This window comes from Rhamphochromis longiceps, linkage group LG3 (genome assembly GCF_057381845.1).
Source record: "Rhamphochromis longiceps isolate RC_006_pf linkage group LG3, R_longiceps_female_GT1.1, whole genome shotgun sequence".
NCBI lineage: Eukaryota > Metazoa > Chordata > Actinopteri > Cichliformes > Cichlidae > Rhamphochromis > Rhamphochromis longiceps.
In genome coordinates this window covers 19,285,127-19,407,022 of record NC_140559.1, presented here as the reverse complement: position 1 = coordinate 19,407,022, position 121,896 = coordinate 19,285,127, and the positions used below count along the sequence as shown (strand labels likewise).

The window sequence follows — 121,896 nt, the reverse complement described above, 5'->3', positions numbered from 1 at the left end:
AAAAATGATAAAAACCTTCACAGTCAGCATCCTGATCCACGGGCAGCTTTTTAAGAAGCCGCCGAAGACCAGCAGACTGCATCAGCATTGAAACTCAGGGAGCCAAATAAGAGAGAGCAGCAGATCCTCTGCTTTTACACGAGCCCCAAAGTCCCAGAAATGTCGCTGCTCGCTGTCACACGCATTCCTGACTGTCTGCAAAGCTTCTTATTTCAGCTTGTCGAATGGGCTGAAACTGCTGTGACAAAAATAAGGAGCAGCCAAAAGATCAGCCGACCCCCCCCCCCCCCCCCTTCTCTGAATGAATCAGAGGTTTGAGCATGTTACACAGGCAGTGAGTCATTTTCTCATATTCACTGAGTCTCAGAGCCTCCTGTTGATCAGCTTTGGCTGCAGAGATGAAGCTTAAAGAGAAGTGATGTGCTGCAAACAGGAAACTGAACAGGAAATGGAAAAAAAAAACTCAGATGGTTTCCTGAGTCTGACATTTATAAAGATGCTCTGTTGTACTGCTGCACTTTGAGACGATTTCTTATTAAATAACAAGAAGAAATCGAGAAAATTGTTGTGTGAGAGCAACAAAAGGTTAAAATCAAATCTCAGAAAGGTAAGAAATTACACTAAAAAGGAGCTCAGTTAAAGGAAAAATAGAGAAATATGAAAATGAAGAAAAAGCCAACGATTGTGTGGTTTCGGTCCATAAGAGGAGAACACGAGACTGAGAATAGCACACAAATAATTCAGTTGTTTTGCTTCTAAATAAAGAGATTTAAAGGTAAATGTGGTGGTGATATCTTTAATTTCTCATTTTTTTGTAGTCAAAGTTCACACTTATTCTCAGCAGTGATATTAAATACACTATAGGCCCAGTTTGGTTCCAACCCCCCATAATTTTTTTCTTAAATCGCCCGTTTTCGATTGCAGAAGGATTTCTACAAGTTTGCCTGTTACAGACTTTTCATTCTTACCAAACGAGGAACGAAGACTCATGAATCGAGATCCGGTCGACTGAATCCCTCGTCTGAAAACTGGCTGACTTCTTCCTAAAGGTGGAACAGAAACAGCCTCAAACTCTGAGATGGCTTTTTCCTCGTCTCTCAGCAGCCTCAGAGACTCCAGGCGAGCGTCTGAGTCGATCTTCGTGGTACTGAAAACTCAAACACCTCGCTGTTTGAGGTTTGGTTCAGGTCGCTGCAACTTCCTGTTGTCAGACTCGGTCTTAACGTACAGGAAGCCGAATGAGAAAAAAACACGTGAACAGCAGGCTCAGCTTGTCGTTCTCAGTGGGCTGTTCATCGGAAAGGAATGAGCATAGTGTTCACACGCTGGTGGGTGTTTCTTCAAAGTCTTCAGGCGTGGAGGTTTTCACAGCTTCTTTTGAATTTCCAACGAATGCTTCGACCAGAACTTTGGGACGTACAAATATGCATCACCATCACACCACAAACCTTCATTTGTGTTATTTTTTAGTTTAAAGATGAGCAGGAAGGAAAAGCCGCAGGTTGATCTCCCTCACTTTGTCTCTCAGAGCCACAAATACCTCCTTCCTGCTTTCTCTTTTTCTGTCTCATAAAGAAAGTGGATTTTTCATCAGTTTCATGCAGCAGATTTCCGGTCGCATCACCCCACAAACCCACTGGCACTCTCTCAGTTTCACCCAGAGAGTCACACAGACACACTTTATTCACATACTCTAATTTAGCTGTAAATACACGTCTCACACATGGTTCATGCGTCATCAGCCAGACATTAAAGTGAAAACGAGGCTGGTTTAAAACTTGGGGCTGCGCGTTTTACACGTGGACCACTCACATCTCCTTTTTCTTATCATCGCTGTCTTGCGTTCATGCATGTAGATACCAATAAAGTTGTAAAACGTATTCTCAGAATCCAGCCCACTGAGAAAAAACAAAGTTACGTATTTAACTTCTGATTATGATGTTGAACCTGTTTTTTTCATGTCAGTGCCAGAACCAGACAGTTTAACCCAGTGCACACTAATCTGTCAGTTTGTATGTGGTGAAGTTGGAGATAATAATGAAGTGAAGGACTCGAAGGAGCTCGGTGCTTGGAAAATCAGCCTGCTTTCACACTCCTCTGGTTCATTATGTGATGGTGGATGTTGGTTATGTGGGTCTGTGACAAGAAAAGCTTAGATACTTCACAGGAGAACCATGAAAAACATTGTTTCAGTTCAGAGGCTGTGATTTTAAAGGAAGGAGTAAGAAGAAAGATGTTTGTCACATCAGGTGCTCATTTGTCCTCCTGCTGCAGAGATGATCCAGTGTAACTCTGGACACAGCGTTTTTAGCTGGAGAAACGTTTCATCATCATCAAAGTGACTTCTTCTGCCTTAAAGAAGTAAAACTCCAAAATAAAACAGGAAACATACCAAAGACAAATTTTTACAACAAAAATAATCAATTCAAAATACCATGTCAGGGCTTACCAGAGCACCTATGATGCACGATGTAGAGGTGTAGCATTTGTGACATCTGTCTGTGTTGTGAATTTAATTCAAAGTGTCCCTAAATATAAAACGTGCCATGAGCACTTTTACATCTGAAAACTTGAAATAAAGCTCTAGTTGTGTTTTAACACAACTAATTATGATGAAGCTGTGTCAAAAGTCATATTTAATTGATATCAAAACATTATTAGTAATCTGGCAATCCAGTCATGGGCAGGAGGATGGAGGAGACGAGGAGAAGAGCTCAGTAGGGAAATCAATGATATGCACAACAGGAAATAAGAAAGGGGGAAAGAAGAAACAAGCAGAGAGGGAGGAGTCATCACACTGAGGAAGCATCACTGATGATCTGCTTGTATCCATGTTAGTGTTTAAAGTCCAACATCTCCCTCTAGTGGCCATATGTAAACCATGTGTGAGGATGGTGTTAATGTAAAATGTGAATCATACTGTTCCAGTCAGTCATCAGCAGAGATGGGCAGTAATGCGTTATAAGTAATGTGTAACTGTAATCGGATTACTTTTTCAAGTAACGAGTTAAGTAAGGGATTAGTATTGCAAAAAAGTAATTAGATTACTGTTACTTTCAGAATCAGAATCAAAATCAGAAAGGGTTTTATTGCCAAATGTTGAGCAGGTTTACAACATTAGGAAATTGCTGCGGTGCTTCAGTGCAAACATAGTGTCATAAATTACGCTTAAATAGACATGAAAATAAAAATGAGAATAAGAATTAAAAGTGCTAAGTAGATAGATATATACATGATATATACATGAGTGCAGGTGGTGATCAGTGCCAAACATGGAATGATGCAGTGAACACAGCGTAGGGTCATCTGTTAGTGGTGGGAACAGTCATACGGTTAATGTTCATGTGTCCGACAGCAGAGGGAAGAAACTGTTCTTATGGCGAGAGGTTCAGGTGCGAATGGACCGGAGCCTCCTGCCTGAGGGGAGCAGGTCAAACAGACTGTGTCCAGGGTGAGAAGGGTCAGCTGAGATCCGAGCTGCACGCCCCAGTGTCCTGGAGGTGTACAGGTCCTGCAGAGATGGGAGTCTGCAGCCAATCACCTTCTCAGCAGAGCGCACAATACGCTGCAGTCTCTGTTTGTCCCTGATAGTGGCTCCAGCGTACCACACAGTGATGGAGGAGGTGAGGATGGACTCGATGATTGCAGTGTAGAACTGCATCATCGTCCGTGTTGGCAGGTTGAGTTTCTTCAGCTGCCTCAGGAAGTACATCCTCTGCTGGGCTTTCTTAATGACGGAGGTGATGGTGGGCTCCCACTTCAGGTCCTGGGTGATGGTGGTACCCAGGAAGCGGAATGAGTCCACAGAGGTGATGGGGGTGTCAGTCAGGATGATGGGGGGGAGTGGGGCTGTGTGCTTCCTGAAGTCCACAATAATCTCCACTGTCTTCTGGGCATTCAGCACCAGGTTGTTGTGGCTGCACCAGGACACCAGACGTTCAACCTCCCTCCTGTAGGCAGACTCATCCCCGTCCGAGATGAGTCCAATAACGGTGGTGTCATCTGCAAACTTGATTAGCTTGACAGACTGGTGGGTGGAGGTGCAGCAGTTAGTATACAGGGAGAAGAGCAGAGGAGAAAGAACACAGCCCTGAGGGGAGCCGGTGCTGATGGTCCGGGAGTCCGAGACATTCTTTCCCAGCCTCACATGCTGCTTCCTGTCCGTCAGGAAGTCAGTGATCCACCGGCAGATGGGATCAGGCACATTCATCTGGGAAAGCTTGTCTCGGAGATGGTCTGGAAGGATGGTGTTGAAGGCAGAGCTGAAGTCCACAAACAGGATCCTGGCGTAGGTTCCTGGGGAGTCCAGATGCTGCAGGATGAAGTGTAGGGCCATGTTGATGGCGTCATCTACAGACCAGTTGGCTCTGTATGCAAACTACAGGGGGTCCAGGAGGGGGGCCGTGAGGGTCTTGAGGTAGGAGAGAACCAGGCGCTCAAATGACTTCATGACCACAGATGTCAGAGCCACGGGTCTGTAGTCATTTAGTCCAGTGATCCTAGGTTTCTTGGGGACAGGGATTATGGTAGAGGACTTGAAGCAGGCAGGCACATGACATGCCTGCAGTGAGGAGTTGAAAATGCCAGAAAACACTGGGGCCAGCTCGTTTGCACAGTGTCTGAGGGTGGCAGGAGACACACCGTCTGGGCCGGGAGCTTTTCGAGCATTCAGACTCTTAAACTGCTTCCTCACATCTGCTTCATGAATATGAAGAGTTGTGGTGGGAGGGGGTGGTGTGAAATCCTCTTTTGTGTGGGGTGAGGAGGGGGGTGTTGTAGGTGAAGTGTTTGAAGGTGGTGATGGCTCTATGGAGGGGGGAGAGGTGGGGGAATGAGTGTCCAAAGTGTCTCTATTGTTGGGGCCGTTGGAGGTGTGAAGGCTGCCTGATGGCTCGTCAAAACGGCAGTAAAAGTCATTAAGGGTGTTGGCCAAGAGCAAGTCATCAGTGGAGTGGGGGGTTTTAGGCTTGTAGTTTGTAATATTCCTAAAACCTTTCCACACAGAGGCCGAGTCATTCTCTGAGATCTGCTGCTGCATCTTCTCAGAGTGCTGATGTTTAGCAACGTCCACTTCTTTAGTGAACCTGTACTTGGCCTCTCTGTAGCAGTCTCTGTCTCCGCTTCTGAACGCCTTTCTCTTTTCCAGCCACAGCTTTTTGAGTTTAGGAGTAAACCAGGGTTTGTCATTGTTATAACTCACCCTGGTGCGTGATGGCACAATGCTGTCCTCACAGAAGTGGATATAGGAGGTGACAGTGTCCGTAAACTCGTCCAAGCTGTTAGAAGCAGCCTTCATTGTGTCCCAGTCTGTAGACTCCAAACACGTGCGAAGCTCCTCCACAGCCTCGTTGCTCCACAGTTTTTTGGTCCTCACGACAGGTTTGGAGAGCTTCAGCCTCTGTCTGTACGCGGGGATTAGGTGGATCATGACGTGGTCAGAAAGTCCGAGTGAAGCGCGGGGTACCACGCGATAGGCCCCGCTGATCGTGCTGTAACAGTGGTCTAATGTCCTCTCCTCTCTGGTCGGGCATTTAATATACTGCTTGTATTTGGGAAGCTCATGGCTCAGATTGGCTTTGTTAAAGTCCCCAAGAGCAATGATGAGAGAGTCCGGGAATGTCCGCTCCGTGTGGAGAATCTGCTCCGCGAGTGCGCACTGAGCTGCCTGCGCATCCGCATCTGGCGGGATGTAAACAGCGGCCAGGATGAATGAAGCAAACTCCCGCGGAGAATAAAACGGTTTGCAGTGAATAAAAAGGTATTCCAGAGAGGAAGAGCAGTGCTGAGCAATCACTGTTACATCTGTGCACCAGCCACTATTAATGTAGAAGCAGACACCTCCAGCTTTGGTCTTACCAGAGAGAGAGCGGCCTGCCGGTCCGCACGCAGCAGATGAAAACCATCCAGCTTTAGCGCGCTGTCCGGGATGTCCTCACAGAGCCACGTCTCCGTAAAACATAACACACAGGAGGAGGCAAAGTCTCTGTTCATGCTTCTCATCAGGGCCAGTTCGTCTGTCTTATTCCTGAGTGATCGTACATTGGAAAGGAAGATCCCAGGAAGAGCATTTCCCATAAGCATGCTGCCTTACTGTGTTACTAAACCGTGATTTTGTTTGTGAGAGTGTCTCGTGACAATGACGTATGAGCATGCGACGTTCGTGGCAGCAGCAGACGTATGCAGATCAACAACGGATAATATGGAGTGCAGGATAATATGGAGTGCAGGAGAAAGTAGGACCATGCAGCGTTTAAAGCGTGGAAGTGCTTACAGTGGGGCAAAAAAGTATTTAGTCAGCCACCGATTGTGCAAGTTCCCCCACCTAAAATGATGACAGAGGTCAGTAATTTGCACCAGAGGTACACTTCAACTGTGAGAGACAGAATGTGAAAAAAATATCCATGAATCCACATGGTAGGATTTGTAAAGAATTTATTCGTAAATCAGGGTGGAAAATAAGTATTTGGTCACCTCAAACAAGGAAAATCTCTGGCTCTCACAGACCTGTAACGTCTTCTGTAAGACGCTTTTCTGTCCCCCACTCGTTACCTGTATGAATGGCACCTGTTTGAACTCATCATCTGTAACATGCAAACTCCACACAGAAAGACCCCGGCCTGATGGTGGAATTGAACTCAGGACCTTCTTGCTGTGCGGCAACAGTGCTAACCACCATGCCACCGTGCTGCCTATGAAAGGGTTTAAAACCAAATTTGAAAACGTGTAAAACATTTTGCTTTTTCAGGAAGGTCATTCATTGACTGTCAACTCTCTTTTCAAGAATTTTGGAAAGAAAAGGTAGTTAGAAGAAAGGCCTGTAATTTGCAAGAATCGTAAGATCGAGAACAGGTTTTTTTTAAACAGGTGTTTGACTACAGTGTGTAAAAATTTTGGGGCTACATCTGAATATGTGCTCAGCTCGACGGCACTCGTGTCTGACAGCTCGGGTCGTGTCGTTCAGCCAGGGCTCAGATTTAGTTTTAGAATGGCTGGATTTTAATTAAGCCATGTGCAAAGCAGTCCAAAGCAGTCTGGCAGGTGGAATAAAATCATGAGCTCAGTTCTGGCTGCATTAAAAATCTGGGATTTTGCAGTTCTGGTTAAAACTGATGAAAACTGCTCAGCAAGGGAGGAGTTAAAAACTCGTCAGCGCCGAGCAGCAGCGTGAGGTTTAACTGAGGTACAGGCAAGAGGAACTTCAACCATCACAGGACTGTGGTCAGAAAACACAGCATCACAAATCTCTACATTAAAAACAAAACAAAAAAAACCAAAACAAAACATGAGATAAAACAAGATCAAGTGTGTGTCCACATTCATGTGTGGGACAGGTCACACATTGCACCACATTAAAAGAATCAGTAAGGCCTTAAAAGCCCTTTGCAATGGGCATATCAGGACAACACACATGAATATCAAAACCCCCAACAATAGGAACACAATCATATTTTGGCATGTATTCAGCCAAGATGTCAGCAAAGTCCTTCACAAAGTACTTATTGTATTATATATTTAATTTTATATGTTATAGAAGTTACAGATTTGTAAAGTGAGGCAAATTATTGTGATGTCACAATTACAGGATGATCTACTAACAGTGTGCTTTAATCTCTCTATGAAGAAGCCACTTCAGTTCAGTAAAAATCAGCTGGAGAGCATCTGTGAACAGCTGACTCTTTGCTGTGCTATAAATAAGTAAAAATAAGTGGGGCTCACCTCAAAACACAGCTTGAGGACTGACTGGAGAGTTTTAGGACAGTCTCTTCAGTAAACCTAGCAGCTCTTTAACATCAAAAGACGTGTTTGACCTGCTGCAGATGTTAGTAAATCTGACCCTAACTGTTTGTTCTTCTTTAAAATTCAAACTCAATAATGAAGCAATATTTTTAACAGGCTGTTCCTGTTTATATAACCTCCATAAAACAACAGGGTTAGAACACATTGTGACGAAGTAAGATGTTTGTTTTGTAGTCCATCTTCTGCACAATGTAGTTTCAACAGGCGGACATCCGGTGTCACGTTGTTACAGAGAGACGAGCGTAAGGCTGTTCCAATTCTCAGCACCGCTCCTCTCTTTCCCTGACATCTCAGCAGTTGTCCTCCCCACGATGACGTTTTCATCGAGGCCAAGGAAAAGAGTTTAGGAAAAGGAGATTGGCGCTACTTTTGAAATAACACTCCACTGGGTTACGTTGTGCAGCTGAGTCACGTGACCGCACAGCAACAAATCACAGCGGAGCCGGGTAAAGGGGGAGGAGCAAAGTGTGTGTGTAGGAGAGGAGTCGAGCAGAGAGAGCTGCTTTTTCATGAAACGGGAGTAAAGTAGTAAACTTACTGGAACAACGTGGGTCTCAGCTCCCTGATCTGTTTCCTGTGTTTGGAAAGTGTTCCAGCTTCATCACGGAGTTTCTCTCGGTTTGTGGGCTCGTCTAAAGGTAAGCATCGAGCTAACTTTAATGTGGGTTCAGTTTATGCTGAGTTTAGCTCTGTTGAGAATAATAGATTGCTTGGTAGACATTGGAGTTAGACAGACTGTAGAGTTTGTGATTGCTTGCAACATCATAATATGGCGGTTGCTGGGGGGAAAGAATACATAAAGAAAAATAGTCTTGGAATATGAACAAAAGGATGGGGTGCAGGGCAGGAGAACAACCAACCCCCACCCCAGGACATGAAGCCACAGGTACAAGCCTGGGGGAGCGCAACTCCAGGGTGAGAGTAGTGGAAGCTTGCTGAGAAGGAGGCTTTGGAGCGTGATGTCACAAGGGTGGGCGTGGAAAGGATTTTGGCCTGACGCGCTATTTTCTGGCAAAGCTCAAGTATGGGCTCAAAATGTGATCATAAATATTTTGTACTTGTAAATCAGGATTTGTATGTGTTTACGACTGTGCGTAAATCCCCCCTAATATTGGTATGATCTGAGCTCAGGCACTAAGCAGGACGGGGCAGCTACTGCCTGCGAGTTAGTGAATGGTAAATGGCCTGTATTTAGAGAAACTGTTTTTATTCATCTGTTTATTTTTTTATGAGCTTTGTTTGAATTTTTGAGTATCTGCAAGTGGGACCGCAAAAACATGATTGTTGGCCTGTATTTATATAGCGCTTTACTAGTCCCTAAGGACCCCAAAGCGCTTTACATATCCAGTCATCCACCCATTCACACACTGGTGATGGCAGCTACATTGTAGCCACAGCCACCCTGGGCTGCACCGACAGAGGCGAGGCTGCCGACACTGGCCCTCTGACCACCACCAGTAGGCAACGGGTAAAGTGTCTTGCCCAAGGACACAATGACCGAGACTGTCCAAGCCGGGGCTCGAACCGGCAACCTTCCGATTACAAGGCGAACTCCCAACTCTTGAGCCACAATCGCCCCGCAGTGACGATGTGATGGGATTTCCGGCTCTTTCAGCTCGGCTCACTAAAAAGAGTCAGCTCTTTCGGCTCCGAACCGGCTCTTCAGGTTGTTTTGTTGCTTTAATTAATTTATTATTAACAATAATATAAAATTATGCACAAAAGGAATTACTAATGTAAAAAAAGAAGTGGTTTTATTTATATATGTTTATATATAAATATATGCGGTGGCCCCTAGAGACAAAACATGTACAAACTCCAAAACACATTTCTAGCGTTAACTGAACTTTCAAAACAGCTACCTAGATCACTTAAATTACACAATTGAAAGCATGTGTGTATTGTTTATGTATTTATACACAAGCACTCATATATATTCAAATAATAATAAAAAAAAGTTCATTTACCTGTTACTACCACACACCAAATCCGGTCGTTGGTACTTGCTGGCTTGTGTGGCCACTAGGTAACAAAAGCTCAACACTGCGCCCGAGCATCCTGGAGCACTTCTGTTGTCTTTTGTACGTGTTTTGGAGTTTTTACGTGCTTTGTCTCTAGGGGCCACTGTAAATATACTTTTATTTATTCACTCCACACAAAATGTAATAAATAAATAATTTAATACAAAAACCAACTATTTACATTTCAACTTTTAACTACGTAAATTTTCAGCTTTTTTCCTTTTAAACAAATTTAAAGTGAAAGAACACAAAACACTGCAAACCACAACACAATTAAATATAAATTAAAATATGAAAACAAAAAGAACATGCATATTCTCTGCCATTTGGGCCTGCATGAATAAACTTTCTGAATCCTTTATCATCCGCAACTGAATATAGTTTTGGATGATTACTATACCTTTCTAATGTGACGTTGATGTCCCTGGCTGTTTCCCTCCGGCTCTGTTCCTGTGGTACTGCCAGTGTAACTACTGCCCCTCCCCCCTCTTTCCAGCGCAAAGCACAAGGCTCGCGTGCGGAGTGACGCTGAAAAAAGTGAGAGAGAGAGAGAAAAAAACCGGCTCCCAATAAGGAGCCGGCTCGCGTCGTTCACTCCAAAGAGCCGGCTCTAAGAGCCATTTCGTTCGCGACCGACACATCACTACTGCAAGTGCGCTGTTGGAGAAACTGAGCTAGGCAGACAGAGGAGAACTGAAGATTGACCAGGTACCAGAGTAAATCATTCATACTGTACAAAAAATGTAAATATGACGGTGTATCACGAAAGATTGATATCAAACTGATCACTTGACCAGTATTACGTTACTTGCTCTTCAAGTTAATCAACAAATGGCGAAATGAAAAGCCGAACAACAACAATGCTGTTTCTTTAGAGAGTCTTAGCTTACATGTGTGTTTATTTCATATTTTCAGTCGTTTCCCTCCACGGCTAAATAAATCTGTTTCAGTAATGCACTGATATACAAGAATGGACATAAGGAGCTTCTTTCAAAGAAAAAACTCAGGTAGATGTTATTTTATATATTATGCTTTGTATGTTGTTCAGTATATCTATGCAAAACAAGAGGACTTTCAATACACAGCAGTATATTCACAGTTGAAACCAGATATTTACATACAATTTATGGAAAACACAAGAACATTTTTTTTACTGTACAACATCAATTTAGAGTAAACTTATTTTGTTTTAGATAAATAAATATTGAAATATCTTTTGAATTAGTTAAATGTCAGAATAAAGAGAGACAGAGCTGTCTATTTTTTTTATCACTTTCATCAAATTTAGGAGTACATGTACACTAAGTTTATTGTTAATTAATAAAAAAAACTCCAGACGATTCCATTCTGCGCTGAAGAAGCTTCTGATAGGTTAGTAGAGTCCATGTGAGTAAATTGGTGGAACAGCTGTGGATGCATATAAGACAAAACACAGAGCCTGTTTCTTTGAAATGGAAAATTAAGAGATGTCAACCAAAACACCAGGAAAAGGATTGTGGAGCTCCATAAGTGTGGCTCAATTTTGAATACAATTTGGTGCCATTTAAAATTAAGAAATACAGATAGTTTCTCTATTTACTCTTAAAGTTAACAAATGTGTTTTTTATATTTATCAATCTAAAAAAATAAACATTTACCGTATTTCCCGGACTATAAAAGCGCACCTGAATATTAGCCGCACAAGCTAAAATCAGGGGAAAATCCTGTTTTGTACATACATTAGCCGCACCTGACTAAAAGCCGCAGGTGTTTCAATGTTGACTTATCATATGTAAGAGAATATGCACAAAGCAAATTGTCAGGAAAGAGATGGCTGTTTGGAGACACACCTCTTTTATTAATATTTTGAAAAACAAGTTATGGGTACATATTTGCATAACTTTTTAGGTATATGTACAAGTAGCGGTAATTACAAGTAGGAAACATGTACTGTGCTTCATAAATGAGTAACAAATGTAGTACATAACAATAACCTACAGCACACCAGAAAAATAGATTCAGACTACCTTTTAGGCTCAGGTGCAGTGACACGGCTTTAACAAGAAGAAAAGTCAGTCATTCACCACCATCTTCCTGCGCACTAAAACCACCAAAGTCCTCTCCTCCAGTGTCGGATACGAACAGGCTCAGGATGGCTACGTCATCCACTCTCAGCTTCTTTCCTTCGTTGTCACTTACAAAACCAAAGAAATCCTCGTTGTCAGTGTCGGAGTCGAACACCCTCAGAAGGGCCGTGGCGGTGTCCTCCTCTCCATCATGCAGCAGTCCAGCCCTTCGACATCCGTTGGTGATCATGGATGTTTTCACACTTTTCCACGCTGTCAGATTCCACCGGTGGAATTGAGCATAACTTGCTTTTCGCAAGTTTATTGCCGCACACCATCCACGACTCCCGCAGAACACGTAGCGTTAATTTGAAGTTTGTTTTTCGTGCTACTTGTACAGCACTATGTTGCCTGGCGGATGGACACGTGACCAACATACCACTCTTGAACCCCGATACTGTGTGTCTGATCACATGCCCTTCCGCCAGGCAACGTAGTGCCGTACAACAGCGGAACAAACAAAAAAAAATTGTCTTATGATATGATAAAAATCATGGACAATCCATAGAAAAGCCGCACCTGACTAAAAGCCGCAGGGTTCAAAGCTTGTGCAAAAAGTAGCGGCTTATAGCCCGACAATTACGGTAGTCTGATTTGATGTTACAATTAAAAAAGTGTATCTGTTTTGATCTGAAGAGTATGTAAATATCTGGTTTCAACTGTATATTTGATGATTGTCAGCACAAAGAGGGAGAGAGAGGGAGAGAGAGGAGAATGAGGACAGAACAGTAAGGGAACAAGAGCAGGTGAGAAACACATGTTAGTCAAATGGTTGTTTACCAAAATCTGTATCATAGGTACTTGTGTATCTCGTACCTAGTGTTTCTTTTCAGGTTTGTTACTTTTCAAGTTATATATTTATTAAGTTATGCAGGCTTATGAAGGTTAAATAATTACATAAACTTTTCTGAATGTAAATAGTGTACTTTTGGTAGAATTAAAAAAATAAGTGTAGTGCGGGTCTATGATGATTTTTAGTGCTACTATCATCTAGTTCTGATTCTGGTTCTGTCTTGGTTAAGTCCTAAGTAGTCCTGATTTTGAACTGTTGTAGTCCTGTTTTAATTCCGGATCAGTTCTGGGTCTGGTTGAATTGGGGTTTAGTCCTCGTGTCTTGATGCAGCCCCAACTTTGTTCTGCCTTGCCGCTTAATTAAAATACTAGTTTAAGGTGTCCTGCATATGTGATATATATTTTTTCCTATATGAAGTCTGTCTTTTTTGAACAAAATCTCACACAGTGGCTCAGTTATGCTCCAATTAATCTTTCAGTAATGTCTACCCCCCCCCCCCAAAAAAAAGAAGAAAAAAAAAGAATCCCACATCCATACTACCCTTTAGGGCTAAGCCCCGGGTGTTTCAGATGTCTGCTTCCGTCTCTGGTGTGGACTATGAAATACGGCAGTGGAGTAAAGACCCAGAGTACTTACCGCCACTGTCCTACCTCGATATCTTCACGTATCTTGTTAACCCTGACCCTAACCCTCACGTTCAGATTTCGGAGTGCCCTATGTTTAACGTTGGTAACCAGTCTGGATTTGTTTGATTCATTTCATAGGCAGGCTTCCCTACAGTTGTGCGAAAGAGTTAGCAAATCGTTACATAGCACGTATGTCTGTCTCCAACAGTCACTCAATTCTATGTTTGTTTGCAATTTCTATAACCTCCAAGAACCCCAACGATAATATTATTAAGCTATAAAGAGTGATATGAACGTACAGAACTTGCCGGAGTAAAAATGTCTGGAGCACACCAACAGATATCTGGAGATGGAAGCAAACTGGATATCAAGCCGTCTCATGGCTGCTATCCAGTAGAGCAGGGCGATATGGCCAAAAATATTTATCACGATATATATTTGAAAATTTGCGATAACGATATAACTGACGATATAATTGATGCGAGACAAAATACAACTCCACAACATTACTAGCGCAAAAAGACAACCTTCCATTTAGTTTCACTTAAACAAGAAGCTGGTTTTTATGTACATTAAAGCTTTATAAAAATGTAACAGTGCAAATGCAAATTCTTTGCTGAAAGTTTAAACAAAAGGCATTTCCACTAGAAATGGGCTGACATATCCTGAGCATAACCATGTATAATATCCACTGAAGTTAAAAAGAGGTGCTTTGCAACATTAAACTGCAGTGTGCAGTACGCATTTTTCGGACCATAAGGTGCACGGGATTATAACGCACATTAAGCGAAACAAAGCAGTCAGATAAATCAAACTTTTTTAAACTCATTCTTCTTGCTTCCTTCTGTACCATTGATTCATTAATGTTGAATTCTCTGGCAGCTGCTCTATTCCCATGTTGTTGCAATATATTAACCCTTTAGAGCTGATCGGAGCGGACACACTCTGTTTTGCGTAACTATTTTTAAATCCCGGTAGCACTGCAACCACGTAAGCTAGCGCAAAAATTTTTTTTGCATATGAAACCGGAGGAGTTGTACTTACATCTTATGCCATCAGCTTGTCCTAGGTCACGGTTTCCTTCCACATAAAGCTTTGCAAAAACTGCATAAAAAGCGCTTGCAGGAGCAAAAACATAATATTCCAGAAACACGCTTTGCCGATCCGATCAGCTGTTCATAACACTTCCTACGTTGGAATAGACGTCAGCGCGAACTTTTGCATTTCCGCCATTACCTGCCCGAAACCGGAAGTGACGTCATTTTCGCGGAAATGTAGTCTTTTTTACCATCAGGGCCTCAGGGCATATACTGGTCTTTTTAAAAGTTATCTTTGACTTTATGACTTTCTGTGTTGTTTCTGGGATGCTTAGGACTCATATTGCACTGCTGGAAATAGTTTATTTTGATGCATATGCTGCTTTTTTGCAAATTTGCAGTATAATATTTATTTTCGTTTTTCCTGCAGTGTATAAAAATTGGTGTATTTCAAAAATAAAACTATGAAGACACTCAAAATAAATTTCCTGTGGTGGGAAACTATTTTGTGCAACTTTTTTGTATTTACAGTTTTGAGGGATAAGCCTCTTCAATTTCTCTAACTACAAATATATGTTAAAAAAGCAAAAATGATTTTCAATTTTTTTGTAGTTTATTGCACTTTTTTGCAATTTATGTAATTACTATGCACTTAATGAATACATATTATTAAAATCTGGGCTATAATGGTTGTATTGATGTATAGCAACTTGAAATGCTCCCAAAAATGACTCCACAGCATGTAAAAATATAATATAAGCTCTGGCGGACTTGGTTCTATGGTAGGTCTTAAAGGGTTAATGACTAACCTTGTATTGTGGATGGATTATCTCAGTTGTTCTCCTGACTGAAGTTCGGTCCGTTTACAGCATCCTGCCATGCGATTGCATTTGTCTCTAACTATCAGGAACCTTAGTGTTCGTCCTCCAGCTTCACTGTTTATGATATGCTAACATAGCTGTGTCGCTAGCGATCACGTAGCACATCATTATATACCAGCTAGTCCAACTTCAGTAACCCTACAAACGTCACTGCTGTTTAGTTTCCTGTCTTCATTTATGTTGGAAGTGATAGCAGAGCTGTACGTTTGATTTTTTCAGAAATCTCTCAGTCAGAACATGCTATATCATGTTTAGGTAACTAGCGAAACTAGCGAGCTAACTTCCGCTAGCTTCCTGCTAACTTCTAACACCGTTAAATGTAATAAATTTTGTTTTCATGGATGCCTGGAAGTTAAACTTCATAGTTTCACCTGGTTAAGCAGCAATGCTGATCGTATTATTAAAGATGAAAGAATTGAGACAGTTTTTAACTCTGTGATGCTGCAGTGTTCGTTTGACCTGAAAATACGGAGTTTAGGACCCAGATTACTCCCAGATTTAAGAGCATCTTAGTCCGACAAATACGACAATAACGACGGCCGTTTGCATGTTCTGCAAAAAAAATGTTCTTTGTCGTGTATCTGACGGACAAACACAAAACCAGTTCCACATCACTGAAGTTGCACCATTTTTACAAACCAATTCTGGTTCATCTGTTTCACTCAACAATCGGCCATGTGCGTATGAAAACAAAGGCACTGCGCATGCGCGTTTTACTCATATTCTATCGCGATATTTCATTTTCCTACCGTTGCCTAACATTATACCGGTATTACTGTGAACGGTATAATATGGCCCAGCCCTAATATCCAGGCTAGACGCCTTCGTTTTGTAAGGTCCGCCATATAAGCTCCCTCATGATGCTTCCAGGTTGGGAAAGAATAAAAAAGACAAACCCTTTTAAGCTTATTCCACAGTCGGCAACACAGCAAATACGAACCATGGCTGTTGTGTGTGCCTTCGCTCCTTTTTCGCTTGCGCTTTGTTTGGACCCGGAAAATGGCCCATCAGGCCAAAATCCTTTCCACGCCCACCCCCGTGACATCACGCTCCAAAGCCCAATGGCGGTGACAACTCTTCCACAGTAGCAGGTAGGATTTTTCTTTTTTTGTTGACGGCTAGTTTTACCTTTCCATACGGATGGTCTGCTTATGTTTTGATCAAGAGCCTTTTTTGGGCAGCTGAAGAGGAGAAGTCCATCTTATGGCCAACCTCTGACTGTATCTTGGTCATATTACCCAACAAAACCCAGTATCCAAGTTCATCTGTAACAGTCCTTTTATATACTACAGGAAAAATGAAAATAAATAGTTTATTTTGATGCATTATAATATTTCCAATGGTGTAATTTCAGTTCTAAGGATCCCAGAAACAATACGGAAAAGCATGAAGTCAATCATCATCATCATCATCATCATCATCATCATTTATTTATATAGCACTTTAAAAACACACCTGGTTGACCAAAGTGTTGTACAATAGTAATATGCACATGACTTTTATGAACATCAACATAGGCTTATAAGGCCCACAAAAATGACGTCACTTCCGGTTTCGTGTAGGTAATGGCGGACATGCAATAATTTGCACTGATGTATATGCCAACGTAAGAAGTGTTATGAACATCGGCAAAGCGTGTTTCTGGAATATTATGTTTTTGTTGCTGCAAGTGCTTCTTATGCAAATTTTTCTAAAGCTATACAGGGAGTGCAGAATTATTAGGCAAATGAGTATTTTGTCCACATCATGCTCTTCATGCATGTTGTCTTACTCCAAGCTGTACAGGCTCGAAAGCCTACTACCAATTAAGCATATTAGGTGATGTGCATCTCTGTAATGAGACGGGGTGTGGTCTAATGACATCAACAGTCATTTTAAGATTAGCTAGTAAATAACAATTAGCTAATGTTGTTCATGAGACTAAAGTAATCTCATGTTGGTGATGTAAATATTATACTGCCAATATTACAGTTATTATTATATTAATCATTATTAGTTATTACAGCATTGAACTTGAACTCTGTGTCAAATACTGAGCTTCAGTAAAGATTCAAGTTGCATTTATTTATGTCCTATCACCTTAAATCTTCACTCAAAGACAAGTATCTTTGACAGTGTATATATAGATGTATCTGAATCGGAATAGTGTTTATTGGCCAAGTATATGTGCAGACACATACAGGGAATTTGGTTCCAGTAGATGGTGGCTCTCAAGCACAGCAATGTAAATCACACACACACACACACACACACACACACACACACACACACACACACACACACACACGTGTCTATATATACACATACATACACAAAGCTGTGTAAACCAACTATACATAACAAACCTAAACTTATATACATAAAATACAGAAATGAATGAGGTGGAATGAATACTACAAAATGTACATAAGGTGCAGCTGCAGTCTGGCAGTGGGAGCAGTGTGACAGGTCAACTGTTAAGAAGGGAGATGGCGAGGGGAAAGAAACTGTTCCTGTGTCGGGTGGTCCTGGTCTGCAGGCTTCTGTACCGTCTGCCAGAGGGCAGCAGATCAAAAAGTCTGTGTCCAGGGTGTGAGGGGTCTGTGATGATTTTCCCTGCCCGTTTCCTGGTTCTTGAGAGGTACAGATCCTGGATGGAGGGCAGGGGGGTGCCGATGATCCTTTCTGCTGCCCGTACAGTCCGCTGCAGTCTGCTCCTGTCCTGTTTAGTGGCTGCTCCATACCAGACTGTGATGGAGGAGCACAGGACAGACTCAATGACCGCAGTGTAGAACTGGATCAGCAGCTCCTGTGCACTGTAAAAACTGTGATTGGGGTTAATTAGAATCTAATAGGAGAGTAATAGTAATTATTACTCAGTAAAAACGTGTATGAGTAGTTTTAATCAAATCTAAGCAAAATTCAACAATTTTGAGATGTTCAGTTATTTAAATTTACACAGTTTTGTTTGGGGTAAATTCAGCAATGGTTTGTTGAGTAGATTTTAAAAAAAATGTTTGAGTACTAAAAAAATTTAAGAAATCTAATAGATTTAACTGATGAAAGCATTTTCATTTTAATCATTGAACACTTCCGCCCATAATCCTTTGTGCCACGTGCAGGACACACGCGCTTCATGAGTGGACATCTCCATTTTGTCAGAGGTAAGACTTCTTAATTTGTTCAAATATAAGACACGGTTTAAACAATAACGTATATCGGTTTTGAGTAAAGGTTTTAAACAGTATGATACGTCGAAATTTTATTAATAATCATCACTGTAATGATAGTATCGTATTTTTACACAAATGGCAGTTAGTGGACTGCTAGCACAAGGTCACTTTCCAAGCCTTCACGACTGTGTTACTGAACAGCTTTAACTAACCACATGTTTTACCGTATTAAAAAACATCAACGACATATTCCGATGAGTTTTAACGTCTTTCATCCACGTTTAAAAGTTCATGAAAATGTTTTGCGCTCAGTTGTGAGTGATTTTGTCAGCCACAGTCAGTTTTTCGAACTCCAGTTTCCAATAATGGCGGCCGCTACTAAGTTTTAAAATTACTCTTACTAATCTTTCTGGGTCACAAAATAAACTTTTAACATATTTTCAGGCGAGAAAGTAGCTGTGTAAACATCAAATATCTGCTCGGTTCATCAAGATATCGCATGTTTGCAAAAGTGCTTCGACGTTTTCGGAGCATCTGCTACCCACCAGCTCGATAGCAAGCCGGGAGCTCGAGGGTCACTGAAGCCGCTGAGAACGGCACAATTCCCGGCACATCATTTTCAGATCACCGCGGGGTTTCGCTACTCAGTTTAAACGTAATGTATAAGTCACTTAGACAACCTAAAAATGTTATTGTTTGGTTTTTTCGGTGTTTTATTTGTTCGTGAGTAAATCGGTTTGGCTGAGATTAAAGTTATTAGATTAGATTAGATAAAACAAAACTTTATTAATCCTCCGGGATTTTCACACAGCTGAATAAACGTGAAACAGAAAACTGATTAAACAAAAGTGTGAGACGGTCGAGAATTTACTCCAGTGTCCTGTTATATTTTAGATAGCAAGGAGCAGACGGCTGAGTTTATTAAACTCCACCGAGACAGCGGTGACGCTAATCAGAAGGCTAGACCGTCAGATTTCCCCAGCCGTTTACTTCCAGCCTACCCGACCTTCTGGGGACCCGGCCCACGTAGACCGCGAAGGCCGGGTCCTCAGGAGGATGCAGCCCATGAATTTGGACAAACTTTTAAAATATTTTCATGCGAGGTGCTGTGTAAACTTCAAATACCTGCTCGGTTTATCAAGACATCGCATATTTGCAAAAGTGCTCTAAAGGTTTGTGTTCGTTTAGAGGCGTTAAGTCAGTGTCAGTGAGTTTATATTTACTGTTAAGAGTAAATATCTCACCAGAAAATTTGTAGAATCATTATTAGAAAATAACAGTAAACGTCCTTATATGTTTTGAAATGTGTTAATCTATTGGAATGACTGCGTGTGTTTGTGTAAATTTTTTATTTTGGAGACTGCTATTAATGATAATGTTGCTTTCCTTTCAGGTAATGGAAGATCCCTCAACTTAAATTCACCTGATCAGCATGTAGACTGTGCATTATAAAGTAAGTTGTGATAACATGTTATATTAAATTAAACTAATGGTTTTGAAATTGAAGCGGCATAAAATTACCAAGTTGACCCCACTTAATCTAACTTATTTGTTTTTGTAAAAACAATAAGTAGAAAATAATTGCTTATTATTTGTAGGATTTTTTTCTTCTTCTCTATAATCTCAACATCAAATGTGTATAGATATCCATGCTCTTACATTTGTCATGAAAAACTATTTAGATTCTTAGATATATATTTTTCCATCACTTTAGGACCTGGCAAATGGGATGGCAGTGTAAGATATGCAAATCTTTTTCAACAAACAAACAAACAAACAACAAAAAACAAAACGACAACAACAAAAACTTGATAACATGTACATCTCCCAAGTATTTGTTATTTGCAACATTTGGTGTGTTGAAGTGTGCTTTTTGTTTTATAGTTTTATATCTCAACTATTGTATAAATGAAAAGTAATAACTAATTTTATTTAATTGAAGGGAAATTTAACTCTGCCCATTTACATTTTATTCTAGGTTGAACAAGATGGAGGCAAAGCTTCGTGTAATTATTGATGACCAAATCGAGAAGTTGGTTCTTCCATCAGGGATCCCACCAACATTGGAGGAGCTGCAGAGTGTTGTGAAGGATACTTTTGGGATTTCAAATGACTTCAGTCTTCAGTATTTTGACCCAGAATTCCAGGACTACTTCACTCTTCACAGAGCTGACCAGATAAAAGACAAAGACACTGTGAAGGTTGTTGTCATCACCCCAGTCATGCTAAGCTTGACTCCGGTTGATGACAGTTTTGGCGGCCCCTCTGGCCAACTGTCTGACTATGACTCCTCATATGCTGAGTCAGTTGTATCCAATGCAGACTCTGCTGCAACTACTTCTTCTCAGGACACCATTATTCTCAAAAGGCAGAAGACCACAGAACGTTGTGAGCCCTGGCCGAAACAGTTTCCCATTCCACAGTTTGCATATGAAACTGAGATGTACCTGGAAAGAGCCACTGAGGAGTATAAAAAGAATGGAAATCTTCTGCCCACCTCCAAAGTAAAGACTGATATTCTTGAGAAGTTGGCTGAAACTATATTTACATTTACGGCCTATCCTTCAAGTGCACAGGTTAGTTATGTTGCTGAGGCACTTGTGACAAAATACCCTTGTCTCAAGGAACCTGGCTCTTTCTCAGGTTATTATGGTTGGCAACAAAGCATCAAATACAAGATGGCCAATTATCGTACAAAACTTAGAGGGTTTGGTGTTCCTGAGTTGACATGCAATGCCATGAAACACAAGAGTCCAGGTGACCAGAAGTCTGCAAATAAAGTGAAAAAGCCTCGGAAAGCAGAGGTAAATTACCTTCCGCCATATCCAGCAGGTGAAGATGAGGACAGTCAAGAAGAAGAGAGAATTCAGTTGCTTACTGAAGTCAAGAAAAGAGACAACAACAAAGTGATAAAAGAAAAAATGGCTAAAACATTTGCACATAGACGACATGAAATTGTCAACCTGTCCCCCAGCATTGAAGACATCAAAGCCAGATGGCCAGCTTTGTTTGAGGCATCTCATGTGAGTTCCAAATTCATTTTGGGTGGGCTTTTGGTTTTTTTTAATGTAATCTTTCAAACTTCAAATAATTTGAGGCCGCATCATGTTTTTTTTTGTCGTTCAGCTGCAGGATGAGTTCTACAGGATCACCCTGGTACACCTTGAACCCAAATTCATGTCCATGCTGGATGAGTACACTCCCAAACTGTTGGCCCTTTTCCATTCCAAGGGGGGAGCCATGGGATTGAAGTTGCAGGCTATCATAGCCAAGGTATTTTCCACAGACATTTCAGCTTGGAATTTTATTTAAAGAATTTTTTTGTCAAATTTCATTTGCATGGTGCACAGCTCCACTAATTTGTTTGCATGTTTTTGTCAGTGCAAGAGGACGCCAGGACGTCACTGATATAATTAACAACACAATTATGGGTTTCATGTTTTAATTGTATTTTAAATACATGTCTATTCTTAGTAAAAACAAACAAACAAAAAACAAACAAAAAAACACAAGTACAGGTATTGCTGGGTTTTTGTTTTGTCCCAAGAAGGAAAAACCCTTTCTGACGAACATAAACTAAATTAGATAAAAAACTAAAAGAATAAATTAATGTAATTTACTAAAACGACACATTTAAAGATTGAAGCTTACAAGCATGTTGACAATACCTTTGTGTTGACTGTCAGCACCCAGGCATGTGCATTAACATCAGCTAATTATCGCACATAATGTTCCATGTGATGATAATTTGATATTTAACAGGTTTTTTTTAATACTGCCAATTCTCACAGTTTTGTCTTAATAAATGGTCACTTATCTGATGGTAATTTTTGGAATTCTTGCTCATTTTCAGTCACCAAGCAATCCTAGCAATGACATAACCAGAAATCTGGTTATTCGGTGCTTGATGGTGTACCTTGGGGAGTCCATTGATCAACTGATCAAAGAGTACAGTGTAAGTGTTGAAGTAGAAACATTATTCTGTTTTTGTTATTCATATGTGTTTGTCAAGTTTCAAATAATTTGAGGCATTATCATGTTCTATTTGTCATTCAGCTACAGGATGTGTCCAGGAAATATTTCATGTGTGCAACTACAGTCAGAAAACTCATGTGTTTGTTGTTTCAGGATGCTGATGAGGATGGTGTGTCACAAGATCTTTCTGAACAGAGGATGAAAATCTACAAAATCAAGGCTGTTGGATCTGAGGAGGATGACATTGGCATTGTGCTGGAGGGTGTGAGAGTTATGCCTGCTCTGGGCAATTTTCCAAGAGCATGCGCAATGCTGGTTGGATTGACATATGCAGTCGATCTTGCCTATCCCAAAGAGCTAAAATACACCTTGGAAGTATTCCAGAAAACTTTCCTTGAACTGGATTGTGCTAAGCTCTCACCAAAAGTGAACAGCCTCAAGAACAAGTTATTGGCTTAAGTGAGGACTCTGAAAGAATGAAAGGGAAATAAGCTCACTGAAAACCTTTGGTTTGTCTTTGTTAGATGCAGCTATCTTTTCAGTTTTCAAAATAATTTCAACTTATTCATGTCTTACCCAAATGACCTGCAATGTGTCAGGCTGTATTTGTGCTCTTCATTTTAATGTTTGTTTTTTATTACCTACAAGTTTCTTAGGAATATTCTGTTTGAAAGGCAACAAATTGGAGGAATCACTAGTGAAGCTTTTCTTTGTTTATAGTGTATGTTACTATAAAACATTAGTTTAAAACAACTTTAAAATTTAACAGAAGTGCAGTCCTGTAGCTGTAGAAATGTTACTTCCTCTTACATGTGTCTTAGATTTTCTCAGGTTAAACATCCAAATTGGGATAAAAGGTTGATTTACATTATTGATATTCCATGTACATGAGTTAAAAAACCTTTGTTCTACAGTTATATTGAGTGATTCAATTTAACAAAAGATTGACTAACTAAAGTTTTTGTTAGTCAATCATAAATAAGTAACAGAGATAAAGGAAACGGTAAAGGATATTCAAATTTCAGGTTCATGTTGATATTACAGTCTAATCTAAAGATTAATTTCTTTTTTACAAAACTGGTTTACATTCATGCAGTTTATGTTGCTGTTGCTCTGTACACAAAGCTGTGTGATAAACTGTTTATGACACTAAAACAAATTTACAGCAGAGGAATGTATTTAGGAGATCAGGAGATTGTTGATGAGAATTCAGTGTATACGAGCAGAAAAATGTTATATTATAAATTACTGTGTTTTATTTTCCACAATAAAACAAATTACTGTGTTGATGTTTTCTTTGTGAAATTGATTCATTTTACTCAGAAAATAAGTTAAATTCATTTCATTTTCTCTTATTATTCAGTCATTATTTTTAAGGTTTATTTGGAAAATTATTGAATCCAATTTGAGTTTTACTGAAAAAACAAGAAGATTTCATTTCTTTGTAATGGATATTTTAGGAAGTTTTTACTAAACATTTGCCAGATAGTTAGTAAATTCAAAGTAATTTTTCTCAGAGACTTATTTCATATCAATTATTTTTTTTGGTAAAGTTGGGCAATTTCAACCTTCAGTTTGAGATTTTGACCCTAAATCCAACACATATTTACAGTTTAATTCTATTAATATCTACTTTTGTTTTCTATTTGAATTTAATTAACATTTTCTCTACATTTTACATAAATCTTTTGAAATTAAAATCTACTTAATTATTTCAAGTGTCACTTTGTTGCCATAACTTTTTTAAGTAACCTCTAGTCACAGTTTTTACAGTGTGGAAGAATGTATCATATATAAGATACAAATATTGTTATTTCATTTTGTTGGCATTACTAAATTTGGCTCAGTTCTTACATATATTTGTAACAATATATGTAGATTAATGTTGTTCGTGTGTAATTTACGTTGAGTAGGCTAACCACGTTATTACATTAATGCATGTAAGGTGAACTAGCAAACACCGTCATAGTTACATGGCTTTCTTCTTGTCTGATGGCAGATACTCCCTTCACCCTGGCCAAAAAGGCTAAAATGACCAAAGAAAAAATGGAAAACGGCTAAACATGAGAGGGTTTTGGACAAAGTTTGTGTTTTTTCCATTGTTTAAGCACTGCTTCCATCCAAGAGTGATACCATATATGCCCTATGGCTGCAGAAAAGGCTAACATTGTTATCTTTTTACAAAAAAAACAGCTGAACATGAGAGGTTTTTGGACCAATTTTGTGTTCTCCATTCTTTAAGCACCAGTTTGAGTACCGTTTAAGCACTGGTACAGTTTCAAAAGTACCAGTTTGGTACTGGTATCGGATAGGGCTGCACGATTTTGCATAAAATGAGAATCACGATTTTTTTTCCTTAGAATTGAGATCACGATTCTCTCATGATTTTCTTTTCCAATATAAATATTTATTGCACTTATTAACTGCACATCAACTTCGTAACAGTTGAGACTGAACATAAAAACAATAAATAAACATAAAAACAACAAATGTCTCACATTTGTTGTTGCTGCAAAATGTTGTACTGCTTGAAATTCCGTCTCCACCGTTGCTCGACACTGCGTGTATAGAGCAGGTAGTGCAACAATAGAAAAATAGTTGCGGGACAGCACTGTGTAGCGTTTGTCTAGGGTGTTGATCGTTTCCCTAAATCTCTCATTTTGCACAGTGTTGATGGGAGCCATATCTTTGGTCAGGTGATAAGTAATGGCCTCTGTAATTTCTTTGTGCCTGCGGGAGTTCGACGGGTATAGGGAAGCGCTGTATAAGGTTCCCGTTATTGATGTTTGGGTGGTTGACCGGGATGGATTTTCTCCTGTCACTTTCTCGTCATCCCTGACGTGCTCTCCGATGTTTTTTTCACTACTAATTTTAGCATCACACGGCACAGCTTCTGTATCACGTGGTATAAGGCTCCGCCCTTGTCATTTGTTGAGCAGGAAGAGTGAGCGCTTGTTTTCATGCAGATTACGTCCTGGATCAAAATGCAGTACAGTCGTCGTCTTTGTTTTTCTTTTTTTTTTAATCGTTGTCATTTGGAAATGAGATCGCACAAAAGTATGAATCAAGATCGCGATTTTCTAATGATTAATCATGCAGCCCTAGTATCGGATAAAACCTTAACGATACCCATCCCTACATACAACCACCCTTTACCTTCCCATATGGAAAAGAAATAGTAAAAAATTATATGATTTACTCATGAAAGCGGCCACTTTCTCATTACTTTCATACATTGTTTTAGTAAGTATCCAAAAAATAGAAGTTTCATTTATATAATTTTCAAGGGGTCTTATATCTGTTTTCACTCTTGTATGCTTTTCATACAAGTTTCACACAAGATGGATACAAACTTTATAAGATTTATATATATCCTTTCCATGTGGGTTGTCTGGGTGGAGTAGGTGGAATCTAATGAGGTGCTTCAGGTGGGACTGCTACCATTGAGTGTGAGCCGGACTTGTGGATCTATAGAAGTCCATATATACAGGGTGTAGCATCCACTGGGTAAAGGCAGTGATATGCAGGGGGGTCAGTGGCTTTTTCCCTTTCAGGTTCTTGTGACAACTGATGACTTTCTTGTTGTAGCTGCTTCTCAGTTTCCACATTGAAGTTTCATAGGTATTGTTGTCACTGAGGAGTTTAGTCATGTTTATTTGCTCTGCTTTTTTTTTTTTATCAGGGATAAAATACATATACTTTTTGTGTCCCAGCTGAGTAACAGGAGAAGAGTCTGGTGGAGCAACAGAGGAACAATTTCAGCCATTTGGATTCAGCTCAGCCACTACAGAGGAAAAAATGACTTCAACACAGAAGGTGAGAAAAATATCACAGTTACACTGTTATTGAAACTGCACAGCTTGTTGGTTTTTAAAAACATGTTAACAGCAGCTTTATCTTTTCCATCCCGGGCTCCTCCATATATACTAGGGCTGCCACGATTTGTCGACTAGTCACGATTACGTCGACTATCAAAATCGTCGACGACTGATTTAATAGTCGACACGTCGTTTGAAGCTTTGTAAGATCACAAAAGACGCAGGAATAAGTGGCAGGATTTAAGAGTGTAATAACGGACTGAAACAGAAGATGGCAGCATTGCATGTACAAGGATGTCAGCTACCGTTAAACCCCGAAGAAGAAGAAGAAGCAGCTGTGTCCCAGAATTCATAGCGCGGCCCAGCGCAGTTTCCAACAATGGCGGCAGCTAGTTAATTTTAATGTTACTCTTATTATTCTTTCTGGGTCACAAAATAAACGTTTAACATATTTTCAGGCGAGAATGTAGCTGTGGAAACCTCAAATATCGGCTCAGTTTATCAAGACTACATATTTTCAAAAGCGCTCCGACGTTTTCGGAGACATCTGTTACCCACTAGCTCGTTAGCGAGCCGGGGGCTAGGCTCACTAGCGCCGTGAGAACACCGGACTCCCCGCAAATCGTTTTCAAACCCACCGCCGTCTTTCGCTACTCAGGTTAAACATGATATATGAGTCACTTAGATAACTTAAAATGTTATTGTTTGGCTTTTTTTTTTTTAGTATTTTATTTGTTCTTGAGTAAATCAGTTTGTCTGAGATTAAAGTTATAGTTTTTACACAGCTGAATAAACGTCAAGCAGACAACTGATTATCAGAAGTGTGAGATGCTCCAGAATATACTCCAGTGTCCTGTTATATTTTAGATAGCAAGGAGTTTATTAAACTTCACCGAAACAATCCGCAAATTTCATTAAAATTTAATAAACTATCATCTTGTCTTTATTTTTAGTTAGCACAGACCTTAAACACTTAAAGCTGTAAGCTAATGATAGTTATATAAGAGCAGATGCTGCTGGTGCAATAAGCTGTAGTTTTGCGTCCAATGGATGATGATCTGATTAGTCGACTAATCGCAAAAATAATCGGTGACTAGTCGACTATCAAAATAATCGTTTGTGGCAGCCCTAATTAGGGCTGAACGATATATCGCATTTGCGATAATATCGCGACATGATCAAGTGCAATTTTCTAACCGCAAAGGCTGCGATTATACTGCGATTATAAGGCTGTCCAAATTACTACCATATCCCAGAATTCATAGCGCGGCCCAGCCAAACTCCAGTTTCCAGCAATGGCGGCCGCTACTAAGTTTTAAAATTACTCATACTAATCTTTCTGGGTCACAAAATAAACTTTTAACATATTTTCAGGCGAGAAAGTAGTTGTGTAAACATCAAATATCTGCTCGGTTTATCAAGATATCCCATATTTGCAAAAGTGCTTCGACGTTTTCAGAGGCGTCTGCTACCCACCAGCTCGACAGCTAGCCGGGAGCTCGAGGGTTACTGATGCGGCCGAGAACGGCACAACTCCCGGCACATCATTTTCAGATCACCGCGGAGTTTCGCTGCTCGGGTTAAACGTAATATATAAGTCACTTAGACAACCTAAAAATGTTATTGTTGGGCTTTTTTCAGTGTTTTGTTTGTTCGTGAGTAAATCGGTTTGGCTGAGATTAAAGTTATTAGATTAGATAAAATAAAACTTTATTAATCCCCCGGGTGGGTTCCTCCTTGGTTTTCACACAGCTGACTAAACGTCAAACAGAAAACTTATTAAACAGAAGTATGAGACAGTCGAGAATTTACACCAGTGTCTGGTTATATTTTAGATAGCAAGAAGCAGACGGCCGAGTTTATTAAACTCCACCGAGACAGCGGTGACGCTAATCAGAACTAGCCTTCTGATTAGCTAATCAGAAGGCTAGACCGTCCAATTTCACGCCTTTAAACTTTAAAGGCGTGTTTGTGTGTGTGTTTATACAATTGCTATTATGTTTGCACTTTATGTGTAATGTTACTGACTGCAGAGATCAGTAAGATGTGTGTATTTTTTATTTATTAGTTTTATTTATTTAATATTATTTTTTAATTGAATGACTGTCTAGTAGTTCACAGATGTCGAAAAACTGAGTGTGGTAAAGCCACTGATTTTTTTTATGTATATTTCTGCAATCTGCACATTGTACTGACTTTCATTTTAATGTTTACACCAGGGTTCCTTGTCAGCACTTTATGCTCAGATGTTTGTAAGCTAAAAATAAACTATTGTGTATGTTCAAATATACTGTTGTGATTGAAGAAGTTAAATAAAAATGTCAGTCATCAATTCATGCATCACCTCATGTCATCATAACAGAGGTCTGTCTTCCAGGAAAGAACAGTTTAAAATTAATGTAATATAGTATTGGCCATACTATATGATGTATTGCTTGTCTTTGTTTAATAATACAGAAGACAAAGACCTTAAAAAATAATCGCATATCGCATCGCAATCGCAATATTGGGGCAAAAAATCGCAATTAGATTATTTTCCATAATCGTTCAGCCCTAGCCCTAATATATACACAGAATCTACATTCACAAACAAAAAACTCAGATGTTACAAGAAGATACAAACATAATTTTTATCGGCACACATTGAAACAACAATATCAAAAATTGATCTCAATTTTTTATGAGTAAAATATTTTCTCCACTTATCAATATTTCTTCAATATGTATTTTTCATTACAACTGTCATTGTAGCACATCATTGAAATGTGATACTATGACCAGAAGGTGGTGGAAACACACCTACAATGTGTTTGTTGACATGTTTGATTCCACTAACGGAGGGAGTTTCAGTTTGTTCCACGACTGCATTTCACTCACTGCCTCTGTTTGTATCTCTGTCACTGCAGGACCAACATGGAGCGAGAAGTCAGCGCTCTCAGGAGGCTGACAAACCTCACAGAAGAAAAGGAAAGAAAACCTACAGCTGTGATGAGTGTGGGAAGGATTTTAGCCGGGGTGGAGACTTGAAAAGACACCAACTCATCCACAGTGGATTTAAACCTTACAGCTGTGACTTGTGTGGAAAGTCTTTTACCCACGCTGAAAGCTTAAAAACACACCAACGCATCCACAGTGGATTTAAACCTTACAGCTGCGACTTGTGTGGAAAGTCTTTTACCCAGGCTGGAAACTTAAAAACACACCAACTCATCCACAGTGGATTTAAACCTTACAGCTGCGACATGTGTGGAAAGTCTTTTACCCAGGCTGGAAACTTAAAAACACACCAACTCATCCACAGTGGATTTAAACCTTACAGCTGCGACATGTGTGGAAAGTCTTTTACCCAGGCTGGAAACTTAAAAACACACCAACTCATCCACAGTGGAGTTAAACCTTACGGCTGTGATGACTGCGGGAAGGATTTTACCCAAGGTCGAGATATAAAAAGACACCAACTCATCCACATTGTAGTTAAAGCACACTACTGTGAGTTGTGTGGTAAAGCTTTTGCTCAAAGTCGAAACTTACAGAAGCATCTAGTTACCCACTCTGGAATTAAGGCGTACAGCTGCAACTTTTGTGGAAAAGGTTTCAGTGACAAACAGTACCGAAATAGTCACCTACGGATTCACACTGGAAATGATGTTTACTGCTGTGATCAGTGTGGGAAACTGTTTCCAACAGATGCACAGTTACAACAACACGTTTAGCCACACTGAGGAGAGACCTTATAAATGTGACCTGTGTGAGAAGACTTTTAAATCTCCACATCAGCTGAATAAACACCAACAGATCCACACCAGAAAGTAACTCTACAAGTGCAGTTACTGTGAGGATGTATTTACCTTTTTATCCTGTATTTTTAACCTGATTGTTTGGAACAAGTCTGATCAGTAAACTTACGGAGTTATACTGAATGAACTGTTTGGGAAAATGAAGACTCATTTTCTCTCAGTAAGCTGAGTGTTATAATGTAAACAGTAAAATGTAATTGGACGTTGGCAGAGATGCTCTTTATTTCAGGCGACATTCAGGATAAAAATAAATAAAGCAGAGCAACACAGATGGATCCAGTTCTCAGCCCTGTCGTCACTGTGGTGGTGGGAAAGAGTTTCTTTGTAAGCTTTGTGGAAAAGCTTCCAATCATCAACTGGACCTAAATCCACATCAATGCAGCCACACTGGAGACAGATGAACTACTGCAAAGAATGTGGGAGAGGCTTCCACACACCAAGTACATTAAAAATACATGAACTCTTCCACAGTGGGGTCAAAAAGCACATCTGTGACTAGTGTGGGTCATCCTTCACCACTGGACGTGAGCTCAATGAAAAAGCATAAGGGAATCCACACAGGAGAGACACCATACAAGTGCAGACACTGTGACAAAAGATAAGATTAGATAACCTTTATTAGTCCCACATGTGGGAAATTTGTTTTGTCACAGCAGGAAGTGGACAGTGCAAAAGTTATGACGCAAAAATTAGAATGCAAAAAGAATAAATACAGTACACAGCTGTACAGAATAGAATAAAATAATATACTATATACAGTAGAATAAAAAGCTTCTCACAATCAGGTCATCGTAACAAACATGAACGTACACACATGGAAGTGAACTTCAGCTGTGACCAGTGTGACAAGAGCTTCAGGAATCTCAGTTCATACTCTGAACACAAACGATCCCACGCTGTAAATAAACTGTTTCACTGTTACCAATGTGCAAAAACATTCACTTCATTATCTGCTCTGTGCAAACATCAGCCTGATCATGCAGGACTGAAATCACTGGATCACAATGAATCTGAAGAGAGAGAAAGATCCTCTTCTGGTTTCAGGCTCAGACTTAAAAACCTTGAGATCAGGCTCCACAGAGTTCAGATGGAATCTCCTGTAAAGAGTGTCAGCTGATGTCACACTTGGATCTGATGAGGTAGCTCTGATTTCTGGACCTGGGGTCCGTTCTTCGTACGTCGCTTACTACATCCAAGATCAAATGACACATCCAAGACCAAATCATCGCTCTAACCGTGAGCTCGCTAATCCGGTTCTCCGAACACACCTGCTGTTGACGATTAGTACAGCTGGATGAAATGATGTGAGATCACTGGGTGTCGTAAAAGGGGCTACGCATCGATAGTAGAAACATTGATCGGCAACCCTCTGATTGGTCGGCGAAAATGTCAAAGGAGCACGCACGGTATTTTTCGGCAGCAGAGCAAGAACTCTTGAGTGAGGGATTTCAGGAGTTTCAGAGTTTAATCAGTTGTAGCCACAGCTGCCCTGGGGCAGACTGACAGAAGCCAGGCTGCCATATTGCGCCATCGGCCCCTCTGGCCAACACCAGTAGGCGGTAGGGTAGATTTATTATATTACACTATATTATCCAATATTAGATTACATTATATTATATTATGTTATATTATATCCTCTTTCACATTAGAGCCACAACAGGACCCACTAGAACATGGGAACAAGTAAAAGTGAAATATAAGAATATCCTACGGAATGGTAATATTTATCACTTATATTGCTTTTAGTCTCTTGGAAAGAGACCCTGGAATAATCTGTTTGTTTATAACAGCAACCAAGAAAAGGGCAGAGCAAAAAAAGACAGGTGGTGGTCCTGCACCCCCTCGTCAACAAGTTGGTTAAGTAAATAATACCCTCACGGGAAAATCGATATCTCTCTATGAGCACACTGTCGCGCTGAGCTAAAGGATCCTGTCTGTCCCGCAATATACGCTGAATTCTGAGGACTCTCCTTATCAATCTTGCACCTTCTGCAATGGGTGGCTCGCGTATACGGACAGGACATGGCTGCGACAGACTTCCCAAATCCACCTTCGCTTTTATAGCCGTGGTCTCTCATCTTGATTACATGAAGTGATTTACAATTACTACTCTGAAATATGAATTACATCTGAAATAATCACATACATGTAATAGAATGTTAATAGTACATTTCCCTTTTTTAGGAAATGACCTGTATGTATCTGTGTGACATCAATAAAAGGATCGAGTGCTGCATTATCTTTAGTTACATTGATGTTATTTATTTATGGTGAAACAGTGGTGGAATATCGCTGTTGCTTTCGTATAAATGAAGCGGACATACCTGCGTGGCCGCGATCTAATCCTGTTTACATAAAGTAAACCTGCTCCCGAGCAGGTTTACGCTTACGGCTCTGTTGCTATGACAGCAAGTCCCGGATGAGCTTCGGGGAACCGAACGATCCAAGATCACGCGAAATCGTCAACAATCAAATCCAGCTAACTTACTTAGCGAGGTACGAAGAACGGGCCCCTGCAGTGAATAATCCTGAATGTTACATTTAGGAAGCTGCATGTATAGATATGCATATCAAGTTTATTATTTTTCCTTTGAGGGATTTTAATTCTCTAAAATGTTATCCCTGTTACATTTTAACCTTTGTTCCCTTAGGACACAGTAGTGTTTAGTAGTTGTACTATTAAAGTTATAGGAATGTCTTTTCTTTCTTTTTTTTTAACCAAACTGGTATTCTATCAAAAATCAAATATGGATATGTAAATCATTTCTTTTATTTGAACTTTTTTAGCTTTTCCAACATTAACTTATTTTTTACGTATTCATTGCATGTTTCACCTCAGTTAAATTTCAATTCTTCATTCATATTTAAACTCTTGATGTGGGCTGTATTTCCATGTAAGACCTTTTTTTTTCCAGAAGATGGAGCACTGATGCTGTGTAACCTTTATTTGATTAGGGAAAGAACACAATATTCACAGTGGCAGCAAAGAACTGTTAAAAGTTAAAAACAGCAGCACACATCAGAACCATTTTAAAGATCACAGGTGACTAATTTTAGTTCATTCAAACCCTATTAAACATCTATTTTTGGCTCCTCCTTTCACTTTAGTGTATTTACTGTATCCTTGAAGTCCACGTTGTTTTTTTTTTTTTTTTTTTTTTTTTTTTTTTTTTTTTACTAAGTAATAAACGATATTGTGCAGCACGCAAGATAGACAGCGCACAGTGTGCTTTGAGGCAGCAGCCAAGAAAGCTTTAGTCCGCGTCTGTGAATACCCATGTGTGCATACCTGTGTGGATCAGCATGCTTGCATTCCAAAGGTTTCTCCATGTAATGATCTGCTAGGGAGTGTGGGGGGGCCACAGCCCCGTCCTCCAGGGTGTGAAGCGGGTATGGAGGAGATCAAAACTCCAGACATCCAGAGGCCCCCAGAACACAAGAGACCATGGAAGACCAACAGAGGGGCAGCCGCGCCACTGTCCCAGTAAGAGCTGAGGAGAGTCCCAGATGAGGGCTCGCCCAGCAGCCGCGGAGCAGAAGTCAGGGGGAGTTGCAGTGACGCGCCCGTGAGCTCCGCCGGCCCCCAGCTGCGCCTGAGTGACCGAGCCCTAGGCCGAGAGGCCGGGGGCACCCCACCTCCAAAGGGGCCCGAGCGAGCCCCAGGCCCCAGGCCCCGACAAGCGGCCGCCAAGGAGTGAGCCGGTGTGCACCCGGACGCCCACCCCCAGACACAAAGAACCACCAACACACCGACACCTGAGGGAGTCCGCCACCGGCAGGGGAAGTGGTGGTGGGTGGAGATAGGCCTCCAAACCTTGGAGGGCCTGAGGTGTCCCCAGAGAGGTGGCGTCTGATACCCAACCTGACATATAGACACAGACATACAGGCACACACAGACACAAACATCCATTCCCACCCTCATGCTCTCATATGCACTCACTCCACACTCAACCAACGTGGAGACAGACATAAAGAGACGCTGTACACACAATCACACTCCCCAAGCGTACTCTACAAACCGGGTCTAGGTACCCTTGCCCCTGGAGGGGGGAATTGCACCCAGACCCAGGTGGTGTTACCCTTTTCCCTGCGGTGGGGAGAGGCAGACCACCCCGACTCCGCAGCAGCAGGGAGGCCCCACACCCCAGACCGCAGTCGGACGGCCAACTCCTCCTACTAGCCCTCCCGCTCCAGCAGGCCGCAGAGAATGGGGTGGGAGAAGACTCCAAACCTCCCTCCACCCGCTCATTGTAGTGTTGATGCATATGTGTTCTAAGGTGCAATTAAAACCCAGGAGGGCATGGAGCTACCTGCCAAGGAGCAGCAGGTAAGCGCATAGTCCCTCCTGCTAACCCTCAATGACTAAGTGTATTTAAAATTGAGAGGTGGGCAACGACGTCAGGGGTGAGATATACACCCTGATGGTGATTTGGACTCCGTGATTGTGCCCAACCCCAAGATCCTATATGTATGTGTAATGAGAGTGTGAATAATGTGAATGTCTAAGTTGTGGGATAAAATTGAGGCAGAGGCAGCCAGAAGGGGACGGGGGGGGGGGGGGGGGGGGGGGTAGCCTCCTCTGCACCCTGGTGACATACCCCCACTCCAAGGCCCTGCATGTGTGGGTGGTTGTGGAGGAGCGGGAAGAGGGAGGCAGCTGGAGATGGGGAGGGAAGGAAGGGAGGGGCAGGTAACCCCTCCCTGGGGCCAGCTCCCCCGCTGACCCCAGTAGGCACTCCCACCCTCCGCGACCCGCCAGGGAAGGGGGGCCCAGGCCCATCAGACCGGGGCCCAGTGCAGTAGCGCCCCCCGGCTCCACAGAGCCCTGGACAGTCCACCCAACCCCACCACGTTGTTTTTTTTAATGAATTCATTTTGATCCACATGTTCTGCAGCTGTTTGCCTTTTGATTTGAAGTTTGCATTATGAAATCCTGATACTGTTAAAGCATCAGTTATAATTGATGAACTCTGTGTAAAGTTTATTAAACAGTTTGGTGTGAAAAATAAAGAAATGGTCTCACAGCAAGTAGTTTGAGCCATGATTTCCGATTCAAACTAATTTAAATGTTTTTAGTGGTACATGTGGAGGTTTATCCGAGGAGGAGACTTGGCTGCTCTCGGCACGGTTCCTGCAGCTCATTAAAAACTCTGAAATGATCTTCAAGGAAAAGATGATTAATTTTTCTTAAAAACAAGATGTGGGCATGAAGTTTTAACATGAGTGTGTTTAAGATGCATTGTGATTAGCATCTCACACGTTCCAATAAAGCAGATGTTCCTGCATTGCAACAGTAGTTTGCAGATGTGGTCATCCCCCGATCATCTGCAAGACTCTCATGCAGCACCAATTTGAAACGCAGCCTGGAAAGTGCGTTCATGGCCCTACAGGTTGCCTAAGCACAAGAGACAAATTGTGCAAAAGGAATTGGCTGAAATGGTGAAAATGCTGTTATCATAGGATGAAATGAGGATTTGTTCCTCAGTGTTTGGTCTCCTATGCTTACCTTTTCTCCAGATGATTTGTCGCAGTTGAGAGGGGCCGGTTGTCTTTAAGGTGCTTCCAGGTAATTAAGAAGTGAGTGCAGGGTTTGTACCATTCATCACGCTTCTGTTAGGTTTGTTTGAAGACTCGGGCATTTTTCAGCACCTGCTGTAGCGATAGCTGCGTCCTCACACTGCATATGCTGTTTGCTACCTGGATGATGTTGTCATTCATAGTGATACCACGGTGGAGCATGTGCAGTGGGTGGTCACAGTCCCTAAAGTGTGTGGTTGGATGGAGGGACGTACAGTATTTGGGTACAATTTGGGAGCTGGGTATGTGCATCCACACATGGATAAAACAGCAGCCATCGCATCCTGCCTGTGTCCCAAAGCAAAAAAGAACATCCTGATAATAATGAATTACAATATTCCCGACAAGAAGAAATAAATGCATGAACGAGTTTTTCAGCATCACTCTGGGACAGGATATTTCTGATTTTCAAGATATTGCAGCAATGAAAGAAAGCAGTCATAAATAGTTGCTTAATATTTCCATTAAAGGAGAAATCCTGGTCAAAATGACTCTAAGATTCCATATAGTGTTACTGGAGGCCAAGGTATTGCATCCAGAAAAGGATAAAATCCGTAGCTGTTGATAAAATTGGCACAGAGCTTCCCCCATGCATTACCAAAGATTCACATCAAACTCATTCTTGATTGCTTTAATGAACATTTTTTTATTGTCACAGTTTGATACTGATGATTTCTTGTGAACACTCCTTTAGTTTAAACCCAGTGACAGTATGAAGTTATTATGTTTGTTTTCATGTAAGTATCTACACTTATATTATCTATCTATACTTCGTCTGCATCCCTCGAGGCCCCATTTGAAGGCTGATTATGTCCCAACATAGGCCAGAATTCATAGCGCAGTGGTGGCTGTGGCTATTTTTTTCAAAAAAGAAAAAACCCCAGCAGATGGCTGAAGCGTGGTGGCCAAAGAATAAACTTTTAAAAGCAAGTATTAAATTTTAGATCACTTATATATCTGCAAAGAACGTTATAACATTACTGTTGGCTACATGTCCACAAAGTTATGTATAGGGGTGGGTTTTTAATTATCGATTTATCGATTAAAATCGGTTCTAGCTTGGATAATGTAATATCGATTCATTAAAATCCTGAAATGATTTTTTAATACAAATTTATTTTGACCAAAATGCCAGAATTTCAGGTTAAACCTCAGAAAATTTCAACAAATAACAACAACCAAACAGCTGAAATAGTAAATGAGAGCAGGAACACGATTCTGCACAAAGACGTAAACACAAAGCGTGGAACAACGGACGGATCAGAATCAGCGAGATGTCGCCTTTCTCTCACGACAGCACGGACACGGTCGGGGCTGAAAGCCGACAGCCCGCTGATCCGTGCTTTGAGTTCACGGCCTTTTTCCACTAGATTCTGAAGCTGCAGGTTTTGTCTCTCTCCAAACAATATTGACTAAACCAGCAGCTAAAGAAGATCCAACCCTTCACATAAACATCGTCATGAACTTTTGCTGTTTTACTTCCACAACAATAAAATCACACTTCATGCACAGCTCTCTCCCTCTCTCTCTGTCTTTCTGTCTATGTGTACTTCAAGAACAGTTTCCCGTCAAAAAAATCAGTTTTCTGCATTATTCACTTGTTTATTACGCACAAGTCTACCGTTGTTTACAGCGCTGTCAGCCACTGTTTTTTCCCTTTTACCTAATTCTGAAAAGAAAGTCTCATTTCTGCTGTTCAATAGGCTACTGAACAAATTCAAACTTTTTAAAATTATGCGAAATTTTAAAACGCTTAGCTGTGTCTCTAATAAAACCTCTGTAACTTTGCTCTGCTTCACTTCAGCAGCATCAGCTAAGGTTCATATGTTGATTAATGGTTTTCTTTCGTTTTCGATGTACTGCTGAATATTTTTATAAAATCCCAGGCCAGGAAAATCAACTTCGTGTTTTTCTGTGTTTTATCCTCAGCTGTTGTGCATCTGCACTTTATTGTTGTCAATGTCTACGCATGGGACAGAGTGAAACGTAATTTCAATTCCTTTGTATGGCAAGTACATTTGAAGAAATTGACAAATAAAGTTTTCTATTCTATTCTATTCTATTCTATTCTATTCTAGCTACTTCGACACAAAGGCATCTGCTGTGATGCTCACACCTTTGATAGAGTCTAGCAAGTGTCAGCTTTTTTTATAGATATAAAAATATGGAAATGTATTGATGCAGGACCTGAATGATGATATATGGAATGTGGAATATCTGTCCATGCAGACAATATTGATTTGTAACTTAAAATTTCCTGCTGCCTGCCACTGAAGGCAGTGGGGAGAGGTAACAATTAGGCAGTGCATTTACAGTGGCATATAATGTCATCTTTTCTCATTACAGTCCACTTTGACCAGCAGGTTTGTGACAGTTGGCTTAACATACCGAGCCAAGGAATCTAAATATACATTTGGCATCTCAGTGGGGCCACCAAAAATCATCACCTCAGTCTTTTTATCATTGAATTTTAAAAAGTTAAGAGACATCCAAGCCTTAATGTCATCAAGACACTGAAGTAATGGTTGTATGGAATATGTGCCTTTTTTATGTAGAGGGACATATATCTGACAGTCATCAGCATAGAAGTGAAATGCAATGCTGTGTTTTCTCAGTATAGATCCAAGAGAGAGCAGATACAAAGAAAAGAGAAGGGGGCCTAGAACTGAGCTCTGTGGGACACCACACAAGAGAGGAGCGGAGGACGACACATGGTCACAGAGACTGACACAAAATGTTTGCCCCGCCAAGTAGGACCTGAACCACTCAAGTGCCCACCCAGTGCTCCAAATGACAGAGTAAAATGCATGATCCACAGTATCAAATGCAACTGTCAAATCTAAAAGTACAAGAACAACACAGTCCCCAGCATCAGTGGCTAAAAATATGTCATTAAAAACTTTTAAAATGGCTGATTCAGTGCTATGAAAGGGTCCATCCATCCATTCGCTTATCCTTTTCAGGGTCGCGGGGACGCTGGAGCCTATCCCAGCTGTCACAGGGCGAGAGGCGGGGTACACCCTGGACAGGTCGCCAGTCTGTCGCAGGGCCAACACACAAGGACAGACAACCATTCACACTCACATTCACTCGCACATTCACACCTAGTGGCAATTTAGATTTTCCAATTAACTTATCCCCACAAGCTGCATGTCTTTGGACGGTGGGAGGAAGCCGGAGTACCCGGAGGGAACCCACGCAAACACGGGGAGAACATGCAAACTCCACACAGAAAGACCCCGGCCTGATGGTGGAATTGAACTCAGGACCTTCTTGCTGTGCGGCAACAGTGCTAACCACCGTGCCACCGTGCTGCCTATGAAAGGGTTTAAAACCAAATTTGAAAACGTGTAAAACATTTTGCTTTTTCAGGAAGGTCATTCATTGACTGTCAACTCTCTTTTCAAGAATTTTGGAAAGAAAAGGTAGTTAGAAGAAAGGCCTGTAATTTGCAAGAATCGTAAGATCGAGAACAGGTTTTTTTTAAACAGGTGTTTGACTACAGTGTGTAAAAATTTGGGGGCTACATCTGAATATGTGCTCAGCTCGACGGCACTCGTGTCTTACAGCTCGGGTCGTGTCGTTCAGCCAGGGCTCAGATTTAGTTTTAGAATGGCTGGATTTTAATTAAGACATGTGCAAAGCAGTCCAAAGCAGTCTGGCAGGTGGAATAAAATCATGAGCTCAGTTCTGGCTGCATTAAAAATCTGGGATTTTGCAGTTCTGGTTAAAACTGATGAAAACTGCTCAGCAAGGGAGGAGTTAAAAACTCGTCAGCGCCGAGCAGCAGCGTGAGGTTTAACTGAGGTACAGGCAAGAGGAACTTCAACCATCACAGGACTGTGGTCAGAAAACACAGCATCACAAATCTCTACATTAAAAACAAAACAAAAAAAACCAAAACAAAACATGAGATAAAACAAGATCAAGTGTGTGTCCACATTCATGTGTGGGACAGGTCACACATTGCACCACATTAAAAGAATCAGTAAGGCCTTAAAAGCCCTTTGCAATGGGCATATCAGGACAACACACATGAATATCAAAGCCCCCAACAATAGGAACACAATCATATTTTGGCATGTATTCAGCCAAGATGTCAGCAAAGTCCTTCACAAAGTACTTATTGTATTATATATTTAATTTTATATGTTATAGAAGTTACAGATTTGTAAAGTGAGGCAAATTATTGTGATGTCACAATTACAGGATGATCTACTAACAGTGTGCTTTAATCTCTCTATGAAGAAGCCACTTCAGTTCAGTAAAAATCAGCTGGAGAGCATCTGTGAACAGCTGACTCTTTGCTGTGCTATAAATAAGTAAAAATAAGTGGGGCTCACCTCAAAACACAGCTTGAGGACTGACTGGAGAGTTTTAGGACAGTCTCTTCAGTAAACCTAGCAGCTCTTTAACATCAAAAGACGTGTTTGACCTGCTGCAGATGTTAGTAAATCTGACCCTAACTGTTTGTTCTTCTTTAAAATTCAAACTCAATAATGAAGCAATATTTTTAACAGGCTGTTCCTGTTTATATAACCTCCATAAAACAACAGGGTTAGAACACATTGTGACGAAGTAAGATGTTTGTTTTGTAGTCCATCTTCTGCACAATGTAGTTTCAACAGGCGGACATCCGGTGTCACGTTGTTACAGAGAGACGAGCGTAAGGCTGTTCCAATTCTCAGCACCGCTCCTCTCTTTTCCTGACTTCTCAGCAGTTGTCCTCCCCACGATGACGTTTTCATCGAGGCCAAGGAAAAGAGTTTAGGAAAAGGAGATTGGCGCTACTTTTGAAATAACACTCCACTGGGTTACGTTGTGCAGCTGAGTCACGTGACCGCACAGCAACAAATCACAGCGGAGCCGGGTAAAGGGGGCGGAGCAAAGTGTGTGTGTAGGAGAGGATTCGAGCAGAGCGAGCTGCTTTTTCATGAAACGGGAGTAAAGTAGTAAACTTACAGGAACAACGTGGGTCTCTGCTCCCTGATCTGTTTCCTGTGTTTGGAAAGTGTTCCAGCTTCATCACGGAGTTTCTCTCGGTTTGTGGGCTCGTCTAAAGGTAAGCATCGAGCTAACTTTAATGTGGGTTCAGTTTATGCTGAGTTTAGCTCTGTTGAGAATAATAGATTGCTTGGTAGACATTGGAGTTAGACACACTGTAGAGTTTGTGATTGCTTGCAACATCATAATATGGCGGTTGCTGGGGGGAAAGAATACATAAAGAAAAATAGTCTTGGAATATGAACAAAAGGATGGGGTGCAGGGCAGGAGAACAACCAACCCCCACCCCAGGACATGAAGCCACAGGTACAAGCCTGGGGGAGCGCAACTCCAGGGTGCGAGTAGTGGAAGCTTGCTGAGAAGGAGGCTTTGGAGCGTGATGTCACAAGGGTGGGCGTGGAAAGGATTTTGGCCTGACGCGCTATTTTCTGGCAAAGCTCAAGTATGGGCTCAAAATGTGATCATAAATATTTTGTACTTGTAAATCAGGATTTGTATGTGTTTACGACTGTGCGTAAATCCCCCCTAATATTGGTATGATCTGAGCTCAGGCACTAAGCAGGACGGGGCAGCTACTGCCTGCGAGTTAGTGAATGGTAAATGGCCTGTATTTAGAGAAACTGTTTTTATTCATCTGTTTATTTTTTTATGAGCTTTGTTTGAATTTTTGAGTATCTGCAAGTGGGACCGCAAAAACATGATTGTTGGCCTGTATTTATATAGCGCTTTACTAGTCCCTAAGGACCCCAAAGCGCTTTACATATCCAGTCATCCACACACTGGTGATGGCAGCTACATTGTAGCCACAGCCACCCTGGGCACTGACAGAGGCGAGGCTGCCGACACTGGCGCCACCGGGCCCTCTGACCACCACCAGTAGGCAACGGGTAAAGTGTCTTGCCCAAGGACACAATGACCGAGACTTTCCAAGCCGGGGCTCGAACCGGCAACCTTCCGATTACAAGGCGAACTCCCAACTCTTGAGCCACGATCGCCCCGCAGTGACGATGTGATGGGATTTCCGGCTCTTTCAGCTCGGCTCACTAAAAAGAGTCTGCTCTTTCGGCTCCAAACTGGCTCTTCAGGTTGTTTTGTTGCTTTAATTAATTTATTATTAACAATAATATAAAATTATGCACAAAAGGAATTACTAATGTAAAAAAAGAAGTGGTTTTATTTATATATGTTTATATATAAATATATGCGGTGGCCCCTAGAGACAAAACATGTACAAACTCCAAAACACATTTCTAGCGTTAACTGAACTTTCAAAACCGCTACCTAGATCACTTAAATTACACAATTGAAAGCATGTGTGTATTGTTTGTGTATTTATACACAAGCACTCATATATATTCAAATAATAATAAAAAAAAGTTCATTTACCTGTTACTACCACACACCAAATCCGGTCGTTGGTACTTGCTGGCTTGTGTGGCCACTAGGTAACAAAAGCTCAACACTGCGCCCGAGCATCCTGGAGCACTTCTGTTGTCTTTTGTACGTGTTTTGGAGTTTTTACGTGCTTTGTCTCTAGGGGCCACTGTAAATATACTTTTATTTATTCACTCCACACAAAATGTAATAAATAAATAATATAATACAAAAACCAACTATTTCCATTTCAACTTTTAACTATTTAAATTTTCAGCTTTTTTCCTTTTAAACAAATTTAAAGTGAAAGAACACAAAACACTGCAAACCACAACACAATTAAATATAAATTAAAATATGAAAACAAAAAGAACATGCATATTCTCTGCCATTTGGGCCTGCATGAATAAACTTTCTGAATCCTTTATCATCCGCAACTGAATATAGTTTTGGATGATTACTATACCCTTCTAATGTGACGTTGATGTCCCTGGCTGTTTCCCTCCGGCTCTGTTCCTGTGCTACTGCCAGTGTAACTACTGCCCCTCCCCCCTCTTTCCAGTGCAAAGCACAAGGCTCGCGTGCGGAGTGACGCGGAAAAAAAGTGCAAGGGAGAGAGAGAGAGAAAAAAAACCGACTCCCAATAAGGAGCCGGCTCGCGTCGTTCACTCCAAAGAGCCGGCTCTAAGAGCCATTTCGTTCGCGACCGACACATCACTACTGCAAGTGCGCTGTTGGAGAAACGGAGCTAGGCAGACAGAGGAGAACTGAAGATTGACCAGGTACCAAAGTAAATCATTCATACCGTAAAATTTTTTTTAAATATGACGGTGTATCACGAAAGATTGATATCAAACTGATCACTTGACCAATATTACGTTACTTGCTCTTCAAGTTAATCAACAAATGGCGAAATGAAAAGAATAGAATTCAACTGTATTGTCATTGCACATGCACAGGTACAGGGCAACGAAATGCAGTTTGCATCCATCCAGAAGTGCTTTAGTGATATAGGTATATTACAATATATATTAGCAATAGTATAGATATGTAAGTATATTACAGAAATGGGTCTATTATGGTATGTTATAATGTACACGGTATGAAGTATGTTGTGAATATTCTATAACTATAAGTATGTACAGGCTGTAGTGAGTACAAGCTATGTACAGGCTATGAACAGGATATAAATATGAAAAACTATACAGAATATGAAATAAATAACTTTACAGAAATCTGAGATATACAGCTATACAGAAATGGGAACTATGCAAGTTGTAAACAGTTGTAGGATTAAAGATTATCGAATGTACAGAATGATTATTTACACAGAGCTATACAGTAGTGCAGTTAAGATAAGTGAGGGTGTAGATAGTTTCTACAGAGGCTATATAAAGTGCTGGTGGTTGTGAGTGGTGGTTCACTCCATGTTATTATTGTGTGTTTGAGGGTACAGTTGTCCATTGTGGGTGTGTGTATGTTCAGTGCATGAGTTTAACGTGGGTCAGATGTCAGGAGGCAGAGTTCAGGAGTCTGACAGCTGTGGGGAAGAAGCTGTTCCGGTACCTGGTGGTCTTAGTCCGGAGGCTCCTGTGGCGCCTCCCAGAGGGCAGGAGGGTGAAGAGTCCATGTGATGGGTGACTGGGGTCTTTGATGATTTTCCCAGCCCTTTTCAGACACCGCTTCCTGTAGATGTCTTTTATGGCAGGAAGTGGTGCTCCGGCGATGCGCTGGGCAGTTTTCACGACCCTCTGCAACGCCTTCCGGTCCGAGGCAGAGCAGTTCCCGTACCAGACTGTTATACAGTTGGTCAGGATGCTCTCGATGGTGCAGCGATAGAAGTTCACCAGGATGTCTGAGGACAGGTGGTTCTTCCTCAGAGTCCTCAAGAAGAAGAGGCGCTGGTGAACAACAAAAGCTGAACAACAACAATGCTGTTTCTTTAGAGAGTCTTAGCTTATGTGTGTTTATTTCATATTTTCAGTTGTTTCCCTCCACGGCTAAATAAATCTGTTTCAGTAATGCACTGATATACAAGAATGGACATAAGGAGCTTCTTTCAAAGAAAAAACTCAGGTAGATGTTATTTTATATATTGTGCTTTGTATGTTGTTCAGTATATCTATGCAAAACAAGAGGACTTTCAATACACAGCAGTATATTCACAGTTGAAACCAGATATTTACATACACTTTATGGAAAACACAAGAACATTTTTTTTACTGTACAACATCAATTTAGAGTAAACTTATTTTGTTTTAGATAAATAAATATTGAAATATCTTTTGAATTAGTTAAATGTCAGAATAAAGAGAGACAGAGCTGTCTATTTTAATCACTTTCATCAAATTTAGGAGTACATATACATTAAGTTTATTGTTAATTAATAAAAAAAAACTCCAGACGATTCCATTCTGCGCTGAAGAAGCTTCTGATAGGTTAGTAGAGTCCATGTGAGTAAATTGGTGGAACAGCTGTGGATGCATATAAGACAAAACACAGAGCCTGTTTCTTTGAAATGGAAAATTAAGAGATGTCAACCAAAACACCAGGAAAAGGATTGTGGAGCTCCATAAGTGTGGCTCAATTTTGAATACAATTTGGTGCCATTTAAAATTAAGAAATACAGATAGTTTCTCTATTTACTCTTAAAGTTAACAAATATGTTTTTTTATATTTATCAATCTAAAAAAATAAACATTTACCGTATTTTCCGGACTACAAAGCGCACCTGAATATTAACCGCACAAGCTACAATCAGGGGAAAATCCTGTTTTGTACATACATTAGCCGCACCTGACCAAAAGCCGCAGGTGTTTCAATGTTGACTTATCATATGTAAGAGAATATGCACAAAGCGAATTGTCAGGAAAGAGATGGCTGTTTGGAGAAACACCCCTTTTATTAATATTTTGAAAAACAAGTTATGGGTACATATTTGCATAACTTTTTAGGTATATGTACAAGTGTAACGGTGGACCCAAGAAATACCAGCCGGAGCGACTTTTGACAGTGCAGAACTTTTTATTAAGCTCGGGTTGTAGTGGACACATGTACTCCGCGCTCTCTTTCTCTGCTGTCACGTTCCTTCTCCGTCTGTCACTGCCAACACATAAAGAGACACAATCACTGTCAGATCCCAGCACACCTGTTCACCCCGCCCCTGCGCCGCCCCGGGAGCTCACTGCGTCACGCCTCCTCTGCAGCTGGCCAAGGACCACACCCACGCCACAACAAGTAGCGGTAATTACAAGTACGAAACATGTGCTGTGCTTCATAAATGAGTAACAAATGTAGTACATAACAATAACCTACAGCACACCAGAAAAATGGATTCGGACTACCTTTTAGGCTCAGGTGCAGTGACACAGCTTTAACAAGAAGAAAAGTCAGTCATTCACCACCATCTTTCTCTTCTTCCTGCGCACTAAAACCACCAAATTCCTCTTCTCCAGTGTCGGATACGAACAGGCTCAGGATGGCTACGTCATCCACTCTCAGCTTCTTTCCTTCGTTGTCACTTTCAAAACCAAAGAAATCCTTGTTGTCAGTGTCGGAGTCGAACACCCTCAGAAGGGCCGTGGCGGAGTCACATGCCCTTCCGCCAGGCAACGTAGTGCCGTACAACAGCGGAACAAACAAAACAAATTGTCTTACGATATGATAAAAATCATGGACAATCCATAGAAAAGCCGCACCTGACTAAAAGCCGCAGGGTTCAAAGCTTGTGCAAAAAGTAGCGGCTTATAGCCCGACAATTACGGTAGTCTGATTTGATGTTACAATTAAAAAAGTGTATCTGTTTTGATCTGAAGAGTATGTAAATATCTGGTTTCAACTGTATATTTGATGATTGTCAGCACAAAGAGGGAGAGAGAGGGAGAGAGAGGAGAATGAGGACAGAACAGTAAGGGAACAAGAGCAGGTGAGAAACACATGTTAGTCAAATGGTTGTTTATCAAAATCCGTATCATAGGTACTTGTGTATCTCGTACCTAGTGTTTCTTTTCAGGTTTGTTATTTTTCAAGTTATATATTTATTAAGTTATGCAGGCTTATGAAGGCTAAATAATTACATAAACTTTTCTGAATGTAAATAGTGTACTTTTGGTAGAATTAAAAAAATAAGTGTAGTGCGGGTCTATGATGATTTTTAGTGCTACTATCATCTAGTTCTGATTCTGGTTCTGTCTTGGTTAAGTCCTAAGTAGTCCTGATTTTGAACTGTTGTAGTCCTGTTTTAATTCCGGATCAGTTCTGGGTCTGGTTGAATTGGGGTTTAGTCCTCGTGTCTTGATGCAGCCCCAACTTTGTTCTGCCTTGCTGCTTAATTAAAATACTAGTTTAAGGTGTCCTGCATATGTGATATATATTTTTTCCTATATGAATTCATTCCTTTTTGAACAAAATTCATAATAAAGCCTATTAATCTTTCAGTCATTTCTACCCTCACTTAATTTCCTTTTGCTGCTCAGCTCTCACACAGTGGCTCAGTTATGCTCCAATTAATCTTTCAGTAATGTCTACCCCCCCCCCCCCCCCCCCCCCCCCCCCAAAAAAAAAACAAAAGAAAAAAAAAAGAATCCCACATCCATACTACCCTTTAGGGCTAAGCCCCGGGTGTTTCAGATGTCTGCTTCCGAATGAAATACGGCAGTGGAGTAAAGACCCAGAGTACTTACCACCACTGTCCTACCCCGATATCTTCACGTATCTTGTTAACCCTGACCCTAACCCTCACGTTCGGATTTCGGAGTGCCCTATGTTTAACGTTGGTAACCAGTCTGGATTTGTTTGATTCATTTCATAGGCAGGCTTCCCTACAGTTGTGCGAAAGAGTTAGCAAATCGTTACATAGCACGTATGTCTCCACAGTCACTCAATTCTATGTTTGTTTGTGTAACGCAAAGTTATTTAAGGACTAGTTTATGTCAATGGATGAATTTACTGACTGATGCGCAGAAGAAATACTTCTTTATGGAGCCTAGATGGTGTGAATGATGAGACCAAAGACTGCAATGTCTTGTACCAAAAATATATTGAATAAATAGGGGAAAGGGAACAAAATAATTAATACAACACACAACGTAAATGTCCACAATTAAATAATAAATCAATGCTGGGATTTTTTTCTGTGCAAGAGTCCTTTTGCTAAGAGTCCTTTTTTTGGTCCTTTTCTTTTTAAAGTTCACTTTTAAGGTATTCCTCCTTAGGGTCCAGCTGCATACAATGGGGAAATATGTCCATAATCCAAAGACGGCTAAGTGGGGGAAAACAAAGAATGTTCCTACCGGCTCGCCACTTCAATATGAAGAAGATCAATTCAAAGGGGAAAAAAAACCTGACCTGTAGGTCAGAAAAATGTCCATTAGCACATCAAGTTCGATTCAGTTTACCGGAAAACAAATATATTTTTCTGCAAGTCTATGTAATAATGCAAATCATAAATCATCATCAATCAATGTACAACAGTTAAATTATTAATCATCTTGGCTACGTAGCTTAATCTATACATTCCAGTAGCGTTCGCTACAAACAATACAAAAACAACAATAAAGAAAAACAACTGTCTAACAGACAGCATAGCCGAATTCAAGGCAACACATAACAATAATCATTCAATCGCACTTTGTTTCAAAGTAAGCCCATAAAAATGCTTAAGTAAATAAAAGTGTTCAAAAACAGTGCTTTTTGAACCGGAGTTCTGCTCGCGGTGGGAACACTGCCGCACAAAGTCATTTTTTAATCGCGAAAACGATCGGCTGGTTACTGACAACCAAAGGTTGAAAGATATTAAGGACATTTACCGCTGAGGTGAAATGAGGTTACAGATGAATTGAGGAGAAAACGCTTTGTTTTCCAACGCCGTTCTAAATGCCATAAGCTCACAGCCACAGCAGGAGTCGAACCCGGAAGTATCCCTTCACAGCCGGTTTTCAGAGTTGCCGCGACGTGGAAGGAGCCAATCAGAAGAGGGGCCTCAAATCAGCTGACATGGGTCATGTGACAGGGAGTAGTTGATATGGGTTACATTTGCAATTTCTATAACCTCCAAGAACCCCAACGATAATATTATTAAGCTATAAAGAGTGTTATGAACATACAGAACTTGCCGGAGTAAAAATGTCTGGAGCACACCAACAGATATCTGGAGAGCAAACTGGATATCAAGCCGTCTCATGGCTGCTATCCAGGCTAGACGCCTTCGTTTTGTAAGGTCCGCCATATAAGCTCCCTCATGATGCTTCCAGGTTGGGAAAGAATAAAAAAGACAAACCCTTTTTAAGCTTATTCCACAGCCGGCAACACAGCAAGTACGAACCATGGCTGTTGTGTGTGCCTTCGCTCCTTTTTCGCTTGCACTTTGTTTGGACCCGGAAAATGGCGCATCAGGCCAAAATCCTTTCCACGCCCACCCCCGTGACATCACGCTCCAAAGCCCTATGGCGGTGACAACTCTTCCACAGTAGCAGGTAGGATTTTACTTTTTTTGAGGACGGCTAGTTTTACCTTTCCATACGGATGGTCTGTTTATGTTTTGATCAAGAGCCTTTTTTGGGCAGCTGAAGAGGAAAAGTCCATCTTATGGCCAACCTCTGATTGTATCTTGATCATATTACCCAGCAAAACCCAGTATCCAAGTTCATCTGTAACAGTCCTTGTGCCACAGATCCGCACTGTTGCTTCTACATTAAACAGAAGAGCAGCGACATGGCTGCAGGTCTCCGCAACTCCGGCCATACAGGTGCAGTGGACGGCTTCAACCTTCCCTGTGATGCTACAATGACCCATGGTCACAGGTCATTAATCAATGTATAAAACTAAAATAAAATGTATTTTTAGTGACACAGGATACATATCCTAGTATCCAAGTTCATCTGTAACAGTCCTTTTATATACTACAGGAAAAATGAAAATAAATAGTTTATTTTGATGCATTATAATATTTCCAACAGTGTAATTTCAGTTCTAAGGATCCCAGAAACAATACGGAAAAGCATGAAGTCAAACATCATCATCATCATCATCATCATCATCATCATTTATTTATATAGCACTTTAAAAACACACCTGGTAGACCAAAGTGTTGTACAATAGTAATATGCACATGACTTTTATGAACATCAACATAGGCTTATAAGGCCCACAAAAATGACGTCACTTCCGGTTTCGGGCAGGTAATGGCGGACATGCAATAATTTGCACTGATGTATATGCCAACGTAAGAAGTGTTATGAACATCGGCAAAGCGTGTTTCTGGAATATTATCTTTTTGTTGCTGCAAGTTTGGAATATTATGTTTTTGTTGCTGCAAGTGCTTCTTATGCAAATTTTTCTAAAGCTATACAGGGAGTGCAGAATTTAGGCAAATGAGTATTTTGTCCACATCATCCTCTTCATGCATGTTGTCTTACTCCAAGCTGTATAGGCTCGAAAGCCTACTACCAATTAAGCATATTAGGTGATGTGCATCTCTGTAATGAGAAGGGGTGTGGTCTAATGACATCAACACCCTATATCAGGTGTGCATAATTATTAGGCAATGTCCTTGTCTTTGGCAAACTGGGTCAAAAGAAGGACTTGACAGGCTCAGAAAAGTCAAAAACAGTGAGATATCTTGCAGAGGGATGCAGCAGTCTCAAAATTGCAGAGCTTCTGAAGCGTGATCATCGAACAATCAAGCGGTTCATTCAAAATAGTCAACAGGGTCGCAAGAAGCGTGTGGAAAAACCAAGGCGCAAAATAACTGCCCATGAACTGAGAAAAGTCAAGCGTGCAGCCGCCAAGATGCCACTTGCCACCAGTGTTACGAGTTCAAAATTGGGGATGGAGACAAGAGAAAAAACCACAATAACAACACTGGTCCGGCCGGGTTAAGTCAAACGATGATTTTAATGATCACACATGTGGGAGATGGACACTGTACGCAGACAGCCTCAGATCTCAAAATGGTGGAGCATTGATCAAACTCTTATAGCCTCTGGTGCCCCCACCTTATCATAAAAGCCTAAACATTCACATGCTTTTCTCTCACACGGCGCCTAAGCTACGACCTTGGCTCCCCGTTTATCTGCTCCTGCTGAGATGGGGCAGAAAACTCCAGCATGTTCCGTTCTCTTCTAATCAGACAAATAAGGCGATGCCTTTCTGCAAACAGTATTTCTGATAACATCATAAAACAATATCATTTATCCACAATAAATCAGCAGTCTAATGTAATGCAAATCAGTTTAACTAATGCAATAGTTATCAGCTTCTTCTAATTCAGGAGAATAATGCAAACTAAAACTACATAATTCATAATCTTTAATTAAGGGTATAACATGGCATAAAATAATATTATAATCTAACAATTCCCCCTGATGAGGTCATTAGAATAATGAGCTCACCAACACCCTATAACCCAGTGTGGCCGGGTTCATCTCTTCTCACTCCTGAGGTCCTTTGTCCCCCTGATGAGCGAACCATAGGTGAGATGACCTCTGTGTTTGCGCAGTTCAAATGTAAGAAAAACAATTATTCCAACAATAGCAGAGCCTCTCGAACCTCGTTGGTCTGGTGTTCCTGGATTTCCGCCAACCCCTTCATGGTTATTGCTGTGTTTATGGGATCCATCCTTTTGAGGTGACTAGCTGGAGCCCAAACGCCATGACACTTGGACCCAGTTGGTGTCTCGGCAGTCACTGTGTCTGTCTCTGCTGCGGAGGATCCTCGCATCTCTGTGACCTCATCTGGTGTCTGTTCCTTTTTCTGTAAGAGACAGAAAACCAAAACACCTCTCTTCCTAACCCTAATAATCTAATGTTGTTATCTACTGACCTTCTAGTGATTCAGAATTGGTTTAGAATATTCAGAATGTCCCAGGGACTTATTCTAATCATATCCTATGTGTGTAAGCGTGTTTGCATTTAGCCCTCTGCACTCAAGGCATTTCCTACACTTTATCAGTCCGGACCATCACGCCGAACAAAGCTTATGACCTTCAAAAGGCCGAGTGCAAACTCATTATAAGCACATTTGCAAGGTGTGTCTGAAGATTACTAAAACCACTCATATTAAGAGAAGACATCAAAAACAAATTAGCCGTTTTTTTTTTAATCCTCACCTTTGCCCCCCAAAAATCATGTGTTTGCTTCCGCCTACTGTCCCATATGGAGACACAATATTGCAGCTACAAGGTCTCCCAGGTTGTTAAGTTGATCTGCGTGTGATGCTCTGACCCAAGAATATGATCTTAAATGAATGTCATTTAATTAACTACCACTATTTAAAACTTGACTTAAAGATATAATTGAATAAAAGATCACAAAGAATAACATGATATCAGTGTTATGTAAGCACGTGCAGCCTTCCATGCTCGAAGTCACTCCACACCATAGATCAGCCAAACATCGCGCTGACTGTAGCTTTTAACCCTTATTAACTTGTGCACAACTCTATAATGAGCAACAAACTGCAATATGTATAAAAATGATCATGGTTACACCTGCAATAGAAGATCACATGATTATCCTGACACCTGTGAATATACGATTAAGAATAGAAGATTAACCTGCGGTTATAACAATCACTGGAAGACAAACGTTAGTACAATGTCAAAAACTTCAATAAATGTTTAATGCAATGCTTGTTATATGATTCTGATGCAATAATAAAGCTGATGCCAAGATAAGCGTAAAAACATCCCCTTTTATCCCATTTAACTTGGCACATAAACGTTTATAAATGCCTCTTTTAAATTCTATTTCCCCCTGTCTTCCCCTTACTGACCACAGCAGGGGAATCTTAGTTTTGAATCAGCCATGAATCCAGCTCACCTGATTCATCAGTGAGCCCCACCGTCACTGGCGTCTGACAGGGTGGCGCTGCATACTCTTCCTTTAATATCACTATTTTCAACCTGTTGATTAGAGTGCTTAAACCTGAAGTCGACTACGTCCACAACAAGTCAATACAGCTGTAAATGTGGCCAATTATCAATCTATTACCAATCAATAACAACAGATAACTTTTATTTTATACATGCTCTCAGTCAACCACTCACCCAGAGGATCTCCAATCCCAGGAAATTCCTTCTCCTCATTTAATGAGTCTGTCCTCCTTCCATGCCCTGGTAACTGGTCCCTCCAGAGCCACATCATCTCAAAATATACATACAACAAGCCAAACCACACCTTGGTCACACCAACCCTTTTCCGCCCTGAAGATGTTCAACGCCATCTTAGTCTGGACTGTCAAAGGTGACTTTAACGCTGACTGTTCCGACAATTCATTTTATAACATTTCCTGGTCAGATTTGCCAATCTCTGCACCGGGGTTTTAATCGTTTTGCCATTTTCATTAGTTTTCAGTTTTATTTAGTTTCGACTCCAGATTTTCAATTTTATACCAGTCGTAATTAGTTTTTTTTTTTTACCAATTCTTTGCTAGTTTAGTCTAGTTTTTATTTTCAGAAAGTCCTTAATTTGAGTTTAGTTTTGATTAGTTTCAGTTATAGTTTTAGTTGTGTTTTGCAAAAATTAAGTGTAACCAAATCCTAGTTCCATTATATCAATCATGCTCTTCCGCTTATCCTTGGGTATTGAGACTATTAACTCTTGCAGCACCGGGTGTTCCTAATTTTAGTTCAAATGAATTGATAACCTTTTTGAAGGCGATTGACTCACACATTTATTTAGATGTCCCAGTCCTGTTGTCTCGGGATGCATCACGCTGCCTTATCTGGGGTTAGCTGTTTTCTGGGGATGCTGGTTAAGTGGGGGAGCTCTTCAAGGAGGGGGAGTGTGCTCCCCCTGATGAGCTCTTCAAGGTAAGCTAGGTTAACCTTCTTGTGTGAGCTTTTCAAGTGCACTTTAAAGTTTGTGGGATTTTTAGTTTTATAAATGTCCCTCATAAACCCCTTTTGACCCAGTAATTCATTTTTGCGCACTGTAGTACACATTTAGTTTTTGCTTGTAGCTCTCCTACTCTACTTGCCACTCCTCTAAGTCCTGATGTTTCTTAGAGAGGACAACAGTACCTTTAACATTATATCACATGTGTGGGTGTGGCCTTGCCAATTGTTTTTCCCACCTTTTCAAAATGGCTGGCATGCCCACAAGCACATTTTATGGAAGAAAGAAAGGTAAGCTTGATATTTACATTTAAAATGTTTTGTTAAACTCAGATTTTTATTAATTTTCAAAAATAAACATCTAGTAAATAATTTGAGGGGTCTTTAAGAATTAGGCTTATTAGGGTTTTTTGTTTTTTATCTCTATAAAAGTTGATTGACTCTTTACAGTGACCCGCTATGGTTAATAATAATCTGCTCACTTATGAGTGAAATCAAACCTTTTCTTCACTTTAGCATTTAACATTCCCAACCATATAATATGATACATTAATCGAAATACAGCTAATAAAACACAATTTTCTTAATGTAAACATCAGTAACTCAAAATTAGCAACCAAAGGGTTAAGTCTGCAGTTCACACTCCTGTGAAGCTACAGCCTCCCCCCTTAGTCTCTATCATCCTTCTGTTCTTGCAAAAACAAAACAAAGCAAGACAAAACATCCACCCTTCTTTTACAGGCTTGGTGAATTGTTTGTGGACATTCACTAATCCTTGTCCCCTAAATCTACACAGATGCCCTCTGGGTGGCATGAAATGCATTTAACCAATAAACAATCAATGGGTTCTTGTTGTTGTAACAGACTCCGTATTTGGATGTTTGTGTGTGTAGCAAGTACATAAGCTAAAATAATTTAAGTTGGTTATGAGTAGTTGGGCTAATTCAGAAGATATCAGATTCGGCTCTAGGAGGTGAGTGAAGTACAATAAACATACAACCACAGATATTGTGATTACAGTTATTATTTATAGTGAAAATAAAGTGCAATTACCAAATACCAATATTTATAAATTCTGCAGACAGGAAAAAGATAAAACATAATTCAAGCTTGTAAAATATCCGCTGCACAGCGGTGCAGCAACCTCCTCCAACCCCCGGCAGACAATGTCCATAAAGTTGCTATTTCATGATTGATATAAGTCCAACGCGTATGACAGTCTGTAACAGGTTGAAATTGGAAGTGTGATGATCAGAACTGAGATTCCAAGACTGAGATCTCGAAAGTGAGATTTGGGGGACTGAAAACCAGGGGGGAGAGTGTAGGCCGCAGCAGCCTCCTACCAGACCGCAGGAAGTTGTAGCTGGGGTTCTGGCTCGTTGGGCCTAGCTCGCCATCCAAGGTAGTGGTGTCGCTGTGGTCTCTCCAGGGCACCACTAGCCTGCACTATAATCACAGGACCACTATTAGCAAAATTCATCTAAATTTCCCAAGCTAGCTTTAGTTCCAGTGTACACAATAAAGTTCATGAGAAAATACCAATATACAACAAATACATATCCAACCATTGTAATAAATTAAAATAAATAACAATCTCTAATAACAAAACTACAGCCACGTAAAGTGAGAGTAGTAGTAATGTAGTAGGCCTCAGCCTTAGCTATCCCATCAGCTAATAGCACTGGCATACTGATACAGGTTACAAATACAAACAAACATTCAGGCTCAACTCACCATTCACTACGTGCGATGTCACATACGAGCCCCACGCATCTACCCGCGGCGGTATCAAAATACTGTTGAACGCAATCCACAATTAATTCAAAAACAAGTCAAGATAGTAAACAGCGAAAAGCGCTCGCCCCACGTACCTGTTGCTTCCATCCGCTAACGCCTCTCCCCCGCGTCTTTTCGAGACGACAACCCGGAAGGCATATATCGGTGCCTCGCAAATATGATTGGTCACAACAGGCACGTGCAGACTCGCGGCGTGGCGTGCGTCACGACGCGTCGCGATGCCTTCACGGACACACTCCGGTTGGAATTTAAGATTCCAATTTAGTTATAGATGCAGTTCTTTTTATTTTTATGTGGGTTACATGTGCAGCATTTGTTAGTAAAGCATTCTTCATTGCATCAGCGTGTGTGTGTGGATCACTTCTCAGTGAATTGAATCAGCATTTCGATTTGTGTGTGTGTGTGTCATTTCTCACTCAATCAACAAGTGCATATGTGCATATGTGTGTTTCTCTTCATTCTGAGTCAGTGCATGTAGATGTGGGTGTTTATGTTCATCACTGAAGCGTGCCCTGGGGTCCTGCCCTCCTCCTTTTCAGTCCGTTTGCATCCGTTGGTGCTGCTGCTCAAAGTTCTGTCCATACTGGTTCTGGCCCCAATTGAGGCAGTCCTTTTCTCCAGTATCCTGCATCTTCTCCTTGTTCCGCTCCTCCTTAACTTGACCCTTTTGCTTCTGTAGCTCCTTCAGGGCTTGCTCCTGCTGTTGGAGCTTTTTCGTCAGGTTTGGCGACCTCCTGCTCCAGCAAGCTCCGGCCTGATTCGAAGTCCTGTGTCTGGGACTCCAAGCCTGATGGGTTCGATTATCAGCCAGCTCCTCCTGAGCCATGTTCAGTTCCTGCTCTGATGCCTTGAGCTCTTACTGAGGGCAGAAACCTCAGAGTCTTCTCCGTACAAGTCAGAATGAAGTCCATTGATGTTTCCCTTGCTTTGCTCCACGGCCTTCTACAGCTTTGCTGTTCGGCTCTTCTCAGAGGTCAGCTCCTGGCCGAGCCCCGACACCTGTGCCTTCAGCTTATTTTCTCCTGGTGCTTTTGTTCATTCCAAGGTGCCTCCTGACCTCCTCCTGTCTCTGGCACGCCCTTTTTGCTGCCCGAACGTCCGTGTTGGTCCGTCACTGTCCTGCACAGTTTTAATGCAGAGTTGTTAAGGTCAGCATTCTTTTGCTCGGCCTCACTTTTCATCTGGGCTTAATGGGCGTCTCGTCACAGCTCTGTCAGCTGAAGCTGTCTGGAAATCTCCCCGTGTAGTGAAACGGGCCTTGGATTTAACGCTCTCCGTCTCCGCTGCATGAGATCGTTTTCCTGCAGCACTGTTGACATTTTCAGGTTGTTGTTGTGGGTCCAGCTGCTGTAGCATTTGGTCAGGGTCACATCAAAGATGGTAGAGGAGAGAGCAAAGATGGTAGGGGGGAGAGCAGGAGTCCAGGTCACCCTCGGCTTTCCGGGCCGACAAAGCAGCCTGTAATCAAGCATAAAGAGAAAAAACAAAACGAACACAAAGTCAAAGTCAAAGTCAACTTTATTGTCAATTCTGCCACATGTACAGGACATGCAGAGAATAGAAACTTCGTTACTCTCAATCCCTAGATAAAATAGAAAATGAACATTTAAATATAAGAGTGATTAAAAATGCAAGTAAAATATTTTAAAGTAAAAAAAATTAAATAATATAATACAATTTTACATATAACAAGAAAGCTATACAATATACAATATAAGGGTAAATGACATTGAGTGCAAACCAGGCAGAGTAGTGCAAATAGGCAAATAGTGCAAATGGAGATTTAGTAATGTACGGTAAGAGATAGTGTAACACAAAGTCTTATGAGGTAATGGCAGTCCAATGCTCCACAAAGTGACTGGTAACTGGTGCAGGCCAGTGAGTGAGTCAGAGAGTGTGTGTGTGTGTGTGTGAGTGTGTGTGACAGAGTTCAGTGAGACCGTGGAGGAGAGAGGGGAGAGGGGGCAGAATCGGGAGGGATTTTAGCTTCCTGACAGCCTGATGGATGAAGCTGTCCTTCAGCCTGCTGGTCCTGGCCTGGAGACTCCGCAGTCTCCTCCCTGACGGCAGCAGCTTGAAGAAGCTTTGCATTGGGTGCGTGGGATCAGCCGCTATGCAAAGGGCTTTTTTAGTGAGACGGGTGCTGTAAATGTCCTGGAGGGAGGGGAGAGAGACACCAATGATCCTCTCTGCAGCCCTCACTATGCGTTGGAGGGTTCTATGACAGGACGCATTGCAGCAACATAATAAGAAAAAAAAAGCACCATCACAATAAACTAGCTAGCAATCGATATCAATAGTTACTAAATAATAAACGATATTGTGCAGCACGCAAGATAGACAGCGCACAATGTGCTTTGAGGCAGCAGCCAAGAAAGCTGTAGTCCGCGTCTGTGAATACCCATGTGTACACCTGTGTGCATACCTGTGTGGATCAGCATGCTTGCATTCCAAAGGTTTCTCCATGTAATGATCTGCTAGGGAGTGTGGGGAGCCACAGCCCTATCCTTTATGGTATCAAGCAGGTATGGAGGAGATCAAAACTCCAGACATCCAGAGGCCCCCAGAACACAAGAGACCAAGGAAGACCCACAGAGGGGCAGCCGCGCCACTGTCCCAGTAAGAGCTGAGGAGAGTCCCAGATGAGGGCTCATTCAGCAGCCGCGGAGCAGAAGCCAGGGGAGTTGCAGTGACGTGCCCGTGAGCTCCGCTGGCAGCCAGCTGTGCCTGAGTGACCGAGCCCCAGGCCGAGAGGCCGGGGGCACCCCACCTCCGAAGTGGTCCGAGCGAGCCCCAGGCTCCAGGCCCCGATAAGCGGCCGCCAAGGAGTGAGCCGGTGTGTACACGGATGCCCACCCCCAGACACAAAGAACCACCAACGCACCGACACCTGAGGGAGTACGCCACCGGCAGGGGAAGTGGTGGTGGGTGGAGATAGGCCCTCCAAGGTTTGGAGGCCTGAGATGTCCCCAGAGAGGTGGCGTCTGATACCCAACTTGACATATAGACACAGACATACAGGCACACACAGACACAAACATCCATTCCCACCCTCATGCTCTCATGTGCACTTCACACTCAACCGATGTGGAGACAGACATAAAGAGACGCTGTATACACGATCACACTCCCCAAGCGTACTCTACAAACCGGGTCTAGGTACCCTTGCCCCTGGAGGGGGGAACTGCACCCAGACCCAGGTGGTGTTACCCTTTTCCCTGCGGCGGGGAGAAGCAGACCGCCCCGACTCCGCAGCAGCAGGGAGGCTGTGGTTGTGGTGGAGCGGGAAGAGGGAGGCAGCTGGAGATGGGGAGAGAAGGAAGGGAGCGGCAGGTGACCCCTCCCTGGGGCCAGCTCCCCCGCTGACCCCAGTAGGCACTCCCATACTCTGCGACCCGCCAGGTAAAGGGGGCCCAGGCCCATCCAGACCGGGGCCCAGCGCAGCAGCGCCCCCCGGCCCCACAGAGCCCGGGACAGTCCACCCAACCCCACCCACAGAGAAAACTGCACCCCCCCCCCATCCACTCATCTTCCAGATTACATGAGACGATAGACGCCCAGGCTGAGATCTTCCTCCACCTCTCCTGTATCTCCTCCTCCTGCAGAGAGTTCCTGAGGAGAGGCTGAAGGAGGAAAGCTCCTGCAAGGTGTGACAATCTCCCCCACCATTTGAAGAGCCCCCCAGGTGACTCGACACACCGGCGGCACCATGTGCCAGGGATGGGCCCCCACGCACCCACCTGCCCACAACCCCAGCAACACACAAACCAGGACCCAAGTCCCCGAGGCCCGATTAAAGTTATAGTTTTTACACAGCTGAATAAACCTCAAGCAGACAGCTGATTATCAGAAGTGTGAGATGCTGAGAATATACTCCGGTGTCCTGTTAGATTTTAGATAGCAAGGAGTTTATTAAACTTCCCCGAAACAATCTGCAAATTTCATTAAAATTTAATAAACTATCATCTTGTCTTTATTTTTAGTTAGCACATACCTTAAACACTTAAAGCTGTAAGCTAATGATAGTTATATAAGAGCAGATGCTGCTGTACGTTTTACGTCCAATGGATGATGATCTGATTAGTCGACTAATCGCAAAAATAATCGGTGACTAGTCGACTATCAAAATAGTCGTTTGTGGCAGCCCTAGTCAGCACAAACCCTCCCCTAGCCCCGCTGCACGCAGCCACGAGGAAACGGTCAGAAAAGAGCCCCCAACCGGACATGACCGCTACCCCGGGTTGGGCCAGTGTCTTTTTTGAAGTTAAGTTGTTGTCCTGCAACCCAGAGAGTTTATTTGTTAGTAGTGGATAAACTTTATTATTTAACAACAGGTGTATGTTAAGTTTCGCTGCTTTAAACTTGCTGGAAAATCTTCACGTGTTCATGAATTTAAGCTGTTTCTTCATTGCACGTGTGTGCGTTTGTAGGTGGGTTAATTTAACTTTTTTTTTTTTCTTTTTTTTTTTTTTTCAAACGAGGCATTCCTCTAGCACGTGCCTCTCTCACATTACTCTGCTTGTGTGTGTTTTTGTTTCACCTTTTGTTGTGATGCTCCGGACACCTTCCCAACTTCCACAAGTCTGTTGGCCCCAATTTTATGTGTTAAAAACTTCTCTTAATTTCTCCTTTAATTCTCTGCTAGCTGCTGTCTTTTCCACAGCTGCTGATTCTTGCTGAGTGTGGTTTCCATTACTATAATTGTGCTTCGGCCGCTGTGCTTGTGGGGGCAGTTGGTCCAGGCCCATAGCCACCTGTATCAACACACTAAGAGATTTATTTAATATCATTTTCATCACAATCTTACTCTGCCGGCTGAAGTGCCGGTCTAAATCATACATGATTTGTCTCTTCTATATCAAAACCCAGCCAAACATCAAACATTCACCCTAGTCATTCAAAACCTTATTTGTAATATTATAATCAGCAAAATCAGCGTTTTAATTACAGGCATGTATCATTATTTACAAATCATAATTATAAAACTCAATAACACGCTAAACAGCAAGCAAAACTCCTCTGTGCGCTTCACAGCAGCCACCTCATTTGCATGTTCACACACAGTCTAAAAATAGCTCGCAGCGCTGCAGCTGCACGCCACACACAGTCTCACACAAAGCTCTGTTATTTTATATTACAAAGACGTCTTATATTTACAATCACTGACAGGCCTGACAGATTTAGCACCTAACAAATTTCGACAAATTTAAGTTAACGGGTCCAACCGAAGAAAGTCTAACTTTTTTGTAATCAATTAACCAGTATCTGTTTCCTCCAGAACAACCTATGGCCTAATTTCTAAAGTTCCTAACTCAATTTAACTGTGTCCAAAAAAGCACATCACACCGTTTCAAATGGTGAGGAGACTCTAACTCCTAGCTTATTCCATGATGCCCTGTACCCCACAGATAAGCCAAACTGAACTAACCCTGTTCGCCGACAGGTCAAGACCGCGCGTCCATGGCCAGGAGGGAGCGTAACCTCCGGGCTATGCGCTTCTTAGCAGTTTCCGACTGCCGTCCTATAATAATTTATAACACTTTGAAACAACAGTCAACACCCTAAAACAAGAGTCTGACTAAGGCAAGTGCAACCTAGAGGTCAATGGAGCCTTTCCCTCACTTATAATCACACAGGTCCACACTTATAACCAATTTGGACTTTAACCAACAACATGACCAATTCCCTACCAAACTACTTGAGCCTTTAACTCAATTTCTTGGGACTCTAACCCAGCATTTCTTTCATACTTTTTCAACTTCATTAAATACTCTTAACCGACTTTAACTGCATTAGACACACGCGGATCCTCATCAAAATCAAAACAGACCCTCTACCAGTAATTTCAGTGAGTAGACTTTTAATTTAATCATGTCCAATTTGGCACACTTTGGAAATAATTCAACAGGTAGATCATTAAAATCATCGTTTGACTTAACCCGGCCGGACCAGTGTTGTTATTGTGGTTTTTTCTCTTGTCTCCATCCCCAATTTTGAACTCGTAACAGCTTGGGGGCTCGTCCTGTGGTATTGGGGTGGAAGTTAGAGGTTTGGACGGTCCGAGGTTGTCGAACGGACAGGCACAAGCCAGTGGTCTGACGTGAGTGGGCATGAGCCTGTCAAACCTGGTAACTTGTTTTTTGATACTAACCGCTGAAACGTTTCATACAGCATTGTTTGAAATGGAAGAGAAACAGTTTTTGTTCATCTGTTTATTTTTTTATGAGCTTTGTTTGATTTGTTGAGTATCTAAAGCTGAGACCGCGGGACTGTAAAAACATGATTGTTGGGCTTCATTTCTGTCCTGAACAGTCATTTTAAGATTAGCTAGTAAATAACAATTAGCTAATGTTGTTCATGAGACTAAAATCATCTCATGTTGGTGATGTAAATATTATACTGCCAATATTACAGTTATTATTATATTAATCATTATTAGTTATTACAGCATTGAACTTGAACTCTGTGTCAAATACTGAGCTTCAGTAAAGATTCAAGTTGCATTTATTTATGTCCTATCACCTTAAATCTTCACTCAAAGACAAGTATCTTTGACAGTGTATATATAGATGCATCTGAATCGGAATAGTGTTTATTGGCCAAGTATATGTGCAGACACATACAGGGAATTTGGTTTCAGTAGATGGTGGCTCTCAAGCACAGCAATGTAAATCTCACACACACACACACACACACACACACACACACACACACACACACACACACACACACACACACACACACACACACACACGTGTCTATATATACACATACATACACAAAGCTGTGTAAACCAACTATAAATAACGAACCTAAACTTATATACATAAAATACAGAAATGAATGAGGTGGAATGAATACTACAAAATGTACATAAGGTGCAGCTGCAGTCTGGCAGTGGGAGCAGTGTGACAGGTCAACTGTTAAGAAGGGAGATGGCGAGGGGAATAAACTGTTCCTGTGTCGGGTGGTCCTGGTCTGCAGGCTTCTGTACCGTCTGCCAGAGGGCAGCAGATCAAAAAGTCTGTGTCCAGGGTGTGAGGGGTCTGTGATGATTTTCCCTGCCCGTTTCCTGGTTCTTGAGAGGTACAGATCCTGGATGGAGGGCAGGGGGGTGCCGATGATCCTTTCTGCTGCCCGTACAGTCCGCTGCAGTCTGCTCCTGTCCTGTTTAGTGGCTGCTCCATACCAGACTGTGATGGAGGAGCACAGGACAGACTCAATGACTGCAGTGTAGAACTGGATCAGCAGCTCCTGTGGAAGAATGTATCATATATAAGATACAAATATTGTTATTTCATTTTGTTGGCATTACTAAATTTGGCTCAGTTCTTACATATATTTGTAACAATATATGTAGATTAATGTTGTTCGTGTGTAATTTACGTTGAGTAGGCTAACCACGTTATTACATTAATGCATGTAAGGTGAACTAGCAAACACCGTCATAGTTACATGGCTTTCTTCTTGTCTGATGGCAGATACTCCCTTCACCCTGGCCAAAAGGCTAAAATGACCAAAGAAAAAATGGGAAACGGCTAAACATGAGAGGTTTTTGGACAAACTTTGCTCCTCCCCTTTGTGAGTGTGGACGCTTCATCTCTTTGCTCTTGAATGCTTTGCTTCTTATATTGATTTTTATTGATTTTTATGCTGATTTTTTCCCTTTTTTCCCTTTTTTCCGTGTGAGCTTACCTGCGATAACTTCTGGACACTTATAGATCATTAGGACTAGAGTGTTCTTAACAGAAACAGCAACATTTTATGGTTACCTTGTCCTCAGCGCTCTGTGTGTCTGTGGCCTAGACACAGCTGAAGCCTGATTACAGCGTCTGGGCACCGAGCAGCCTCAATAGCCTGGAAAGGTGCTAACCGCTAGGCTAACTAGCAACAAGATGCCTTCCCTCTCCACAGATGACTACCACAGCCTCCTGCAGAAGATTGCAGTACTGGAGACAAAAATTCATCACTTAGAAGTAAACGTGGAGGTAAATGGACTGTGTGGAAATGAAACAACCTTGCCTTTGATTCAAAACAATGGCGATGAGCAAGCTAGTACACAGCTAAGGAGCACAGATAACATGACCAAGAAAGTAGACTCTGTGCATTATTATAAATCCTCAAGTGATAATCCCCCCTTAGACTGTCTTGGTGCAAAACCAAGACATAAATCATGTCTCCTGGAAGGGGGAGGACGTATCACAGGCAGGGCACAGCGAGCTGAAATCTCTGAAACCGACTGGCCTTCACTTCCTACGAGACAGAGAAGCTCTTCTACCCCTGTATACGGGAGGAAACAGGACTGGACAACCGTGAATAGGAAGGTTAACAACAAACCTCCAAAACAACTGAATGTGAAACTGCAGAACAGATTTGCTCCACTATCAAAGGACCCTGGATCTATATCGGACAACCATCCATCTAAAAGCAGCGAAATAAGGTCTGAAAATCTGTTGAAAAGTGAAAGGCCACAGGGAAAGCTAAAGGCTAGGCCTGAAACTCTGATTGTGGGTGACTCTGCCGTAAAGGATGTACAAAGGATGTGCGGTAAGAACACTAAAGTCCTCTGCTTTCCTAACGATATGGTCAACAACCTGAAGGAGAGAATTCTTCAAATTGCAGATGAATATCCAACTGTGACAAACATTGTTCTGCATACAGGGTCAAACGATGTGTCCAAACAACAGTCGGAGGTTCTGAAACGGGACTTTACTGGATTACTAAATACTGTAAACTCTCTGAATGCAGCTGTATTCATCAGTGGACCTGTACCGCCGGTCAGAGGAGGAGACGAGAGATTCAGCAGGTTGTTTACACTGAATAAATGGCTTATATCAGCATGTGCTGACCACTCAGTGCATTTTATCGACAACTTTAATATTTTTTGGGAACGCAGGCATCTGTTCAAAGCAAATGGATTTAATTTTAACAAGTCAGGGGTGAAACTGTTCACCTCCAACTTGTTTTATTCCATACGTCATCCATCTGTGCTTGGTGCCAAGGCTGAGATAAACGAGGAGTTATCTCATAAAGAGGAACAAACAGTACTCCAAGAACAGACAAAGCCCAGCAGAAACCTTGAGGAGGAGCTCCATTTGCCCCCACCCGGGAAGAGCCTCAGAAAGGAGAGACATCCATGGCATCTGAGGAAGAGCCTCAGAAAGGAGAGACATCTAAGGCAAGAAGAGGGGTCCCTATTTGCCTCCAACTCTCTCAACAACACCAACGACCAGGACAAGGGACCACGACCTTCCCCAGTCCCCCAAACCCCTGACAGGCCATCACCCTCCTCCCCCTCCCTTTCTCCCTCCTCCCCACACCTGAAATTCACTGAGGAGATGATGGAGCGGGTCAATGCTGGGCTCAGATCTACCCCCCGTCCCAATCCCTTTTTGTCCCCCATAAACCCCCCACCAGAGCGGCCAAAGGTTCGCCATCGAGCCCCACCCTCAACAGAGCAATCGAAGTCACATTGCCCAGCCTCGCCCCCCTTAGTTCCTCTTCATGCCCTGTCTCCGCAGTCTGATGTGTGATGTGTGGAGGGTCCGGGCTGCGAGGATTATGGCAGTGATGACTTTTCCCAGGAGAAGCTGGGACCCTGTTTACTAGAAGGTTTTAAAATTTCTGTACTTTTAGGTGACAGGAGACATGTGGCCTGGTCAAAACACAGAGAGCTGCACTCTAAAAGATCTTTAAACATAGTAAACATACCTTGTGTGCCACAGACTGCTCCCAAACACGAGGGGACAAGTAATACCTCTAAAACACTTAAGTTGGCTTTATTAAACATTAGATCTCTAGCTGGGAAAACATTTTTAATTAATGATTTAATCACTGAGCACAGCCTTGATTTTATGTTTTTAACTGAAACTTGGTTGGACCAAAGTAACAGTGGAGCTGTTCTCATCGAGATGACCCCTCCTAACTACAGTTTTATCAGTGAGGTCAGGGTGAGCAGGAGAGGAGGAGGGGTTGCTGGCTTATTTAATGAATCATTTCAATGTAAGCAGCTATCTCCTGGAAGTTTTCAGTCTTTTGAATATGTGGCTTTACAGCTGAAGGCCCCATCCAAAGTTGTGTTTCTTAATGTTTACAGGCCTCCCAAATACTGCACAGACTTTTTTAATGACCTCAGTGAACTGCTGTCTGTGATCTGTGTTGATTTTGACTGTGTAATTATTGTTGGGGATTTTAACATCCATGTGGACAACCCTCAGGACAAAGGGACTAAAGACCTGAGTAACACTCTGGGCAACTTTGGGCTGACTCAGCATGTAACAGAGGCCACACATAATAGAGGACACACTCTTGACCTACTGATCTCCAAAGGCCTGAGCATTTCAAAGGTTACTGTGTCTGATGTGGGCGTGTCTGATCATTACTATGTTTTCTTTGAAAGTAAAATCTCAGCCCACACAAATATATCAACAACAGTGATCACAAAACGGTGTATAACTGAACACAGTAGTGCAATTTTTAACCAGGTCTTCCCATTAACACCTGACCTGTCCAGAGGGTCAGTCAATGAGCTCGTCAATAGCTTCAATGCTAACATGTTAAATGTAATGGACACTATTGCTCCCATTAAGGTGAAGGTTATCTCTGGAAGGAAAAAGTCTCCATGGAGAAACTCCACACTGGTGAAAAATGAAAAAAGAGAGTGTAGGAAAGCTGAGCGCAGATGGAGAAAAACAAACCTCCAGGTTCATTATGACATTTATAAAGAGAAACTTCACAATTATAATTTACAACTGAGGAATGCAAGGAGGTCCTACTTCTCTGACATCATCACTAAAAACAGCCATAATGCTCGGGTCTTATTTTCTACAGTTGACAGGCTAACAAACCCCCCTGTGTCAGTGGCAGCTGAACTTCATTCGACCATGGCCTGCAATGACTTTGCCAAATTCTTCACTGAAAAAATCCAAAAAATTAGACAAGCAATTGGTACATCAACAGCAGATCCAGGATATGTACTGTGTCCACCAAAAAACTGTTTAAACACCATGAAACAGTTTCAACCTATTAACAGCAAAGACCTGGAGGACATCTTAGGTCAACTGAACTCCTCCTCCTGCTGTTTAGATGTCCTGCCAACAAGTTTTTTCAAAAAGGTCTCAAAGACTTTAGAGTCAGACCTGTTACAGATCGTCAACTTTTCTTTATTATCAGGTGTGTTTCCAGAATCACTAAAAACTGCTGTAATCAAACCTATACTGAAAAAGGACAATCTTGACAAGACACAAATGAACAACTACAGGCCGATCTCAAATCTCCCGTTTTTAAGTAAGATCATTGAAAAAGCAGTTTCTCAACAGCTCAGTTACTTCTTAAAACAGAATAATTGCTACGATGCCTTCCAGTCAGGTTTTAGACAGAATCACAGCACTGAAACCGCTCTGACCAAAGTGTTCAATGACATATGTCTGAATACAGACAGTGGAAAAATGTCAGTCTTAGTTTTACTGGATCTCAGTGCAGCATTTGATACAGTTGACCACAACATATTACTCAAACGACTGGAGAACTGGACAGGTCTTTCAGGAACTGTACTAAACTGGTTCAAAACATACGTAGAAAACAGGAAATACTTTGTATCAATAGGTAACTTCACATCTGAGCAGACAAGTATCACATGTGGAGTTCCCCAAGGTTCCATCTTGGGACCCCTTCTGTTTAACATCTACATGCTCCCACTGGCACAGATTATAAAGAACAACAAAATAAACTATCACAGCTATGCAGATGACACACAAATATATATCACAATGTCACCAGGAGACCGAGGCCCTGTACAGGCTCTTGGTAAATGCATTGAGGAAATCAATGACTGGTTGTGCCACAATTTTCTCCAGCTAAACAAAAACAAAACTGAGGTAATAGTCTTTGGCGCCAAAGAAAAACGATTACAGGTCACCAGAGAACTTCAATCTATACATCTAAAAACCACAAACCAGGCGAGAAATTTGGGTGTAGTGATGGATGCAGACCTAAACTTAGAAAAACACATTAAGACAATAACAAAGTCAGCTTACTATCACCTCAAGAATATATCAAGGATAAAAGATCTGATGTCTCACCAGGACCTGGAAAAACTAGTCCATGCATTCATCTTTAGTAGGCTTGATTACTGTAACAGCATCTTTACAGGTCTACCTAAAAAATCAGTCAGACAACTACAGCTCATTCAGAACTCTGCTGCTCGAGTCCTCACTAAGACCAAAAAAGTGGACCACATCAGTCCAGCTCTGAGGTCTTTACACTGGCTGCCTGTCCGTCAGAGGATAGACTTTAAAGTCCTGATGCTGGCCTATAAAGCTCTGAATGGTTTAGGACCAAAATACATCAATGACCTCCTGACCCAGTATGAACCATCCAGCTCCCTCAGGTCATCTGGATCCGGTCTTTTATCAGTTCCCAGAATCAGAACCAGACACAGAGAAGCTGCATTCAGCTTTTATGCTCCTTATATCTGGAACAAACTCCCAGAAAGCCTCAGATCAGCTGAAACACTCAGTTTATTTAAATCCAGGTCGAAGACTCACCTGTTCTCAGCTGCATTTGAATAAAGCACCAAATCCACACTTTAAGCTTAAATTTCAAAACTTACATTTAACTACTGATTTTATCTACTGTTCTGATTTTATCTGTTTTGATTTTATATACTGTTGTTTGTTTGTTTGTTTGTTTGTTTGTTTGTTTGTTTGTTTGTTAATTAGTTAGTTAGTTTATTTGCTTGTTTTAATCAATTTTAAATCATGCTTTTTATTTGTTCTTGTTTCTAATGTCTCTGTAAAGCACTTTGAATCACCTTGTTGTTGAATTGTGCTATACAAATAAACTTGCCTTGCCTTGCCTTTTTCCATTGTTTAAGCACTGCTTCTAGCCAAGAGTGATACCATATATGCCCTATGGCTGCAGAAAAGGCTAACATTGTTATCTTTCTACAAAAAAAACAGCTGAACATGAGAGGGTTTTGGACCAATTTTGTGTTCTCCATTCTTTAAGCACCAGTTTGAGTACTGTTTAAGCACTGGTACAGTTTCAAAAGTACCAGTTTGGTACTGGTATCGGATAGGGCTGCACGATTCTGCATAAAATGAGAATCACAATTTTTTTTCCTTAGAATTGAGATCACGATTCTCTCACGATTTTCTTTTCCAATATAAATATTTATTGCACTTATTAACTGCACATCAACTTCGTAACAGTTGAGACTGAACATAAAAACAATATATAAACATAAAAACAACAAATGTCTCGCAAAATGTTGCCGCAAAATGTTGTACTGCTTGAAATTCCGTCTCCACCGTTGCTCGACACTGCGTGTATAGAGCAGGTAGTGCAACAATAGAAAAATAGTTGCGGGACAGCACTGTGTAGCGTTTGTCTAGGGCGTTGATCATTTTCCTAAATCTCTCATTTTGCACAGTGTTGATGGGAGCCATATCTTTGGTCAGGTGATAAGTAATGGCCTCTGTAATTTCTTTGTGCCTGCGGGAGTTCGACGGGTATAGGGAAGCGCTGTATAAGGTTCCCGTTATTGATGTTTGGGTGGTTGACCGGGATGGATTTTCTCCTGTCACTTTCTTGTCTTCCCTGACGTGCTCTCCGATGTTTTTTCCCTACTAATTTTAGCATCACACGGCACAGCTTCTGTATCACGTGGTATAAGGCTCCGCCCTTGTCATTTGTTGAGCAGGAAGAGTGAGCGCTTGTTTTCATGCAGATTACGTCCTGGATCAAAATGCGGTACAGTCGTCGTCTTTTTTTTTCTTTTTTTTTAAATCGTTGTCATTTGGAAATGAGATCGCACAAAAGTATGAATCAAGATCGCGATTTTTCTAACGATTAATCGTGCAGCCCTGGTATCGGATAAAACCTAAACGATACCCATCCCTACATACAACCACCCTTTACCTTCCCATATGGAAAAGAAATAGTAAAAAATTATATGATTTACTCATGAAAGTGGCCACTTTCTCATTACTTTCATGTATTGTTTTAGTAAGTATCCAAAAAATAGAAGTTTCATTTATATAATTTTCAAGGGGTCTTATATCTGTTTTCACTCTTGTATGCTTTTCATACAAGTTTCACACAAGACGGATACAAACTTTATAAGATTTATATATATCCTTTCCATGTGGGTTGTCTGGGTGGAGTAGGTGGAATCTAATGAGGTGCTTCAGGTGGTACTGCTACCATTGAGTGTGAGCCGGACTTGTGGATCTATAGAAGTCCATATATACAGGGTGTAGCATCCACTGGGTAAAGGCAGTGATATGCAGGGGGGTCAGTGGCTTTTTCCCTTTCAGGTTCTTGTGACAACTGATGACTTTCTTGTTGTAGCTGCTTCTCAGTTTCCACATTGAAGTTTCATAGGTATTGTTGTCACTGAGGAGTTTAGTCATGTTTATTTGCTCTGCTTTTTTTTTTTATCAGGGATAAAATACATATACTTTTTGTGTCCCAGCTGAGTAACAGGAGAAGAGTCTGGTGGAGCAACAGAGGAACAATTTCAGCCATTTGGACTCAGCTCAGCCACTACAGAGGAAAAAATGACTTCAACACAGAAGGTGAGAAAAATATCACAGTTACACTGTTATTGAAACTGCACAGCTTGTTGGTTTTTAAAAACATGTTAACAGCAGCTTTATCTTTTCCATCCCGGGCTCCTCCATATATACACAGAATCTACATTCACAACCAAAAAACTCAGATGTTACAAGAAGATACAAACATAATTTTTATCGGCACACATTGAAACAACAATATCAAAAATTGATTCAATTTTTTATGAGTAAAATATTTTCTCCACTTATCAATATTTCTTCAATATGTATTTTTCATTACAACTGTCATTGTAGCACATCATTCAAATGTGATACTATGACCAGAAGGTGGTGGAAACACACCTACAATGTGTTTGTTGACATGTTTGATTCCGCTAATAGACGGAGTTACAGTTTGTTCCACGACTGCATTTCACTCACTGCCTCTGTTTGTATCTCTGTCACTGCAGGACCAACATGGAGCGAGAAGTCAGCGCTCCCAGGAGGCCGACAAACCTCACAGAAGAAAAGGAGAGAAAACCTACAGCTGTGATGAGTGTGGGAAGGATTTTAGCCGGGGTGGAGACTTGAAAAGACACCAACTCATCCACAGTGGATTTAAACCTTACAGTTGCGACTTGTGTGGAAAGTCTTTTACCCGGGCTGAAAGCTTAAAAACACACCAACTCATCCACAGTGGAGTTAAACCTTACAGCTGCGACTTGTGTGGAAAGTCTTTTACCCAGGCTGGACACTTAAAAACACACCAACTCATCCACAGTGGATTTAAACCATACAGCTGCGACTTGTGTGGACAGTCTTTTACCCAGGCTGGAGACTTAAAAAAACACCAAATCATCCACAGTGGATTTAAACCTTACAGCTGCGACATCTGTGGAAAGTCTTTTACCCGGGCTGAAAGCTTAAAAACACACCAACTCATCCACAGTGGAGTTAAACCTTACAGCTGCGACTTGTGTGGAAAGTCTTTTACCCAGGCTGGAGACTTAAAAAAACACCAACTCATCCACAGTGGAGTTAAACCTTACAGCTGCGACTTGTGTGGAAAGTCTTTTACCCAGGCTGGAAACTTAAAAAAACACCAACTCATCCACAGTGGATTTAAACCTTACAGCTGCGACTTGTGTGGAAAGGATTTTACCCAGGCTGGAGACTTAAAAAAACACCAAATCATCCACAGTGGAGTTAAACCTTACAGCTGCGACTTGTGTGGAAAGTCTTTTACCCACGCTGGAAGCTTAAAAACACACCAACTCATCCACAGTGGAGTTAAACCTTACAGCTGCGACTTGTGTGGAAAGTCTTTTACCCGGGCTGAAAGCTTAAAAACACACCAACTCATCCACAGTGGAGTTAAACCTTACAGCTGCGACTTGTGTGGAAAGTCTTTTACCCGGGCTGGAAGCTTAAAAACACACCAAATCATCCACAGTGGATTTAAACCTTACAGCTGCGACTTGTGTGGAAAGTCTTTTACCCACGCTGGAAGCTTAAAAACACACCAAATCATCCACAGTGGAGTTAAAACGTACAGCTGTGACTTGTGTGGAAAGTCTTTTACGTAGCATTTGGGCTTAAAAAAAAAAACACCAACTCATCCACATTGTAGTTAAAGCACACTACTGTGAGTTGTGTGGTAAAGCTTTTGCTCAAAGTCGAAACTTACAGAAGCATCTAGTTACCCACTCTGGAATTAAGGCGTACAGCTGCGACTTTTGTGGAAAAAGTTTCAGCGACAAACACTACCGAAATAGTCACCTACGGATTCACACTGAAAATGATGTTTCCTGCTGTGATCAGTGTGGGAAACTGTTTACAACAGATGCACAGTTACAACAACACATGTTTAGCCACACTGAGGAGAGACCTTATAAATGTGACCTGTGTGAGAAGACTTTTAAAGCTCCACATCAGCTGAATAAACACCAACAGATCCACACCAGAAAGTAACTCTACAAGTGCAGTTACTGTGAGGATGTATTTACCTTTTTATCCTGTATTTTTAACCTGACTGTTTGGAACAAGTCTGATCAGTAAACTTACGGAGTTATACTGAATGAATTGTTTGGAAAATTGAAGAGTCATTTTTGTTCAGTAAGCTCAGTCTTATAATGTAAACAGTAAAAGTAATTGGACGTTGGCAGAGATGCTCTTTGTTTCAGGCGACATTCAGGATAAAAATAAATAAAGCAGAGCAACACAGATGGATCCAGTTCTCAGCCCTGTCGTCACTGTGGTGGTGGGAAAGCGTTTCTTTGTAAGCTTTGTGGAAAAACTTCCAATCATCAACTGGACCTAAATCCACATCAACGTAGCCACACTGGAGACAAATGAACTACTGCAAAGAATGTGGGAGAGGCTTCCACACACCAAGTACATTAAAAATACATGAACTCTTCCACAGTGTGTTCAAAAAGCACATCTGTGACTAGTGTGGGTCATCCTTCACCACTGCACGTGAGCTCAATGAAAAAGCATAAGGGAATCCACACAGGAGAGACACCATACAAGTGCAGACACTGTGACAAAAGCTTCTCACAATCAGGTCATCGTAACAAACATGAACGTACACACATGGAAGTGAACTTCAGCTGTGACCAGTGTGACAAGAGCTTCAGGAATCTCAGTTCATACTCCGAACACAAACGATCCCACGCTGTAAATAAACTGTTTCACTGTTACCAATGTGCAAAAACCTTCACTTCATTATCTGCTCTGTGCAAACATCAGCCTGATCATGCAGGACTGAAATCACTGGATCACAATGAATCTGAAGAGAGAGAAAGATCCTCTTCTGGTTTCAGGCTCAGACTTAAAAACCTTGAGATCAGGCTCCACAGAGTTCAGATGGAATCTCCTGTAAAGAGTGTCAGCTGATGTCACACTTGGATCTGATGAGGTAGCTCTGATTTCTGGACCTGCAGTGAATAATCCTGAATGTTACATTTAGGAAGCTGCATGTATAGATATGCATAACAAGTTTGTTTTTTCCTTTGAGGGATTTTAATTCTCTAAAATGTTATCCCTGTTACATTTTAACCTTTGTTCCCTTAGGACACAGTAGTGTTTAGTAGTTGTACTATTAAAGTTATAGGAATGTCTTTTCTTTCTTTTTTTTAAACAAACTGGTATTCTATCAAAAATCAAATATGGATATGTAAATCATTTCTTTTATTTGAACTTTTTTAGCTTTTCCAAAATTAACTTATTTTTTATGTATTCATTGCATGTTTCACCTCAGTTAAATTTCAATCCTTCATTCATATTTAAACTCTTGCTGTGGTAAAATCTTCTCTTAAATCCTTTTCTCCCAAAACAAGCAAATATTTTCACAGCAGTTGCTCTTAAAACTTCCAAAATGAACTAAATCTGTTCACCAGCTTTGAAACAACACTTTATTATGAAATTTATCAGTTCCCAGAGTCAGAACCAGACACGGAGAAGCTGCATTCAGCTTTTATGCTCCTTATATCTGGAACAAACTCCCAGAAAGCCTCAGATCAGCTGAAACACTCAGTTTATTTAAATCCAGGTTGAAGACTCACCTGTTCTCAGCTGCATTTGAATAAAGCACCAAATCCACACTTTTAAGCTTAAATTTCAAAACTTACATTTAACTACTGATTTTATCTACTGTTCTGATTTTATCTGTTTTGATTTTATATACTGTGTTTGTTTGTTTGTTTGTTTGTTTGTTTGTTTGTTTGTTTGTTAATTAGTTAGTTAGTTTATTTGCTTGTTTTAATCAATTTTAAATCATGCTTTTTATTTGTTTTTGTTTCTAATGTCTCTGTAAAGCACTTTGAATCACCTTGTTGTTGAATTGTGCTATACAAATAAACTTGCCTTGCCTTGCCTTGCCTTGCCTTTATGTCCAGAAAAAAGAAACTCAAGCTGAACTGGTTTTGGGCTGTATTTCCATGTAATACCTTTTTTTTCCAGAAGATGGAGCAGTGATGCTGTGTAACCTTTATTTAATTAGGGAAAGAACACAATATTCACAGTGGCAGCAAAGAACTGTTAAAAGTTAAAAACAGCAGCACACATCAGAACCATTTTAAAGATCACAGGTGACTACTTTTAGTTAATTTAAATCCTATTAAACATCTATTTTTGGCTCCTCCTTTCACTTTAGTGTATTTACTGTATCCTTGAAGTCCACGTTGTTTTTTTTAATGAATTCATTTTGATCCACATGTTCTGCAGCTGTTTTCCTTTTGATTTGAAGTTTGCATTATGAAATCCTGATACTGTTAAAGCATCAGTTATATTTGATGAACTCTGTGTAAAGTTTATTAAACAGTTTGGTGTGAAAAATAAAGAAATGGTCTCACAGCAAGTAGTTTGAGCCATGATTTCCGATTCAAACTAATTTAAATGTTTTCAGTGGTACATGTGGAGGTTTATCAGAGGAGGAGACTTGGCTGCTCTCGGCACAGTTCCTGCAGCTCATTAAAAACTCTGAAATGATCTTCAAGGAAAAGATGATTAATTTTTCTTAAAAACAAGATGTGGGCATGAAGTTTTAACATGAGTGTGTTTAAGATGCATTGTGATTAGCATCTCACACGTTCCAATAAAGCAGATGTTCCTGCATTGCAACAGTAGTTTGCAGATGTGGTCATCCCCCGATCATCTGCAAGACTCTCATGCAGCACCAATTTGAAACGCAGCCTGGAAAGTGCGTTCATGGCCCTACAGGTTGCCTAAGCACAAGAGACAAATTGTGCAAAAGGAATTGGCTGAAATGGTGAAAATGCTGTTATCATAGGATGAAATGAGGATTTGTTCCTCAGTGTTTGGTCTCCTATGCTTACCTTTTCTCCAGATGATTTGTCGCAGTTGAGAGGGGCCAGTTGTCTTTAAGGTGCTTCCAGGTAATTAAGAAGTGAGTGCAGGGTTTGTACCATTCATCACACTTCTGTTAGGTTTGTTTGAAGACTCGGGCATTTTTCAGCACCTGCTGTAGCGATAGCTGCGTCCTCACACTGCATATGCTGTTTGCCACCTGGATGATGTTGTCATTCATAGTGATACCACGGTGGAGCATGTGCAGTGGGTGGTCACAGTCCCTAAAGTGTGTGGTTGGATGGAGGGACGTACAGTATTTGGGTACAATTTGGGAGCTGGGTATGTGCATCCACACATGGATAAAACAGCAGCCATCGCATCCTGCCTGTGTCCCAACGCAAAAAAAGAACATCCTGATAATAATGAATTACAATATTCCCGACAAGAAGAAATAAATGCATGAATGAGTTTTTCAGCATCACTCTGGGACAGGATATTTCTGATTTTCAAGATATTGCAGCAATGGAAGAAAGCAGTCATAAATAATGGCTTAATATTTCCATTAAAGGAGAAATCCTGGTCAAAATGACTCTAAGATTCCATATAGTGTTACTGGAGGCCAAGGTATTGCATCCAGAAAAGGATAAAATCCGTAGCTGTTGATAAAATTGGCACAGAGCTTCCCCCATGCATTACCAAAGATTCACATCAAACTCATTCTTGATTGCTTTAATGAACATTTTTTTATTGTCACAGTTTGATACTGATGATTTCTTGTGAACACTCCTTTAGTTTAAACCCAGTGACAGTATCAAGTTATTATGTTTGTTTTCTCCCTCCAAGTGAGAAAACATTTGATTCATTCAACCTTTTTACCTTTATTGGATTATGGTGACCTGCTTTTTATGAATGCACCTGCCCACTACCTAAAGAGGTTGGATACTGTGTACCATTGTGCTTTACGTTTTATTACTGGCTATGGAAGTCGTGTACATCATTGTTCTCTGTATGCTGCTGCTAAATGTCCATCTTTGCATATTCGTAGACTCTCCCATTGGTTGATTTTTATCTATAAATCTCTCCTTGGGCTGGTTCCATCTTATTTATGTGTTTATATGGGTAAAAACCACAACCAATACAACCTTCGTTCGAACAAAATCATACAATTGATTGTCCCAAAAATCAGAACAGAATGGGGGAAAAGGGCTTTTAAATACGCTGCCCCTGCTTCCTGGAATAATCTGCAGAAGGAACTGAAATTATCAGAATTGGTTACCTTGGGAGAGTTTAAGTCTGTCTTAAAGGAACGAGAGAACAGCTCTTTTACTCAGTGTGATTGTTTTTAATGTACTCTTTTTGTATTTGATCTGTTATTGTATATTTTACACATGTTTGTATGCGATATTGTATTTGTTTTAAATGTTATATACCTATGTGGTATGTGACTTTTGTTGCTATGATGCCAGGTCTCTCTTGGAAATGAGATTTTTAATCTCAATGAGATTTTTTACCTGGATAAATAAAGGATAAAAAAAAAAAATGTAAGTATCTATCTATACTTCGTCTGCATCCCTCGAGGCCCCATTTGAAGGCTGATTATGTCCCAACATAGGCCAGAATTCATAGCGCAGTGGTGGCTGTGGCTATTTTTTTCAAAAAAGAAAAAACCCCAGCAGATGGCTGAAGCGTGGTGGCCAAAGAATAAACTTTTAAAAGCAAGTATTAAATTTTAGATCACTTATATATCTGCAAAGAACGTTATAACATTACTGTTGGCTACATGTCCACAAAGTTATGTATAGGGGTGGGTTTTTAATTATCGATTTATCGATTAAAATCGGTTCTAGCTTGGATAATGTGATATCGATTCATTAAAATCCTGAAATGATTTTTTAATACAAATTTATTTTGACCAAAATGCCAGAATTTCAGGTTAAACCTCAGAAAATTTCAACAAATAACAACAACCAAACAGCTGAAATAGTAAATGAGAGCAGGAACACGATTCTGCACAAAGACGTAAACACAAAGCATGGATCCACCGACGGATCAGAATCAGCGAGATGTCGCCTTTCTCTCACGACAGCACGGACACGGTCGGGGCTGAAAGCCGACAGCCCGCTGATCCGTGCTTTGAGTTCACGGCCTTTTTCCACTAGATTCTGAAGCTGCAGGTTTTGTCTCTCTCCAAACAACATTGACTAAACCAGCAGCTAAAGAAGATCCAACCCTTCACATAAACATCGTCATGAACTTTTGCTGTTTTACTTCCACAACAATAAAATCACACTTCATGCACAGCTCTCTCCCTCTCTCTCTGTCTTTCTGTCTATGTGTACTTCAAGAACAGTTTCCCGTCAAAAAAAATCAGTTTTCTGCATTATTCGCTTGTTTATTACGCACAAGTCTACCGTTGTTTACAGCGCTGTCGGCCTCTGTTTTTTCCCTTTTACCTAATTTTGAAAAGAAAGTCTCATTTCTGCTGTTCAATAGGCTACTGAACAAATTCAAACTTTTTAAAATTATGCGAAATTTCAAAACGCTTAGCTGTGTCTCTAATAAAACCTCTGTAACTTTGCTCTGCTTCACTTCAGCAGCATCAGCTAAGGTTCATATGTTGATTAATGGTTTTCTTTCGTTTTCGATGTACTGCTGAATATTTTTATAAAATCCCAGGCCAGGAAAATCAACTTCGTGTTTTTTTGTGTTTTATCTTCAGCTACTTTGACACAAAGGCATCTGCTGTGATGCTCACACCTTTGATAGAGTCTAGCAAGTGTCAGCTTTTTTTTATAGATATAAAAATATGGAAATGTATTGATGCAGGACCTGAAGGATGATATATGGAATGTGGAATATCTGTCCATGCAGACAATATTGATTTGTAACTTAAAATTTGTTATTTTAACTAATAATCTTGTCAGCATAAAGTTCTTTATTTGGAGCACAGATCTACAAGAAAGATAAGTTACTGAAACGCGCTTGTGCTTAAATTCCATATGACTCTTTGGCAATATTGTGAGTAATGTTAAACTTAAATATCATCTCTGCCTCCTGATCTGTTTCCTGCTGCCTGCCACTGAAGACAGTGGGGAGAGGTAACAATTAAGCAGTGCATTTACAGTGGCATATAATGTCATCTTTTCTCATTACAGTCCACTTTGACCAGCAGGTTTGTGACAGTTGGCTTAACATACCGAGCCAAGGAATCTAAATATACATTTGGCATTTCAGTGGGGCTACCAAAAATCATCACCTCAGTCTTTTTATCATTGAATTTTAAAAAGTTAAGAGACATCCAAGCCTTAATGTCATCAAGACACTGAAGTAATGGTTGTATGGAATATGTGCCTTTTTTATGTAGAGGGACATATATCTGACAGTCATCAGCATAGAAGTGAAATGCAATGCTGTGTTTTCTCAGTATAGATCCAAGAGAGAGCAGATACAAAGAAAAGAGAAGGGGGCCTAGAACTGAGCTCTGTGGGACACCACACAAGAGAGGAGCGGAGGACGACACATGGTCACAGAGACTGACACAAAATGTTTGCCCCGCCAAGTAGGACCTGAACCACTCAAGTGCCCACCCAGTGCTCCAAATGACAGAGTAAAATGCATGATCCACAGTATCAAATGCAACTGTCAAATCTAAAAGTACAAGAACAACACAGTCCCCAGCATCAGTGGCTAAAAATATGTCATTAAAAACTTGTAAAATGGCTGATTCAGTGCTATGAAAGGGTTTAAAACCAAATTGGAAAACGTGTAAAACATTTTGCTTTTTCAGGAAGGTCATTCATTGACTGTCAACTCTCTTTTCAAGAATTTTGGAAAGAAAAGGTAGTTAGAAGAAAGGCCTGTAATTTGCAAGAATCGTAAGATCAAGAACAGGTTTTTTTTAAACAGGTGTTTGACTACAGTATGTAAAAATTTTGGGGGCTACATCTGACAATGTGGATGACAAAAATGACAAAAATGGATTGAAACTGAAAAATGGTTTGAAACCGAAAAAAAAAAATGTAAGTGAAAACAAAAAAATTACAGTTTCAATTAATTGTTTTTCACTATCAATTTTTTTTCGGTTTCAAAACAAGATTTTTCAGTACATTTATTTCAGTTACAATATTTTTTTTCGGTTTCAATATTTTTTTTCGTTTTCGCTTCAAGGTGGCATCGTTCTGATTCCATATTGTCCTCCCCACGATGACGTTTTCATCGAGGCCAAGGAAAAGAGTTTAGGAAAAGGAGATTGGCGCTACTTTTGAAATAACACTCCACTGGGTTACGTTGTGCAGCTGAGTCACGTGACTCAGCAACAAATCACAGCGGAGTCAGATAAGGGGGCGGAGCAAACTGTGTGTGCAGGAGAGGAGTCGAGCAGAGAGAGCTGCTTTTCTACGAAACGGTTGTAAAGTAGTAAACTTACAGGAACATATACCACTACCAACGTTGGGATTCATTTCTGCATCGATCTGCACACCCTTGTCTCCTGGATCGTAGCTGAGATCAGCGTGAACCACGTGGATCTCTGCTCCCTGATCTGTTTCCTGTTTTTGGAAAGAGTTCCAGCTTCATCACGGAGTTTCTCTCGGTTTGTGGGCTCGTCTAAAGGTAAGCATCGAGCTAACTTTAATGTGGGTTCAGTTTATGTTGAGTTTAGCTCTGTTGAGAATATTAGATTGCTTGGTAGACATTGGAGTTAGACAGACTGTAGAGTTTGTGATTGCTTGCAACATCATAATATGGCGGTTGCTGGGGGGAAAGAATACATAAAGAAAAATAGTCTTTGAATATGAACAAAAGGATGGGGTGCAGGGCAGGAGAACAACCAACCCCCACCCCAGGACATGAAGCCACAGGTACAAGCGTGGGGGAGCGCAGTAGTGGAAGCTTGCTGAGAAGGAGGCCAAAAGGCTTTGGAGCGTGATGTCACAGGGGTGGGCGTGGAAAGGATTTTGGCCTGACGCGCCATTTTCTGGGGCAAAGCTCAAATATGGGCTCAAAATGTGATCATAAATATTTTGTACTTGTAAATCAGGATTTGTATGTGTATGTGTTTACGACTGTGCGTAAATCCCCCCTAATATTGGTATGATCTGAGCTCAGGCACTAAGCAGGACGGGGCAGCTACTGCCTGCGAGTTAGTGAATGGTAAATGGCCTGTATTTAGAGAAACTGTGATATTCTGGATTAGGCTCTTTAAAAAGATCAGGACAGAAGGACGTGGATAGGTGCCTTTATTGAACAGCAGGACATCACACACTAACTTGTTGTTTTCTTAGCGTGCAGAAAACTACCCTTTTTGTTGTTATATAGGGTATGTTATGTAGGGTGGCTGTGGCTCAGGTGGTAGAGCAGGTCATCTACTGATCGGAAGGTTGGTGGTTCGATTCCCGGCTTCCCCTAGTCTGCATGCCAAATATCCTTGGGCAAGATAATAACCCGAAATTGCTCTCCGATGCATTCATCGGAGTATGAATGTGTGTGAATGTCAGTTGTGCTTGTGCGAATGGGTGTGAATGGGTGAATGCACAAGTTGTGTAAAGCGCTTTGAGTTCTCAGAAGAGTGGAAAAGCGCTATATAAGAACCAGTCCATTTACTGGTCAACCAAGAACTAGCCCTGTAACAGGCACTTCTGTATTTTACCACTGGGGGGCAACAATTCACTCTATTACAAAACTGTTTTTGTTCATCTGTTTATTTTTTTATGAGCTTTGTTTGATTTGTTGAGTATCTGAGGCTGAGACCACGGGACTGTAAAAACATGATTGTTGGCCTGTATTTATATAGCGCTTTACTAGTCCCTAAGGATCCCAAAGCGCTTTACATATCCAGTCATCCACCCATTCACACACTGGTGATGGCAGCTACATTGTAGCCACAGCCACCCTGGGCCGCACCGACAGAGGCGAGGCTGCCGACACTGGCCCTCTGACCACCACCAGTAGGCAACGGGTGAAGTGTCTTGCCCAAGGACACAATGACCGAGACTTTCCAAGCCAGGGCTCGAACCGGCAACCTTCCGATTACAAGGCGAACTCCCAACTCTTGAGCCACAATCGCCCCGCAGTGACGATGTGATGGGATTTCCGGCTCTTTCAGCTCGGCTCACTAAAAAGAGCCGGCTCTTTCGGCTCCGAACCGGCTCTTTTCGGTTGTTTTGTTGCTTTAATTAATTTATTATTAACAAAAATATAAAATTATGCACAAAAGGAATTACTAATGTAAAAAAAAGAAGTGGTTTTATTTATATATGTTTATATATAAATATATGCGGATGTATATGCATGTACAAACTCCAAAACACATTTCTAGCGTTAACTGAACTTTCAAAACAGCTACCTAGATCACTTAAATTACACAATTGAAAGCATGTGTGTATTGTTTATGTATTTATACACAAGCACTCATATATATTCAAATAATTTAAAAAAAAGTTCATTTACCTGTTACTACCACACACCAAATCCGGTCGTTGGTACTTGCTGGCTTGTGTGGCCACTAGGTAACAAAAGCTCAACACTGCGCCCGAGCATCCTGGACCACCTCTGTTGTGTTTTGTACGTGTTTTGGAGTTTTTACGTGCTTTGTCTCTAGGGGCCACTGTAAATATACTTTTATTTATTCACTCCACACAAAATGTAATAAATAAATAATATAATACAAAAACCAACTATTTACATTTCAACTTTTAACTATTTAAATTTTCAGCTTTTTTCCTTTTAAACAAATTTAAAGTGAAAGAACACAAAACACTGCAAACCACAACACAATTAAATATAAATTAAAATATGAAAACAAAAAGAACATGCACATTCTCTGCCATTTGGGCCTGCATGAATAAACTTTCTGAATCCTTTATCATCCGCAACTGAATATAGTTTTGGATGATTACTATACCTTTCTAATGTGACGTTGATGTCCCTGGCTGTTTCCCTCCGGCTCCGGAAAAAAAGTGCAAGAGAGAGAGAGAGAAAAAAACCCGGTTCCCAATAAGGAGCCGGCTCGCGTCGTTCACTCCAAAGAGCCGGCTCTAAGAGCCATTTCGTTCGCGACCGACACATCACTACTGCAAGTGCGCTGTTGGAGAAACGGAGCTAGGCAGACAGAGGAGAACTGAAGATTGACCAGGTACCAAAGTAAATCATTCATACTGTACAAAAAATGTAAATATGACGGTGTATCACGAAAGATTGATATCAAACTGATCACTTGACCAGTATTACGTTACTTGCTCTTCAAGTTAATCAACAAATGGCGAAATGAAAAGCCGAACAACAACAATGCTGTTTCTTTAGAGAGTCTTAGCTTACATGTGTGTTTATTTCATATTTTCAGTTGTTTCCCTCCACGGCTAAATAAATCTGTTTCAGTAATGCACTGATATACAAGAATGGACATAAGGAGCTTCTTTCAAAGAAAAAACTCAGGTAGATATTATTTTATATATTATGCTTTGTATGTTGTTCAGTATATCTATGCAAAACAAGAGGACTTTCAATACACAGCAGTATATTCACAGTTGAAACCAGATATTTACATACACTTTATGGAAAACACAAGAACATTTTTTTACTGTACAACATCAATTTAGAGTAAACTTATTTTGTTTTAGATAAATAAATATTGAAATATCTTTTGACTTAGTTAAATGTCAGAATAAAGAGAGACAGAGCTGTCTATTTTAATCACTTTCATCAAATTTAGGAGTACATATACACTAAGTTTATTGTTAATTAATAAGAAAACTCCAGACGATTCCATTCTGCGCTGAAGAAGCTTCTGATAGGTTAGTAGAGTCCATGTGAGTAAATTGGTGGGACAGCTGTGGATGCATATAAGACAAAACACAGAGCCTGTTTCTTTGAAATGGGAAAATTAAGAGATATCAACCAAAACACCAGGAAAAGGATTGTGGAGCTCCATAAGTGTGGCTCAATTTTGAATACAATTTGGTGCCATTTAAAATTAAGAAATACAGATAGTTTCTCTCTTTACTCTTAAAGTTAACAAATATGTTTTTTTATATTTATCAATCTAAAAAAATAAACATTTACCGTATTTCCCGGACTATAAAAGCGCACCTGAATATTAGCCGCACAAGCTAAAATCAGGAGAAAATCCTGTTTTGTACATACATTAGCCGCACCTGACCAAAAGCCGCAGGTGTTTCAATGTTGACTTATCATATGTAAGAGAATATGCACAAAGCGAATTGTCAGGAAAGAGATGGCTGTTTGGAGAAACACCCCTTTTATTAATATTTTGAAAAACAAGTTATGGGTACATATTTGCATAACTTTTTAGGTATATGTACAAGTAGCGGTAATTACAAGTACGAAACATGTACTGTGCTTCATGAATGAGTAACAAATGTAGTACATAACAATAACCTACAGCACACCAGAAAAATAGATTCGGACTACCTTTTAGGCTCAGGTGCAGTGACACGGCTTTAACAAGAAGAAAAGTCAGTCATTCACCACCATCTTCCTGCGCACTAAAACCACCAAAGTCCTCTCCTCCAGTGTCGGATACGAACAGGCTCAGGATGGCTACGTCATCCACTCTCAGCTTCTTTCCTTCGTTGTCACTTTCAAAACCAAAGAAATCCTCATTGTCAGTGTCGGAGTCGAACACCCTCAGAAGGGCCGTGGCGGTGTCCTCCTCTCCATCATGCAGCAGTCCAGCCCTTCGACATCCGTTGGTGATCATGGATGTTTTCACACTTTTCCACGCTGTCAGATTCCAATGGTGGAGTTGAGCATAACTTGCTTTTCGCAAGTTTATCGCCGCTCGTCATCCACGACTCCCGCTGAACGCGTAGCGTTAATTTGAAGTTTGTTTTTTGTGCTACTTGTACAGCACTATGTTGCCTGGCGGATGGACACGTGACCAACATACCACTCTTGAACCCCGATACTGTGTGTCTGATCACATGCCCTTCTGCCAGGCAACGTAGTGCCGTACAACAGCGGAACAAACAAAACAAATTGTCTTACGATATGATAAAAATCATGGACAATCCATAGAAAAGCCGCACCTGACTAAAAGCCGCAGGGTTCAAAGCTTGTGCAAAAAGTAGCGGCTTGTAGCCCGATAATTACGGTAGTCTGATTTGATGTTACAATTAAAAAAGTGTATCTGTTTTGATCTGAAGAGTATGTAAATATCTGGTTTCAACTGTATATTTGATGATTGTCAGCACAAAGAGGGAGAGAGAGGAACAGAGAGGGAGAGAGAGGAGAATGAGGACAGAACAGTAAGGGAACAAGAACAGGTGAGAAACACATGTTAGTTAAATGGTTGTTTACCAAAATCCGTATCATAGGTGTTAGATTTGTATTGTTGATTGTCATTTATGCTTAGAAATATTTACTTATATATGCTTAGAGGTACTTGTGTATCTCGTACCTAGTGTTTCTTTTCAGGTTTGTTATTTTTCAAGTTATATATTTATTAAGTTATGCAGGCATATGAAGGTTAAATAATTAAATAAACTTTTCTGAATCTAAATAGTGTACTTTTGGTAGAATTAAAAAAATAAGTGTAGTGCGGGTCTATGATGATTTTTAGTGCTACTATCATCTAGTTCTGATTCTGGTTCTGTCTTGGTTAAGTCCTAAGTGGTCCTGATTTTGAACTGTTGTAGTCCTGTTTTAATTCCGGATCAGTTCTGGATCTGGTTGAATTGTGGTTTAGTCCTCGTGTCTTGATGCAGCCCCAACTTTGTTCTGCCTTGCTGCTTAATTAAAAAACTAGTTTAAGGTGTCCTGCATATGTGATATATATTTTTTCCTATATGAAGTCATTCTTTTTTGAACAAAATTCATAAGAAAGCCTATTAATCTTTCAGTCATTTCTACCCTCACTTAATTTCCTTTTGCTGCTCAGCTCTCACACAGTGGCTCAGTTATGCTCCAATTAATCTTTCAGTAATGTCTACCCCCCCCCCCCCCCCCCCCCCCAAAAAAAAAAAAGAAGAAGAAAAAAAGAATCCCACATCCATACTACCCTTTAGGGCTAAGCCCCGGGTGTTTCAGATGTCTGCTTCCGAATGAAATACGGCAGTGGAGTAAAGACCCAGAGTACTTACCGCCACTGTCCTACCCCGATATCTTCACGTATCTTGTTAACCCTGACCCTAACCCTCACGTTCGGATTTCGGAGTGCCCTATGTTTAACGTTGGTAACCAGTCTGGATTTGTTTGATTCATTTCATAGGCAGGCTTCCCTACAGTTGTGCGAAAGAGTTAGCAAATCGTTACATAGCACGTATGTCTCCACAGTCACTCAATTCTATGTTTGTTTGCAATTTCTATAATCTCCAAGAACCCCAACGATAATATTATTAAGCTATAAAGAGTGATATGAACGTACAGAACTTGCCGGAGTAAAAATGTCTGGAGCACACCAACAGATATCTGGAGATGGAAGCAAACTGGATATCAAGCTGTCGCATGGCTGCTATCCAGGCTAGATGCCTTCGTTTTGTAAGGTCCGCCATATAAGCTCCCTCATGATGCTTCCAGGTTGGGAAAGAAAAAAAAAGACAAACCTTTTTTAAGCTTATTCCACAGCCGGCAACACAGCAAGTACGAACCATGGCTGTTGTGTGTGCCTTCGCTCCTTTTTCGCTTGCGCTTTGTTTGGACCCGGAAAATGGCGCATCAGGCCAAAATCCTTTCCACGCCCACCCCCGTGACATCACGCTCCAAAGCCCTATGGCGGTGACAACTCTTCCACGGTAGCAGGTAGGATTTTTCTATTTTTGTTGACGGCTAGTTTTACCTTTCCATACGGATGGTCTGTTTATGTTTTGATCAAGAGCCTTTTTTGGGCACCTGAAGAGGAGAAGTCCATCTTATGGCCAACCTCTGACTGTATCTTGGTCATATTACCCAGCAAAACCCAGTATCCAAGTTCATCTGTAACAGTCCTTTTATATACTACAGGAAAAATGAAAATAAATAGTTTATTTTGATGCATTATAATATTTCCAACAGTGTAATTTCAGTTCTAAGGATCCCAGAAACAATACGGAAAAGCATAAAGTCAAACATCATCATCATCATCATCATCATCATCATCATCAATTTATTTATTTATTTATTTATATAGCACTTTAAAAACACACCTGGTTGACCAAAGTGTTGTACAATACTAATATGCACATGACTTTTATGAACATCAACATAGGCTTATAAGGCCCACAAAAATGACGTCACTTCCGGTTTCGGGCAGGTAATGGCGGACATGCAATACTTTGCACTGATGTATATGCCAACGTAAGAAGTGTTATGAACATCGGCAACGCGTGTTTCTGGAATATTATGTTTTTGTTGCTGCAAGTGCTTCTTATGCAAATTTTTCTAAAGCTATACAGGGAGTGCAGAATTATTAGGCAAATGAGTATTTTGTCCACATCATCCTCTTCATGCATGTTGTCTTACTCCAAGCTGTATAGGCTCGAAAGCCTACTACCAATTAAGCATATTAGGTGATGTGCATCTCTGTAATGAGAAGGGGTGTGGTCTAATGACATCAACACCCTATATCAGGTGTGCATAATTATTAGGCAACGTCCTTTCCTTTGGCAAACTGGGTCAAAAGGAGGACTTGACAGGCTCAGAAAAGTCAAAAATAGTGAGATATCTTGCAGAGGCATGCAGCAATCTCAAAATTGCAAAGCTTCTGAAGCGTGATCATCGAACAATCAAGCGGTTCATTCAAAATAGTCAACAGGGTCGCAAGAAGCGTGTGGAAAAACCAAGGCGAAAAATAACTGCCCATGAACTGAGAAAAGTCAAGCGTGCAGCCGCCAAGATGCCACTTGCCACCAGTTTGGCCATATTTCAGAGCTGCAACATCACTGGAGTGCCCAAAAGCACAAGGTGTGCAATACTCAGAGACATGGCCAAGGTAGGAAAGGCTGAAAGATGACCACCACTGAACAAGACACAAGCTGAAACGTCAAGACTGGGCCAAGAAATATCTCAAGGCTGATTTTTCTAAGGTTTTATGGACTGATGAAATGAGAGTGAGTCTTGATGGGCCAGATGGATGGGCCCGTGGCTGGATTGGTAAAGGGCAGAGAGCTCCAGTCCGACTCAGACGCCAGCAAGGTGGAGGTGGAGTACTGGTTTGGGCTGGTATCATCAAAGATGAGCTTGTGGGGCCTTTTCGGGTTGAGGATGGAGTCAAGCTCAACTCCCAGTCCTACTGCCAGTTTCTGGAAGACACCTTCTTCAAGCAGTGGTACAGGAAGAAGTCTGCATCCATCAAGAAAAACATGATTTTCATGCAGGACAATGCTCCATCATATGCGTCCAAGTACTCCACAGCGTGGCTGGCAAGAAAGGGTATAAAAGAAGAAAAACTAATGACATGGCCACCTTGTTCACCTGAGCTGAACCCCATTGAGAACCTGTGGTCCATCATCAAATGTGAGATTTACAAGGAGGGAAAACAGTACACCTCTCTGAACAGTGTCTGGGAGGCTGTGGTTGCTGCTGCACGCAATGTTGATGGTGAACAGATCAAAACACTGACAGAATCCATGGATGGCAGGCTTTTGAGTGTCCTTGCAAAGAAAGGTGGCTATATTGGTCGCTGATTTGTTTTTGTTTTGTTTTTGAATGTCAGAAATGTATATTTGTGAATGTGGAGATGTTATATTGGTGTCACTGGTAAAAATAAATAATTGAAATGGGTATATATTTGTTTTTTGTTAAGTTGCCTAATAATTATGCACAGTAATAGTCACCTGCACACACAGATATCCCCCTAAAATAGCTAAAACTGAAAGCAAACTAAAAACTACTTCCAAAAACATTCAGCTTTGATATTAATGAGTTTTTTGGGTTCATAGAGAACATGGTGGTTGTTCAATAATAATATTATTCCTCAAAAATACAACTTGCCTAATAATTCTGCACTCCCTGTATGTGGAAGGAAACCGTGACCTAGGACAAGCTAATGGCATAAGATGTAAGTACAACTCCTCCGGTTTCACATGCCAAAAAAATAATTTTTGGTTCCAGTTCTACAGGGATTTAAAAATAGGTAAAACGGAGTGCCTTCTCCGACCGGTTGTAAAGGGTTAATTATATATTTTATGTAATAATTTATAAAATTTGGGTTAAAAACGATAGAAGACAAATGGCACTAGACACTTTTCTATTGTCCACATGATAGTGCTGGGCGATATGACGATATCTAATGACTTGTGCGCGCTGACTCCACTGACAAGGTACGAAAAAATGTCACGCTACGTCAATAGCGGTAGGTCTTCGGGGATTCTACGTCACGGCTGTATTTCATGCGGGTCCACATTTCCAACGCACGCTATTTTCTGCAAGTGCTGCTGCTTCGCCTCACAACGCAATCAGTCTCTATACAGTCTCTTCTATTTTGAGCTACTTTTAAGCATCTTTCTTGTAGTCGTCGTTACAACACAGTGTGTTTGTTTTGATTCATTTCCCCGGAAGATGGCGCAGCATTCCCAGCGTTCTGTGATGTCAACTCCAAAGCCCTATAGAGAGAGTAGTGGAAGCCTACCGCGAAGGGTGCGAAAGGGCTACATTTTCTTGCTTGTTCAATTATTTCCATCATGCTTTGACTGCGGCTGTAACCAGACCTATTCCAGCAGGATTTGTAAAAAGTGTTTTGCCAGACACACAAAGCCGGACAACTTTTGTTCTGAGTCTAAGAAGCTTAGAGAGAAAATGATCGGACTTCTCATGTGGCTAGGTGCTGTTGAGGTTCACTTTCTCTTGACTTCACCGATTCTTTTGATATTCCTGCTGGAGAAGAAGGGTCAGATGAGGCTGAAGTATGTTTCTTCAAAGCTTTATTACCACTGATCCCACTACATGCAGTCACAGCAAACACCAAGTGGTTCTGAGAAGTACTTCTCATACACACACCTTTATAGGCTGTATTCCAATTCAGGGTCTGCAGCCTTGGAGGATGCGGGCCACGCGGGAATCGTCCTCAAAGACCGAAAGTGAAATGCTTGTGTAATGGGACGGTCTGGCCTCCATGGTGCTGCTCAGGTTGCCTAGCAACCATGATACTAACCGCTGAAACGTTTCATACAGCATTGTTTGAAATGGAAGAGAAACAGTTTTTGTTCATCTGTTTATTTTTTTATGAGCTTTGTTTGATTTGTTGAGTATCTGAGGCTGAGACCGCGGGACTGTAAAAACATGATTGTTGGGCTTCATTTCTGTACTGAACAGTCATTTTAAGATTAGCTAGTAAATAACAATTAGCTAATGTTGTTCATGAGACTAAAGTTATCTCATGTTGGTGATGTAAATATTATACAGCCAATATTACAGTTATTATTATTATATTAATCATTATTAGTTATTACAGCATTGAACTTGAACTCTGTGTCAAATACTGAGCTTCAGTAAAGATTCAAGTTGCATTTATTTATGTCCTATCACCTTAAATCTTCACTCAAAGACAAGTATCTTTGACAGTGTTTTAGGGCTGCCACAAACGATTATTTTGATAGTCGACTAGTCACAGATTATTTTTGCGATTAGTCAACTAATCAGATCATCATCCATTGAACGTAAAACATACAGCTTATTGCACCAGCAGCATCTGCTCTTATATAACTATCATTAGCTTACAGCTTTAAGTGTTTAAGGTATGTGCTAACTAAAAATAAAGACAAGATGATAGTTTATTAAATTTTAATGAAATTTGCAGATTGTTTCGGTGAAGTTTAATAAACTCCTTGCTATCTAAAATATAACAGGACACTGGAGTAAATTCTCCAGCATCTCACACTTCTGATGATCAGCTGTCTGCTTGAAGTTTATTCAGCTGTGTAAGAACTATAACTTTAATCTCAGCCAAACTGATTTACTCAGGAACAAATAAAATACTGAAAAAAGCCAAAAAATAACATTGTTAAGTTATCTAAGTGACTCATATATCATGTTTAACCTGAGTAGCGAAAGACGGCGGTGGGTTTAAAAACGATTTGCCGGGAGTCCAGTGATCTCATGGCTCTAGCGAGCCTTGCCCCCGGCTAGCTATCGAGCTAGTGGGTAACAGATGTCTCCGAAAACGTCGGAGCGCTTTTGAAAATATGTGGTGTCTTGATAAACTGAGCAGATATTTGAGGTTTACACAGCTACATTCTCGCCTGAAAACATGTTAAATGTTTATTTTGTGACCCAGAAAGAATAATAAGAGTAATATTAAAGCTAACTAGCTGCCGCCATTGTTGGAAACTGAGCTGGGCTCAGTGTTGCCAACTCCTCAGTAGGGAAAATCGCTATTGGTTGTCCAAAAAAGTCATTAGAAGTCGCTAAATGATGTCATCGCCTAATTTGCATAATTGGTCATGCTAATCTAATTGTAACCTATGTTGTTGGAGAGAGAAATAACATCATGGAAGAGACATAAAGTGAGTAAAAACGTCCTAAATGCAGTTAGTTTATTTAGAACTACAAATTAAATTTCTTTTAGCAATTATTGTTTTTTTTAATGTCACAATTCCAACCCTGCTCCTTTGCCCGGGCTTGGACCAGCAAAAGTAACCCGAAATAGGCACTCTGGTGGAGTTACTTTGTGTGTGTGTTTATAAGTAGTTTTAAACCTTGTGATTCACAAAACAGCATAAGAGTAAAAGAAGAACTGACTGCGTTACAGCACCCGCTGCTTGTTGAGAGTAGCGCTTTCACGTCTTTTTTAAGGGGTCTGAAAACTCTCTAAATATAGCGACCAAGTTGCTAAGTTGGCAACACTGGCTGGGCTGCGCTATGAATTCTGACTGGGACGGAGCTACTACTTCTTCTTCGGGGTTTAACGGCAGCTGGCATCCTTGTACATGCAGTGCTGCCATCTTCTGTTTCAGTCCGTTATTACACTCTTAAATCCTGCTACTTATTCCTGCGTCTTTTGGGATCTTACAAAGCTTCAAATGACGCGTCGACTATTAAATCAGTCGTCGACGATTTTGATAGTCGACGTAATCGTGACTAGTTGACTAATCGTGGCAGCCCTACAGTGTATATATAGATGTATCTGAATCGGAATAGTGTTTATTGGCCAAGTATATGTGCAGACACATACAGGGAATTTGGTTTCAGTAGATGGTGGCTCTCAAGCACAGCAATGTAAATCACACACACACACACACACACACACACACACACGTGTCTATATATACACATACATACACAAAGCTGTGTAAACCAACTATAAATAACAAACCTAAACTTATATACATAAAATACAGAAATGAATGAGGTGGAATGAATACTACAAAATGTACATAAGGTGCAGCTGCAGTCTGGCAGTGGGAGCAGTGTGACAGGTCAACTGTTAAGAAGGGAGATGGCGAGGGGAATAAACTGTTCCTGTGTCGGGTGGTCCTGGTCTGCAGGCTTCTGTACCGTCTGCCAGAGGGCAGCAGATCAAAAAGTCTGTGTCCAGGGTGTGAGGGGTCTGTGATGATTTTCCCTGCCCGTTTCCTGGTTCTTGAGAGGTACAGATCCTGGATGGAGGGCAGGGGGGTGCCGATGATCCTTTCTGCTGCCCGTACAGTCCGCTGCAGTCTGCTCCTGTTCTGTTTAGTGGCTGCTCCATACCAGACTGTGATGGAGGAGCACAGGACAGACTCAATGACCGCAGTGTAGAACTGGATCAGCAGCTCCTGTGGAAGAATGTATCATATATAAGATACAAATATTGTTATTTCATTTTGTTGGCATTACTAAATTTGGCTCAGTTCTTACATATATTTGTAACAATATATGTAGATTAATGTTGTTCGTGTGTAATTTACGTTGAGTAGGCTAACCACGTTATTACATTAATGCATGTAAGGTGAACTAGCAAACACCGTCATAGTTACATGGCTTTCTTCTTGTCTGATGGCAGATACTCCCTTCACCCTGGCCAAAAAGGCTAAAATGACCAAAGAAAAAATGGAAAACGGCTAAACATGAGAGGGTTTTGGACAAAGTTTGTGTATTTTCCATTGTTTAAGCACTGCTTCCAGCCAAGAGTGATACCATATATGCCCTATGGCTGCAGAAAAGGCTAACATTGTTATCTTTTTACAAAAAAAACAGCTGAACATGAGAGGGTTTTGGACCAATTTTGTGTTCTCCATTCTTTAAGCACCAGTTTGAGTACCGTTTAAGCACTGGCACCGTTTCAAAAGTACCAGTTTGGTACTGGTATCGGATAGGGCTGCACGATTTTGCATAAAATGAGAATCACGATTTTTTTTCCTTAGAATTGAGATCACGATTCTCTCACGATTTTCTTTTCCAATATAAATATTTATTGCACTTATTAACTGCACATCAACTTCGTAACAGTTGAGACTGAACATAAAAACAATAAATAAACATAAAAACAACAAATGTCTCACATTTGTCGTTGCTGCAAAATGTTGTACTGCTTGAAATTCCGTCTCCACCGTTGCTCGACACTGCGTGTATAGAGCAGGTAGTGCAACAATAGAAAAATAGTTGCGGGACAGCACTGTGTAGCGTTTGTCTAGGGTGTTGATCGTTTCCCTAAATCTCTCATTTTGCACAGTGTTGATGGGAGCCATATCTTTGGTCAGGTGATAAGTAATGGCCTCTGTAATTTCTTTGTGCCTGCGGGAGTTCGACGGGTATAGGGAAGCGCTGTATAAGGTTCCCGTTATTGATGTTTGAGTGGTTGACCGGGATGGATTTTCTCCTGTCACTTTCTCGTCTTCCCTGACGTGCTCTCCGATGTTTTTTCACTACTAATTTTAGCATCACACGGCACAGCTTCTGTATCACGTGGTATAAGACTCCGCCCTTGTCATTTGTTGAGCAGGAAGAGTGAGCGCTTGTTTTCATGCAGATTACGTCCTGGATCAAAATGCGGTACAGTCGTCGTCTTTTTTTTTCTTCTTTTTAAAAAATCGTTGTCATTTGGAAATGAGATCGCACAAAAGTATGAATCAAGATCGCGATTTTCTAACGATTAATCGTGCAGCCCTGGTATCGGATAAAACCTAAACGATACCCATCCCTACATACAACCACCCTTTACCTTCCCATATGGAAAAGAAATAGTAAAAAATTATATGATTTACTCATGAAAGTGGCCACTTTCTCATTACTTTCATACATTGTTTTAGTAAGTATCCAAAACATAGAAGTTTCATTATATAATTTTCAAGGGGTCTTATATCTGTTTTCACTCTTGTATGCTTTTCATACAAGTTTCACACAAGACGGATACAAACTTTATAAGATTTATATATATCCTTTCCATGTGGGTTGTCTGGGTGGAGTAGGTGGAATCTAATGAGGTGCTTCAGGTGGTACTGCTACCATTGAGTGTGAGCCGGACTTGTGGATCTATAGAAGTCCATATATACAGGGTGTAGCATCCACTGGGTAAAGGCAGTGATATGCAGGGGGGTCAGTGGCTTTTTCCCTTTCAGGTTCTTGTGACAACTGATGACTTTCTTGTTGTAGCTGCTTCTCAGTTTCCACATTGAAGTTTCATAGGTATTGTTGTCACTGAGGAGTTTAGTCATGTTTATTTGCTCTGCTTTTTTTTTTTTATCAGGGATAAAATACATATACTTTTTGTGTCCCAGCTGAGTAACAGGAGAAGAGTCTGGTGGAGCAACAGAGGAACAATTTCAGCCATTTGGATTCAGCTCAGCCACTACAGAGGAAAAAATGACTTCAACACAGAAGGTGAGAAAAATATCACAGTTACACTGTTATTGAAACTGCACAGCTTGTTGGTTTTTAAAAACATGTTAACAGCAGCTTTATCTTTTCCATCCCGGGCTCCTCCATATATACACAGAATCTACATTCACAACCAAAAAACTCAGATGTTACAAGAAGATACAAACATAATTTTTATCGGCACACATTGAAACAACAATATCAAAAATTGAACTCAATTTTTTATGAGTAAAATATTTTCTCCACTTATCAATATTTCTTCAATATGTATTTTTCGTTACGACTGTCATTGTAGCACATCATTGAAATGTGATACTATGACCAGAAGGTGGTGGAAACACACCTACAATGTGTTTGTTGACATGTTTGATTCCGCTAATAGAGGGAGTTTCAGTTTGTTCCACGACTGCATTTCACTCACTGCCTCTGTTTGTATCTCTGTCACTGCAGGACCAACATGGAGTGAGAAGTCGGCGCTCTCAGGAGGCCGACAAACCTCACAGAAGAAAGGGAGAGAAAACCTACAGCTGTGACTTGTGTGGAAAGTCTTTTACCCGGGCTGAAGGCTTAAAAAGACACCAAGTCATCCACAATGGATTTAAACCTCACAGCTGTGACTTGTGTGGAAAGTCTTTTACCCGGGCTGAAGGCTTAAAAACACACCAATTCATCCACAGTGGAGTTAAACCTTACAGCTGTGACTTGTGTGGAAAGTCTTTTACCCGGGCTGGACACTTAAAAACACACCAACTCATCCACAGTGGATTTAAACCTTACAGCTGCGACTTGTGTGGAAAGTCTTTTACCCGGGCTGAAGGCTTAAAAAAACACCAAGTCATCCACAGTGGATTTAAACCTTACAGCTGCGACTTGTGTGGAAAGTCTTTTACCCAGGCTGGAAGCTTAAAAACACACCAACTCATCCACAGTGGAGTTAAACCTTACAGCTGTGACTTGTGTGGAAAGTCTTTTACCCAGGCTGAAGGCTTAAAAAAACACCAACTCATCCACAGTGGATTTAAACCTTACAGCTGCGACTTGTGTGGAAAGTCTTTTACCCAGGCTGGAAGCTTAAAAACACACCAAATCATCCACAGTGGAGTTAAACCTTACAGCTGCGACTTGTGTGGAAAGTCTTTTACCCAGGCTGGAAGCTTAAAAACACACCAAATCATCCACAGTGGATTTAAACCTTACAGCTGTGACTTGTGTGGAAAGTCTTTTACGTATCGTGAGGGCTTAAAACAACACCAACTCATCCACATTGTAGTTAAAGCACACTACTGTGAGTTGTGTGGTAAAGCTTTTGGTCAAAGTTGAAACTTACAGAAGCATCTAGTTACCCATTCTGGAATTAAGGCGTACAGCTGCAACTTTTGTGGAAAAGGTTTCAGTGAAAAACAGTACCGAAATAGTCACCTACGGATTCACACTGGAAATGATGTTTACTGCTGTGATCAGTGTGGGAAACTGTTTCCAACAGATGCACAGTTACAACAACACATGTTTAGCCACACTGAGGAGAGACCTACTGCAAAGAATGTGGGAGAGGCTTCCACGCACCAAGTGCATTAAAAATACATGAACTATTCCACAGTGTGTTCAAAAAGCACATGAAATGAAAAAGCATAAGGGAATCCACACAGGAGAGACACCATACAAGTGCAGACACTGTGACAAAAGCTTCTCACAATCAGGTCATCGTAACAAACATGAACGTACACACATGGAAGTGAACTTCAGCTGTGACCTGTGTGACAAGAGCTTAAGGAATCTCAGTTCATACTCCGAACACAAACGATCCCACACTGTAAATAAACTGTTTCACTGTTACCAATGTGCAAAAACATTCACTTCATTATCTGCTCTGTGCAAACATCAGCCTGATCATGCAGGACTGAAATCACTGGATCACAATGAATCTGAAGAGAGAGAAAGATCCTCTTCTGGTTTCAGGCTCAGACTTAAAAACCTTGAGATCAGGCTCCACAGAGTTCAGATGGAATCTCCTGTAAAGAGTGTCAGCTGATGCCACACTTGGATCTGATGAGGTAGCTCTGATTTCTGGACCTGCAGTGAATAATCCTGAATGTTACATTTAGGAAGCTGCATGTATAGATATGTATATCAAGTTTATGTTTTTTCCTTTGAGGGATCTTAATTCTCTAAAATGTTATCCCTGTTACATTTTAACCTTTGTTCCCTTAGGACACAGTAGTGTTTAGTAGTTGTACTATTAAAGTTATAGGAATGTCTTTTCTTTCTTTTTTTTAAACAAACTGGTATTCTATCAAAAATCAAATATGGATATGTAAAGCATTTCTTTTATTTGAACTTTTTTAGCTTTTCCAAAATTAACTTATTTTTTATGTATTCATTGCATGTTTCACCTCAGTTAAATTTCAATCCTTCATTCATATTTAAACTTTTGCTGTGGTAAAATCTTCTCTTAAATCCTTTTCTCCCAAAACAAGCAAATATTTTCACAGCAGTTGCTCTTAAAACTTCCAAAATGAACTAAATCTGTCCACCAGCTTTGAAACAACACCTGCTGTGACTTTATGTCCAGAAAAAAAGAAACTCAAGCTGAACTGGTTTTGGGCTGTATTTCCATGTAATACCTTTTTTTTTTTTCTTTTTTTTTACCAGAAGATGGAGCAGTGATGCTGTGTAACCTTTATTTAATTAGGCAAAGAACACAATATTCACAGTGGCAGCAAAGAACTGTTAAAAGTTAAAAACAGCAGCACACATCAGAACCATTTTAAAGATTACAGGTGACTACTTTTAGTTAATTCAAACCCTATTAAACATCTATTTTTGGCTCCTCCTTTCACTTTAGTGTATTTACTGTATCCTTGAAGTCCACGTTGTTTTTTTAATGAATTCATTTTGATCCACATCCATTTTTAGTGGTACATGTGGAGGTTTATCAGAGGAGGAGACTTGGCTGCTCTCGGCACGGTTCCTGCAGCTCATTAAAAACTCTGAAATGATCTTCAAGGAAAAGATGATTAATTTTTCTTAAAAACAAGATGTGGGCATGAAGTTTTAACATGAGTGTGTTTAAGATGCATTGTGATTAGCATCTCACACGTTCCAATAAAGCAGATGTTCCTGCATTGCAACAGTAGTTTGCAGATGTGTTCATCCCCCGACCATCTGCAAGACTCTCATGCAGCACCAATTTGAAACGCAGCCTGGAAAGTGCGTTCATGGCCCTACAGGTTGCCTAAGCACAAGAGACAAATTGTGCAAAAGGAATTGGCTGAAATGGTGAAAATGCTGTTATCATAGGATGAAACGAGGATTTGTTCCTCAGTGTTTGGTCTCCTATGCTTACCTTTTCTCCAGATGATTTGTCGCAGTTGAGAGGGGCCGGTTGTCTTTAAGGTGCTTCCAGGTAATTAAGAAGTGAGTGCAGGGTTTTATACGATTCTGTGATGATTGTCACAAAGTGAAGGTCTCATGAGAGAGTGATATTATACCCCTTATGTCAAACTGAGTGATTTATGGCCCCCCAATAAATTATTCATGAGCTCAGGAAGTAGGAAGTAATAAAGGAAGTAATAAAAATATGATATTCATAAAAATATGCTAGTTCATAGCTCATTGCTTCCCCCCCCAAAAAAAACAACTAATTGATTATTTTCAAAGTTTCTTATATATCAAGTAGCATTCTTTTATTTTTTATAAGCCATTAAAAAGTTTTTACTTTTTATGCTCAAAAAACGCCATCTGGTGGCGGGTCAGTGTGTATGCCCGAGACTGTGTGCCTCGGCGTGCACGGGTGCGCCCGTGTCTCCGGACCGTGCTCTCTCGGGCTCCGTGCTTATGTGTTTAAAAATCTGTTAAACCATTTTAAAATTGTTTAGTTTAACTTGTGCTTTTGTAACGTTCAGTATGGCCAGAAATACAGGCTGCATGCCTTGGGGCAAAACTTTATTTCGATTTATATGCATTTGTTCATTTAGAATAAAACTCATACTCAGAAAAAAACTCGCGATCCCCGCAGCCCCCTTAACCTAATCCTTAGAAACATAAGCAGGGAAAACTCCTTAAAAAACCCTCCGCGTTTTCTCCAAAACCCTAGAATAACTTGTTAGGTACCCCCTCTATTCCCAAAACCTTATATTCAATAACAGGGTAAATCCTGAAAAAATCCTTAGTCTTTTCTCAAATTGCCCCGCGGCTCCCACCCACCGAACAAAGCCAAAACTCCTTTAAAATATCCTCCGCGATTTCTCCAAAATCCCTAGAATAACTTTGTTAGCTACCCTCTATTCCCAAAAATCTTATAATCCAAAACAGGGGGAAAACTCCTTAGTCTTTTTTCTTCAAAAACTTCCCTCTTACTAGCAACCTCTAAAATTCAACGCACTGTCATGATACGTTGTGTGGCAGGCAGGAGAAGGACCCAATAGCAAAACTCACAGACACGGGGATGAACTCAAAATCACAGCTTTAATGCTGGAATGGCAGAACATAGGAAATACAAAACTAAACTGGGAAAAGTAAACTAACATACGCAGAGAGACACAGGGAGATCCACACAACATGAGGGAGAACACGACGCCGAACAGAGGGAGACTCAGACAGAAATACACAGAGGGTAAACGAGGAAAGTGGGCACACACGGGGAACACAGGTGACACTGATAATCATAATGAGACAGGGCAGGGTGAACTGAACATGACATGTACAGGCACAGAGGTTCAGACAGGAGGAGAGAGAGCACGGGGAAACACAGACGTAACAGGCTGGGGAAACATGAAACAACCACAAAGGGAGACGAGGGCTCATAAATACATAGAGGGCACACAGGGGGGAGAGAGCCATGAAGGGAAAACACTTAGGGAACAACACAACAGGGCAACTCAGAAAACATGGCCTAAATAAGGAACAAAATACAAAAATACATGAAAACTAAGAATACTGGGCCCACATGGCCCAGGACCATGACACCACCCCCCCCTAAAGGGCTGGCTCCCGACAGCCCAAACCCGAGAAACAAAAACAGAAAACAACCCACCCAGGGCGGGAGGCGGGGGACCAGGACGGAGGGACCAGAACGGGAAACAAAATAAACAACAGAAAACACGGGAGCACATGACCATAGTCAAAATAAAGTTCAGGGGGCCGACCCAGAGCCCACAGGCACCAGAGTTCACGGGTCACACGGTCGGGGGGCCGACCAGGCAGGTGGCACAGGTGGCAGAGCTGGTCCGGAGGCCGGCCGCGCGGAAGGCAGCGGCGGCGGCGGCGAAGGAGACGACGGAGCAGTTCAGGGGGCCGGCCGCGCGGAAGGCAGCGGCGGCGGCGAAGGAGACGACGGAGCAGTTCAGGAGGCCGGCCGCGCGGAAGGCAGCGGCGGCGGCGAAGGAGACGACGGAGCAGTTCAGGGGGCCGGCCGCGCGGAAGGCAGCGGCGGCGGCGAAGGAGACGACGGAGCAGTTCAGGGGGCCGGCCGCGCGGAAGGCAGCGGCGGCGGCGAAGGAGACGACGGAGCAGTTCAGGGGGCCGGCCGCGCGGAAGGCAGCGGCGGCGGCTCTCCAGTGTCAGGCGTACTGGCCGAGGCCCGGTGGGCACAGGACCAGTCGAGGCGGGACCAGGCGAAGCACAGGCTGAGGCTGCGGCGGACGAAGGCTCTGAGGCTGCGGCGGACGAAGACTCTGAGGCTGCGGCGGACGAAGACTCTGAGGCTGCGGCGGACGAAGACTCTGAGGCTGGGCCAGACGAGGACGAAGACTCTGAGGCTGGGCCAGACGAGGACGAAGACTCTGAGGCTGGGCCAGACGAGGACGAAGACTCTGAGGCTGGGCCAGACGAGGACGAAGACTCTGAGGCTGGGCCAGACGAGGACGAAGACTCTGAGGCTGGGCCAGGCGTAGCAGAAGCACAGGCAGAGGCTGGCCCAGGCGTAGCAGAAGCACAGGCAGAGGCTGGCCCAGGCGTAGCAGAAGCACAGGCAGATGCAGCCGGACCAGGCGACGACGAGGCGGTCGCAGGTGGTGGCTGGACAGGCTCCTCGGGCCCTCCAGCTGATGCGGCGTGAGGCTGAACGGGCCCCTCGGACCCTCCAGCGGAGACAGGAGGCTGAACGGGCCCCTCGGACCCTCCAGCGGAGACAGGAGGCTGGACGGGCCCCTCGGACCCTCCAGCTGACGAGGCATGAGGCTGGACGGGCCCCTCGGGCCCTCCAGCTGACGAGGCATGAGGCTGAACGGGCCCCTCGGACCCTCCAGCGGAGACAGGAGGCTGAACGGGCCCCTCGGACCCTCCAGCGGAGACAGGAGGCTGAACGGGCCCCTCGGACCCTCCAGCTGACGAGGCATGAGGCTGAACGGGCCCCTCGGACCCTCCAGCGGAGACAGGAGGCTGAACGGGCCCCTCGGACCCTCCAGCTGACGCGGCATGAGGCTGGTGCGGTTCTCCTGAACCCCCAGCTGACGAGGTAGATGGCGGCGTGGGAGCCGCGGAGTCCTGGATGAGCTCATCCGAGCTCCCAGCAGGAGCTGATGCAGAGCCAGAGAGATTTGAGACCCCTGGCTGGATGTTAAGCTGACCAGCGGACCGTACTGCTATCGGGGACTGGGCTACTGGAGCTACTGGGGCCTGCGCTACAGGCGGCACTGGAGCTACTGGGGCCTGCGCTACAGGCGGCACTGGAGCTACTGGGGCCTGCGCTACAGGCGGCACTGGAGCTACTGGGGCCTGCGCTACAGGCGGCACTGGAGCTACTGGGGCCTGCGCTACAGGCGGCACTGGAGCTACTGGGGCCTGCGCTACAGGCGGCACTGGAGCTACTGGGGCCTGCGCTACAGGCGGCACTGGAGCTACTGGGGCCTGCGCTACAGGCGGCACTGGAGCTACTGGGGCCTGCGCTACAGGCGGCACTGGAGCTACTGGGGCCTGCGCTACAGGCGGCACTGGAGCTACTGGGGCCTGCACCGGGGGTGACACTGGAGCTACTGGAGACTGAACTGGGGGTGACACTGGAGACCCAGGTGACACTGGTGTACTGGGGTGAAGGCAGCGAGGATGCAGTCTCTCTCTTAAGGGAGGATCGAATGATTTAGCGATAAATCTTGACGGGAAAAGATGCCGATGCTGAAAATACCAGGCAGCGGGGGCTTCCAGGAGGGTAGCCGACTGAGCTGTGAAGGGCTGCGAGGGAGCTAACTGAACTGAGGGTGGCTGCGAGGGAGCTAACTGAACTGAGGGTGGCTGCGAGGGAGCTAACTGAACTGAGGGTGGCTGCGAGGGAGCTAACTGAACTGAGGGTGGCTGCGAGGGAGCTAACTGAACTGAGGGTGGCTGCGAGGGAGCTAACTGAACTGAGGGTGGCTGCGAGGGAGCTAACTGAACTGAGGGCGGCTGCGAGGGAGCTAACTGAACTGAGGGCGGCTGCGAGGAAGCTAACTGAACTGAGGGCGGCTGCGAGGGAGCTAACTGAACTGAGGGCGGCTGCGAGGGAGCTAACTGAACTGAGGGCGGCTGCGAGGGAGCTAACTGAACTGAGGGCGGCTGCGAGGGAGCCAACTGAACTGAGGGTGGCTGCGAGGGAGCTAACTGAACTGAGGGTGGCTGCGAGGGAGCTAACTGAACTGAGGGTGGCTGCGAGGGAGCTAACTGAACTGACCTGGGAGGAGAAACACGAGCAGGAAAAGGAGCAGGCTCAGAAAAAACTGTCCGAGAAATGGCAGGCTCAGGGTGCCGGTGGCGAGAGTGCCGCTTCTTTTTATCCGTGGAAGCGGGCGGGGTGAGCGGTGGAAGTCCCTGGCAACTCCGGGGACCCCCAAGAGCCAGTCGAGTCCCCCGGAAAGAGCGCTCGTCATGATCAGGAGCGAGCCACGGCTCCCTCCCGAACTCTTCCACTAGCTGTGCGCCTGCGGCGTGCTGCTGCCCCTCGTGATCGACGTCCAGGACCCCCACAGCGTCCGCGGGACGCTTCGTGGAGGGCGAGACAGGACGTAGCAGTGCGCGACGGCGGCGCTGACGCCGGTTCTTTCTGGAAGTGTGTACGATGGATGCTGGAGTCACCGAAGCAGAGGGTGATGTGGCGGCGATCTCCTCGTCGTCCGCCCACATCCTTGCCAGAAAAGAGGCAGGCGAAGTAAAGTCTGAGCAGTGTGGGGAGGGCGAGCGGCTGGTCCGAGGCGGTGCAACAGGTGTGAGTTCCTCCTCTGAAATGAGCCAGGGCTTCCAACGAAGCTCGTCCTCCCGTAAGGCTAGCAATACCTGCTGTCGCTCATCGTCGTCGAAATCTGTGGCCTCCACCATCTCGGTGCGCTGGGCTATGTAGTTTGACAGTGGCGGAGACGAACTGTGAGTTGATGGCGGTGCAGCGGTGAGCCTCAGAGTCCCTACTCTGACTGCCTCCGGCTCGCGAGGCAGCGGCAACGACAACCGTTTGCGGGTCGGAGTCGTAGGTGCGGAGGCGGCGTTTAACACCCTCTGGGCCAGCGTGCGGGCGCGAAGCTCCTCCTTCAGGGGGGCCAGAGAGTCGAACGCCTCAAAAAGCTGGGGAAACCGCCGGAGCTGTGGCGCTTGCTGGAGGATTGCGTCAATGGCCGCCAACCCGGTGGACACCACTCTGGGGTCCGTGCACCCACAGATGCGCGTCATGAGCCGGCAGAGCCGTTGCAGCTCCTCCCCAATCTCGTCCGGACTGTCCGCTGGGTCTGACATGGTCAGATCGTACTGGAGGTCCGCGGAGGGGTTGTGAACTGCTGGGTCCATGTTGTGGTCGTGTTCTTCTGTCATGATACGTTGTGTGGCAGGCAGGAGAAGGACCCAATAGCAAAACTCACAGACACGGGGATGAACTCAAAATCACAGCTTTAATGCTGGAATGGCAGAACATAGGAAATACAAAACTAAACTGGGAAAAGTAAACTAACATACGCAGAGAGACACAGGGAGATCCACACAACATGAGGGAGAACACGACGCCGAACAGAGGGAGACTCAGACAGAAATACACAGAGGGTAAACGAGGAAAGTGGGCACACACGGGGAACACAGGTGACACTGATAATCATAATGAGACAGGGCAGGGTGAACTGAACATGACATGTACAGGCACAGAGGTTCAGACAGGAGGAGAGAGAGCACGGGGAAACACAGACGTAACAGGCTGGGGAAACATGAAACAACCACAAAGGGAGACGAGGGCTCATAAATACATAGAGGGCACACAGGGGGGAGAGAGCCATGAAGGGAAAACACTTAGGGAACAACACAACAGGGCAACTCAGAAAACATGGCCTAAATAAGGAACAAAATACAAAAATACATGAAAACTAAGAATACTGGGCCCACATGGCCCAGGACCATGACACGCACAGTCTAAGTTCTACCTCGCTCTTAATCGCCGACCCGCAACTGCTTCCAGAGCAGAGCACAATTTTTTCCTGCTTGTTCGCTCCCCGCTCTGCTCCCAAATGCGCTGCTTACCTTGTTTGAAAATTTCCGCTGGAGACCAACTCCCCCTGACTTCGCCCCGCTGCCAATCACATAACAATCGGGCGGCTCCCTTCGCACTCCGGTTAGCCAATCTGCTGCAGGTCCGATTTTATGATCTCCCGCTGAGGTTAAAACTGCCGTCGAGCTCCCAGAAGACCTCTGACTTCAGACATATCAACAACTCGCGCCGCTCAGACTGCTTGCGAGCTCGCAACAGCCACGAAACCAGGGATCAACAACAACTGCCTTCGCTTGCCCTATGTGCATATCACTCAGTAAGTGTTAATCTTCCCCCTCTAACTACATTTTCGCATTTTCCTTTTTACCATTCTGTCAAAAAAAGCTTTTTCATCTTCAAAAGCCATGCAAAATAGGCTCTGTAACACTTGGAATACACTTTTCAAAAATATACAGTGGGGCAAAAAAGTATTTAGTCAGCCACCGATTGTGCAAGTTCCCCCACCTAAAATGATGACAGAGGTCAGTAATTTGCACCAGAGGTACACTTCAACTGTGAGAGACAGAATGTGAAAAAAAAATCCATGAATCCACATGGTAGGATTTGTAAAGAATTTATTCGTAAATTAGGGTGGAAAATAAGATAAGATAAGATAAGATAACCTTTATTAGTCCCACACGTGGGAAATTTGTTTTGTCACAGCAGATATCTCAGACTTGCACACATTTATTTTTTCGAGTTCGCCAAATTCTTCTCCACCAGTGCTTGAGCGATCCACAGGCAAGAACATCCGTCTCTCCACACGCGATAGACAGCCTCTGCTCTCTAAGCTAGATCAGCTCTGCGTGGATTTTGACCGCGAGTGACCGGATGTTGTTTCTGGCCTGAGTTTTCCTGAAATGCCGTGAGGCTCGTTTGAAAGATTGCGCCCGAGACCAACTCCGCCTCCAAGGCATGCATATCTTTAGCTGCCACCAGTGAGATATCAGAGCCGGGCTCCACATATCCAATCAGGAGCACGAGGAATACAGATTTTGCAGACTCTCCAGAAATATACAAGTCCTTACCAACTGCTCTGCAACCCAGTGTTTCTAGTTTCTAGTCCCCTCACGAACTTATTGAGATATTTTTTATGAACCACCAAAAGAGCCATTTTACCCCCCAGTACAGAAGACTGCATCTGGATCTGAGGGCAGCAGCGGGGACAAATGATTGTAATGAAGCGATTGTCCATGTTCATGGCTGGTCTTAGATAATCGTGAGTTATTGTGTCTTATGGTGAAAAGTACATAGTTTTGCAAGAGGCATACAAGCACTGTGGAAAAAATGATCGTGTTTAAGTCCTCTAAAACTGTTTTTGTGAGCACTTTGCTCCCTATGTTATGCAGGGCTGTGCAGAGAGGTTTAAAGGGGCGGGTGCTCAAAGTTAAAAAGGGGCACATTGAACCAGGCTGAATAACAACAACACACATTCATCAAGAATCTAATATGGGCAAAAAGGCAGAGCAAATGTAGCCGATGCTTTACCTGATGGGTACAATGTTGCTGTTGAGGGGTTGCTGTGGATAGTGCTGGAGGGCAGGGCTGTGTTGATCTGAGACTGTAGACATTAAAAAGTCCATAGGAGAGATGGTAGCTGATTAAACAAGTGTCATGAGATAATAACAAAATGCAAAGATTGGTGACAGCGCTTGGAACCATAAGGCAACAAAAAACTGTGAGAAATAATTTAGGCTCTGCCTGTGAATCACTCTTTGCTTCTCTTCTTCCTTCCATCCCATCATTTCATATATCACTCTCCACTTGCTTTCTATCTGAGAACAAGGCACAACTTGCTATTGCAATAAACTATAATCTAATTATCCACACCTAACAACTCTTGCACTTAATCTAAAATAAAATTATGACAGAAAAATGTTATAGCCCTGCCTTTAGTAGCCTCACACAGCTCCTACTGTTTCCTCCTCATGTCCTTACCAGCCATGTCTGGACAATGTTATATCATGAGTAATATTTTTTTTTTTTAAATCCATCTAAATAAAACACACACACTGACATTTTAGACCTTCTTCAGAATACTGTATATACTATGGGCATCATGGTGCTGATCCAGAATCCTTACATATTTATTACTAGAGCTACAATAATGCAATACTACAATAATAAAGCAATGAGGAGGGGGAAGTAATAAATATGAAATAATGTCATTATGATGATTCCATTTGTTTCACTATCCACTCTGTGCAGGGGCAAAGCTTGTTATATTTTTAAACTGTAGAGATACAATAATTTTACTGCTATAAAATCCAACTTTTGTCTTATTTAAAATATAAATCTAATATAATCTGCTTCTTAATGTATGTTCTTTAAAAAACAGCGTGTTTTTAATATATTATAATTATAATAATGCATAATTATGTGGACATGCATATTAGATTGTTTTTTAGTGAAATATAATCCCTCCAGAAAGGCAGGAAAAGAACGGAAACTTACTTTAAAACTAAATATGTTCCCTAAAACGGTGACAGAGCTACAGACCCATGACAGCCTTACACAGGTAGCCAGCAGCTATGACCAGCACTACTTGTGCAGTTAATAAAAGGACAGGTAATGTTTGTCGCGCTGTTGCACACACAGCACGCTCGTTTGTTTCAGTTCGTCAGTTGCAACAAGACAGCTTACCAACGTGTACGTAATAAGCTAATACTCCTGTGTGCTATACACTACAGTGTACGCTGTACACCTACTTACTGGTTTTGTCGCATCAGTCTGTGTCCCTGAGTTAACTTGTGTTTCTCTTACAGCTCCGGACCGCTAAAAATGCGGGTGCTCAAGCCCCTCTAGCCCCCCCCCCCCCCCCCCCCCCCCCTCTGCACGTGCCTGATGTTATGCTTTAAAAATATGATACATGTAATGTGATCATCAAAGAACATGATTTTTTTAAAAACTTTTATTCTTATGCTTTTAAAGTATGTCAGATTATCATAAAACACTTATTTGTATGTTATAATGTTTTTCTTACACCATGTGTAATTTTTATAAACACCTTGTTCATTGTATCAATGTGTAATTATGTATCTTTGATAAATAAATAAAATATTTAATCTTGTATTTGTGTACTTCCTGGTGATTCAATAAAAAATGAGTCACATATCGCTCTGATAAACACAGATCTCTGAAAGAAATGTTTTGATGGAACAAAGGAAACAAGTGTCTTGCTGCTAAACTTTTAAGTCACCATGGTTTAAATGAGAAAATGCCACTAGGAAACTAGCAGCTCTAAGTCTTTATGTAAAACAGGAAAAACTCCATATCAGTGATATCTACAAAGGTGTACTCATTTCTTTGTTATGGTACTTTACTGTTCCAATGAAACCATACCATACCATACCAACTTTATTTCTAAAGCACTTTAACATAAAACCAGGGTTTCACAAAGTGCTGTACATGTTAATAGCATACGTAAAGAAAATTAAAATGAGATACGATAAAATAAATAGATACAATAAATTAAAACATGTTAAAACAAATTGAGTCAACCCCTCTAATCAATGCCAAAGGCTTCAGCGAATAAATATGTTTTAAGAAGACTTTTAAATTCAGAGACAGAAGAGGCCTGCCTAACATGCAAGGGCAGATCATTCCACAACTTTGGAGCAGCTACAGCAAAAGCACGATCACCTTTAAATTTATACTTAGTTTTCGGTACCTTAAGGAGCTGCTGATTGGCGGACCTAAGGGAACGGGCAGGTGTATATGGTTGTAGTAGCTCCGAGAGGTAGGGGGGGGCCAGGCCATTAAGAGATTTAAAAGCAAATAAGAGAATTTTAAAAACAATCCTAAAATGTACAGGTAGCCAGTGGAGTGAAATTAAAATAGGGGTAATGTGCTCAAACTTTTTTGTTCCAGTTAAAAGACGTGCTGCAGCATTTTGCACAACCTGCAGGCGCCTAATGGACGCATCACTAACCCCAAAATAAAGTGCGTTACAATAATCCAGCCTAGAAGTAACAAAGGCATGGATTACTGTCTGAAAATGCTGTTTCGATAAGATAGGCTTTATTTTGGCTAATTCCCTCAAATGAAAAAAGCTAGATCTTACAACAGCTCTGACCTGGCTTTCAAGTTTAAGATTTGCCTCTATTTTAACTCCCAGATTAGTGATGACTGGTTTAACATACTGTGCCAGTGAACCAAGATCTATAATAGTGGCCTCAGAAGCGCCACCAAAAACCATCACTTCTGTTTTCTGTTCATTAAAATGTAAAAAGTTCAAAGCCATCCAAGTCCTTATTTCATCAAGGCATCTGAGCAGCGGGTCTACTGAGAAGCCATTTATCTTTTTAAGTGGGAAATAAATCTGGGAGTCATCGGCGTAGCAGTGGAAAGAAATCCCATGTTTCCTGAAAATAGACCCAAGGGGTAGGAGATATAGAGAGAAAAGAAGCGGGCCTAAAACTGAACCCTGTGGAACCCCACATTGAAGAGAAGCAGTAGAGGATACAAACTCCCCTAGTTTCACAGAGAACGTTCGCTCTGCCAAATAGGATCTGAGCCACTGCAGTGCGGTACTCCGCATACCCACCAACTGCTCTAAACGGGAAATTAAAATATTATGATCCACTGTATCAAAAGCAGCAGTTAAATCTAACAGCACAATAATAACACAGTCACCTGAGTCATTTGCCAAAAACACATCATTAAAAACTCTTAAAAGGGCAGATTCAGTACTATGTAAAGCTTTAAAACCAGATTGGAAAACTTCTAAAATACCGTGTTCTTCTAGGAAGGACATTAATTGCTTGTAAACTACCTTTTCAAGAATCTTTGAGATAAAAGGCAGTTTGGAAATAGGTCTGTAATTCGCAATAATATCAGGATCAAGAGCAGGTTTTTTGAGTAGAGGCTGAATCACTGCATGTTTGAGATTGACAGGTACAACACCAGAGGACAGACTACTATTTACAATGGATTGTACAGCTGATGCTATAGTGAGAAAAACCTCTTTGAAAAATCGAGGAGGGAGAGCATCATAAGGGGAACCTGAGGGCTTCATGTGAGCAACCAACTCCTGCAGGCAGAGCATGGAAACTGGCTCAAACCTGTCAAAGACAGCAGAACTAGGGACAGGGGTAGAAGGGTCGGGAACGGACTGGGAAGTCTGTGCTTTGACAGATAGCACTTTATCAATAAAAAAGTGTAGGAAGTTTTCACAAATTTCCTGAGAAGACTCGACACCAGCAGTCTGTGGAGCATGAAGGACCATGTCAATAGTCTTAAATAAGACATGAGGCTTACGACAGTTTGCCTGAATAATAGTAGCGAAATGTTTCCTCTTAGCATCTTTTACAGTTTTCTGGTAAGAATTCCAGTAATCTTGTAACATTTGGTATGACACCTGAAGTTGATCCTTCTTCCATTTACGTTCAGCTCTCCTGCACTTTCTTCTGGCAGCCCGGGTGTCTTCATTCAGCCAGGGTTCAGATTTGGCTTTAACTTGCTTAAGCTTAAAGGGGGCCACTGAATCTAAAGCAGTTTGGCAGACAGAATAAAACCACGTACTCAGCTCTTCTGTATCATTGCATATGAAATCAGGAAGGCCGCCGTTCTGATTAAAAACAATAGAGAACTGTCCAGCAGAGGAAGGGTTAAAAATACGACAGCTCCTAGCAGCAACAGGAGGAAGATTAACTTTAGTACAAGGAAGGAAAACCTCAAACAGGACAGGCCTATGGTCTGACCATACAACATCACAAACCTCTAAGTTAGAGACAGGTAAATTGTGAGTTAAAACAAGATCCAACGTGTGCCCATATTTTTGTGTAGGCACAGACACAGGTTGCACAAGATCAAAAGAGTCAATAAGATTTAAAAAGTCCTTTGCCATTGGCTTGTCAGGGCAGCACACATGAATATTGAAGTCCCCAATAATAAGGACATGATCATATTTTGGCATAATTTCAGCCAACAGATCAGAAAAGTCATTTAAGAAGTTCTTATTGTATTTTGGGGGTCTGTAAACCACTGCACAGAGCACTGTGTGAGACCGACCTAGCTCAAACATGCTCAGTTCAAAGCTACTAGGTGAGGTTAATAATGGCAGTGGTTTACATTTATACTGCTTCTTAAAAACAACCGCTAGTCCTCCTCCTCTGCCTGATATTCGAGGAGAGTTTAAGAAGCAGCAGTCATCAGGTAAGAGATCTGTAAAAGCGCTGGACTCACCGGCCCTCAACCATGTCTCAGTTATACAGAGGAAATCCAGTCCTTGGGTCATAAATAAATCCCTTAAAATAAAAGTTTTATTACTCAGCGATCTAGTGTTCACCAATCCAATCCTGGTGGAGGTCAGCGTGTTCGTGGCTGACAGCGAGACCCGACGCAGCGGCCGCAAAAACAAAAAGAAAATCTCATTTTAAAGTACATTTTTCGGCCATCCTGACCTATTTTCAGGGGCAAGAATGTTGAGGTTAGACTGTGTTTTAAATCAGGTTTTGATCTTAAACTAACTATCACAGCACTGATTTTACTGATTATGGTTGTAATCTCAATTAGAATACCAAACTGGCTTTTCTCCAGTCAGTGGTATGGTGAAATTTTACTTGTTCTTTTGTGTAATTGCACATGGCCCATCACAGGACCCCTTAGTAAGCTGTACAGCATAAGTTTTCAATACACTTTTGTCAGAAAACTTCACAGTATGAGAAGTTACAGCACACCTTCTCCAAGTGTGTGCTTCTTTTTCAGTCAGCCTGCTTTTAGAGCATCTGCATTAGCTCATGTAGTAAAAGTACAATCAGTAAGTGTACTTTAACATTTGAGATTCCGAGTGACTCTTGCTTAGATCATGTGAACTATTTCATGAACCTTTTTTTTTGTATAATGCATCAAACCTGTTCAAATCAGTTTATTTTCAATTTATTTCAACTAATCTAGAGACAAGGAACTCCTTTTCAGCTTCTGTGATGCATTTACTTCTCACACCTTAATCTAGATGTTAGTGTTCTCAAAGGTAACATGTCTCATGTTACCATCATGTATTTCTAAAACCCCGCCTCAGTCTATGCCCTATAGACTCACATGGAAACACCATTGATCTAGATATTCACAAATTTCATCAGGACATCTCTAACATCTAAAGTTTTTGTTGTTTTTATGTTTTACATTAAAAAAAACCTTTAGATTTTCAAATGAAAGCAAAGTGACATGCAAGGATATTTTTCTTTAGTGATGTTGCTTCAGCAATCTCAAATACTAATTGTTCTGGGCATTTTTATGGTCAAACTATGTGATTTTCCAAGTGTGTGTGTGTGTGTGTGTGTGTGTGTGTGTGTGTGTGTGTGTGTGTGTGTGTGTGTGTGTGTGTGTGTGTGTGTGTGTGTGTGTGTGTGTGGAGTAAAATGGCCTTGTTCTTATGATGTTGTCACCGTGAATCATTTAGGATTAACAACACAAATTGTATCGATAGCAGAAACAGTCTTATAACTTATAATTCTCACACGTTACCGCTAGTTTTACGAGCTCAGTCTTCTTCAGCTCTGTTTATGTAGCTTCTATGAAACTGATTTTCCATAGTACAAGTAGAATTTTAATTTTTCTTTGCTCTCCAGTATAAATGCAATAATTTGCAGGCTTTTTACTGAAACTCTCACAATGCAACACTCAATGCTCAGAGCTTCATATATCAACAGCTCTGAAAATATCTTCTGTTTTTTTAAAGCAATGTAGGACAGGATCTCTCACTCTCTGTGTCTCAAAAAAACCCAACCAAACTGGCAATCACCAATAAACAAATGGAAGTAGTTTATGGCTTTTTTATCAGCTGCATTTCTTTCATTTATGTATTGATCACATTGTTTATTGGTAATGCTTTTAAGTCACTGTTTTAGCATGTCTGCCTCACACCCCATTTAAACAGTTTGACAGATAGGGCTTTGGAGCGTGATGTCACGGGGGTGGGCGTGGAAAGGATTTTGGCCCGATCCGCCATTTTGGGGGTCTAGCGCAAGTGAAAAGGGAGCGAAGGCACACACAACAGCCATGGTTCGTATTTGCTGTGTGGTCGGCTGCAATGTTCGATCGCACGACCGGCAAGAAAATAAGCTTGAAAATGGTTTATCTTTTCATTCTTTCCCAACCTGGAAGCAACATGAGGCAGCTCGTGTATCGATGTTACCAAACGAAGGCGTCTAGCCTGGAGAGCAGCTGTGAGACGAGCTGATATCCAGTTCTCTTCCATCTCCAGATATCTGTTGGTGCTCCAGACATTTTCATTACAGTAAGTTCTAAATATGTTCATATCTCTCTTTATAGCCTATTAAGTTTCATTTTCGATGTGCTCTGAGCTCATAGCAAATTAGAACAAACATCCTACTGAGTGCAGAACTACCTTCTATTTATAGAGCTGCTAATTATTTGCCATTATTGCAGCAAACCAGCCGATGAAATTATATTAAATGGATGAAACATCGGGACTGGGTTCCAGCGCTACACAAGGGACCTGCTTCAAACATACCACCATGCCAATCAGATTACTTCTTCCATGTGAGGGTGAAGAGGTGACCCTCCTGGATAAGATGGTGAAGGTTTGCTGCGTTTGGTGAACAGTGTGATAATAAAACCAGGGAAGAATTAAACCTGCTCCTGTTAAATGTTCTTAAGTCTTGTGCTGTTATTTTTTCAAAAGATACAGTAAATAAAGTAATGTTAGTAGTGGGTGATATCATGTAAACACTCATGATTTGGTGTAAACATTTTGTCATTTGTAAACTATAAATGACATGGATTCTACACTGTTACTGATGTGATGCTCTATAAAGTGGTTTTAATAAAAAAAAAAAAGGCAAAATAATTTAGTTTCTTTATTCAACTTTTGAACAGCGGGACTCAGTCAGTACATATTCAGTAAATGCAAATTATTTACACAGCAGTGCACTACAGGCATAAATCTAGACCCCTAGATAAAACATTATGGCATTATAGCAGTGACAACTCCTCCACAGTAGCAGGGGGGATTTTTCTGTTTTGAGGACGGCTCCTTTTACCTGTCACTACAGATGGTCTGTTTATGTTTTGATCAAGAGCCTTTTTTTGGGGCAGCTGAAGAGGAGAAGTCCATCTTATGGCCAACCTCTGGCTGTATCTTGGTCACATTACCCAGCAAAACCCAGTATGCAGGTTCATCTGTAACAGTCCTTGTGCCACAGATCAACACTGTTGCTTCTACATTAAACAGAAGAGCAGCGACATGGCTGCAGGTCTCTGCGACTCCGGCCATACAGCTGCAGTGGGCGGCTTCAACCTTCCCTGCGATGCTCACAGTGACCCATGGCTGCAATGCTGGTTCATTCAGTCTTAGAGTGCAGCACCTGAAACACACACAGACAAAGTTCATTTAAAGACAAGAACTATGAGCCAAGGCCGACACAAATGTGTTTTATCTACTTTATCATAAATGTAACAAAGTGTTTAGAAAGTTAGCACATACATGTCATTTTTCATTTCTTTATGTGTCCATCTATAGAACGCTGCATGTTATATTCTAAATCTGTCTGCTCTCTGTCAGAAACCTGCCTGCAGAGAATGAACCTAAAGTATGTAATGCAAGGATGTCATCACTTTAGAGATGGAGAAAGCATAAAGTGACAATTATGAATCCCTTAATATAATAAGGAGATTCTGCAGGTCATTGATCAAAGTATAAAACTAAAATAAAATGTATTTTTAGTGACACAGGATACAAACATGGAAGCAAGATGTGTAATTAGGATTATTTATAATAAATATGAATAGTGCAATTTCTTCAACCATAAAGAATAACAATCCTTCAGGACAGTGTCTCATCAATGCACTGAACTCACTATGTTATCCCTCTAACAGCCTCCACATGTTCTCACTGTAATTTCCCCTCATGAATGAATTTATGCTGCACTAATGTGAATGTTTGCAGGGAAATCAAATGCGTTTCACTCGCAGTACTCAAGCTGACTTACCTTTGTTTGAATGACGACTTGTACGCGCTGACTCCACAGACAAGGTATGAAAATATATCAGGCTACGTCAATAGCGCTAGGTGTTCGGAGTTTCTACTCCACGGCCGTATTTCATACGGGTCCACATTTCCAATGCACGCTATTTTCTGCAAGTACCGCCGCTTCGCCTCTGGACGCAATCGGTCTCTATACAGTTCATTCTCTTTTGAGCTGCTTTTAAGCATCTTTCTTGCAGTCGTCGTTCCAACACAGTGTGTTTCTTTTGATTCGTAGACCCCGAAAATGGCGCTGCGCTCCCACAATGCATTGCGGCGTGACGTCAACTCCAAAGCCCTATAGTGGGGTCTGGTAAGGAAGTTGGGGGGAAGCAGACAACTCCACAGGAAGAGTCTTTTTGTCTTTTCTCCACTGTAAAAGATAGTGTTAGGGAAAATGTTCTAAAACACTTCTTCAGTAAAGACTCAGAGAAGAGAAACACACAGAAGTTCTTGCTAGCAAGGGCAGCCTCCACACTAAGAGACTCCAGTGAGAGAACTGCCCTGGTCTTTATTTATACTCTTGAGCGTATGTGTGTGTGTATGGTGTGTGTGGTGTGTGTGTGTGTGTGTCACTGCTGATCAAAAGGGTCATATAACATACAAACACAAAAGGTACATCCTTGGTCATAAAGAGGGTAGTCTCCCCCACCCTAGATGGCACGGTGAGGAAGTCCAGCAGTTAAAGCACTTAGACTAAAACAGACATAGCTACGTTAAAACAATAAAACAAGGTGCGACCTCTCCCACGCTCCCAGGATGTGGGGGGTGAACCAAGCCTGCAGCCTGCTAGAGATCACACATCTTGTCACTACACAATTGATTATATGCCTCTAAGTATACATGGTTAAACATTTCCTAATACAAATAACTACAAACAGCATCCTACCATAAGCAAACTTATATCACTAAAAGATTATACTGACTACTAAATACAATTTTCCATTGACAGATAGCAAGGCAGTGTGAAACTTTCTTTGTGGGAAAGACGAAAGGTGTGAAAACAGCTGTGTCCTGCCTTCTTTTCTGTAGGAGGTATTTAACTGAGAACCATGCTAGGCTCAGTGAGAAACTCTGCTCACCCTCTGTCCCAGCGATGGCAGTCCCTCACCAAGCTTGATTTCTGTTCTTTGTCTTGATTAAAGAATGTTAGCTACCGCTCATCGCTTGGCTTTATTAAATGGAAAACTTCCACAACAACCTCTAAACAGTGGTTTATGGCTTTTTGTCACCTGGGCCCTATTTCAGGAAGCCGGTTTAGAAAACTCAGAGTGAAAAATGATACTCAGGGTTGAGTAACCCCGAACTGTCCAACTCAGAATATTCAGTTTCAGAAAGGCTGATAACAAGTAGTTCAATCTACGCGGAGTTGCTTTAACCCCAAATTAAGCGCGCGCACGAGGATACATAAAGCCCTGATTAGTGGAGCACAGATTAAGCGAGTCACCATGGAGACGGAGGGAAAGAAGGCGCGGTCAATGTATTTTACAGCGCTTGAGGCCGAAATTCTGATGGCAGCATATGCCGATAACATGCAAATTTTGCAGGAAAAAAGTAACACAGCCTCAGCTGCAAAAGAAAGGGAGCATGCATGGCAAAACATAGCCAACAGAGTCAATGCGTGAGTGTTAATTTAAACATTGATCTAGGGATTTCCACCCATTTAACATGTTATTTTATTATATTATATTTTTTATTTTATACATTTTATTTTGTGACGTGATGTGAGCGCAGGTGCAACCCAACAGGCCCCAAATGTTCCTGGCAGCAAGTAAAAATGAAATATAAAAATATAGTCCAAACAGGTAAGGTGTAATTGTATTATGAGCCATAGTGCTTGGTCTGTTTGTCCCATGTAAATCAATTACAGTTAGAGGCTACATTAATTTTCTTTCTGTAAGCACTTATTGAAATTATCTGAGCACATTACAAGTACATATTTGCTTACTCTGTATGCTCAAATGTGACCTGTTATAGCCACTAGAAAAAAAGCAGAGTGGGGGTCCTCCACCACCACCACTCACAGAGCCTGGCCACTTGGCTTCCACATTTGTGATAATGTTGGCAGCATCATATATGATCTTCACAGTGCAGAGAACACAAATTAGCATCCATTACTATAATGAAATAATTTGTTAGTTTGAAATGCTACAGGGAACTATGTACCTGTACATTAATGCTGTGGAAAGACTTCCTGTTCACATAGTCTCCTTCATTTACTGAAGGAGCAATGATTGGAATGTGAGTGTCATCTATACAGCCAATCACGCCTGGGAACCCTGAAAATAAATAAATAAATAAAATTTAAGTAGTAGTTCAAGTATCACCACATCATGAATTAAGTTTTGTTCATCCTGCTACCTGCAAAAAACGCGCTCTAATCACTCTCTCCCGGCGGAGAGCTCTGCGGAGAATTTGGGCTTCAACATCTACTGGCTCTTTTAAGGAAGGGGCACGCCATGTCTGACACTTCCTACAGTCAGGTTTCCGACACAGAGGTGGAGAACGTCAGGGTTAGTTGGAGTAAACCTGCTAGGGAGCAGGTTAGCTTCACGGAGTGTGTCGTCATAGTAACTCACTCAGGATTAATCTAAACTCGCTTTGTGAAACCGAAAACCCGGAGTTTTCGTTAACTCAGGGTGTACTTACTCAGAGTTTGCACTAAACCGGCTTCCTGAAATAGGGCCCTGCAACACCATGTAACACTTGGATGTTAGATTCTTTTACCAGTCAGTGTTGTTAGCCCCAACCCCCAGGCTCCAGGTGTCTGAGCTCTAACCCTGGCTGCCAAATGCCCCCCTGAGGCAGGGCTCTAGAGTGCGACCAATTTGGTCGCAAATGCGACCAAATTTTTCAGTGGTGCGACTAAAAATAAATATTTGGTCGCACAGGTGCGACCAACTGTTCCGGTAACAAAAAAAAAATCTCTGTAACTCTCCGTGTGGTCAACAACAGACACACATTATGCCCCTATCGTGGACTAAACCAATCAGAGATAGTCAGGGGCGGGACCTCTCTGATTGGCCGTGGTCCAGTTGAAAGTGCAGGTGGAAGAGAGAGGTGAGTAGCTTGAATAAAGCGATATCAATTCATTAACGGATTCCACACAAAGACCTAAACACGGAGCGGACCCAACACATCAGAATCAGCTTCGTCTTTCTCGGCTTTCTCACCCGACGGCCTGAACACGGACACGCTGTCGGAGCTTAGCGATTCTTCGGGTCCGCGCTGTGTTTACGTCTTTTTGCGCTGATTCTGAGCTGCAGGTTTTGCCTCTCTCCAACCAAAATTCACCGAGCCTGCAGCAAAAGAAGCAGCAAACTGCGCTTCACATTTGATCAATGTCGTCATGAATTCCCTCTGACTTTTGCTGTTTTGCTTCCACCACGATAAAAATCACACTTCCTGCACAGCTCTCTCTCTCTCTGTACTTCAGGAACAGTTTCCCGTCTCAAATCTGTTTTCTGCATTATTCATTCGCTTATTACCCACCAGTCTAGCGTTGTTTACAGCGCTTTTTCTTTTTTCACTTAAATGACCTCGGACAAGAAAGCCTAATTTCTGCTGTTCAATACTGAAGAAATTTAAATTTCTTAAAATTATGCAAAATTGCAGAATATTTTTAAGGTTATCTGCTATAAAAAGCCAGACCAGGAAAATCTCCTTCATGTTTTCCTGTGTTTTATTCTCAGTTACTTTCACACAAAGGCATCTGCTGTGATTTTCACAATTCTGATGAAGTCTCATGTGTATCAGTACTGATAAATGATCAGAATTATAATATTTCTGACTGTCTGAGGCTAAATTGAATCAAATCAGGACTTTGAGAACCGGAATTGAATGGATTATAGAAATCAGTGATGATACTCAGCCCTAGTGAGCAGCCTAGGCCTGAGAGAAGTGGATGTACTGTAGCTGTGGGTAATAAGAAAAGATGAAAAGAACTATTGATAACGTTTTTGTTAAGTTAAGGCCTGATCTGTCTGAAATTCATAGCCAGTGCTCTGACACGGTGCCATCAATATTTGAATGCTGAAAAAGCACAGTGTATCCAGAAAACACATTATATGCTGCAGTAAATGCACTGCCCAAGTGTCCCCTCTCCCCACGGCCTTTCAGCAGCAGACAGCAGCAAACAGGTCGTCAGAGGAGGCCAAGATGATGATTAAGTTTTTAACATTTTCTACAATATTGACAAAGCACTTTAAGCACAAGTTTGTTAGTTAATAATTTAGAAATTAATATTGTCTGTATGGACTTCCCCCCCCAAAGAAAGTGCACATGTAAAACTGCGGTGTTAAGCGATGCGGTTGAAAAATTTGAGTGCGCCTAACTTTTGTGCCGGTACACCTAAATTTTTAAAGTTAGGCGTACCGGTGCGCCCATGTCAAAAAGTTAGTCTAGAGCCCTGTGAGGCCTTTGTGCTTTTTACCACCAGACTAAGTTTGTAGTCCTATCTACTAATATTATTTTATGTTTTATTATAGCACAAGGTTCAGTTAGGTTACTACTTTGACTTCCTCAATTTGAGCACATTTCTGACCCGATACTTTATCAAACTTTTACTTGAGTGTTTTTGACACTAGCAGCTGTACTTCTATGTAAGTAAAAATTGCCTGCACTTTTGCCACCTCAGTTGCCACTTTTGTACAGTTTGTACAGTTTTTATATTGAAACGTTCAACGTTTCACGTGTTATCCTTGATCACAGTTCTAAACAAGTTAACTTTCTTCACTTCAAAGTAACCCAAAAAAGAAACTATATGTCCAGTTCTCTTTACTCCAAACCTGGTTTAAGGCTTTAAGGCTATGCTGTTGTTGTGATATGGCCATACAAATAATATTAAGTTTAATTAATCTTAAAAAAAATGGCTGCTTCATGGCTATCTGTTCAGAGAATTTGCAGACTTTTATGGAAACTGTCACAATGTAACACTCTCACTGTCAAAACAGGGTTGATCCATGTTTCTATGAACACTGATTAATATATCAACAGCTCTGAAAAATGCTTTTTTTTTTTTTTTTTAAAGTAAAGCAGAACAGGATCTCTGTATCTCTAAAAATCCCAACAAAACTGGCAATCACCTCTAAACAAATGGAAGTAGTTTATGGATCTTTATCACCTGCAACACCATGTAACACCTAGATGTTAGACTCTTTTACCATCACATTTGCAAGGGTTTATGTGTTATCCTTGATCACAGTTCTAAATAAGTTAACTTTCTTGACATAAAAGTAGCCCAAAGAAGACAAATATATGTCCAGTTCTTTTTTTACTCCAAACCTACTGATTGGAAAACATTATGTGATGCTGGAAGTTTTCATCCTATCCACCTGCAAAACAAGTTTACCTGTAAGCCAACACATTAGACGTAGGCAAATTTGTGAAATTCCTGAACAATATGCTTTGTGCAGTAGCAGTAGTACTAGAACTAGTGCTAGTAGTCCTAGTATTCTGCAGCAACCAGGCTTCAAGAGTGATCACTCTTCTGGCTTTCAAATGGTGAAAACATGTCACAGTCTTAACTGCAAATGAGAAATGTTGGTAAATTTAAAAAGGAATTTAAACGTCAGCTTTGACATAGACACAGACTTTATTAATGCCACACTCAGGAAATTCACATGTTACACATGATTTAGCTCACGTGCTAAAACCCCAGAGCAATAACCCCATCAGCACCATTAGCCTGAGTGCTGATCCTCCAGATGAGCGAGTGAAGTTGTGTGTGTGTGTGTGTGTGTGTGTGTGTGTGTGTGTGTGTGTGTGTGTGTGTGTGTGTGTGTGTGTGTGTGTGTGTTATTTTATAGGAAGAATGCATGGCCTAGTGTGATTTGTATTGTGTATATGTGCAGAAATAAATGAGCTCCGGCCTGAGCAAGACGCTAACTTCAGTGTCCTCTCTATTAATCCACAGTTTGCTCATATTTGGCTACGCAGTGCTCTCTAGCCTGTGTGCTGCTTGCTGCCTGTCCAGATTCCCCTAGGTCTGGTGCCGGTAACAACTGGGGGCTCGTCCGGGATCGTCTAGTGGTGACGTGTGTGCCAAACGACCAGAACTGGTGTCCAAAGTCTCAGGGAAGGCTGCATTGAGTGCGTCATCCAGGGAGCCCAGGTCACAGTCAAAACGTCAAGATGGCCACTGTTACCCCACGGCGGTTGTTGTTAGTAAAGATCCAGAAAAGACTTTGAGATTTGAGTGTGAGCCAGCTGTGCACTGTTGTTTCTTCAGTGGAGGATGGCAGTATGACTCTCAATTTTGATGGCTTAGATGAACCAGAACTGTATGACCTGATCGTTGAGTACATCAGAGGTGAAAAGTTGAGAGCATTGGAGGATGAAGGTATGGCCCAGCTCTTGCTCCTCGACGACATCGTGAGTGACCTGCTGTCAACGGACGTCAGAGGGGCTGGAGATCATCTGGCCGTGCCGCTTGAGATGGAAGATATTCCTAACCAGCAGCAGGAGTGCCCTACTTCACCCCACACTGACCCCACACATCCTGACAGACACCTGGCTATGCCAGCTGACCACGTCCCCACTCTACCATCACACCCTAACAAAGACTCTCACACACAGCCCATTCTACCGCAGGACAGAGACATCTCCACCTTTCCCTCATCCATGCTAAGAGACACTGATACGCCCACCAAGAACTTCAACATCCCAGCTTCAGTGTCACCGGCGCCTAGTGTTGCTGGGGTTTCCCCTGGCAGGGTGAGTCGTCCGTCCAGAGGATATGACCAAGTTTTGAGTCTCAGTGATGTGGCAGCTTTGTTTCCACGCAGAGAATTCAAGTTGCATGGTGGACAAATTTCAGATCTTGGCTTGGATATGTCCTACAGTAGTCTGTGCAAACAAATTGATGAGGGGTTACAAGAAGGGTTTACTGAGTGTGAAATAATCAGAACCGTGCTAAAGATAATGAAGCCTGGTACTCTCAAGGAAATGTTAACCAACAAAGATGATTTGACAGTTGATGGTTTGAAGAAACTTCTCCGCTCTCATATTCGAGACAAGAATAGCGCTGAACTCTTTCAAGAGCTAAGTAATGCTAAGCAGCAAGACAAACAGAGTGCACAGCAGTTTTTGTACAGAATTATAGGGTTAAAACAGCGTGTACTATTTGAGTCACGACAGCCTGGTGCAGACTTTAGCTATGACAAAAAGCTTGTGCAGGGCATATTTCTTCACACACTTTATCAAGGGTTCAATGAAAAAAACAACTATGTGAGACAAGACCTCAAACCTTTTCTTAATGACTTGCAGGTTAGTGACGACTTTTTGCTTGAACAGATTACAAAGCCCACCAGTGAGGAAGCTGAGAGACTGAGGCGACTGGGTACAGCATCTAAAATTAGACCTGTGACTATAAGTGCCGCTCAGCTTGCTAATACTGACTTGACTGAGCAAGCGAAAGTTGACACTGAGCTACAGGCTAACCGTGCAGCTATTAGAGAACTGACTGCCCAAGTGTCTTCATTGACCAGACAGCTAACTAAAGTGGTGAGCCAGATTGATAGTGTGACATCTGGAGACTCCTGCTCGCCCCTGAACCACCCTCCAACACCTCCAGCTGAGAACCGGGGCAGATGTGGTGATTGTGTACAGCAAGGCAAAGTGAGCTGCAACTGTTTTGCGTGTGGCCAGCCAGGACACCGGGCTATTGGCTGCCAGCGGCGTAAGGTGTCGGGAAACGGGGTGAGGTCACTGGAGAGGGGCTGCCAGTGATCGAACAAGCCGAGGAGTCCCCAGCACACACCAGTTTTACTAAGACTTCAAGTGTGGTGAGATCAAATGCACCCAGTCCTGCACCACCAGGGAAACCCACTGCACAGCTTATTGGGAACAGATGTATGGTCTCATGTGCCATCAATGGAGTACCACTTAAGATGCTGCTTGATTCAGGGGCCCAAGTGACTATGGTATCAAGAGCGTGGATAGAGAAAAACATCCCCCACATTAAGATTCAATTCAATTCAATTCAATTTTATTTATATAGCGCCAAATCACAACAAAAGTCGCCTCAAGGCGCTTCATAGATACCCGGTTGTTCAGTGATGACGCAACGAATCCTACTTCCGGGTCTAAAGTAGTCTGCGTTTAATATGGCTTTTGTGTTGTTAACATGTTTAATGTTATGTATTTTCTTCTATTTTATCTCAAAAAGCTCCTAAAACAGTCAGTGATCACTGTTGACCTCCCTCGGCTTTTATTACCGCTAATCATTTATTTAAGCTCAGTTTTTAAAACCTTAGGATGTAACTACAGCCCAGCCCATGCAGCAGTATATGAATGACTAACCTCGTATTGTGGATGGATTATCTCAGTTGTTCTCCTGGCTGAAGTTTGGTCCTTTTACAGCATCCTGCCATGCGATTACATTTGTTCCTGACCACCGAGAACACTCACGCTAACTTTTATCGAGTGGAAAAAAAGTTAGCTTGTTTATATTATGCTAACATAGCTGTGTCGCTAGCGGTCACGTAGCACATCATTATATACCAGCTAGCCCAACTTCAGTAACCCTACAAACGTCACTGCTGTTTAGTTTTCTGTCTTCATTTATGCTGGAAGTGATAGCAGAGCTGTACGTTTTAATTTGTTTCCAAAACCCCGCAGTCAGGACATGCTATATTGTATTTAGATAGAAGCTAGCGAGCTAATTCCCTGCTAACTTCTAACTCCGTTAAATGTCATAAATTCCGTTTTCATGGATGCCTGGATGTTAAACTCAATTGTTACACCTGGTAGAGCAGAACGCTGATCATTTTATTAAAGATGAAAGACTTTAGACAGTTTTTCAACTCTCAGTAATGCCATAGTGATCGTTTGATATATGCACCTGCAGCGGAGTTTAGACCCAGACACGGCTAGTGACGTCAGACTGAACAACCGGACAGAGAAAACCCCAACAATCATATGACCCCCTATGAGCAAGCACTTTGGCAACAGTGGGAAGGAAAAACTCCCTTTTAACAGAAAGAAACCTCCGGCAGAACCAGGCTCAGGGAGGGGCGGCCATCTGCTGCGACCGGTTGGGGTGAGAGAAGGAAGACAGGACAAAGACATGCTGTGGAAGAGAGACAGAGGTTAATAACAGATATGATTCAATGCAGAGAGGTCTATTAATACATAGTGAGTGAGAAAGGTGACTGGAAAGGAAAAACTCAATGCATCATGAGAATCCCCCGGCAGCCTATGTCTATTGCAGCATAACTAAGGGAGGATTCAGGGTCACCTGGTCCAGCCCTAACTATATGCTTTAGCAAAAAGGAAAGTTTTAAGCCTAATCTTAAAAGTAGAGATAGTGTCTGTCTCCTGAATCCAAACTGGAAGCTGGTTCCACAGAAGAGGGGCCTGAAAACTGAAGGCTCTCCCTCCCATTCTACTTTTAAATACTCTAGGAACAACAAGTAGGCCTGGAGAGCAAGAGCGAAGCGCTCTTATAGGGTGATATGGTACTACAAGGTCATTAAGATAAGATGGGGCCTGATTATTTAAGACCTTGTATGTGAGGAGCAGGATTTTGAATTCAATTCTGGATTTAACAGGAAGCCAATGAAGGGAAGCCAAAACAGGAGAAATATGCTCTCTCTTTCTAGTCCCTGTCAGCACTCTTGCTGCAGCATTTTGGATTAGTTGAAGGCTTTTCATCGAGTTTTTTGGACATCCTGATAATAATGAATTACAGTAGTCCAGCCTGGAAGTAATAAATGCATGAACTAGTTTTTCAGCGTCACTCTGAGACAGGATATTTCTA

The 121,896-nt window shown here is 41.8% G+C and overlaps 5 protein-coding genes across 12 annotated transcripts; 4 read left to right on the top strand and 1 right to left on the bottom strand.

The window, feature by feature from the left end:
* The first annotated feature begins 8,245 nt into the window (after positions 1 to 8,245).
* Positions 8,246 to 32,241, top strand: LOC146673299 (uncharacterized). Of its 2 annotated transcripts, none has more exons than XM_085401905.1 (3): positions 8,246 to 8,435; positions 26,101 to 26,203; positions 29,112 to 32,241. In XM_085401905.1, exons 2-3 carry the CDS (start codon positions 26,186 to 26,188, stop codon positions 29,916 to 29,918), a joined length of 825 nt encoding a protein of 274 aa, XP_085258031.1. In that variant the 5' UTR covers positions 8,246 to 8,435; positions 26,101 to 26,185; the 3' UTR covers positions 29,919 to 32,241. The 2 variants fall into 2 exon arrangements, with proteins under 2 accessions (XP_085258031.1, XP_085258032.1); XM_085401906.1 differs by having other exon boundaries at positions 26,070 to 26,203.
* On the top strand, positions 21,327 to 22,846 carry LOC146673300 (uncharacterized). The gene is made up of 4 exons (XM_085401944.1): positions 21,327 to 21,435; positions 21,539 to 21,685; positions 22,266 to 22,367; positions 22,541 to 22,846. Exons 1-4 carry the CDS (start codon positions 21,334 to 21,336, stop codon positions 22,844 to 22,846), a joined length of 657 nt encoding a protein of 218 aa, XP_085258070.1. The 5' UTR covers positions 21,327 to 21,333.
* Positions 32,242 to 40,461: 8,220 nt separating the features above from the next.
* On the top strand, positions 40,462 to 73,103 carry LOC146673298 (uncharacterized). Of its 7 annotated transcripts, none has more exons than XM_085401725.1 (4): positions 40,462 to 40,642; positions 69,066 to 69,168; positions 69,615 to 70,624; positions 70,872 to 73,103. In XM_085401725.1, exons 2-4 carry the CDS (start codon positions 69,151 to 69,153, stop codon positions 71,113 to 71,115), a joined length of 1,272 nt encoding a protein of 423 aa, XP_085257851.1. In that variant the 5' UTR covers positions 40,462 to 40,642; positions 69,066 to 69,150; the 3' UTR covers positions 71,116 to 73,103. The 7 variants fall into 7 exon arrangements, with proteins under 7 accessions (XP_085257851.1, XP_085257847.1, XP_085257845.1 ...); XM_085401721.1 differs by adding an exon at positions 62,071 to 62,170 and having other exon boundaries at positions 69,615 to 70,881; XM_085401719.1 differs by lacking the exons at positions 69,066 to 69,168; positions 69,615 to 70,624; positions 70,872 to 73,103 and adding exons at positions 62,071 to 62,170; positions 62,396 to 63,136; positions 63,251 to 69,025.
* Positions 73,104 to 78,304: 5,201 nt separating this feature from the next.
* LOC146673297 (uncharacterized) lies at positions 78,305 to 95,433 on the top strand. The gene is made up of 3 exons (XM_085401884.1): positions 78,305 to 78,567; positions 92,583 to 92,685; positions 93,133 to 95,433. The coding sequence occupies exons 2-3, from the start codon at positions 92,668 to 92,670 to the stop codon at positions 94,000 to 94,002; spliced, it is 888 nt and encodes a 295-aa protein (XP_085258010.1). The 5' UTR covers positions 78,305 to 78,567; positions 92,583 to 92,667; the 3' UTR covers positions 94,003 to 95,433.
* A 462-nt stretch (positions 95,434 to 95,895) lies between these two features.
* On the bottom strand, positions 95,896 to 101,780 carry LOC146673296 (uncharacterized). Its single transcript, XM_085400939.1, has 2 exons — positions 100,076 to 101,780; positions 95,896 to 95,914 (listed from the first exon to the last, which is right to left on the bottom strand). The coding sequence occupies exons 1-2, from the start codon at positions 101,446 to 101,448 to the stop codon at positions 95,896 to 95,898; spliced, it is 1,392 nt and encodes a 463-aa protein (XP_085257065.1). The 5' UTR covers positions 101,449 to 101,780.
* Between the last annotated feature and the right edge of the window lie 20,116 nt (positions 101,781 to 121,896).

Coding starts and splice junctions, on each gene's coding strand:
- LOC146673300 (XM_085401944.1), top strand. CDS start 21,334: ATGGCTAAAACATTTGCACATAGACGACATGAAATTGTCAACCTGTCC. Junction 21,436..21,538: donor CTTTGTTTGAGGCATCTCAT/GTGAGTTCCAAA, acceptor TTTGTCGTTCAG/CTGCAGGATGAGTTCTACAG. Junction 22,368..22,540: donor AACTGATCAAAGAGTACAGT/GTAAGTGTTGAA, acceptor TTGTTGTTTCAG/GATGCTGATGAGGATGGTGT.
- LOC146673298 (XM_085401718.1), top strand. CDS start 62,485: ATGCCTTCCCTCTCCACAGATGACTACCACAGCCTCCTGCAGAAGATT.
- LOC146673296 (XM_085400939.1), bottom strand. CDS start 101,448: ATGACAGAAGAACACGACCACAACATGGACCCAGCAGTTCACAACCCC.